General features: G+C 40.1%; 2 protein-coding genes across 3 annotated transcripts; both read right to left on the bottom strand.

Moving 5' to 3' along the window:
• Positions 1-4,934: 4,934 nt before the first annotated feature.
• On the bottom strand, positions 4,935-38,362 carry CNGA3 (cyclic nucleotide gated channel subunit alpha 3). Of its 2 annotated transcripts, none has more exons than XM_049834546.1 (9): positions 38,039-38,362; positions 29,395-29,526; positions 24,281-24,397; positions 21,377-21,556; positions 19,715-19,768; positions 15,160-15,291; positions 12,976-13,083; positions 11,963-12,069; positions 4,935-8,587 (listed from the first exon to the last, which is right to left on the bottom strand). In XM_049834546.1, the coding sequence occupies exons 2-9, from the start codon at positions 29,493-29,495 to the stop codon at positions 7,179-7,181; spliced, it is 2,208 nt and encodes a 735-aa protein (XP_049690503.1). In that variant the 5' UTR covers positions 29,496-29,526; positions 38,039-38,362; the 3' UTR covers positions 4,935-7,178. The 2 variants fall into 2 exon arrangements, with proteins under 2 accessions (XP_049690503.1, XP_049690504.1); XM_049834547.1 differs by lacking the exon at positions 38,039-38,362 and adding an exon at positions 37,729-38,030.
• A 31,132-nt stretch (positions 38,363-69,494) lies between these two features.
• Positions 69,495-135,297, bottom strand: VWA3B (von Willebrand factor A domain containing 3B). Its single transcript, XM_049834548.1, has 27 exons — positions 135,225-135,297; positions 133,362-133,580; positions 131,359-131,453; positions 128,721-128,971; positions 126,073-126,232; positions 122,046-122,215; positions 120,013-120,137; positions 113,352-113,468; positions 110,212-110,408; positions 109,419-109,573; positions 107,436-107,574; positions 105,920-106,051; positions 102,199-102,297; positions 99,761-99,943; positions 98,219-98,346; positions 96,550-96,725; positions 95,712-95,876; positions 94,572-94,611; positions 94,296-94,452; positions 89,858-89,976; positions 87,000-87,050; positions 84,685-84,904; positions 77,636-77,756; positions 76,710-76,834; positions 75,401-75,538; positions 74,754-74,851; positions 69,495-70,840 (listed from the first exon to the last, which is right to left on the bottom strand). The coding sequence occupies exons 1-27, from the start codon at positions 135,262-135,264 to the stop codon at positions 70,567-70,569; spliced, it is 3,894 nt and encodes a 1,297-aa protein (XP_049690505.1). The 5' UTR covers positions 135,265-135,297; the 3' UTR covers positions 69,495-70,566.
• Positions 135,298-144,179: the final 8,882 nt, after the last annotated feature.

Here is a 144,179-nt window from a genome sequence, read left to right as displayed (position 1 = left end):
ATCCAATCCATTTTCCTTGCTGGCTTTGCTTTTGGGAAAGAGAGCCTTCCTGGTGTCTCAGCCCTAGGAAAGGTTTACTGGATCTGGGACTCTGCTGCTGTTGCCACCTTCAGAGGATGGTTTTAGCCCATTTTCTCTCTTGGCTTTTGTGCTCTTGGCTTTTCCCAAAGGGACAGTGGGTGGCCTGGAGCCAGTGCTCTCAGCTGCTCTGTCCTGCTCCAGACCAGCGGTTGCAATGGGGGAAGCTGGAGGTGCAGAAGCAATGGTAGTCTGCCTGCTATCTTTAGGCCTCACTGCTGCAGGGCTGTGGGTGGTAAAAATGGGCTAGTTTGGCAGTTTCTTCCCGGCATCCACAAGGCGGGAGCCTCCAGCATCCATATTCTGCTGCTTTTCACCTTTCCTCTGGGAATCTCCCATCCCAAGGTTGATTGCAGCCTCTGGAGTCTCCCAGTGGCTGATGGCAGCATCAGTTGGTCTCAGTGCCTTCCGCGTCTGCAATTCCCCCCCCCCCGCCCCCTACACAAGTGAGAGTGAAGCCCTGTAGGACTGAAACCCGTACAGAGTAGGTAGCTCTGCTGTGCTACACATCGCTTATCCTGCCCTTGGTACCGGTGATGGCTGGGGAGGGGGAACATGCTCTGCTGGAGACATCCCATCGGTCTCTCGTGAGCCTCTTCTGGCCACCAAAGTTTCAGTGTAAATCAGTTCTAGAAAACTGCCTGGTCGATAGAAAGGGGCTTACCTGTCTGCTTTCTCCAGGGCTCCAGGTCACTGCGTCTCTTCTGTAACTGTCTCTCCCCCAGTGGCAGCAAGCTGAGCTGCTTCTCCCTCGCCCAGGACAGGTCTTTCACCCCTCCTCTTGGCTGCATTTTGAACTGCCACTGGGTGTCCTGAGGTGCTGCATGGCTCTTTCCTTGCTCCTCTCCTTCCTCATAGCAGTCATCCTCCTTTGGCCACCAGTGCTTGCGGCTGGTGCTTTTAGGTTACGGCAGGTGAAACCTTTTCAAAGCAGTCGGCCTTGAAACCCTGAACTGAAAGTGTTTTGCTTGGGGGAGGTCCTCTGTCAATCTACCTGGTAGGTGGGAGTCTCATCCTTTCTGCCGGCGCTCTGGTCTGAACCACACACAGAGAAGCCTGGCCATGGCTGAGAGGGTAAATGAGCTGTGGTGGCAACTGATGTGTTTGGAAAGACATGAGGCACTTCCCTAGAAAAGCTCTGCAGCTTTTTGTTGCTAGACATAAGCGTTTTTCTAACCTTCATGCAAGCATAGTTGGAGGCAGCTGTGTTATTGAAAGGAGATGAGGCACTGGGTTTTCAGTAGTCAGAATCCATTAAAAAACCCACCTCTGGATAATTTCTTTCACCATAAAGTGCCCAAAGTCACTGCTGTAAGAGGGGCTTCCTTGTGCCAAGCTTTGGACAAGTACCTGTGAACAAGCAGCCCCAAGGACTTGTTTTAAAGAGCCTAAATCTGCAAATAATTTGAAAATAGCGGGAATCCCAGTGAAGCTTGTTGGATGAATTATCTGCACCATTTTTCAAGTAAAATATTTGTACTTCAGTGGGGAACTGGCAATTGGTTCTCCTAAAAAGAGTAGATCTTTGCAGCACAGTCTGTTTGATTCATCAGCCCTGGAGGCAAGCTGTGCCAAAAAAAACCCAAAATCCTTTTGTGCCTCTCTATCTCCTTGTCTAGAAAGGCAGGTAGTGCCCATGGGTTCTTGCTGTGCCACCCGCCTGGAGGGGCTACTCAGGTGTAGGGACTGCTGTTGGGGTGGCTCCCCTTCCAGGGCAATGGTGGGGGAAATAACTGTTTTGTTATTGTTGAACAATGTTTCGGGTGGGTTTTTTTTGTCAGGAAACTAAAGAAATGACGTATCAAAGCAGACAAAAAGCTGAGAAATTAAAAGCCATTCATCAAGCTGTCCATCGGTCCAGAATACAGTTGTGCTTTCCCAGTTATCCAGTTCTTCAGTTGCCCTGTTACAGAAAGGTTGATAGCAGCCACTACAAACGTTAAGGAAATTAAAATGGAATAGCAACCATTAGTAAATTCCTTTCCTCTTTCTGCACTTCTGGTTTTAATAATCTACTGGTGACTATCCAAATATGACAGGTCTCTGTTAAAGCTGAACAGTGTCCTCCTCAGCCTTTTGGGAGGACATCCTTTGGCATGGGAGCTGCAGCCATTGGCAATGCAACCTGTGCTCTCCTTGCAGAAGCCAAGCAGAGATGGTAGAGCCGATGAAGAAAATCTCTTTGCGAGAACTGCTGCTGCTTCTGGAGTAAAGCTAACATTTGTGCTCATTCTTGATGCTGAGGACACCCTGCTGTCCTGCTCTTGAGGTTGCAGAAATCAATTTTGCTTAAATAATGTGAGTCTTCCCTTCCTCCCTCACTCTGCTCTTAGGGTTCAGAGCAGGGAGAATTGCAAACACAGAATAGCAGAATTTTATTTTCCTCAGTGAAGCTGCAAGGGTAGTTGGCAGCTGCAAGCCTCAGCCTTTGATTTGTGAGCTGGAAACAGTTGCGAAATCAGAATTTCAGAAATAAAAGGCTTGACCATTTTTAGTCCCAGAGTTTGTTCCTCAGGGCTTGCATGTGTTTCCCTCCCCATCCGCTCAAGGCAGAGTGGAAGGGAGCAGGGCTTCCCCATCCTGCCTGTAAAGAATCCCCAGGCAGCATCCTCCTTGGGCTCTGGACTGTGGATGGGGCTGGGGGGAGAGGGGGATTCCCAGATTGATGGCTTCCCTCAGAAAAACTGCCACAGCTGAGATCCTGTGCTTTAGCTGCCTGTACAGTTGCCAGATCCATTTGGTGCATAATTCATTTTGCTCTCAGGGATATGCAAAGTATTTCTATGAATGCCAGATTATGTAAACGGGGGTTTGATTCTTTCTGTCTGTTCCAGGATGGAAACGTTAATAGAAGAGCCAGGGGACTTTGAAGTCAAATACTAATGCTGTCATCTCACAAATCTTCAGGATAAAGAGCAGCTCTACTTTAGTCAGCCTAACTGCATTATCTCATTGGACAACCTGGACTAGGTTTGCCCTGTGAAACCCTCTTTCATCCTTGCCATCAGCAGCAATACAGAAATGAATGTGTCTTCCGAACCAGCAACATACGGACCAGCTCAGAGAAAGCATTAATGCCTTTGTGGGGAAAAGGAAAACGAACAGTTTATTTCTTAATGTAAAGCAGAGCCCTTTCTGGTTGTATGTTAACAAGTATTTGGCAGGAATAAAACTGTAAAGCAGATGCCTAAAAGAAAAGAATTAAATGTAGGGTTGTTCCTTCCCTGGGCTGTTTCTGCAGAAAGAGCTGCACAGTCAAGCTAACCCCAGCCCTTGGCTGTATCTGAGGGGGTCTGTACAGATACATGTGCTGTTTTGCTGTCACCACCGTTTCTGTTGTCCAATTCAGTTCATTGAATTTTTCAGAGCAGAGCTATCTACTGTAAAAACCGTTACAGTAAAATAATTGCAGGGGACGAAGGGAAAAGGATGAGGTGCTGCTATTGAGAGCACTTCAGAGAGCAGCAAGACAAATCATTTGCTGCTGGGGAGCAGGGCCTGTGACTTGAGACCCTTTCCCTGGAAAAGCTCAGTCCAGGCAGCACGTGGAGCATGGCGGTGCTGCTCTACCAGCTTTGCCCTCCTTTTGCACCTGCAGCAGATGTTCAAACACCTTGGGCCTTGTCCATTGCATGTCTCACCTAGCACAGGCACCTTGGCTCCCCATGGCCACCTGCTTTGGCATGGGTTGGCTCCTGTACCTGTGTGAAGTGAGAGCTGTGGCCATTACAGCCCTGTTTGCAGCTTCAGGGTATATGTTCAAATGCTCTGTAAAAGCTGTCCTGTTCCTTGCTTGCTTTTGTGGTGGGGTTGAAGGACCAGGTCAGCCCATGCCAGGTACTGCCCAATGCTTTGGAGGGGATTTTTGGTAAGTGATGTGTCTACAAGTAGCAAAAAACTGCAAACGCTTTTATTTCTACTGAACAAGGCACTAGCCCTGCTGTGCTGCCCTGCATGGAGCTGGAGAAGGAAAGGATGGGAGATTGGTGGCAGCAGCACAAGGAGCCTGGCAAGCTCCGTGCCCCTGAGGCCCGGCACCGCTGGGGAAGTGGGGTGGTGGTCAGGCTCTCATGCCTGCGTGGTATCTGCAAACACAGTGACGGTGTCAAAACCAGGCATGGGACAACAGCTGTGTGCCAGCTGCCCCACCATGAGGGTAGAACTCTGCCATTCCCACTTGGTCTTCTGTCAATTCAGATCTCTTTTCTAGCTAATGGTTTTCTGGGCCATGTAATATTAGCATGATCAAAATCTGTCATGAAACATTAAAATCCAGAGGGATATGGATAAGAGAAAACACTGAGTTGCTTGAACATTATTCAAAATATTTTAATGTACATGCTGTTGCCACATTAAAGAAGGGGAAAAAAGCATCTTGGAGATGAAAGACATCAAAGGATGTGATTTCATCATGCTAAAAGCTGTATATTTCAAAATGACTAAAGCCAATAGCATCAAAATAGCTCTTTTTCTGGCATGTGAAAACCAGACCAAGAGGCATGGAAAAGGGAAGAGCGAACATGTATTTAACTGATAGATTAAGCTGTTCTGATCCATCAGGTAAAGAAGTATTCTTGCATTTATGGGTTTTTTTGAACAGGTATAAATAACACTTTAAACACTTCTACTTGTATACACGTAGTAGGCTGGAACAGCTGTAGTATGTTGGGTAGATAGATAGTTACAGAGAATGATGACTGATGTAGAACATGACGATAAGTATGAAACCCCTACCACATACGGTGTTTGAGTAACACAACAGTGAATGTCAGCCACATGCGAGTGCGTGTACCTGCCTCTGTTACAAGGTGAGAGTTGCAGGTTTGGCAGCCTGTGACTGCACCGTCGGTACCAGCCAACACCTAGCTCCACTGCAACCCTGCCTTCCTCAGGGTGGGAGCGAGGGCATAAGGCCCCTGCCAAAAGCAGCCTCTCTTACTTCCCCCATTTGTCTCAAGCCCTTGGAGAAAATAAGGACAAGATTCAGCTGAAGGACCAAAACTCCCAAACTCCACCAGCTGCATATAGGTCTCAGCTACTTTCCAAAGCCCTTACCATAGTCAGTGGAAATCTTGATAAAAGGGGTGAAGCCCAGCCTACAGTAGACATCCAAGTCTAGTTGGCTTCTAGGCTGATAACAGGAGTCTAGACATGAGCCATGTGTGGAATTCTAACAACTGGTAGTCTCTTTTCCAGTGTTGCTGGTAAAGCCCCATTCCTTAGTCCACTATCAGATTTGTCTCTCTCACTAGGCGCAAATGTGTCAAGAGGAGTGGGACAGCTGCTTGCCCAGAGATGAGCAGTTGTACTCAGTTTAGCAAAGCAACTGCCTCTCTTGATTTCACTACTATCTAGTTAACCACCCTCTTCTCAGTGGGTTTCTCACCAATTTTCCAGCAGGACATCTATTCCCACATGCTGTTAAGGCTCCTAAGTCAGGGCTGAGGACAACTAAATGGCAGAGTGCTGCCCACAGCAATACGAAATGCTGCTGGAGGATCCAGTCCCCATGCCACAGATGCTGAACAGCCCCTGCTACTCCATGCTGTTCTGAAGTCAGTGAGGTGCCGGAGAATACAAGTAACACAGGGAAAGCTACATGACAGAAAAATACTGTACAGCAAAAAAGGAAAGCGAGTATCTTCCCAGAGGGAGAATATTAGAGAAGTCCCCTCAGCGGGACGGAGAGAAGCCTGGAAAGAAACTGGAAGCAGCAGGGTGGAAGAGGCTAAGAGGGTTGTGTAAGAGGCAAATCCTGAGGTTGCAACATGACAGAGCAAGAAACCTTTGAAGTACCATTCTGCCCTGAGTGTCATGGCAGGCTAAATGGACCTGACCTGTGTATTCACCTCAGAGCCTGACCGTTGGCAGAGACAACTATTCTGCAGCAAGTAGAAAAGCGACCAGCACAACTAGGCTCCTATCAGTAGGACCTGAGCGAACGTGGCCTTACTTCTCCCTAACTAATGGAAACACAGTAGTGTGACAACTACTTCAGAGAAAAGCTGACAGTAAATAGCACGGGGAGGAGGAGTAGGCATCCTTAAATGAAATAAAGAGGAAGAAACACAGGGCTTGTTCTCCCTGCCTCGCAGAAACCCTGCTGCAGGAGAAAGCTGGCTCGCAGGCAAGGACAGCCTGTCCTGCCAGCCTGTGCAGTTTCTCTGTAGCCTCCCTCCAGGACTGCCACTTGGTGAAAGGGAATTCACTCAAGACCCTGTGTATGGGAGCTGCATGCACCAGGGCCCTCTTTTCTCATCCCAGGTTTAGCGAAGCCATATTGCCACAGATAACCTTCCATCAGTGAGCTTTTGGGGACTCTCTTCCAAGTGAGGCTTTTACCAGTGGGGATCAGGCTGAGCTAAAAAAAAACAAAAGGGGGGGAGGATCTCCCACTCTCCCCCCAAGCAAAGCAGTTGCAGATCAGCAAAGGCTGTCGCAGACCATGCCAGAAAGGACATGAATGAGCACTGCTACTCTGTCAGCATGGTCTTTTGTGCAGAGCCCAACTCATTAGAAAGAATCAGATGCACAGCTATTTCATACACGTGCAGGGCTACACCGCACAGGCCAGGTCCGTGCTGCTGCGTAGCTGTAGTCCAGCTGTTTGTGCAGATGCTTCACTGTGAAAGAACAAAGATTTCTGAGAAGCCCAGATGTGTGTCCATGCATTTAATCAGCTACTAAGGTAGCAAGTTCAAGCATGTACCCTATAAATATTTTTTAAGCCCTTTAAAAAAAAAACAACAATCCCTTCTACTTCAAGTACAATGCCTTCTTAATGCAACATGCATGGGAAGAGACACTGTATGTCAAGACCTACATGTACCATACACAATAGACATTCTGAGCACAGCTTGTAGGAAACCCACTCCCAGTACAAAAAAGTACCCAAATGCCAGACCAAATCTCCCCCTAAGAAGAAGGTGACAAAGTTCTATTTACAAGAAAATACTGCTTCAGTTAAAAATACTAAAAACCATTCTCTTGAGTTCATATAAAAATAATCATGTCTATGTATGCACACACGTATTTACATACATTTATGGCTTTCACATGCTTCAACCTTCTCCAATAAATGAGGAAATATAAATACTCCATTACTGCTTTTTCTCCTCCTCAGGTTTTTCAGCCTCTGTTTCTCCAACTGATAAGGTGCCACTACCATATTTTTTCACTCGGGTTTCTACACTGGCAAGTCTCTGCTTCACCTTTTGTTGAGATGAGGTGTATTCTGCCAAGAGCCTCGCAAACCTAGTCTGCAGTGTATCCAGAGCTGTTTCAAGTCTTTCTATTTTTTCTTCCAAGTCTTTTGGGTCAGCTCCTGCTTTTGCTGCTTCCTCATCTATTAGATTGTCTTTCATCAGAATTTGTCGCCCTTTCTCTTCCAGAGCCTTTTTGGCTTCTGGATATTCTGTGAGGGCTTCCATTAAATCATCTTTAGACAAGCAGAACAAATCAGAATAACCAATACTCCTTATGTTAGCTGTCCTCCTGTTGCCAGATTTGCTACCTTTGATGTTTAGGATGCTGATTTCACCAAAGTAGCTGCCATCGCTTAGGACTACAAATTGGGTTATGCCATCATCTGCTACCACAGCCAGTTTTCCCTCTTTAATAATGTACATTTCTCTCCCAATATCTCCTTTTTTGCAAATGTAGTCCCCAGGACTGAAGACCGTAGGTTTCAGTTTCAGCACCAGCTCAATGAGAAGTCCAGCTTCACAATCCTGGAATATGCGCACTTTCTTCAGTGTGTCCAAATGGACATTGATGGCAATTTCAGCCTTCAACTTGTCAGGCAGATTTTTGAGAACTTCCTTCTCATCCACTGTTTTCTTGTTGGTCCAGAGGTAATCAAACCACTTAATAACCCTGGCTTCCAGATCCTTAGTCACTTTTCGGAAATGCATGTACTGTTTAATGGAATCCACTTTGGCCTGGAACTCTGCCCTGGAGGCATTCATGTTGGAAATCATGGAGCCCACGTTACCGACAATGGTAGCAAAGATCAGCACACCCACCAGGAAGTCAATGACTACAAAAAGATACTCTTCATCTTTCACTGGGGGAGGTGTTTCTCCAATGGTTGTCAGCGTGAGCGTTGACCAGTACAGACTGTAAATGTACTTTCTAGACAGGCGCCCATACTCTGGAATGGACACATTGGGGTAGACCCAAGAGTCAGTTCCAAATCCGATGAGCTTCGAAATTGCAAAGTATATACATGCGTTCCAGTGGATGATGATAAGAATGTATAAGACAAGATTTCCAATACGAAACATGTTTGGATAATTTGTCCTGGTTTCAGTACGGTCAAAAAACTCAAACAGACGAGAAATCCTCAGTAAGCGGTTAAATCGCAGTTCAGGGTAGTTCAAACCAAGCTTCAAATATGCCAGGTCTGTTGGCAGAAGAGACAGCACATCCAGTTTGAACTGCAGAGTTTTGGTATAATGATCTCGTAATTTCTTTTCATCCTGAACTAGCAAGCCTTGTTCAAGGAAGCCTTCAAAGAATAAAAATACATATTTTACTTGTTAGAATAAAAATACCATCAACAGTACTGCGTGACTTATATTTCAGATACCTGAGAACATTAAAATTTGTACTGTTATGCATACAGACATTGATACACTATGAGTTCATTTAATGACAAATATTTAATTGCAAATTTAAGTATTTCAATTAAGTTTCAAAGCTGATATATAATGATAAAAAGCAATGACTCTATTATTAGCACAGTGCTTCCTGCAGTCTTCCACTCTGTTCTGGGACAGCTGTACCATCTTCTTTTAGGTATCTTTGCAAAAAGAAAGGGGAGGTTCAAATGTCTCATTTTTCATGAATCATTGCCATGAGTCATAACTAAAGTTAAGCAAGTGGCAAGCAATTGTGTATAAAATCAGAGTGGAATATTTTTAAATAAATACCAAGAATAAGTAGGTATAATGGATTGTTGGAAACTTTTTCTGAACAATATAGATATTCTTGAGATAAAAGAAATCCAGTTTCCCCCCCCCAAGACATGCTTTTCCTCTTTGTGTTTCTAGTGAGAGACCTACTAAGCAGAATCAAAAGACTTTGGGAAGTATTAGCTTTTAAAAAAATTATAAGACATAAACTGCGGTAAGCGACCTTAAAGCAAACTGCATCTGTGTAAGAGTTCTCGTAGAAAGGCTGCCTGAGCAGTACAGCTGCAGTGCTGTTTTGTACCTCTGAAAGCTCAAGGCATTGAAAATGTTCCACAGGGAACAGCCTATGCACTGCAAAATACTTGCTGCAATTGCAAGTGGAAATGTCCAACTGTCTGCCCACTAGGCCAGTCAGGAGGAAAAGTCCACTGAGAGAAAAGCAAAACATTCCCTGTGTATCAGGGATTATCACATTTTGCTAATCACTTTGCAATCTACAAGCAGCAGCTTTCTCAGGGAGGCATCAGTTGAGGAAGACCAAGCTGCATTTCTTTTGCATGGCTGTATTTCTGGAATGTGTGTTTATCTGTACAGCTGCCTCATGTATATGTGTGTATCTGTCTTTGGCTATCTGCAAGCTGATGGTGACTACAAATAGAAGTAGTTCCTGTGCCATGAATGTGTTACTTCCCAGAAAACTGCTGAAAAAGCTGGTCAAATATGCCCTTATTAACAGAGTTATGCAACAAAACAGAAAAGTTGGCCAGGCAGATGAATCTGACTCACAATTATTAAAAATAACTTTGGAAACACCTTCCTTCTGAAGGAATATAAAAGCCCCTCAGCTCTTTGTCTCCTCGCAGAACTGAAGTCCTATGGTGAAACCTTCTGAAAGCATCAAAATGCAAGGTATGCTAAACACAACCAGCTGCTGAGAGACATGAATCTTTTCTGCTTCACAGTGCACAGCCACCAAATAGATGAAATACAGTGAAACTGGCCCTGCAGGTAGAAAGGAATGCACTGCAGAGAAGCTGATGTGGGTCACGGTAGATGTGGGGCTACCTAGATCCCAGTTCAAAGCCAGTCACTGCCCTTAGACAGCAGGGAGTCACACTCTTCCCCAAAGGATTCCAGAACCTCTGTCCTCAGGGCAAATGGACTTTGCAGACTTACAGGAAAAAGCAGCAGGCACAGACAGAAGCAGGAGGGGTTGTTAAGAGAGTTGACAAAGACTGCAGCACCTAAAAGAAGCGACTTCTTCCTTACTTGTGTGCCTGAAACTGCAGCAGACACCTGCACTGAAGCATTCAGGAGATCTCTGCAGCAGTTCTGCAGTTCCAATCCAGGTCTGCAAAGCTGACCTTCTAACCATGCTTTAACAGCTGTACAATCATTATCAGGACAGCCCATGGAAATTTTGTAACTTGCACTGCCTGGATATGGCCAATTTCTGCTCAGTTCTTTCCCATTACAATAACAGATATAACTGCAGAAGAGAAATTTAGTTGGCATAGTTGACATTTTAACTACACAAAGATGATGAAGCCCCCTCCACCCCAAATACAGCAGTCTTGTGATTTAGGCTGCTGTCTGAAACGTACTTTCCTATTGAACAAGGTATTTGCTAAGTTTAAGAATTTGGCTTGCCATGAGTTGTGTGCTTCCCAACATGACAGCATTTTTAGCCTCTGTCTTGTAATTATATTTACAACTTGTCACAAGCCTTAATTAATGTCAAGCTGTCACCATGATTAAAAAAAAAAAAAAGAAAAAATGTAAAAATCAAAGATTTAGAAGATCATTTTTATAACTATCAGCGTGGTTTTGGACCCTTTCAAGGGACATTTGGGGGCTGCATCAATACCAGTAAATAGAACAAGCCAGGAAATGTTTTCTGGCCCTGAGACCATCTACCATGACAGCTTCTATTCACAGGGAAGTTCTCCCAGCCCCCTCCAAAAATGACACCATGAACAACACCAAACCTCTACTGTCCTTCCAACTGTGCCCAGACACTGCCTGAGGGACTGCTAGCTGGCATAGCCCAAAGTACATGCACCAAAGTACATCAAGGACTATCCTAGCAATTTAATGGTATGGATCACTGTATGTTATTGCTTAGGCCTATATTATGACCTTGTTTTGTTTAAAACAAAACCCTTATCCCTTTAAGCCTAGAACCTGCATCAGCTGGGCACACTCAAATATGGAATCTTCTCAGTCTCTCTGGACTACAGAAACAGGAACAGGAAGCTGAAGAGAACCATTTCATGCATGACATGGCACAGTCCTCACAGGTCCCTTAGGTTCACACTTCTTTCAAGAAGGCAGGACCTAAGCAGAGGTGCCTGAGTTAATCCCATACGACCACCCTCTTGGGTTAACCCTATACCATCACCAGGCAGTGGGAGACCCAGACAGGACCTCGCAGAGGCTGCAGGAAATACAGCTGGTGGCAGGTTCCAGGCTGGTTCCAGGCAGACAACGGAAGACTGGAGGCTGAGATGAGTGCCAGATCTTGCACTTGATCAACTCAGTAATCACTTCTGAGCAGGATGCTACACAACCTGGCTAAGAAAGCAGCACTTGTGGGCTGCAGTTCGTTTCTTGCCCAATCTAATGAGCCTTGTGCTTGAGTACAGCATGCCCAGAGTGATCATGACATGCAAGTGCCTTATTCTCTCTTCACCACACAGCCTGTTACAGTGGCTATTTGGTCAGCATATGCCATGCCTATTAAGCACTGATGGAACTGAATTTAGAGACACATGAAGTGCAGGCATTGGGAAGTCCAGCATTAAAACAATCCAAGCTGGTCAGACACTTCATCTTCCCAAAGCCTCCATTGTTGGGCTCTGCTGGAGACAAGATACTACATGCATCAGTCCCCACCAGGGAATTTCTGTTTCCAGCCTTTATATCCATGCTGTATCTGAAAAAAACTGTAAAACCCTGGAAAGACTCACCTGTTCTGAATCTGACAAACATGTCAAAAACATAGATGACATCAGAGATATAATCCAAGAACAGCCATAATTTAACATGGTCAACTTGGAGCTCATCAAAGCAGGCTCTAAAGAAACAAAGATAGAAAAAAAAAAATTTACACCAACTGCATAAGCACATGTGCACATTACATACTTGTAATGTGCAACCTAGCAGTATGTTAGTGCCCATTACTGGCACTGCAAAATTACAGGTAGCATACCTCCATGCCTAGACATCTGCACACTAGACCTATGTCTAAACAGACACTAGGATCTTTCAGAATTCAAAGGTGTTCAGACCAGGAACAAAACTCAAGCACAATATATGCCACACAAGTTCACCTGTGGAGGAATATGCATATCCCTACAATTAAATATACATCAGATTTCATGGGATACACATCTCCACTAAGATAATTCCCAGAGACAAGTTTTGTTTCTGAGTGGCAAGCCATCCTCATCCCTCCCTGCCACCTGACACAGCCCAACCATTTCCACAGCACTCCATTACTTTCACTCAAACCGATTTCCACATTTTACAAGGGAAAATAAATACTCGAGTAAAATCCTTCCTGCCCTTCAAGCATCTATAGATGCATGATACTAATTTAAGATGATCCCACACTGCCCACACCCCTCCCGTCTGTTCTCTGCTGGGTGATAGGAAGACCTATCTCCAGCAATGGTTACTAGCCCGCAGATGCCAAGACACATCCCCACAGCTAGCCAGTAGGTGGCATACAAAGGCCACAGCCAGCGCTCGTGAGGACGCTCATTGCAGGTGGCAACAAACTTGTTTTAGACAAAAAGACAAAATGTTGGCTTTCTGTTCCCAGTGGTATGTATATTGTACATCCCTAAGGGTATATGAACTGTAAATCTTCTAGGTAAGCCACCCAAAAAATACCACAGGGACATAAGGAGATGCTTTATGTAGGAAACATAATGAGACACTAAATTTGAAACCTAAAATTATTAACTTAAATCCATACCTGCACACTAGCATACACCAGTTATAGAACACGGGTGCTGCAATTATGGTCAGCCAGTTGTAGTAAATATTGCTTGAAGGATCTATCACAAAGATCTCTTTTTTCTTCCTGGAAAGTGAAACATGCAGATTTACACTGGAAAGGTAATGAAGTAACCTCCTGGATCCCCCTCTTCTGGAGGCTGCTCATCTCATGATGAACTCATAGCTGCCTGAGAAAGTTTCCATGCGGGCAGCTCCAGATGAGATACCAAATATTAGCTTCATCTCATCTGACATGCTCAGTTTATTTGCTTGGGCCAACTTTGGAAAAAGCAAGAGTGGAAAGAAAAAGAGACATTTACATTGCCACGGCTGAAAAACCACACTCTTCTGCCCCCACTGAAAAAAAGTAAAACGCTAAATGTTTATTATCATTCCAGCTAGAAGGCTATGGTCCATTGCTAGAGAAAGAAAGACCCTTCCTTTGCAGATTACTTCTGATGTTTTGGCAAATCCTATTATGGAAATGACTGTACATGTACGCATTTAAACAAGTAAAACACATGTTTACACAAGTAAGACTGTGTGTGCATACACACATACAGTGTGTGACTATAAATAAAAGATGTACTATTATGTAAAAGCAAATTACACACTCATAGTCCTGGCTCCCTAGGCCTCAGAACAATGAGAGATGCTAAATGAAGTGTACAAGCCTGGAATTTAGAGAAGGTTTAAAGAACTGCATGGCTAATGGCACATGTAGAGTATGCTCAGAAGTGCCCTTCCCCAACATGAGAAAGGCTGAGATGGAATAGACAGCATTAGGCATGTTGTATGTAATCAGAGGAAGTATGTATTAGTGGATTGTGAGATCCACAACTGCAGAAGTCATGCCAACAGTAACATGATAGTCTAATCTGTGAACTGTGTAATAGTGTGGGGAATACCTGACCAGGCAACATTTGGATATGTATTTGTGTGACTTTTCCTAATCTTCAAGCATGTAATTATAATTTATTTCATATTTCTGGCATTATCCCTGCTGTCAGCTGAATGCCCAGATGATAACATTAGTAACATGATTAGCTTTAATCTAAAAAGTATTTACTTTGCCATTTTCACAACAGGTTTCTAACCATTTCTTCTAAAAACAGGTCACCACCTCAAAACTAGTGACCATGAAATACAGTCTACATGACGGAGTACACTACCTTCTAGATATTAAAACATTTATTTTCTTTGCTGAAATGTTTTGAAACACTTTAGGCTACTGCAAAGCTCAGGCTCTCACTACATAGTAATTGAGGCCAAAAGAGAATCCCTAGAAGAAAGGCTTTCTAATCAAACAAAGCTTTGATTAAGAAAGTCAAGATCTTGAGATCAAGCAGATTCCATTTGGAAGCGATTCTCTACTACATGTTCCCCTGCCTACATAGCACATGCCACCGTAAACACACATCTAAACTTGCAGTATATTACTGTAACATAGTCCTTAATTGTGAAGTCCATCCAAATGCATTCTCTTTTTATCTGCTACCATTGTTATTTTTAATGACTGGTAACACTAAATTGTACTATGGGAGAACAAAACAAGAGCAGGATCCATTTCTGTCAAAAGCATTCAAATGATCTCATTTTGTTGCAGAAATATAGCATCTCCTAATCAGCAGAAGCAAACTTTAGTAATCACTAGTAATAAACTGCACTACATTAAGTAATTAAATATGCTAGTCAGTGTAATAACTAAATTTATTAGTAAAACTGTAATTTTCTACATGTAAGATTTTTGCTCTTTGTCCAAACCAGACTTTTGGTTCATCTGTTCTGAATCATTATGGACATTCTGGAACAATTAAAAGCCTGTGCAGATCTGCAAAGCAGGCTGCCATCCTAAAATGCCCTCATAGTAAAAAAGTGATCTTCAACAGCAAATGAAAATGATCACAGGTAGCTGAATTCCCTTTCCTTCACGAACCTAGGAAGTTGTTTGTGACAGGTCTAAACACAGGTCTCAAAGATGCAACAAGTTTGTTGAGCAGTTGCACCTTTCCTAAGGGTAAGATGTATTAAAGTTTTGACAGGCTAACATTCTGCAGCCTACCGAACAATAATTGTCATGGAAGTGTTACAATGAAATGCCATACCATGGTTTGTAGTGTAGGAGGTGTTTTAGAAGCATACATTCATTATTTATACTTACTCTTCTTTTTTTTTATCATCTTTTTTGTCATCTTTCTTTTCCTCTTTCTTTTCCTCCTTCTTTTCCTCCTTCTTTTCCTCTTTTTTCTCCTCTTTTTTCTCCTCTTTAACCTCTTTCTTTTCTTCCTTTTTGCTGTACAACATAATGTAAGGCTTAGCAATATTACCAATATTCTAGCAGTTATGGGAGAGGGTGGGTGTTGAGGTACGGGAAGCTAGCCTAGACTCCAGGTAGAGTAGGACAAGGTTTCTCAGTGGAACCATTCATCTAACTGGTAAAAATGGTTTACAGGCTGAGGCCTCTCGAACTGACACCACCACACCATTACATCACGTAACCAGCTGGCTGATTCTGTGCATTAGTCACCCATGCTTTTTTTACCTTTTCAGACATCAGTGTACCAGGCTGATTTTAATTAAATGCTTCCAGTTTGTTTCATTCTTTGGAACTCAGGCATTTAAAAAGAAATCTATCAAATGATAACAGAACTTGAAATGGCTTAATAAACTGTCAACTTTCTTTGCATATCCAAGACCTCACAGTGACTGCCTGAAGCTTTAATGGTAATTAAATGAAATGAGGCTGAATTTCCTCTCACAGTTCTTTAAAACCAACATAGCTATAATTAATTAACTACCTCTGGCTTCAAAAATTGCCTTGGAAAAGAATCCCAGCCAATGTTTGAACAAAAGCAGCAAACGTAGAGAAAAGAGATGTGTCTCATTTAACTACATAGTAGTCATTTTATAAATGCTTTGCAGTCAACATGATTAAGGCAACCTATTTGAGATCTCTACAGTAGAGATCTACTGTATCTCCAAGATAGTCCATACCTCATAGTCCATACCCACAAGATGACTTGTGACCTAAAAGCATTTTTTTCTTTCCAGCAACTGTAAAGGAAGAATAGGTTGCCTAGTTCAGATGCAGGTGTCTATGTTTGGTCAGAGGAGCCATGCCCAAGTTGCTCTGCCTGTATTCGATTGCCACGGTATTCAATGGCTGAGCATTAAGTTCTATCCTTGCTAAAATCAATGGGAATTTTTCCTAGACTTAATGGAATCATGATTGTCCCCATGTTTATTGATTGCTTTTCATGCAATAAAGTAAAATATGGACCATTTAACATAGTTATATCCTACCACTCCACACTATCCAGCACAGGCCCAAGCTGCAACATTTAATTCCAGATATGGGTTTTTATACTGTTCAAGTATGTACAGCCTTTAGCTCATTAGAATGTGATAAGCTAGATATAAAGATGGATCTGACTTCCCCCATTCTCAGGTTTGTCTGAACAGAAGAGTCTTCAGCTATGTTGACTTATGCAGATAGGCCCACATGTCCTCTTCAAAACTGCAGAAAGTTAACATCTTTCCTAAGATTCTGTCAATCTTAGAGCTAAATTTGGTACATGTATTGGTCAGGAATCATGTAAGCTGAAGAATGGCACTCATTTGCACAATCAGAAAATCCATCATCTGAGATCTCCCTGTTCTGTATTTGAAATTTCTTTATTCCTTGAAGCAGAAAGTGTCCCCATTGGTTAGACAGAAAAGCCTAAATGTTCCTGACAATACAGTGTATTTGGATAATGCATACATAAACATAACTCTCCACACATAAGGTCTGGTTTGCATGAAAGCCATGGACTCCTGCTCCCATGGTTGCTACATGTTCTCCTCTGAACTGTCAAGATTGGCTCTGGTTCTCCTCTTGAACTGGTGTCAATAAAGTACAAATTAGTTCAATGACAGCAACACCCCATGGCAAAGACAGAATATGTAGTAACAGTTGAAAGTGTGCTGCTTACTGGATTTGAACCAACAGAAAAATTTTAGTGAGTTGTGCTTTGCATGTATACCTGCTTGTATTACTCAGATCAGAAAAAGAATGTGCTGCGAATGGCAGTCCTGTCTATGAATGTGCTTGTTACAGGGAGAAAGAAGCACTCCAAGGGAGAAGACAACAGTCATCAATTTTAAGATAAATATAATAGGTCTAGTGGTAGCTTTCGCCTATCAGCAATGAGCACCTGTCTCAATTCTTACCCTTAGACATTTCCATATTGATGTAGCACCACAGAGTAATTCAGAAATGCCCAGACTCATTTGCTAAAAAATGCTGAGATTCTACACTCCTCCATGTCTAGGGAAATAACCTACCAAGCTGACCAACACCACTGAAACCTTTAAAATTATACACTGCAAGGGAGCATAACCGGAAGAGAAAAGACCATTTCGGTTGACTGGTCTTCTATTTACATACGCATCACAACTCAGAGAAACAGTTTTTCATTTACCAAGGTTGATTTCTACCTGGCAGTGGGAACTGCTGCTCAAGTATTTATTCCTCTAATACTGAATCCCCTGGACTTTTATGGCTTCTTTTTCAAATCTGCCCCAAAAACTCCTTCCTACTTAAAAAACATGTCAGGATTTCACTGCGCATTACTATGCATGGTGCCTGACTTAAAGGCCAATTCATTGTTGCTGTTGTTAGCATTAACATACCTCCTTGATACTTCACGTCTGGCATTCTTACCAAAAAGGAAGAACTATGAGTAAACACAGTTTTCAAAGGGTAGGGCCACTGTACATTTCTGGATGTTGTTATGCAGGGAAAAGTAGATTGAGACAGAGAATCAATCAAAACGTCTCTGTGGTGGTGAACTCTGGAGGGAATATTTTGACATTTCCAACTTCCTCCTATGTTTTGTTTTAAAAAAGAGAAAAAACATTATTTCACACAGTATCTAATGCTAATACTTCTTCTCTGGCCTGAGATCTCCTACAAACTCATCTGTCAACTACAGGTATCTTTCATAAGTGAGATTCTTCCACTTCTGTGGCCTCTGTTCATGTCTCTATTGTGGTAACTCCCAACTTACCATACTCCCACCTACTTGTAGTCGTGTGGTGGAAGTCACTCAGAGGAAACAGTTGGCCATAATTGAAGAATTGAAAGCATCACCTACAGTTCCCCAAGGGCAGGCACTCTTAGGTCTTTAACATAATGAAAAACCCAAAGCTTCAAAAAGACCTGCGTCTTTTTTTCTTTATCAGTGCTACTGAGTAAACTGGAATCTAGTAACTAATAAAACAGTTGTTTGTGCCTTTCCTCTTTCACAGCAATACAGTGGCATCCATTCTGTGTTTCCAGCACATTAAAAGGAGCATACATCTTCAGACTTAGAAAACACGTCTTCATCAGCCCCCATAAAAACACTGTCACGGTCTTTGAATGAGTCAAATATTAGCATTTCTCATCTGCCAAGTACTTCACAAATCAAGTATGTCTCAGACTGTCAGGCAGGTAGACAGACAGGTGTTGTCTTCATTTAAAAATAATGAAACATTGGAAGGATGAAAGTTTTGCCCAAGGTACATGAGTCATTGTCAGAAACAGAGTAAGAAAGCCGTACTTACATACTAATCAGTCCTTTGGTACTTGACTAGCAGGCTAGGCTCCAGACTTCTGGCATTTTTTTTATACCAGTCTAAATAAAATTCTGCACATTTCTGTCACTGTTCACTGCACACTGATTTTCCTTTTTAATAAAAGTTTTGCAAACCAAACCAAAAAATTGCTTCAGGAGCAAGAAGACCTCTTGTTCAGGGAGGTGCACAAAGGTTTTGCAGTGTCATTTAAAATCTACAGTTTGAGCTAGCCTGTGATGGAGCTATTTGGAGAAAAAAATAAGTTTCCTGAAAGTATTTCTGACATAATCAGAACCTGTCCTGATTATTTTCAAATTTTGTTTTCATCTGGAAAGCAATGAAAAAAATTAACTATCATCATGCACGAGAACAGATCTGCTGCTGGATGCTACAGAGCAGATATGTCCTCAGATAGCTGTGGTGCAAGACATGCAACAAACATTGGTGTTGGGTGATTTTAAATTACAAGAGCTTTTCATCTTTTCAAGAGATTTATCTTTGGTGAAATACCTTGTCAAATATACAAACTAGACTCCAAAGGACAGTCAGAGCTTCTGTTGCAATGCAAGCCTTATTATGTTGCCTGTCACTCTCTGCATCTACACCAACAATATCTGCTGAACTGAAATACACATTTTAAAAAGATATTTAGTTTTCATTTAGACTGCACACATAAGTGTTTTCTTGGTACCTTGATCAGTATCCACTTCTCATTTGACAACCTGAAATTTCTGGGGCACTTGATTTACAAAAGGGCACTAGCATGTTAAAAGGGGAAAATGAATACATGAATCTCATTTAAAAACTGAAGAATTAATAAATCAATTGGCAATGCAGTAAAATCAGCCAGCTGAACTAGGGGAGTTAGGGACTAAATCCTTAATCAAAATCACTCCTTGAGAGGTAAGGTTAACTTCAGACAAAAAGAAGTTCACAGGGAACATGAAGGATGCTTTACATACTAAGAAAACTAGATCTTTCTTTATAATTAAACTATATTCTTAGGAAAGGCTTAGGAAGAGATAAGGAGTTTATACTACAAATGTTACTAGGCTGGAAAGGGAAAAAGAGAGGAGCTAGTAGTAGAAAGGTGTTTGGAAGTTATCAGTACTTACTCTTCATTGGTGTTGTTGCTATAGTTGACATTAAGCCTGGCAAAGGGCCAGTGACTGCAGTAAGTTAAATAAAACACATTAAAAGAGTGTAAAGACTGTTGGTATTTCATACACGTGTTTACCAACATGACAGACCGACTTACTAGCTTTCTCACATATGCACTGATAAGATTAGGAAGGTCAACTTTGACTGCAGTGGTAAGCCCCTTTGCATAACTATTTCAAGGCACCAGTTTCTTTTTACCATGTGCTTGGCATACACATTTGTGACCACATCTGATGTCTGAAGCTTGTTCTCAGGCGTATTAGTGCATGGCAACATTTTTAGCCCTGTACTCATTTGGCTACTATTTTAAGCCTTCTTCAATCCTTTCAAGTCTTCTTCACAGATGCAGTGTCGAGGCTTGTGGATAAGTAACAAGCATACCTACCACTGCTGCAGAATTAAGCCTACATGATAGAACAACTGGGAGTTACTGTCACGTGGCAACAGTGTAAAACTGAGAAGGCAAGGATGGATACTCCCAAATTCACTTTTCCTAATAGCCTTATAAAGAGGTCTTTTGGCCCAGGATCAGTGTTGTCCTCTCTAATTACTTCAAATCTGCAGTTGTTACTGATCCAGACATCTGAAAAACCAGACAACAGTCTGGCTAATTCCACAAAATGTGCTTTTGAGCTGAATTTCTAAGGAGTAGATCAAGTGAAGATAATAAGGCTGTGCTGGACCACAACAAATCAAGGTAATCTGTATCATGCACAGCGCTTCAAAGGGTCTTGCTGTAATCTGTACTACTAGCTGAGATTTTGAAACAAATCAACTTATTATTTGCTTACCTACCAATCCTTAATTATGAAAAAAAAATACAGGAGTCATTCAAAGCATAATGCCAAACAGAACATCAACTTTTGTCTTAGGAACTAATTTTCCTCTTTTAGCTGGAGTTAAATTTAAAACACTGTATCATATATTTATAATGTAATAATAATTCATCAAGTCAGAAGACTGTAAAAACATAAAGATTTCTTTTGCAAGTCTCTGTTGGTTTATTAGAAAAATTTTAAGATAAGACTGAACCTGCCTTCCATACCGAAGACTGAGTATGTGATAATAAGTTAAGTCAGCAGCCACAAGATTTTCTCATTTCTGCATCAGAAGGCTTCTGTAATGTTAGCAGCTGAAATCCTGAGCAGGTGTAACAAAGCATGACACATTTTGCACAACTGTTTGTTTGGAGTTTCCTAACACTCACAGATAATGTGCATAACATTAATGTCCTGAAAAGCCACAACTAGCAACATCCTAGATTCTTGAAATAAAAATTGCATTCACCCTCAGTAAAGAGGAGTTTAGCAACATCCAGTTGAACAGGTAGCATATGATAAAATTCCAGTTCTGAGAAACCATTCTGCCTGAAGCAGCATGATCAAAGTCCTTTATTTCAAGATCTTTGCCAAAGTACATTTGAGGGGGAAAGAGAAAGTCTGCTGAAAGCTGTAATACTTCAGTTATGTGAAGATTCCTGGGCAGCATTAGATACTCTATTCATCTCCTATGCTAAGCTCCTTACCTTCTTCTCAAAATAAAGCTTACATCCTAATAACCAAGAAAATACCATAACCTCAGTTGTCTTTGTTTAAAGTATAAACACATCTTCTTACCTGTTTACTCCCCCAGGGCGTTCACGGATACCCAGAAAGGAGCGGATGTTACTTTGCCTACTGGACACCTCTATGAGCTCCGGCCCTCTGATACGTTCTAGGAAAGAATCAGGACTTTGGTCTGCATGGTGCGTATGTCTTGTGGCCCATGACCTCACAGATAAGACAAATCGTGATAGCCTGCATGGAACAGACATACAACATTGACTGAACCAGACAAGAACATCAGATGGCTTAAATCATCCCCACAAAGAGTGGCCCAGGAAGTTTCTTCTCCACTTCTCCACCTGCCATGAAATTAAACTTGATGGATTAACTGTGTGAACCCAGTCACTTCCCACGACTTCATACATCACCTTTTGCAATGGATCAGGAAAGTATCTCACACACCAGTTCCTAGTCCACTGTATCAGCACAGCAGGAGCAACAGAAGAATATTCTTGCCAAGTGGGAGCAAACCAAGTGGTTGGGGTGGGGCAGTTGACTTCTGAGAAACTTCTGACATTATGTGATAATGGGTGAATCCTGGACTGAAAGAATTAGGAGATACAAAATTCTCACAGGATCACGTGCTCAAGGAAGGGCTGGTACACACAGCGGGGAAAAAAAAGCTGAATAGTTGCTGAGGGAGGATGGACTTTGAAATAAGGAATGATAAAAATTCAGTCACTTTCCCTGTGATTTTAAAGGGTCTGTCTGCAGACATATTAATTGCCTATGACATATAAACCTGCTTATTGCACCAGAAGAACTATTTCCTCATCCTAAATTTCTAGCAGAGCACTGAAATGAGATAAGCAAAAAATCATGACATAATTAATTTATCACTGTATCATTATGTATCTTTTTCTCTACCCACTAATTTACATCATGAATCCCTACAGTGTTTTCTGTCAAAGTTCAAAAGGAAATATGTTTCTGAAAAACTGAAAATAATGGAGACTGAAATCTACAAAAGTGATTATATTTATTGCCCACACAATATATTGTATTATTTCCTATCAACAGTCTAGTTTGGACAAAAGTGGTGTTAATTCAGGTTTCCCAAACTTGGCCTTGAAAACAGCATAATGAAATCCTGAACAATGCTTAACTTCTTACAGAGACCTTGGGCTACTCAAGGAAAGCTCTTTACAGTCTCTCTGCATCAGCTAGTATTACATATGCTCAGAATCCACAAAGAGGCTGATATGAACAATTTAAATCTTTTGGTAAAGTACATCTGCCTCTTGATTGCAGTTCTCAAGGGCCTAGCTACACCTCCTCATAGATCTTGCCCAGGTTCTCTCACACTGAAATAAAACAGACAAAAAAGGCAGGAATAATATCACATACCAGAAATTAGAGAAAGATATTTCTAGTTCTTTAGCCCCATACCAAGATAGGATCATACAAATCATCTACGACTGCCAACAATTAAAAGAATCCAAAGCCTACCAAGAACACAAAAGCCACATGAAAGTCTGAGATTATTTAATAGATTCCTCACCCTATTCAAAACACACTGCATAAAGTTAAGCTACAGAATTTTTCTCTTTGCCTGAGCAGAACTCAGCTTTCACATAAGGAGCGGTATGGAAAACTACTAATATGGATGTTTTTACTTACATTAGAAAATAAAGCATTTTTATGAGACCTGTTAGTTAAGAAGCAAACAGATTTTACCAAATAAGATTGAGAGCCTCTCTGTTTGAACAAATAGAATTTTCTGATTTCTGCCATGCTATATTTTTTTAACTTTTTTGTCCTTTACATCTCAAAGTAAGATACTCAGTGAAGTCCATCAAAAGCTCTTGTCTTAGGTCCTTAAGAATTTGCTTTCAAGAGGCATGTTATGTTAGCATAATATTTAAATGCTAAGCATTCATGTTTTCATCACAGGCTTCCTTGTATATTCAGAGTATAATTAACTGTAGCTACACACATGTGTAATTCAAACTATCCTGAAAAAGAGTAAAGAACAATATAAACAAAGATTAAAAAGGAAGTCCTCAATATGAGTTTATATATTCATGTGCTTTATGTTTACACACATACACACCTATAAATGTTTTCCACCTAAAGCCAACTTCTTGCAAACTTTGTAACCTACACGCAGTGGTGTCACTATCTGACAACCAAACAGGGAAATACAAATTTATTCTCCACCACCCAAAAGGGTGAAGTGTAAACAACACTCTTTAAATGACTCTAGTTTTATAATAATTTTTTTCTTTGCTCTTTGAAATCCACTATGCTTAAACTGAGTATGGTCTGTATTGTGTGTAACAATGGTATCTGAAGACAGAGCTCTCTAATCTCAGCTGGAAATATTTAAAGGAGACACAGTAAGTTTTTGAAACTCCACTTTAGGTTTATGTTTAAGTCCCGGTAAAGTAAATGACTTAAGCAAATGGTTTACTTCAGTTTTGCTGACTAAGGCTCCCAATCGTTTATAAATGTAACTGGATTCTAAAAACTGAAACACTTGCAATCCCAACACAAAGGCCCTTGTCTCCTCCCTTGCCAACATGGGAACAATCATCATGTCTTATTTGATAGGAAACAAGTATTGCATCAGCTATCAGCCAGAACGAAACACTTTACCCATTTACTTTATAGTCTGGCCTCACTTCATGCATTTCCTCAGTGTTCAATATATTTTCAGATCTGGTCATGTAAAAGTATTGATCATGTAATATTTTTTTGTATTCAGACTAATTTGTGTGAGCTCAAGGTTTTTATTAGAAATGAGTAATCAGAATCAAGGTCAAAAGCAGCTTCTGTTACTTTTTATAGACTTTTTTCAGCTGGACTCCATATCTTTTCTTTGGAAAGTGATGGTTCTTCTTACTTCGCCTCCAAATTGTGATCAGTCTCTTTCAACAAGTTAAACTTAATACTGGAAATGAGTTAGCATGTTACCTTGCCATTGCTCCACTGCCTGTGAATGAGCTTGTCTGGGATTCATATACATGTCTTCCCTCCACAGAAATGACTCTCTGCAGTTCTGAAGATGCATCCTCACACAGTGAATGGGTTCTGCAAAAGCAAATATTTTTTTTTAAGAATGCCATACAGCCTCCAGCAGTCTTCCCCCCATCTGATTCTTTCCACCACCACATCAGGAAACAATGCAGTAAATTGTCCTCTTCCTAGTAATATGGCATCCATTTGATAAGCCCATGAGCTTAGGCTATATTCCTCCTTTTCTGGAACCATCCAACACCAAATGAAGTCAGTTGAGGCTCTGCCATCCATTCCAGCAAGCTCAGAAGCTTACTCCTTACTAGTCAGTACTAGTCTAGTGTGCAGATACACAATTACGGGAAGCATGTTTTCTACTCTAACACCTCCTGTAAGGCATCAGCAGCTTTCCTTCAACATGGAGTTCATCCCCAGGGGACTTTAAAGTGACTTGCTTTTTTCAGTGTTGTCCTCCTATACATTGTTTCAGTTTAACAGTCTGGAATTTCTACCAGTGCAGTTCCTATTTATGACTCAAAGCAAATACACATCTCTTTTTGCTTTCACTCTTGCTTGGACTGAGAGGGAAAAATGGTGATTTTACAGTAGTTAGCCCTGAGCAGCACCACTGCTGTTCTTACCAGGCTGTTGTCATCAGCTGCACAACTGCAGACCTAATGCTGCTTGCTTTGTACTTGAAACTTTACCTATTGCATAGCAAAACAGGCTACAGACCTTCAGGGCTGCTCTGGCAGCAATGAGATGAGGCACCTCAGGCTATTACCACACATGGAAAACACTGTAACAGCCCAGTTGTGCACAACTGCAGATAGCGATTATAAGGCTAAACTACATGCAGTGTCTGCCAACTCCCGTGACTGTAAGACTACTTATTACTGAAATAATCAGCATTTGAGAAAAATAGATGAAATCTTAGCCTCATCTTTCAGTAATGGAGTTTTGAAATTGACTTCACCGGAACCTGGACTTTACCAGGGCTCACTCTGCGTTTTTTTATAAGACTCCTAGGGTTTTCTCTGTGGTTTTTGTTCTTTAGTATTCACTTTTACAAGACTTTGTCACACCCATTAAGGATCATTTTTTTCCCCCTTTTTAATGCAAACAAGAACTCTCACATGAGTCTGTTAATTTGTATTGCCAGGAAAACACTGACTATAATGATGCTTGCAGAATCTTCATAAGAACTGGCAACAGCATTTTGAATGCCCACAAAAGGATAATTAGCAGCTCAATTTAGTGTGTACTCACAGCTGAGAAACTGACAAACAGAGAATTAAAACTTTATTATTTCTACACAAAGAACCATGCTAAAAAAGAAAGGCTCTGATAGTCCCAGAATTCTCAACTTGTTAACTGTTTTCTTCTTCTCTTCTAATAAGAAGATACCAATAGACACCACTTAGTATTGAAAAGCTTTTATAACCTAGTTTATGTTGTGGGTGCTGAGAATATTGTGGATGCCAAAGTTAACATGGCTTCTAGGGAAGGATGAACAAACTCATGGAACAGAAATCCATTACGCATTACCAGATACACAGAGCCCACATTCAGCTCAAGAAGTCTCCTGAGCTGGATTTTGGGAGAGTATTACAGGAAAGTATGTTGCGGATACTTGCAGTTTGCCTGTTGTTTTTTTTCTTTTTCCTGGAGTATTGCCTTTCATTTTTACAAATACAGCTTATGTATATCTGCAACAGGATCAGAAAACAATACATAAAGGACTCCGCCAGGCAACTCTTATGAAAGCACCTGTCTGATATTACACAGCAATTACAAACATTCCACATCAATTCACACAAATGCAAATCAAAAAGTAAATCTAAAATGAACTCTTCCTTCCATTCTTATAACTCCCTATTATAAAACTCATATACCCATTCTTGACTTTCCTCAACCCTGTTCAGATAATACAAGAGGCCTTATTTGTCAGCTGGCTTTATATTGATGAAGAGGGACAGGCACAGATGGGGCTTTTGATGTTAACACCTTCAATGCATGTGGCATAGTTTTTACTTTATTTTCACAAAGACAGACTAATTCCCATCTGGACTCCATAAGGGTGTTTGCTATCTGCAGCGAAACAGTAACCACTGCCATTACTACCCAAAGGTGTTACATGGTCTGAAATCGACATGAGAAGAGAGCAGGTTACAAAGCAGAAACATCAGCAGATAGATTGTGCCTCCTGAGCTTATGCTGAAAAATTTTTTATTTCCCCAGGGGTAGCAATGTCACTATATCTTAGAGAAAACTCACTGCCACTGAGGTTTCTGCTCCATGCCTCTTCAGGTCTGTAAAGGCCAATTTATTCCCATGTTTTCAAGGTATTTAGTGGAATAAGCTCTGGGAAGGGTACCTGCTCTGTACCTGTCCCTTGCCTTAACTTGATTTAGCTCTAAATTTGCACAAAGATCTTCAAGAAAACCCTAGAAGACCATTTTCACCTAAAATGCATGCAAATAATCCAGAATTTTCATTTAGTAGTAATTGTTTTGAAGTTCTAATCAGTTAAACAGGAATTGCTGAAGCCATTTTGAGTAATGACTATGAGCCAGACTTCAAGGGCAGGATTTGGCTCCAGATGGCAGTGACCTAAATTAGGGTGTCTAATATAAGCTGAGTATCTAAGTTCCCATTATAGTCAATTGCCATCTTAGGGCTTGATTCAGTTGCCTCAATACAGGAGTCTAGTACCATTTTGGAATACCTCAAAACACATTATCTGACCTCTCCAGAGCACACAGGTCTCACCTCATATCCACTGGCCCCAGCTAAACACCTCAGATACTCTATGGTATCTCAAATAGCTTTAGATGCCTATTTTAGGCAACTAAATACCCTCATAATCAACAGAGCCAAATGAGCCTGAAGAACTATTCAACTTCAGGGTAAGCTGAACAGTTCCTTAGGCACCACCGACTATTAGTACTGACTACATCTCCACTGATGACAGCAGGAACTTAGACACCTACTCACAAAAAGACACTGAAATCCAGATGTCTACAAGACAGCTGAATTCTACTTCCCAACTTCTAGATAGCCAGCTTGTGTCTATAAGCTAATGTGCTGCCTGTCCTATTTGAGCTGTTTCTATACAGAGGCTGGATTTTAAAAATGAAGACTCCTTTGTTATTTTTTGTTTTGTTGATTTTTGTTTTAACAAAATGAACCAACTTTATAGTACACTACACTGTAAGAATATGGGCACATGAATCACCTACTCCAGCATAACTGAGAATGACAGTTTAAAGATCACTAGCAGTTTTCTATTAACTCCTGCAGTGAATGCTTTTTCTTGGTAATACCTCATTCCACAGCAGAAAAGTACTTAAGCACATCCTTAGCATTAAGCATAAATTTAACACCCACTGACCTTAATGAGAACTAAGTATGTGCTTAATTGCTTTGTTGAACTATAGTCAACAGGAGTTGGAAGAAGATAAAGGCAAAGGAAAAATGCTGCTACTCTAGGAAACCTTTTTTTTTCCAATGTCTATGGTTGTATATTTTGCTACACGACAAAGAAGGGCCAAAATTTTCAATGGGATCTGTCTTTTGGTACAGACATATTCTAAAACAAATCTGAATTTAAAAAACATGTTTCAGAATTCTTTGGTATTAAAAAGGCATTGTATATACTTACTAGCAATCACTTCAGCAATCCAAAAACCATAAATATGAGATCTCCTTTAGAGAATAAGATTGTATCTTTTTACTCATCTATGAACTCCTGTAATTAATGCTGATAACAACAAACTTTTTTGGCTATATCTGTCATAAGCAAGTCATTGCCTCTGAAACTGCAGATGACTGCAGCGATTTAATTCTACATTTAAACCTTTATAACCACACTCTTACATCCCTGCCAGTAATTCCATTCTGTGAGCTGCCAATCACTGATACCCTCTACAAAAACGACATTAAAAAAGGAAAGGAAGAGGCTCATTTCGATCTGTGTTTTCACTGTTTCTGAGATATCACTGTAAATGGAGACAAAGGGACACAGCTCTTGCAAATCTCCCTAAGGAGACCATGGGGTAATATAACTAAGTCAAGCAAGCCATACTGTGCAGAATAAAAGCAGCTCCATTTTCACCAGTGTAGGTACACCTACATGACAGAAGGTATCATGTAAGCAAAGCAGAAAGAAATAAAAGGACCGATTCAAACAGGACAGGGATCACATCCATACTAGATGCTAGGGGCATGCAATCCAAAATTATCATAATGCAGGCAGTCCTATGTAGGATTTTGCATAGCAGGATTTTAAGTGCTCTAGGCTGGGTACACATTTGAACAGCAAGAGACAGTCTGACAAGGTCCACATAATGGAGGTGGTTGACCACAGCAAGCCAGAAGCAAAACACTTTTTCCAGTCTGTACAGGTGCTGTGGATCATCAGACACTTTCCTGCAGGCCCAGCAGGGTTTGCCCAGACTAGACAAATGACTGGTACTACATAAAATCTAAGTGCAAGCTCACTGGCATATTTTTAAACAGCCACTTTAAAACTATCAAAACAGAGAAAGGTGAATGTAAAGAAACTATTACAGTTCCACCATACAGTGAGAGACTCTGAAAATCCAGTACAAAAATGTTGATATTCTTCATATACTACAAATGTTCCCTATCACAAGAACTAGGTGATCTGCAGAGGTTACTTTTAAAAAAAAACTTCTGAGGCTTTTCACTGCATGGCACTGGAAGGATTGCTTTTACTCTAAATCCCACAGACTCTGTGGGAAGCACAGACCCTGCTATCTGCGTGGTGACTTGAGAAAGAGGATTCTCCTTAATGAGTTGGTGTAATTCCCACTGATGTGAAAATGGGCTTTATTCCTGAGGTAACACAGATTCTGGTTCTAAAACTGCAAGCCATGACAACCTTCCTGTTGCTGTCTCTTCGGTACTTTGAATATAAATTGTTAAGTCAGTTAAGTGCACTGGCTCAACAATATCATGATATAATACTCCCATAATGCAGAGCTAGAGGAATGCCACAAATTATGCAGCAATCTGTCCTCTGGACTGTGATGAAAGGAATATATTACCTGATACAGCCGTTTTCAATCCTTGCAATATCCTCATCAGGAGTCCTGACAGACGGTCTGTGCATACTAGGGTAGGAGTGCTGGGTGTTGATTTTTGCCATTTTGCTTTACATATCAACATCTAAATGACAGCTGAAACAGGGAAAAAAAAAATAAAATCGTGAAGGCTGCAAAAGAAATGTGCTCAGCTCTTAAAAAGAGCGATTTATTAAAACAATGGAACAGCAGAAATCAAATTCAACCATTTGAAGAATAGCCAGTGATATTTACACACACAATATGATACCTGTTTCTTGATTTATTTGCACTAGACAGAAAAAAGTGCTAGTAAAAGTGTAACAAAAAAAATTCATCATGACCAAAGAAAAGGGTTACATGATGCTATATTCTTTTTAGTCTCTGGACTTTCTGAATACCTACACTCTCATACCTATTATCCGTAGTGAAATTACATTTAAAAACTCATTAAAAGAAGTTTAGAATTAGGAAGCCAACCAAAAAAAGCTAGGTAATACATGTGCTAGGACAACCCATTCCACTTTGAGTTGATCCCCTTTTGCTAATTTTATCTATTTTATGATTAAGTTTTTTATTCTGAGAATGGATATTAACCAAGCAGATAATTAATGAAATGTATCCTTCAGCTTAATATAAGCCATGCATTAATTCTATATTATCTAAACTCTGCACTAAACACATACTAGGGGTTTTTTTTCCCATTTATTTCCATAAGTCATTTTTATTATACTGCTTTAAGACAAGCTCTGTTAAGATATTTAGCAGCCCAGCTCCTACAAGTTTTAGGAAATTGACCTAAATTACTTTCCAGGTTTGGTCTTCAATGCCTTACCAAATTCATATCACATCTATCCTCTGCAAAACAAGTTTTAAGACTCAAGACAAGTGTCTTAAAAATGAGGGACTGAAAGACTTCCAGTGAAAGCTTTGAATTTTGAAACATTTTTTTTTAATAGGATATGAAACCAAACACTATTTTGGATGAAAAACTAGCTTCTTAGAAGACAGAAAACAAGAATGGGATTAAACAGTCACCACTGCAAAAGTTTAAGAACAATATTCCTCAGGGTTCCATAGGAAAACCTCTCATTAATGATGATGACAAAAAGAAGGAGCAGTGAGACAAGAAGATCTCAGGATGGCAAAAAGTACTATAGGCAGGAGAAAGAAGTGGAGTGCAAGGAAATTCAGGGTGATCCACATCAACTAGATCAACTTCTCAATTTGACAGCAAGTGACGTGCAATGTAGGCAAATGGAAATCAATGAATAGAGGTGAAAAGCATGTAAACTACTGCCTTACATGCTTCCAAATTAACCATAAGCTCTCAGAAAAGGAACCTGAACACTACATATGTACAGCTCAGGGAAACGCCCTGCTCAGTACCGGGCAGGATTGCTGACACAATAGCTAATGATGTACATATGGAAAGCGTTCATGGCACAAAGAACACTAAAACTGCTACATGAAACAACAGGGTGGACTTATCTGGAACACTATTAGTCCTTCTCTCAAACAGAAAGATACTGCAGAATAAAAGCATGGCAAGAATGATTAAGGACATAGAAAAGGGAGAGAAAGTAAAATGGGGCTTGCTCACCCTAGAAAGGCAAAGAATAAGAAGCTATAAAATAAAAACATGCAGGCAAAATTGGAGCTTATTTCAGAGCCCTTATAATTACTTCAGCTGTAAAATCCAGATTCAATATACAATGTGGTCTGAACTCTTATTCTGCACTAGACTGGAGGAAAGGAGGAGGTAAAATTTTCACAGAAATACAACCCTACTGTTAAGCAATAAAATACATTAATATATTTTTGGAAGGAGGTAGGGAGAATGGATGAAGGTTCATTATTAAATTGTGCCATGCATGCCCACCTGTAGTAGAGAGAGACACAGAACACAGGACTGGTATAAATAAATAATGCAGTAATTTTGGTACAGCGCACATGGTGAGACCTCCTGAAGCAACATGGTTTGGCCCTGCATGAAGCACATAAAATTCTGACACATTACTGGCTATCTCATAAAGGAGATATACTTGTTCCTTCTAGGCCTCCAAGATTCCTAATGATAAATGTGTTTAACCGTCTAGGGAGGAGATCAGCATTTCAAAACTGGATCCAAAATCTGGCAAGTGACTGACTAGGGAGCAACTTAAAATGAGCATGGAGCTATCAGGAGTCAATCAGCAGGAAAACGCTGCAGAGGCATAAGACTCTGCAAACACCTTTTGCAGGGCCCCAGAGAGACAGCTCCAGCTAGCTGGGATCTACAATCCTAAAACTGCCACTAAAAGCTGGTGCTTACAAGATGGTTTTAAGAACTGAGTAGAGCTCAGCTTTGTATTTAAAAACATAGTTGTTACAGTAGTGTCGTGGGTTGCCCTTGGCTGGCTGTCAGACACCCACCCAGCCACTCTCTCACTCCCCCTTCTCAGCAGGCCAGCAGGAGAAAGTAAGATGAGAAAGCTCATGAGTCGAGATAAGGACTGGAAGATCCCTTATCATCACAGGCAAAACAGACTTGAGTTGGGGACAAGTAATTTAATTTATTGCAATTAAAATAGAGTTGGATGGTGAGAAACAAAGACAAAAACACCTCGCCCCCTCTTTTTTCCCCCAGATTCAACTTCACTCCCACATTCCCACTCCTCCACCTCCTCCACCCTGCCCAGCAGTGCCGTGGTGGGGAATGGGGGATCGCGGTCAGTCCATAATGATTCCTCTCTGGCGTACCTTCCTCCTCACACCATTCCACTGCTCCAGCCTGGGTCCTTCCTACAGGCTGCCATCCTTCAGGAACTGCTCCACTGTGGGTCCATCCACGGGCTACAGTCCTTCAGGGTAAACCTGCTCCAGTGTGGGTCCTCCATGGGCCACAGTTCCTGTCAGGAGAACCTGTTCCTGCATGGACTCGTCTCCACTGGCTGCAGTTTCCTTCAGGAAATAGCTACTTTGTCCACTGTGGGGTCCTCCACAGTGGATATCTGCTCCAGTATGATCGTCTCCCTGGATACAGGGGAATCTCTGCTCCAGGGCCTGGAACAACACCTCCTCTCCTTCTTCTCTGACCTTGGTATCTGCAGAATTGTTTCTCACGCTTTTTTCCGTCACTCCTCACACACTGTCTGTGTGGCATTTTATACTTTCTTAAATACATTGTCCTAGAGGTGCCACCAGTGTCGCCTGGTGCTGACAACGGGCATTCCTGCTGCTGCTCTGGTATGTGTTCTCAGAGCACTACAAATCCATGAGAAAGTATGTGTGAGTGTATCCCATCATCTATTGGTTGGAGGCTCCAGAGAAAGGGGGAAAAGTGGTTTTGGCTTGCTTAATTTGAAGTAGACTTGAAAAGTTTCTCATTTTTGAGGTACAGCTCCTAAGCACAGTGCAATTTGCTGCAAATGGGTGAATAGACTTGAGAAAGGGGGGAGTTATGGCTTTGAACTGGGTGCCACCTCCTTTTGGCCTGGAGTTAGATGCCCATTTATTTTCAGTCTCCCATTTTAGATTCAGTCATTTCGTATTGGCTGGGATATGTAGCTTCCTTCTCAGTGCCTTATTCCTGGGTACCTCATTTCTGCATGCCTTCTGTAGGAAATCCACTGTATGGTACAGCTCCTAAAATTTAGATACTGCAGCCTTCATACCTGATTTGCAAAATTAGGAAATGCTTATGTGAACCTGAAGTTTTCATATTTTACTTGAACTTGTATTTGTTGTCAAGCAACTGGCTGTCTTGATAAAACAGGTCTTTTATACCAGACAGTGCATATAAAATAATTTGACACAAAACATCAGTTGCTATTGAATCCAAAAGGAAGAGGATAAAAGAGTACATGAACTATTTGCATTTGGAGTAGGGAGAGCTCTCACTAATGTGTAATTTGTTTTATTTTTAGTAGGATAATACGTCTTTCTCACTTAGCTCTAGTTTCAATGATTTATGCACTGAAAAGCAATATCCTTGAGTGTGGAATTATTATTCATCTCTTTCAGGTTAGTACAATTGCTAGCAAGGAAATAAATACTAAGTGAGAAAGCATGTTAAGTCATTGGTAAAGATGTCAGTCTTTCAAGAGCTAGGATTGTTTCAGATAAGTTTTATTTTGCTGTCAGACACTGGAAAATTCTTCAACCTGAGGCAGTTTTTGTCTTCTGTAGTTTGACTTGGTGTGCTTAAAGATAAGTCGCTTAGTTCTGGAAAATTAAAAATTACAAGGATACTTTAAGGATCCAGTTCTCCAATTTGGTTGCCTAAAACTGGGTAACTCGATTCAGGCTCAAAGGACTATCTGTCTGTCTGTTTGTCGTTAAATTGCTTGTGAGCTAAATGCCTGTTTTAAGTGCCCAACATAGATTTTTCAGACTTGTTTTCTTTCACCCGCACCCAATGCAAGTAGATTTCTGCCTTTTATAAAATCTCCATTATCTTCGAAGTACACTCTCTGCTCTGAGTATTTAAAGCTAGTAATTACACTGAGGGTAAAACTTGCACTGGGGGCAGGTGCCCAGGCTCTGGCAGGAGGGCTGCAGGGGTGGCCTCTGTGAGAAGAAGCCAGGGGCTGCCTGTGCCAGACACAGCCACTGCCAGACAGCTTGAGCGGACCCACCACGGGGCACAGCTGAGCCCCTCTGGGCTTTCTCATGGATTTGCAGTGCTCTGAGAACACATACCAGAGTGGCAGCAGGAATGCCTGTTGTCAGCACCCACTGCAATCTGGACACACTCAAGGCCTCTGAGCTGCTTCCTAGCTTAGGTTTCAGATGATTTTGCACATGCATAGTAGCAAAAAAAACCCAACACACAGGCACACACTTAAATATTACAAATTATATCAAACTCAGGAAGTTGTTGGCTATCAGCTAAGCCACCAAAATGAACTGTATAGCCTGTCAAACATCCATGAAAGAAGTTTGAATCACTATAATCTCCCTCACAAGAGCATTGAGAGTTCACATTTGGTCTACTCTAGCAGTTCCCCTTTTGGGTAGAATATGTTAACTCACCCTAACTTAATTCAAAATTGTTAACCAAACAAATATAAATATTTCTGATATGAAGTAAATGTAGTTGTTTATCAAGCTATGATGGTAGATTAAGCTGTTTATGCCACCACTTAATATTCTTATTTATTTAGATTAAAAGAACTACAGACAGAAAATATGGCAGAATTCAAAAAACAGTTTTTCAAGGTGAAATATCCATCACTGTCACAAAGTAAAAGGTGACTGTACATATGATTTTATAATGGAACTTATGTATTTGTGTAGTTGGTAATACACTTGTTCTTGAGGCTTTCAACAACATTTTACTTACTGTTATGCAGTGATAAGCTGCATAGGATCACTTACATCATTCTAGTTAAGACATGTTCCAAATCCTCACACAGCCTCTCAGGTTCAACCCTGGTAAGTCTTTGGGATTTATTTTGGTATTTGACCTCCACCTACATGATCCTTGTTACATCACTTCATAATGGTTGTACATCAGCTGTACTGTTGTGTATGTTACTTGTGACAGTCTGCAGTTCCGATATATCAACCAGTACGGGCAACAAATGGACTTCAAAGACTGGACACTGGATCTTTAAGCAACTATGTGATTTGAAGACAAGGTCCAACTTTTTTCTTCAATGATTTGGAGGTTTATAAATTAACCTGCAGATTCAACTCTGGCACACTCTTGTGGAAATCAGCTTTGTATAAGGGCTACTGGATCGAGCCCAAGGGGTTCAAAAAATAATAAGCAGGCTGCACCACCTTACCCTCATGAATCATTATGCATAACAGTTTAAATCAACAATTCTTAAATCCTATGACTTCTTTAAAAGTACACTTTTCAGATTGTATTACTCTCTGCTACATCATATTGCATTTTCCATAGTCTGTGGGCACTGATACCTTGTGAAAATGCACAAAATTTATATGCATAGCCTTGTAACCTCAGTACTAAAGATGTGTCAAACAAATACACTACCTCTCACAGGTAGTCCAGGATGTGCGCATACTACACAAAACACTGCATATTCATGTATGCATAATTTATAGTTTTAGAATGAAATGAATATGATTATCCTTGATCCATTTGATGGTTGAGTCCCTGGCAACTTGTAGTAGCAAAATAATCTTTTAAATAAATTGAATTATTTGGACTGAGTTTCCCTTCTGTTATCTATGAACTATTAGCAATACAGTTCAATTTTCCAAGATTTACTGAATTTTTTTTGCAGACCATTTTCTATAAGTGTATTATTTTTAAGACTGGGAACTGTTCAGGAGAAACTAGCTGTGCATATTGACCACAACACTGTAAATTAAAACATAGTAAATTATAAACTACAGTTGACTGGACAACCAAGTCACATTGTGTTGTTTCTGTTGCTAGTATGGGTTAACATCATGCAGGTATCCATGTTTCTATACAGCAAATAAGCTCTGTGCGAGGCTTCTGTCTAAAATTTACCAGTTCTGCCAACGTCTCTGTCAGTGCATTAATTTGCCAAGGAAACTCTTAAAAGTGAACATAACAAGGGCATGACCACAGTTAAAACACAGCAGGTTTACATTCCCAAATGACTACCTATAAAATATATAGGTATGTGTTTACATGTGTGCACGTGCATACATGTGAATTTTACCCATTCAAATTCACTCCCTGCCCACTTTACATAAACTATCACAGCCATCCCATTTAGCTAGGGAAAGAAAACTCGAGAGGCAATTTGTGTCACGTTTCACATGCAGTAACAAGGCATTCAGGACATTTGAATGAAGAGGATTTAAGAGATGCTAATGAAAAGAGATGGCAACATTGGAGAAGGCTGCAGGGTAATGTGCTGAACCCAAGTGACAGAGCTTGGGTGCAAACTGGATGAAAGACTGGGATGCATAGACGTATACAGAAGGCAAAGCTGAGAGATGCTGACATGGAAGGGTGGTGTATAATTTTTTTAAAGCTGATGTGCTCTTCCCTCAAGTCATTCACTGCTTGTTTACCATGCCTACCCTTGCTGATTAGACATCCTTACAGTCCCATTATCATCTGCACCATGTATTTTCCTAATCAGGTGGTTTTAGCATGCATACTCAAAGAAAACAACATGAAAGATATCAGAGAAAAAAAAATAACTGTGCCAACTGAAGGCAAAGTCACGCTATTTCAAAAATGCTATTTCAACATCTGAAACTACAATTTACTCAGTTGTAACAATGAAAATTACAGATTTTAAATACAACAGCCCTCTCACTACTTGCTTTGAATGTAACAACTCTCAATCTGGAAAACAAAATACCGTAAACAGTGTCCTCTACTACCCAGTACCAACATTTACATTTAACATAATTTCTTCAGAGATTTAAAGTAACTTTCATGTCATTTTTCCTTGTCTTCTCTTAGCACGTGAGTGGACCGTGCATTAGAGAAAGACACTGATTATAGTCATTATTGTATCTTGCACATTCTTAGGCACGCTATGGCCTGGTTTACACTACACAAGTTTTGCAAAAGATGTCATATTGCTAAAAACAAGGTCAGTTTAGCAGGAGCACCAGGAATCCCAGGAAAGTTATTTCCTTTCACTGCTCTTGTAGTATTTGCTAGCATTTTCTTCAGATAGGGTTTGACAACCTCATGCATATACCACAGGCACCGGACAGCAAAGAAGTTAAGAAATACATGGATCGAACCGTTAAAGCTAAGCCTCAGTCGACAGGAGTGGGGCAAGTCCCTTTGGCCCCGCTTCTGTATGGATTTGTGTCCTGAATCCAATTTAATTGTGGATACACGGATCTCTGTGTCAATTAATCAAATTAACGCTTTTCTTTGGGGGGGGGGGGGGGGGGGGGGAACAGAAAAAGGAAGAAAAGAGCTCCTAAGTTGCGTTTCCATCTCAAGCTTTTCAGTTAAGGCTCGGAACTGAAATCGGATGCAGGACATGATCCCACTCTCAAGGGCCCAAACAGAAACGGAGGCTTACTGCCTCTTCTTTCAGACTCACCTTCTTCCCACGCTTTCCTCCGCAGCATCCGAATTCAGAAACTCTGCCTGCCTGAATGCAGGCGCTTCGGGGCCCTTATCCCTTAAGCAACACTGACAGACAGGCAGGGCTGCCCTTCCCCGAGGCGGTTTCGGTCCGGAGCCCGCTCCCGGCCCGCGGCGCCGGGAAACCCCGGCAGCGGCTGCCCTCCCCGGCGCGGCGGCCCGGGCCGGCCCGGCGGGGGCGGCGGGGCAGGGCAGGGCCCGCCGCGGCCGCCCCTCGGCGCGGTGCGGGCGGATTACAGCCGAAACCCCCGCGCCTAAGCCCGGCTCACGGGAAAAGCCGCTCGAAGGTCTTTGCGATCCTTTTAAGTTCTCGGAGAGGATCAAGACGTCAAAGCAGCTCGGAGGCTCCCCGGCACATTTCTTGCCACGCCGAGGAAAGTTGGGAGCCCGCCGCGGGCAGGGCAGGGCAGGGCAGGGCCGGGCCGGGCCGGGGGCGCTGGCGGAGCGAGGACCCGCAGCCCCGGCCACCGGCGCCGTCCGTGAGGCGAAAAGCGACGTGACCCTGCGAGACGGCTCCCCCGCGACCCCGCGGCGGCCCCCGGCAGCGACACACGCCCCGGCCTCCGCGGCAGTCCCTACCTGCGGGGCGGAGCCGCGCCCGGGTGGGCGCTCATCCCCTCCTCGCTGAGGCGGTGGCGGGGTCGGAGCCGGCGCGCAACCCGCCTCAGTCCCTCTCGGCCAGGCAGGGTCCCGTCGCCGACGCCATCCGGCTGCCGTCCGCGCTCACCGCTCCCGCCGGTGCCTCCGCGGCCGCCTCAGCCGCCGCCCCGCCGTCCATGCCGCGGGGAGAGGCCGGACGGAGCGGGGAGGCTGCGCGGCGTCCCCAGAGGGGCCGGGCGCCGCTCGAGAGGAAAGCTGGCTCCCCGCCGCCCTCCCCTGCCTCCGCGTCCTCGCACACGCCTCTCCCTGCTCCTTCATCTGCCGCCGGCGGCGGAGGCGGAGGGGCCGGGCCCGGCGGGCTGCCCGCCGCACCACCCCCCGGCGCCAAACCCCCGCCTGGCGCGCGGGGCCGTCCGCTGAGGGCGGCAGGGCTGGCGGCAGCGGGGCGGGTGGGGCTGGGAGCGGGGCCTCGTCAGGAAGGCGGGTGGGGGACGTGCCGCTGCCAGCTGGAAGCGTGTCCCCCCCTCGGCAAGCCGCCAGGGAGCGGATTTCGCTGGGAGGGCGGCTGGTGTCTGCCCCGCCGTCCCTGCAGGCGCCGCCTGAGGGGTGCCGTGAGGAGGTGATACCCCACAGCCCGTCACAGCACTACTGTTGGGACCGACGCCTTCTCCTTGATGAGGCTGCGTTTCTCCTCAGGGTACCGCTGAGGAGGTTTCTTCTTCAGTACTTCGGCCCTCTCGAGCAAGCTCACCTTCACGCTGACTCTCAGCCTGCGGCAGGCAGCCTGCTTCCCCCATCCGTGGTACTGAAGCTCCCCGAAGGCTTTCACCCTCCCCTGAACTTCAGCTCTTCAATTCTGATGCTGCTCTTGGCAGGGTCTAGAAAAGCTAGAAACAAAGACCGTGTATGAAAGCTCCATAAAACGATTCTTCAGCTGGAAAAAGAGCCAGCAAAGGCTGCGTCGTTCGTAACTGACAGGCCGCTGCACTTTGCTGCACAACGTCAATTCAGCTGGACTGCACACAACGTGACGCTGGAAACGCACTTAAGTGCTTGGGTTTATGGAGAGGCAGAGTTACTCACTGCCCTCCCCTCGCTAAGGATTATTTTACATAAGAAAGATGAACCACATCACACAAAAAGCACTGGGGAGAGGAAAGGGGCACGGCTAAAACTTAAAACGCCATCAGAAACTTGAGGTCTCTTTCTCACACAGCTATCACATTGGTCTTTAGAGTAGCAGTTTTTTGGGGGATCTGAACAGAAGAGCCTGGGAAGGCAGAAAGCATTTGAAGAACATGTTTTTTCAGTTCCTTTCCTGCAGGGTTGCCCGACCAGGGATGAACTAAGTGCCAGGTTGCTGTTGTCCCTCAAAATGCTCAAGCACTGGTTGCGTTTTCCAGGTGCTGCACGCAGATACGCACTCTTTGCAGGTCCTGGCTTCCTACTCCGACAAGGTCTACTTGTACACCTTGCACTCATGTTCTAGTTGCTACATGAAGGAAGCCTGGGAAGGGAATCCAGGAAAAAGCTGTGGAGGTTTCCAAAAGGTCCCAGAGCTGGACAATAAGGAGATCAGGCTGAATCAACAAAAATGAATACCCACATCTAGAATGCATCACTTTCTAATGTCTGTCATAGTATTCAGTGGTACTGGTGTAAGAGAATTTAGAGAAAATACTATGTTAAAGTTATAAGACAGTACCTCAATTTACCCCCCTTAATCAAAGGATTAAGTCTCTTCAAATCTTTTCTATCAAGGAATTAAATCTCTAAGACAAAAAAATGTTTCATAAAGGAAAACAATGTTAACTAAATTTATCTCAGTGTTTATCATAACACGCATGTTTGTTTAAAAATACTATTTTCTATTCAAGGAAATAATGCATTATCAATATAACAACCTTTTTTTAAATATAAGATTATTTCTCAATTTTTTGGTTTAAACTGAATTACATAAATTTGAGAATAAGTAGTTGATTTCTCAGTGTATAAATATACAGCCTGCACTGACTGTTTTCCTTTCTCTCTCCTGGGTTCTTCCTGGACTCATCATTCTCTGTAGAAATACTAAACCTACACTTACAGTTCTGTAGAGGGGTAGAAGCCTTAATTAAAACCTAAAATTCCAACACCAATATTCTTTATGTAGGTTGTTAAAATATGTACTGAAGACATAAGCAATATGAAGCTTTCCTGTTGCATTAGAACAGCCCTTTCTGCACTAAAAGCTTTTGCATAGCAAATAGATTTTAAAAAAATCTGGACAAATATAATTTGTAGTAGTACCAGGGAAAACAGTACCCAGTCTTCAAATTCATGTGAAGCCCTTTGTCCTCCAAGAAGTTGTATTCACCAAGAGACACTGCATCTTTCTCCCTTCAGACAAGGCACCACCTGGAACAACAGAGCTATTACTGGTACCAAATCGCAACCACTGGTTCCCCATCAGCACCGTCCTTCCTGCTCCCCTAGCAGGTCACTGTGCTTAGCCAGCTCCTGCTTCCAGCTACGTGTTCCTCATTGTAAAAAGAAGCCGGAGGTCCTCCAGTCATAGATTCCATGTCAACTATTCCTATTGATTGTAAGTGCAGAAGAGAGAGACTTGGTTAAGCTCCCAATAGCTCACTGACTTTTTATCAGCCAGTGACCATTTGCTATCACATGCACCCAAATGACTGGGGAATAGGATACATCTTCACAGAGTGCTAAATAAATAGAGCTGAGAGAGTCCAACTAGTCTCCCACTGAAGTGACAATTTGGGAGGAGAAGCTGCTCAGAGCAGCTAGTGTTGTTAGCACAGCATAGCTGGGACAGAGTGCTCCATACAACCTCCCAGAAAAATATGCCATAAAACCATTTGAGTCCAAATAGTAAGGCATGCCTCACTAAAGAAGCACAACAGTAAGAGGTGAACATGGAGCAAAGGGAGGGATGAAGCTGTTGGAGAGAGTAACGAATGGCAAGGAAGAGAAGGGGAAGAAAATCAGGGAAGGAGGGATCATTTGGAAGTTCATGAAGAAAAAGACAAAGTGGTAGCAAAGCTCCTTACAGCAAGAAACAGAAACAGTTGTAAAGGCTGCAAGCATCATTCAGGCATTGAAAAACCCCCAAAAGGGCAACAGAAGGTTTAAACTTGCTGTAATTTTAAAAAGGCTTGTTATACACATGCCTGTGACACGTCAAGCCAAACAAAAGCCCCTTTCCACCATACATACAAAGTACGTGCTGGGGACATACACGAGGTGAGAGGGGACCAAAATGGCTCCAGCACTCTGTACTCTGGCATGGTGTGGTCAGGGTTCAGCTGCTGAACCAACTGCCCCTCTTTCTGGTCCTCTTGCATAGCTTGCTTCTGAGGCACAGGTGCTGCTGAGGGCTTTGTACAACTCCTAAGCATCACAGTGTTCAGCTAATTCAGTAAAGATGCTGGAACAGGTTTTTAGTTGGCATAAGTTTAGACAAATGAAAATCTGGTTTGCTAACTATACTGCTTTTCTAAATAGTGGTCGCTGTTCCAAATGTTGGTATCAGGACCATACCTCTTCAAAGGCAACCTTAGTGATATGGCTAGTAATTATATCTGAAATTATGCCCAAAATGAAATGTAACTAGTTGCAAATCTCACAGGTTTAATTCTGCTAAATAATCCCCCAAAGAGATTGAACAAACACATTTAAAATGTAGAGCTACACAGGCAAAGCAAAGAGAACTGTTGATATGGAACCACTAACACTCTAAACATACTTGGCTAATAGCATGAAGTATGCACAGCAAACTGACCAAAAGGTTTAATTGCTGTTTACTGTCACCAGTCATTGTCAAAGTAATAGGCACTAAGAGGCATAAAACCATCCTGAGTCCTGTAGTTAAATTCGGCAATATTTTCCAATTCTCATATTTATTCCTATGTGCTAATTACATTCTTATGCAAACCTATTTACTAGCAGGTTTCAACCTGCTAGTGGCAGAGTTTGGCCAGTTGCCTAGGTATTGAAGATGACAGGAAAACAGAAATACCTTTTCACTTTTCCATTTTCTGAATTGTTAGATATAAGTGAAAACATGCTGATTCAGGGAACAAATATTCCTTCTTTCCAACATTTTCCTAATTTCCATTACATTTTCTTGCCAAGTTTAGCTCTTGATTCATTTGTACGATCATTAAACCAGTCCCCTGAGAGCCATCAACAAGTGGGTTCAACACGCTGACAGCTGCAAGACATCATCCGTCAAAATAGTTATGTTCAGCAAGGCACTACTGATGATTTAACTCAGTGACCTAAAATTATTGGTCTCTGATAGACACCTCTTGAAAACACAACCATGAATTACCATGTCTAATTTTGACAACCTATTTTGTAGTTTTACATGCAAATTAAATATCAATTTTGTTCCACTCTGTCTGCAATTAAGCAAAGCATCAGTGGTAGCTTGCAGCTGGAAATTACAATTAATAAGAAAGGGAAAATCTGGAGTTCCAGCACCTCAAAATAGAAAAGAGAGGGGGGGGAAGGAAAGAAAAAGCAACCCCTTATGTTACAGTCTTTCACACCTTGGTCCTCAGCTACCTGGTTATTAAACACAGTCTTCTCTCTCAAAGCCTGCTTTCTCATTTTATCCTTTTCCAGCTTATTTATAGCTTGCAAGTGAAAATCCTCAGCTGTCAGTCCACTCTCCAAATTCTTCCTCTTGTTTTCTTTCATCTTTCAAGTCATGAACTTCTCATACTTACCCTCAAGGCCTTGTTTAGCTGTGCCCATCTACTTCTCTCTTTCATGTTTTCTTGTTTTGTTATTGTGCCAAGAATTCTATTTTCTAGGTTTTTCATCTGAATTTACTGTATATCTAGTTTTATCTTCACTTTAATAAAATTAGAACATAGCTGCCAATACCCACGTTTAGACTTTCCTGTTTTATTTTGATCTCCAGAAAAGTGCTAACGTTTAAGTAATACTTAGTTACTGCCTTTCTGTCTAGAAACTCATTTTATTAGATACTAGGCCTTTGCAGCTGTGTGGTGGGTTGACCCTGGCTGGACGCCAGGTGCCCACCAAAGCTGCTCTGTCACTCCCCTCCTCAACTGGACAGGGGAGAGAAAATATAACAAAAGGGTCATGGGTTGAGATAAGGACAGGGAGAGATCAGTCAGCAATTACCGTTATGGGCAAAACAGACTCAACTTGGGAAAATAATTTTACTTTATTACCAATCAAATCAGAGTAGGATAATGAGAAATAAAACCAAATCTTAAAAACACTTTCCCCCCACCCCTGCCTTCTTCCTGGCTCAACTCCACTTCCAAATTTCTCTACCTCCTCCCCGCCAGCGGTGCAGGGGGTTGGGGTCAGTTCATCACACATTGTCTCTACTGCTCCTTCCTCCTCAGGGGCAGGACTCCTCACTCTTCCCCTGCTCCAGTGTGGGGTCCCTGTAGACATTTGTCTGATCACCCCGTGGGACTCGGCACAGGGTCCACCATACCCTGGGCCACAGAGCACTGACACCAATATGAGGATGCTGCAAATGGCGTTTATTCAACTGCGTCACGCCCTTACATACTGTCTGTCGGTCATCCCGCCTCCTTTAACCCTTCTCTTTCCGTACATCGCGAGATCTTCCGAGCGCCAATCCCTACAAGTCCCCCCTCACTATGGCGGATGACCGACGGTACAAACTGGCGTTACAGCTATAATCGATCCCACCACCTCATGGTAATTCGTGTACTGGTGGGTACCCGCACTCTGTATAAAGAGTTTCCGCACGCAAACAGTCAGTGCTGGTATCCCACAACAAACCATAATAACCACCACCAAAAGGATTCCAAATAGGGTCAACGTTTTTCAGTCAATCAAAGACAGGAGCCATTGCCAGGTCGACGAGAGGAGATTGTCAAGCCACTGTCACCTGCCTCCTGTAATTGATTGGCTTTGTCTAAAAGCATATCATAGTCCCCTGCTTATGGGGTACACACAGCGGTTGCTGTAAAGTGGATCTGCGGTGTTCAAAACATCGGTCACACCATTTTGATGCTCGGTTGGTGCGTCTCCAGAGTTGTTGTCCACAGCGGTCATACTTGGTAAGCACCCAAAGGTCACAGCGACCACAGTGCAGGTACTCAGATGATCTTCTGAACGGCATCCTGCAAAATAACTCACAACAAATCGTTATTGACTGAGGTCTGGTTTCAACCACCGTGACGGCACCCGGCGCACACGTGAGTCTGGGTGCTCTGATGATTGTACTGCAGCATACCCTCTTCCCTGTGTCACCAAGCGCCTCCCACCTTCCCACTTTCCTGTTTCTGGGTCTTTCTTGTTGGGTCTCAACTAGTGCTGCTTGTAATCTGTTTGTCCAAGCTTCTTTCTAAATCAAGAAAAAGGTGTGAGTCAAAATCATACTGCAAAACTGTCGCGAATCCCAGGGAGTCAGTGAACCTGAAAAAACCACATCTAAAAGAGAGCCTGTCATGGGATGTCCTAAGCCGTATTCATCCACGGCCTTCTTCACTTGTTGCAAAAGCTTGCTATCTAACGGAGACCACTCCACCCCTACACCACCTGGACCAGCTCGGACTGGGCAAACTAAAGGGGGTCCTTCAAAGCGTATGCCGTCCATAACGCACTCCCTTGCTACAATTTTCCAGTCTGGCAACGTGACCTTCGGTGAATCGGGAACTCCTTTCTGTTCCCCAGCTGCTTGTAGCAGCTGCCGCTGTTGCTTCACCTGCTCCTGTATCTCCTCTACTACTCGCTGCAACATCTGCAGCGGATCTGTAGCTGGGTCGGGCGCAGGTATTAAAGGCATAGGCGTTGCCTTTTCACTGGCTGCTGCCGACTGCGCCTTACAGCCGGAGATAGCCTTTTGTTTTATCGCTGCGTGCGGCGGACGACAGCGGTTTCCGCCCACCAGTTGCCACGCCTCCTCTAACCGTTGAGCCGACCCCTCGATTGAGTCCGGCCCACTCTCTTCCTCTTCCGCTACGCGCGTAAGAGGGGGTGTCCTGACTTTCCTTCCTCCTTCCTTTGGCCGTGCTCCGCCTCTCCCGACCTCCGGAGAGACATCCGGGGAGAAAGCGGATGTCGGCGCCATCTTAGGGTGCGCTTGTGGCGCGGTTCGCAAAACACGTCCCGGCACCCAATCCTCCGGATCATACAGGGGAACCGCTCCCTCCTCTACCTGCTCCTTTTCTGATCCCTTCATCACAGCCCTCTCCGCCTCCTCTAGTCTCTGCCTCTCCTTCTCCCGTCTCCTTTGCTCAGCCACGGGTTCCTCTGCCTCCTGAATTAACTGTCGCTCTTTCTCCCGCTCCTCCTCTCTCGCCCGTTCACGCTCCCGTTCAAACTCCTCCCAAGGGTATCCCGGTGGTTCGGCCGGTGCCGACGGCTGCACTGGGAGCACCAGAGGCGTCTGCTCCGCTACCTCCGTCAGCCCTTCTGTCCGCGCCTCCCCATCCGCCTGCACGCCCCTATCCGCCTGCGCGTGCATCAATCTCTTTGCTTCCTTCCATGTTAAGCCCTCCTCCCGCACTTTCCTGAAAATCGCCCTAATCCGCCCCCACGTCTTTAACTCCGGACCATGCTGCGTCGCCATAGCCCGTTCCGCTAAAGCCGCGGTGCATTTCGGCCAGCACTCAGGAGACAATATGTCCCCCGGGCGCTCTATCGCTTCCTCTTTCAGGAGCCGCTCTAGGCAAGCTTTCGCTTCTTTTTGTCCCATAGGGATTTTTACCTCTCTAGAGCATGAGTCCAACACCTTCAGGACTCCTTCCATGCCTGGCCAGGCCTTCGACTACGCCCCGCATAATCCGCCGATGTCCAATCACGTCAGGGTCACCACTTGTAGACATTCGTCTGATCACCCCGTGGGACTCGGCACAGGGTCCACCATACCCTGGGCCACAGAGCACTGACACCAATATGAGGATGCTGCAAATGGCGTTTATTCAACTGCGTCACGCCCTTACATACTGTCTGTCGGTCATCCCGCCTCCTTTAACCCTTCTCTTTCCGTACATCGCGAGATCTTCCGAGCGCCAATCCCTACAGGTCCCTCCCACAGGAGACTTCTCCAACGTGAGTCCTTCCCATGGGCCACAGTTCTTCATGAACTGCTTCAGCGTGGGTCCCTTCCACGGGCTGCAGTCCTTCAGGCACAGACTGCTCCAGCATGGGTTCCCCCATGGGGTCACAAGTCCTGCCAGAAAACCTGCTCCAGCATGGGATCCTCTCTCCATGGGGCCACAGGTCCTGCCAGGAGCCTGCTCCAGCACGGGCTTCCCACGGTGTCACAGCCTTCTTCAGGTACCCACCTGCTCCAGTGTGGGGTCCTTCCCAGTCTGCAGGTGGATATCTGCTCCACGGTGGACCTCCATGGGCTGCAGGGGGACAGCCTGCCTCACCACAGTCTTCTCCATGGGCTGCAGGGGAATCTATGCTCTGGTGTCTGGAGCATCTCCTCCCCCTCCTTCTTCACTGACCTTGGGGTCTGCAGGGCTGTTTCTCACATGTTCTCACTCCTCTCTTCTGGCTGCTGCTGCACAACAGTTTTTTTCCCCTTCCTAAATATGTTATCCCAGAGATACTACCACTGTTGTTGATGGGCTTGACCTTGGCCAGTGGCAGGTCTGTCTTGGAGCCAGCTGGCATTGGCTCTATCAGACATAGCAGAAGCTTCTGGCAGCTTCTCACAGAAGTCACCCCTGTAGCCCTCCTGCAACCAAAACCTTGTCACACAAACCCAGTACATTCCACCCCTCGCCTCTGTCAATCACATATTTAAGAATTATCATTAAAATACTCATTCCTCACACAACCTACAATCTTCACAAACTTCACATACATCAACAAAAAGAATTCCCCGCACCAAAATCAAAATAGTATCATCACAACACCAACAGAAGTGGACAATTTACACACAATCCACCCTCATCCCTTCACCACAATTACAACCATCAAAATTCCCCACAATCATTCTGCTCTTCGCTCTCTAGTTGTGTTCAGTCAATGTTTTGCCTGTTTCCTCTCCCAATTACTATCCTTATCTTGAATTCCTCAGGCCCCATGTTGGGTGCCAAAAAGGACTGTGGTGAGGTGATCCTGGCTGGCCACCAGGTGCCCACCAACCCACTCTATCACTCTTCTCCTCAGCAGGACAGGGGAGGAGAAAATAAGATGGAAAAAACCTCACAGGTCAAGATAAAGACAAAAGTTTAATAAAGCAAAAGCAAAGGCCATGCACAGAAGCAAAGGAAAAACAAAACATTTATTCTCTATTTCCCATCATCAGGTGATGTCTAGCCACTTCCTGGGAAGTAGGGCTTCGGTACATGTAGCAGTTACTCCAGAAGATAATAACAAATGCGTCCCCACCCCTTTCTCTGAGCTTTTGTTGCTGACCAGGCATCATATGGTATAGAATTTCCCTTTGGTCATTTGGGGTCAGCTGTCCTGGCCATGTCTCCTCCCAAGATCTTGCCCACCCCCAGCCTACTGGTGAGGGGGGAATGTTGGAGAGACAGCCCTGAGCTCAGCAGTGCTCAAAACACCGGTGGGTTATCAACACTTTTCCAGCTGCCAATACAGAGCACAGCACTAGGAGCACTGCTGTGGGGAAAATTAACTCCATCCCAGCTAGACCCAACACAAGCTGATACCTGCTGCCATTCGGGCTTTGCTTCCTAGATAGGAGGAAGAAGAGACTTTTGACTAAGGCACCAGCTGGACCACAGAAGATCTGAATTCTGGCAATCTGCTTTTTCACAAATCTTTCTGTGCCTCATTTACTATTTTTCAAGTGAGAATCATTTGCTGACTTAGAAATATTACCAGAACAGCTCTAGTAACGTCTATTCATTGTTAGGAATAATGCTTCAGCTACTGAGCACAGGCAGCAACATAGCCCAGTGGTTAGGTGCACAATTTACTCCCTAGAGAAATGGCTCTAGTTTCTTTCTCTGTGAGAACCTTCCTGTGACCTGTGGCAAATCACTCAGGTCTGTCTCCACAATCAAATATGTCAGCATTGGAGTCCTGTGGAAACCAAATACCTCTGTGGCTCTAACACTTAAGTACCCTTAGGAGACATCAGTTAAGAAGGTCATTCCTTCATAGCAGCAACTCATTTCTACCATTCTGTTAAGTCATTTCTCCTTCCTTTCCTTGCCCTGTCATTAACATTTCAGTTCTCTTTTCTCCACTCAGAGTTATTGCCTTCAGCCACACTTCTGCAATCTCATATATGCTGCCTGCCGTCTGCCTCCCCATACCACCCAGGACCAGCAGAAAAATATCCTTGATACTTTTTAACTTGGAATTTGTACTGTTCCAGCCAATTTGAGGCAGGTCTTAAATTTCAATGAGATTGACTTTATAAATTTAGCTTAGCAGAAAAAGGAGTTAATGGAATCAAACTAGGTATCGAAGGTGTAAAGCATAACTCTACCAGCTTGCACTGGTATAGTGACTATACAAGATGGAAAAGAAAGTCTATAATCAAAGTATAGAAGTTCAATTAAATAGTAGCATATCTGGTAGCAGAAGAATTAAGAGGCAGGAAAATTATAGCGCTTGGATTGCTGTTAAAAAAGCAGGTGAAGAAATCAACTTGCTGCAGAAGAGAAAAATAAAACCAAAAATATCTGAGAGTTAAACAGCCAGGTTAGTAAAATGAAGAAAAATAGTTCGTGTGCATTCATGCATATCACCAATAATAAGATTGATTTCCACAAGGATCCACAAATTACCAAACACAGGTATAGTAGATTGAGAAGATCAGGCATCCAGCTATCAACAGGAAGATCGTCACCTGCTCCCTACTAAATTTGACTGGCATCAAAGAGTTTTCTGTTGCACGCAGGGTTTCTCAGCAGTCCACCTCAAAACCAAGAACTTCTCAGTCTTATTCAGGAGAGACTTGAGGAGCATGAGGCTAGCAATGGCTCCCTCAGGACTGGCCAGGCACCTTGTGTTCTTGAGTATCAGCGCAGCCTAATAACTTTTAATTTATTCTTATTCCATCCACTTTTCAGACCAGTTGGCTGTTGAGTTGGAGAACTGAGAAAATTTTCCTCCAACTGTACATAGATTTCTACAAATAACTACAGTATCAGCCCATATGTTGTGAAAACAGGGCTTTTCCTTGCTAGCAACCTCTGATCAAAAGACCTTGCCCAGATTAAATGTTTTTATCCTCTTACCAATCAGCAAAGCAGATGCTGCAGGAACATTCTGCACCAAACTGAGGGATATAATGAAGGGTCCACAATCCTTTGGCTTCCCCTGAAAAGTTTTTCTTCTTAGAGCTCTCCTGTTCTAGTTTTGTAGTATCCCTTTCTTCCTTCAGAGCATAACACAGAAAGTACAATCTCTCCAACACCAATTCAGAGTGACTATCTGTGCTTTAGAAATCCTATAGGTGCTAGAAAATGGCTGGGGAGCTCAGGTGATATGTCTCAAAATATTTTCTGTTAATCTTTTTTTCAAACAATACATTTTAGGAAATCTTTGTCTTCGGTAAGATAGTTGTAGAGCATGGCTTAGACTATTTGCAGGAGACAAAATGGGGAAACAGCCTTCCCCTTTTTCTGTGTTTTGCGACACTGCCTGTCTTATTATTTGCCTTTACTTGCATATAATGAAATTGCCTCTCATATCATGCTGTGGTCTTTAAATAGGTCCATTTTATTGTGCTCATTAGATGCCTGTGAGTTAGAGAAATACTGCCAATAACACAATGGCTAAATGACCATAAAAATTATACATAATCTTGAGCTATTTTCTTTGAAATCAAAAAAAGAAATGAAACTGGGGGGGGGGGGGGAATCATCATAATTATTAAGTCCATAAACTGCACTTTTTATAACATGTACTTTGACAATCTTCTCAGAAAGAAAGAATTGTGCACAGATATTTTTCTCCAGCTGCTTTCCATTTCTCCAGAGTTAGTCTGGCAAGTTGAAGCTCCCTTTAACTCCAGGACCAGCTGGCTTGTGAGTTTTCAGGTTAATCTTCAGCAGCCTCTGAGGAATAAAAGAAAAAAAGATAGATGATGCAGCAGTAACTTCTCCCAAATGCACCAGAAAAACAGGAGTTAATCACAACAGGAGTTTTCAGAGCCTTGACTTTAGTCCATTGTAGAATGAAATCCTGAGCCCAAGATAGACTGGAAGCATTCAAAACTCATCACTTGCTGGAAGATATACTGCAGTGTCCTCCTGTGTACAGCAGCAGGACAGCATTTTGAAGAATGCCTAATCTGTGAGGCAAAAAGTAGATCTGAGAAGAGGATCAAGCCAGCTGAGACTCATGACCTTAGTTCTGTAAATCCGCCCTGCTCTCTGCTAGCTTGGGCTCAGAGCATTGATGCAGAGTTCAGTTTCACTGATTTCACTGAGCTGAATCAGGCCCTGAGCTGGAAGCAGACATTATGTCGGATCTGTCCTTCCACATCTTGAGGCCAATTCCTGGCATTAGTCATCTGAGCATAAGCTGAGGCAGTACACCTCACAGAGCATGTGTTGCTGTAATGAACAACCAAAACACAGAGAGAGTCAAGCCCCAAGGGGAAGACTGTGGTCAATAGCCAAAGTAGAAATTCTGGTATATAATCATCCTTTCTTGTCAAAAAGTAGTTAAGTATTTAGTGGTGCTACTAGAAGTCTCCTTCTGAATCTGTTAGGTGATTAATGATAACATATGTAATGATATCATCCAAGAAATGATACCTCATCCTTTCACTCCAGTGAACTTCAAGTTCTCAGCTGCCTTAAACTGGTGTAGGTCCAGGGCAACCAACAGACCTGAGCTTATTTACAGTATTTGAGGCTTTGGCTATGCTGTTCTGTTGTGAGGGGCATTGACATCATTCTAATAGTTCTCTCAAGACTGCTATGCTCTGCAATAAAGCTCCACCAGGATGCATGACAGAAGAATAAGGCTTTAAAAATAAATAAATGAATGAATGAATAAATAAATAAATAAATGCATTTTAAAATCTCATTTTCTTCAGGCTGAGAAATCATAATTTCCTGTTTGCACTGTAGTTCTGACCCATTTCTTCTGATTGTTCCACTTCAGAGGAATTAAATGAACAAAGATCTGTGAAATAATTGGACTGAATTGCAAACCTGAGGAAAGCTCATTTGGTTTGTTCCCTGATTAGATCTGCCTTAAAAAGCCACTCGCATTTAAACAGCTTGAGTTATGATTTGGAGATGATCTGTGGAGTGGGAGCTCAGTTGAAAAAAACTGTGCGGTTCACACGTGCAAATGCAAGACAAAAAGATTCAAAAGATGAAAAAACAGAAAAAAGGAATAGAAATGTTCAAATGAGGCATGTAAAATCCACAGCACAGGTATTCTCACAGTTCTGAAAAGGCTAATCCTATGAGGAACTGACTACTGTAGAAAACTGAACACGGCCAAGCCATTTTCAGAAACTAGCCTCACTAGAGCAAGAGATGTCCTGACAAATAAAAGCAAAGGGGCACATATACCTGTTTAGTGTTCCACCCTGTAATCTTCACGTTGCCCTAATTATAAATGGGTAAACTCTTATTTATATTTACCTTAACCTGCACCACTGGGGGGAGGTACAGTAAGGGGGGAGGATAGGACTGTGTGAAATTCTTTTTTTTTGACCAAAATGAATGCGCTTTTCCTTGGTTTGCATAAAAATAACTGCTGAATACGCAGCAGCTGCTGTGTCCCCTTGAAATCAATAGAAAGCATCCCACACATTTTGGTGTTACAGGACTGGAAAGCCTTAGCATCCACCTAGAGCCAGTCATTTTTACAAGCAAAATCACAATACAAGCCATTACAGGCTAAACTTTCCAAAGAATGAACGGTAAGCCTCTAATATTGTTTGGTGTTCCTACCACGGCAAATAGATGTATTTGCATAAGACTAGACCAACGCATAGACAGATAAGGAACCTTACTGCCGGTTGCCCAAGCAAGCGCTCAGCTGCATCATTTCACCTTACTGACTGTTGCGCAAGTGAGCGCTCAGCTGTATCGTTTCTGTAGCACAGGCAGTTTACAAAGCATTTCACAGAAAAGCAAGTACGTGCCCGTCCCGGTTCTCTGTCAGAAGAGAGCTCTCAGGGATGGGGAGCCCATGGCCACTGATAGCAGGGACAGGGCTCCTGGCCTAAGAAAGGTGTGGAAATGCCTGCTGACTGCAAGCCTACCTGTGAACTCACTTACCATCTTGTGTGAGTCAAACTGCCTGAAGACACAGGCTCAGTGAGCTGTGCAGAAGCACTGCAGATGCTCAGGGAGCTGTGGAGATTTTTCTGTGAGTTTTCATGCTGCTCTGTTTAAACAAACTTGATTGCAAATGCAGCCTTGTTAATGTTTCCCAGGTGACTAGCTGGGGATAATAAGTATACACAAGAACGCTTATTTTTTTATGTTGCTTCTCAGGACAATCCTGTCTCTTAGGGAAAATAAAACTATCCTGCTGTCTCTAGGGGAATTTCAGCAAAATGCTAGTCAGGCCTGAGGTACTGGGATACAGCCCAACTCTGCCAAATGGAATAAATTGGCATTTTCAGTTACATAATGGTGGTCCACTAGCAGCACATGCAAGGAAAAAGAGACACTTATATGAAATATAAAGTATGTCTTAAAAGCTTTTCTCATTGTGCTTTATGAAGGCAGTTGCTGTGATTGCAGGGCCTCACTAATGAGTCTGAGGAAACTTGGGTGACGATCTGCAGCCAGATGTTGGTAATCACAGATTAAAGACGTCTCTTTCATGAACACATAAATATCTTTACTTGGATCTAACAACAGTCTGCCCAGACTCTGAGATGGACTGTATCCTGAGACACATGAGCCAAATGATGAGTGGTAGGTCTCTAACTGCTTTCTGTAAGCACTGTGCCGAATTGTAAACTTAGAACCAAAGAAAATGTATAGGAAAGCTACCAGAGACTAATAGCTCCAAGTGTCCATGTGCTGACCCTCATTTCAACAACACTTCAAGCAGGCTAATGCCTCCTGTCAAAAAGCAGTGACTTATCTCAACCACTGAGCAAAGAGAAGAAAAAATCCTATCTTCTTTATTTTGCTTTGGAGTTATTTTAGCCAATACCATTTATTTCTATTTACTGTATACAAATACATGGCTCAAAGTGTAAAGTATGCCTCACTAATACTGGTGTTAACAATAGCCATAACAAGCAAGCATTTGAAAACATGACATAAAGTTCAGTATTTCAGTAAAGAGTGCTGAGTCCTGCTGAATCTTCATTTATCTGGCACTGTTAAATGTCTTTATATGACTTTCTGTGGACCAAAGAGTAAAGCAGGGCAGCAGCAGTCTGACACAGTTCATTACGAACAACCTGCAGGCAGACATGCAGTATTCAGGCTACAGTATCACTGGCAGATATGGCCAGCCCCAGCTCACACCAATTAGATGAGGCAAAGGTGAAATGCTGAAATAAGAAATGCTTTTAAAGAGCAAATATCACTGCCTGGAACAGGTGGGAACTGTTGTCTTATGATATCAAGATGACCACAGACAACAAAGGCAGAGACACCAGACATCTTTGCCAATGAGTATATTCTGTATACAAACTTTGCATAAACAAACAAGCTGTCTGAGAGCTGAGGTCAGTGATTAATGCACTCACTTGCTGATGTACCTGAACTGAGTACCTTACTGGCTCTCACTGCTCTCTTGGTGGGAAAAACAGGTTCTTGTTAGATGGCTTTTCTGTCTCTTTCGGGGGAAGATATCTTCCTTTGTAGTGTAAGCGCTAGTCTACCTATGCCCTAACTCCTTTTAACTTACACACACACATGGTTAAGGCATGATAACTTATGGACTGGCATAGCCTATCATAGCTTATCACAATGCATATATTCATCAAGACAGTGAAACCATCCTAGTTCCAGGCCAGCTTGTCCTAGTTCCATACTGTATTGGGTCTGGCTGAGATGGAGTTAATACTCCCCATAGCAGCCCTCATAGCACTGTGCTCTGCATCAGTAGCTAGAAAGGTGTTGATAGCACACCAGTGTTTTGGCTACTGCTGAGCAGTGCTGGCACAGCATCAAGGCTGTCTCTCCAACATTATTGCCTTCCCCTCAATGGCAAGCTGGGGCAGGGCAAGATCTTGGGAGGGGACATAACCAGGACAGCTGACCTAAACTAACCAAACAGATATTCCATACCATATGACATCAGCTCAGATATAAAAGCTAAGTGAAGGGAGATGGAAGGGGGGGGGCATTTTTGTCTTCCGGAGCAACCACTACATGTACTGAAGCCCTGCTTCCGGGGAAGCGCCTAGACATCGCCTGCTGATGGGAAGTAGAAAATAACATAATTTGTTTTTTCCTTGCTTTCGCACGCGACCTTTGCTATCACTCTATTAAACTGTCCTTATCTTGACCCACGAGCCTTTTGTTATATTTTCTCTCCCCCGTCCAGCTGAGGAGGGGGAGTGATAGAGCGGCTTTTGTGGGTACCTGGCATCCAACCACGGTCAACCCACCACACATACCAACAGGAATTTTACTTCAGCAAATAACATACTTTAAAATCTTACACAATGACCAAAAACCCTCAATAGCAGTAACTATCAGCAAAACATAGGTTTGAAAGTTGATGCTGCCCATGCATGAGGAACGAGGAGGACTATGCCTCACCCTGTGCTTCGTGGCCTGAGAAGGCCTGTGGAATTGCCTTGAGGGCATTACAGCTAGCTGTTTCAGTGGGGCTCAAGTCAGGGGTATCAATATATCTTTGCTAATATCACTGTGGCACCTATGAACACTGTTCTGTTTATTGTCTACTTAATGTCATTATTCAGAGGGACAGCAAGGCACTGTAATACAGCGCTCCGGATTAGCAGCCTGCAAAGAGATTGCAACTAATCTTCTGATGCCTCTTGCAAAGTCAAATGAGAAATGGCAGCACAGCTGCCACTGGGAAAAGGGAATTCCCAGGACAGTGCCTCTTTTTTTCAGTGCAGAGGAAACTCAGGGAAAACCTTGGGTGTTCAGCAAACCTGAGGTCTGGAGGCAGACCCACAGAGTTTTTGGAAATAGCTTCAGAGGCTGGCAGTAAGACAGAAGAACTCATGAGATCAATCCTGCTAAAATCCTGTGTGGCTGATAAGAATTAACCATGCTTGCACCTGCCTACGCACAGAACAACAAATGCTGGCTGATTTGATGCTGGTAATGGTGAGAGGGAAAGGAACATTTTGGCAGGTTAGCTCCCCATTTATTGCTTTACATACGGAGAATAGCACTGAAGGACAAGTTTCATGCCCCTAGAAAATAGCATTCCTAAGGTTAGATTATCCTTAAACCTCTTTCTCACCAATGCAGATGGGGATTGCTAGAAAGCACAATGTGCTAGGTCTTTTTAGGCAGAAACAAGGAGACTAAAACTGGGCTTCAGACACTTGTGTCACGTTACTGAGAGATTGGGGAGGAGAGCTCCGCAGTTTCTTCTGCCTCTTCCATTGCCATGTAGCTGTCTTTCATAGAGAGCTGAAAGTCCTTTTGGTTTTAGCACCCTTCTCCCATTGACAAATAATATTTCATTCTAGGGCTATTTCATTTGCCTTGACCTTATCCTCAAAGCATGGACTGATCAGTACATAAACAGCTGGTGAATAGCGTGTGCCTGTAATTCAGAGGTAGGCAAGCCCAGATGTCTGGTTTACATAGTAATTCAGAGTCTGAAAATTCATTCACATGGACTTTTTAAACAGAAAAGGAGTGTCCTCCAAAATCAAAACCTCTAAAATTTGAGCAATCACCATTCACAATGAAAGTCCATTCAACTTTCATAACTATGTCAAATAAAAATATAGCATAACAAAAAAAGAAATAACTTCAGAAACTTCTGATTGCTAAACTAAACCGTCAACATTCAACAGCATCAAAGTGTGATCTGGCCATTCTTGGCACTGCAGGAATCGCAGATATTTTAAAAAAATAAGTCCCAAAGTTGTATACTACACCAAAACTATTGAAAAATGACATTGCTGCATGTTACCTTTTCTGAAAGATGTACAAGGTAGGTCATGTCACCAAATTACTGCTGTACTAGTTTTAAAGAATAACAAAAATAAAATTAGGACAATAATCTAGAAGTTGCTGTACCACACAGAAGTCCGTAGTCACTTTAATCGTGGCTACATTTTGTTTATGCATAATATGCAGGAATGAACAGTAGAGGGTGTTAGCTTAAAGGAAAACCTGAGTTCAGTACAAGGCATATATGTCCTGTTTGCTACAATTCACAACAAAAAAATCAGGTGCTGGGAAGTGCAGCTGTGGCTCAGTGTAAATGGCACTGGGGAACCTGTCCGTGGTCTTGTCTTCAAGACCAAACTAAAGAAGTGAGAGAGTTGCAAACCCCTTTTCTAGCCTCAAATCTTACTCCACAAATTCTTTGTGTTCAAAGAGCGTCCAGCTGGAGTGGTTGGGGGTTTTGTCCCCTCACATCATAATGATTCAGAGGGGCAAGCTCAGGCTTCAGCTTGGCTCAGGCAGCCAGCGTGGACCTTGCAGCCCCTCCGCCAGGAAGGTCTTTGCCCAGCAGGGCCTGACCAGACCTCATGGCTGGATCCTGCCAGGTGCTGGGCACTGCGCACGCAGCATCAGCACCCTCAAGTCATATAGCCCTGGAGGGAGCCCTGGGCCAGAGTTTTAAGGTTACTTACACATTTTGTGGGGTCTTCAGGAGCAGCAGCCACTTAAATCAGCAAGAAATAAGTATTTTTGAATGTCCCCATTAAGTGTCTGTCTCTTTAGGCACTTTGATGCACCCCAGGGCATGCAACAGTGCTCTTGTATAAGAGAAGCTCCCTTTCTCGTTTGCTTTGCCACACTGATAGGAGAAAAGAGCTATGGGGGCTTCTTTCTTCCACTAGTGAAGTACTGTTTGAACAAACACAAAGAGCAAAACTGTCAAGTAGTTATGTTGATGTTTTTATGTAATTTATGACTATTTTTTTAGACTTGATTTTTCAATGTACCTTGCAGAATGGATAAATGTTCTCTTGATGACTTTCTGGGAAGCAGCTCAGATAACGTTTTTAATGAGATTTTTTTTGTGGCATGCCTTGATATCAGTAGATGTCCTTTGTTTTCTAAAGCTTTCTAAGGGCAAAATGATTTCTTCCACTCTTCACAAAATCAAGCAGATATAAATGGTAATGGATGTAAATGGACAAACCTAAGTCTCTCCTGCAGTATTTACCAGAGGGAATGACTTTGCTGACAGGGCTCAGTGCTATTTTAGGTGCTGTGGATTATCTCTCCCAGCATCTAGCAGCCAGACCAAATGAGTCTTCCATAAGCCTTATGTTGTATATGGCAGCCCAAACCAGATGTCTTAGAGACCCTTAGGTGTCTCAGATAGCACTGAGGACAGATGTGTCTAGACTGCTGGACTTCATCCTGTTTGTTTCAATTCTGTGTGTCTGAAGAGAAAAAAAAATAGATATTTTTAAAGTTCCTTAATTTATTTAGACTTCCTCAGGAAGCATATTTGTGGCTACAGTATTCATGAGCATCACATCTACATCCTGAATCATTGAATTTTCCTCCCGCTAATCTCAGTTAGATGCTAAATCTGTATTCTGGACACACACATACTCCTCACCAAGTGCTTGCATTTAGATTTCAACTCTCGGATGAAAATGGTCAAGCGTGGGTCTTACCACTGACTTGGCTAACTTTCTTTTGTACCTTTTAGTTCATAAAAACCGATTTAGGTCACAAATGAAACACATTTTTGAGGAATATTGTGTTCAGTGCTTTGGCATGCTGTGAACATCAACGCTTTTGCAGTCAATTTGTACAGGTTATGGTTAAAACTGGTCAGACTGGTCATTTGAATGCATTGATGTCTTTTTAAGCAATAGAGGGTGGGTAGTCTTGGAAAAGGGAGAAGAATGGACAGAGTAACAAGTCATCCACCAGCTGGCCACTAGGAAAGTTCCTCTCGGTGGACTAGATTCCAACCTGCACAGTGTCACACATTTACAGGAGAAAGGATGCCCCAAATTCCCATCAACTACAGAAAATGATGGGACTTTGCTCTTTTGTGCCATTTAAAAAACACATCCTCTTAAGCTTTTCCCTTAAGTGTAACTCATTTCTCTGTGGCAGTAAAATATGCATCTGCTGCTGCTCTTACAGCCAGATTTAAGCTAAAGATTCCAAGTTATGAAAATAAGAAAGAGGCAGAGAAAACTAATTTTGTCAAGGAAAACATGAAGGAAGTTTATGTGTAGCCTTTGTGCTCGGGATGAAAGCACACAGTGACAGCGTGTAGGTGCTCTTTGACCACGAGGGCTGGTTTAGCTGCATGGGACTAGCAAGCACAGCACCACTTGTCCCAGCCAACACTAACGTGGCCAAATGCATTTAGCCATATATTTAATTAAGAAAACAAACAGACCAACACTCAGCTGCCAGCACCACAGGCATACTCACAATGTAATTGTCTGAAAACATGTTTTTAAATTCATGTGCCAAAAAATATTTAAGCACTCAATGCCAAGCTGTTAAGTTGAAGTGCTGCCCTTTTTTTGGCAAAGAAGGATCTGAGTTTCCTTCATCTGTAAAGCAGCTGCATAAAGGAAAGGTTGATGGTAAACCTTGGCAGAAACTTCCTTGCAAAAGATTTTTTTCAGTGATATACATCTTGTAATTTATCCACAGGCAAATTATACTGACCCCATGTCACCCATCTTGATGTGAATGAAAAACTGGTCAGTAAGTACCCAAATATGCTTCTGCTCAGGAAAAATGGATACCAGAATAAATACCAAAAGGTATAACACACCCTGCTTTGGTGTCTAGTCTGCCACCATTCTATGAGTTACCTGTTTGATCCAATGGCATCTTGCCTTTTTATGGACAACTCACATTCAGCATCCATGACCTCCTACAACAGCAATCCCCACAAAAACTTGCCTAGCCCCTGTATTTTTTATGCATATCTTTACATTTATATTTTTTAATACTTTGCATGCCTAGCAAGGGTAAAGTTCTTTCAGTTCAAGGTGACTTTCACATTAGATCAATGAAAATAGGAAAGAATAAACAAGCAACATCTGTGGGTGGTAAATGAATGCAGTATGTGTGAAAAGACTTTCAGAACAAAGCCAGGCTCTGCAGACAGACAGGGAAGATGAAAAACATGAAGAATAGTAGAAAGAAAACAAAACATTTTCAGCTATATTCCCCATCCATATTTACCGCAGTGCCTGAATTCACTCCCCACACACATTTCTCGGTAAAAGGTTTGGTTTTCAATTTTAGCCATAAAAAGCGAGTAGATTCACAGTACACTGTATCAGAAAGAGCACGGGGAGATGGTAATTCTACGAATTGCTGATATGTAAGGACACTATCTCCCCACCAGAAATCCCCCTTCATGTTCCTACCAAACACAGTCCCACTTCATCTCAGGAAGCAGGAGACTGATGTCCCAAAGAACAAAAGGTCCCATGCTGCAGAGCTGGACCCTGCGATAGCTCACACCAGAGCAGCACCTGGAGCGCAGGAGCGGTAGTGGCCGGGCTGCACCATGTACTGCACCAGCTGTGCCTTCAACCACATGCTAACAGGACAATCCAAGGAGGATGTAAAGTTAGTGATTTAATGAGGGAGAACACTGAGCTTGAAAAGACAGTGTCCACAAGTGTTTATTACTTACTGCTGACCCGGACTTTTGTCGTCGAGCACAAGAAACCAAGCTCTGCCTTACCTCTGAGCCTACAAGCAGCTGTATAGCTCCACTAGTGCAGGGTGGATCTTAAACCAATGCAGGCTGCTTATCACCAGGGCTGGTCAATGCAGGTTCAGTGCTGCAATAGCCACCTTCATGTAGCTTCTGGTTGACTTAGTGCAATGGCAAAGCCGTTTGCAGAAGAAATCTGCAAGTTAAAAAGTATAAGCTGGAGAGGCAAAAAAATGGTAACATATACGTGAACTCAGACTTGCCATACTGTGAACTAAAAATAAATTCCAGAATTAGGGAGAGCTTGGGAGCTTCTGGGAACAAAACTTGGTGCAGGTTTGAATAAGTCTGTTCTGTATCTTTACAGCAAAACTGGGGAAGATGTGCCAGGCTGTTTAGGTTAGCCTTGAATTTTAGAGCTCAGCTGAGCCTGAAACTCACAGCTTACCTCAGGGGAACTAAAGGTGTTGGAATTAGCCACAGTCCTAAAATCAAGAGCTTTCCATCTAATTCTGCCTTAACCACTCCTGTGAAATTCAGTGACAGTAATACTTTTTTAAACTAGAAACTGAGGACAATAGTCCCAATGCAATGTCATGGAAGAACCACTCAGATCCTGGGAATAAATGTATCAATGAGATCAAAGGCAAGCTCTAGAAAGAAAAAAAAAGATCACCTTGGCAAAGGAGGCCCTGTAATACATCACCATACTTCTTTTTATGCTGAACCATATAATGGTTGCCTGGAAAACCTTATATACCTGTCCATAACCATTTCTCTCCAGATGAAAGGCTATTTACATAACAAAAAGGCATGAGCAGTCCTAGGAAAGGTTTTAAAACATCCCTGTCTCACCAGCTTTCTTGAAAACTATGGCATCTCCTGTCCTAAATCTCCAGCCTTCTTTGACCTTCTTTCCTCTTTGCTGGAGACATGCAACATAAAACAAATGTGGGTGTGCAGGGATCCCCAGTTGCCTCATCACTGTCTGACATAAAGTCAGCTTACAATCACAAAACTGGGCTCAAGACCAGTGCTGTGGCTACACGTCACAGCCTGTGTCCTGAATTTCCCAATATCCTTTCCACAAAAGCCTCAGGCAACTAAAGATCATGTAGAAAACAGGGAGGCAGAGAGGCAGGGGCACAGATGCCGCACTGCTCAGCTCTGAGTTACCTGTGGAGGAAACTCTCTGGAGCAGAGAATGCTGCTGGAGATGAACAATTACCTCTTCTAAACCTGCGAAGGGCTGAGACATGGGCCAACTTTCAGAGGAAGGGGCTGCACTGTCAGTGCTGAAGCCCCAACCTTAAGAGCTGGTTGGAGTGGAAGAACTGGGCAAAAAGAGCTGGTGTTCAGTTTAGGCCACAGATGTGTTTGTATTTGTTGCTGCTAACCTTTTCTTACAGCCCCATAATTAGAATACTGAGTTTACAATGTGCTGAAATCAACCCTCACTCAGTATTGCCCTTCAGCATGCTTTCTATTAAATGGGAACCTGGGTACTACTGAGCTGGTCTGAGGTGTATCTCTCTAGAAGCAGCAAGGCTTCATCAGCAAACCTCATCTCGTGACTTTGATAGGGACAGCACTTGCTTAGTGCATTGGCCTGGCTCCAGGGCCACTGTGGGGAGCACTGGCGTTGCTAACCACTCAGTTTTCAAGAGCAGTCAGCATAAGCCTGCACCCTTTTCTGCCAAGCACCCCCTCCTCCCAGGAGAGGCACCTCACAGCTGGGGAAAAAACGTAGGTTTGATACTAACACCCTCATTTTATCAACAGGAGGTGGTTACAGGTGGCCCCAGATCCACTCGGAGCAGACTGGATGTGTGGTTAAGAGCAACTATGTAATCTCTCACAGCATCGTCTATCAAGGGACTGAGCCCTTTGGAGCTCAGTTGTATTTATGCTGCAGTCAAGCTAGTAGTGTTCTCACTAGGCAAGGAAGGAAATAGCCATGGAGGAAAAGATCTTTTGCATACCTGTGCAGATTGAGTCAAAGTTTGCTATACAAACTTCTTCCATGAAGCTACTCTTTTTCTTGGAAGATATGACATTGATCTGATTTCATGGTATTACAACTGAGTAGGAGGTTATTGATGACTTTCTGAAGGAATTCAATCTCAAATGCTTTTCCATTTCCTCCAGTTCTATCAGCTGGTCTCATAAAAGCCTTTACTCTCATTTCCCCTTTTATTCTTACTTCCTTTGGACCTCAGGAGTTTCATGGCCAGACTATCAATATGACAGCTAACTGGCAGGTGTTCTCTTCCTATGCCTTTCTTTTGCTGAACCGAGCAGTCCGGTATGAAGTGGTTCTTTTTTACCTTCTTGTGCAGCATCAGTGAATGCATGTAATGCTGAATGACAGAGGCTGAGTCCCAACCCCTGGGGTCCAGAGTTTGACCCAGAACGACAAATACAGGTGGAGGTGAATATGAATTTTTTCTTTCTTTTTCATAGGCTATCTATCTGTCTATCAAAAAGAAACAGAAGGGGGAGAGGAAGTGCATAGAAAAAGTACCATCTTAATAGTTGGAAAAGAATCACAAAGAAGAAGTCTGAGCATAGTCTTGGCCAGTCCCAAAGCCAGACAGGCAACCCAAACCCCACCACTGCCAACTTTGTACGAGGCAGTGCGAAGAACCAGCAACCTGGATTTTCAGTGGTCTGGTTATGCTCTATTGACAGAACCTGAAATTAGGCCGCCCTGGTCAAGCTCAGCCATCTGGCAAAGCTAATTGGAAAATTCATCTTGTTGACAGACCACCGTAATACTACTTGTCTCTTTAAAACAGTTCAGTGGAAAGAAGCAAGCATATGAAAACATAACCTCCTGTACATCTGCACCATGATGTGGAAGTTGAGACAGAGCTTACTTTGTGCAAACGGACCAACAGGAATGTTTGAATGAAAAGATAAATCATCCTGACAATTCCCAGGCTTAACAGAAAGCAATGCAACAAAACATTTAACCAAACTTAGGCAGGAAAAAAGATTTGTGGGCTGAAGTAGGGAAAAATTAATGAATGTTATCCCATGACAAGTGCTTCTTGAGGTCAGACTGCACACCCAGAAAGGAACAGTGAAATGGATTCTTAACAACAAGTGAAAAGGGAACTCATCCATCACCATCCATATTTCTATAATAAATCAGTTTTTAAACATGGCTTGTCTAAAGAACCAACAGTTCTCCATATGCTGAAGAATAATTCACCATTCAGACTACCTGTGCCGCCAGTTTTGATCCTGTGCATGGTTAACATTCCTGTTTGTATTTCTGGTAAATTTGTATTGCACCCAGTGGAATGCTAAGGTAAGTTTTCTTCAGTCATTTTTTCAAGGGGATCCCGGTCTTTATCACTGTGGGGTGGTATACAATCCATCTGCACATACTTAACGGTATGTCTTCTGTTCATTGCTCTGTTTTAGATTTCAGGGCCAAAAAGTCAAGGTTCTCACCATGCTACCATGGTTACATTGTGCTAAATGAAATATTTGGTGCTCAGAAGGAGTGGGCTGCATGAAATAGAGATCCCTCACTCAAAGAAGGGTCTTCTTTGCTACTGTTATTCTAAACAGACACAAACACACAGAAAGACCATAAGAGAAGCTGTACGGTAAAATGCCAGGGCTCCAGCCAACCCCAACTTAGAATAACCCTACCTGAGCAGAGGAAATGTCTTCTGTACTCATTTCCCCACTGATGGAAATTATTTCCCCACATATGTATGCAAAAACCTCTCTATCAACATGCAGAAATCTATGCTCAGCTGCAGAGATGTCCTTGGCTTACCGCTTCACAGGCTCTGTCATGGCCCTAGAGTCCCTGGGGACAGCTAGCACAGCACCCCTGTCACTGCCATTTGAAATCTGCTGTAATGATGTTACACTCTAGGCATCCAGAAGAGCCAGGACAGCCAGACACAGTCTTGTAAGGTGAAATTGTCTCTATTGTTTAATCATGTTTAAGTTGTCTCTCTTTGTTTAATCATGCAGCAATCTTTAATATTTGCTAACTCATTCACAAAGACATGTGGAACATAATAATAATGTAATATTAATCTAAGAATATTCTTCATCTGAGAAAGACATCTAAAAAGAGAAGAATCTAGTATAGAGGAGGTAATAAAGGAAAAGACCTGAGATATTACTGCTACATCAAAGCAGAAGAATATCCTAGCAGTCAGACCCCATTATAAATGTGTTATGTATCTGGAACACACAAAAAGGTCTATGATTAAATTGGCTACCATAAAAGCTGGAATTCACCAAATATATGGGTTACAATATATACATGTGTATACTTTAATTGGCCACCTTCTGTTTCTATTTGATTCAGTGTATCTTTTCAACTTCACTTTACTTCAAATGTAAAGATGAATACATACACCTGCCTGGAAATTTCGTAGGTATCTACAGTCAAGCTTGTGAAAACCTTTAATGTCTATTCACCTTGATATGCCAAAAAATATTAAGAATCAGTCTTCACCTCCTTAACAGGAGGCCCTAGACAACCATACAATTGTGTCACTACATCCACAAGACATACTTTGGTTGAGGTGAGGATCTTCACTGCTAAACACACTACATTCCCCCTGATTGTATGCCACTTCAAATGTCATGTCTTGGACAGTGAATATCACATTACATTTGTTAGATAGAGAAAATGAATCTTTATTTGGGTTTGTTTTGTTTTTGTTTTTTTTTTTTTTAACTGGGTTCAGTCACCTATCCATTACTTGGGAGCTAAGAGTAGAGATGATTCTAAATGTGTCTAGGTGCAGTTCCTGCTTTCATTTATAATGCCGTAACACTGAAGCAATTCCACTGCCTTCAGAGTAACACTGGCTTTATATCAAATGTCACAGAGAATAATTCAGCCCTTGGTCTAAGTCTGTGTTACCAAGAGGTTTGTCTTAGAGGGCAAAGCACCTCATCTGTATTCTCATGGGACAGTCCCCATCAGTGGAAAAGCTTTCAGACAGATACATGTGAAAATCAGCTCCAGTGGAAAACGGGGTAAGCTCCCTGCAGCAGGTCTTCCCAGAGGCCTTACAGACTGAGTCTGTGAAAAAGGAGTGTTGGAGAAAGGCATTTCATAAGAAAGACCCACAGTTAATAAATCAAATAGGTCTGCTGCAAACAAAGGATACTCTGACAAATACAGTTTTCCATTCTCTCATATTGATACTTTCCAGCAGCACAGCTGACCCTCTGACGCTGTTTCTTTTTCATACCTTCAAAGTAAGTCTGCAAAATCATAAATAATGTAGCATTAACAAGTCAATTTATTTTTGATTCAAGGAATAAAATTTCACAGTTACAGGTACTAAAAATATTTCCTATCTGCAGCCTCATCCATTCCTCACAAACTCCTTCATCATGCAGCCTTAACATGGCTTCCTTTGCTCTGCACAGTGGTACTGAGACTGTCTTGCCAATGCGTGCTGCTCCATGTTGACTTTAATAATGCTGGTAATGTTACTTTTACCAGAGACTTTTCTACAGCAGGACTGTGCAAGCAATAGGAATCCTTTGGTGACCTGGGAGTTGAAGCGCTTGGTGACTACACAGTTTGACGCCTTGATGAACACCAGAATGATGAAGTGGACAACGAGGATGCTAGGAGAGAACAGGTACTCTTTTGTGAGAGAAAATATTGCCCCACCATGAGGTTGGATATAACAGTTCAACACCCCCCAGTACATACCCCAGGATTTATCATGGAACAAATGACTTATGATTATGGTAACAGAGTAATGGTCCTATGTAAAGAGGCTTTTCACGCCTTTCCTTTTTGCTTTCATCCTCTCAAGTTCAAACCAGTCTACTTTTTAAGTATTCTCATTCTCTAAGCTTGTAGCTCTTGTTATTCATGTGCCAACATTTGTTCTTACTCTGTCTCAGAAACCATCTTCTAGCCACTGCTGGAGACAGGGTCCGGGCGACATGAACCTTGTCTCACCCAGTACAACCATGCTTATCTTCTCTGGTTTGCTATTAACAATACTGTGTCACTGAAAAGTCACTTTTTACAACCATATCAAATGAGACCACCAACTACTAGTCACCCTCCTAGCACAAAACAGTGACAATCATAATGAATGAATGGCAAAAGACCAGAAGCTGGAGGAAAAATGAAAGAGAATAAAATAGGAAGAAACAAAGTAAACAAAATAATATACTCTATTTTGCTTCATATATTTCTTTAGGGGGATTTCTTGGTTTTAAATGATCGTATAAGAAACACTCATGTAGTAGAAAACAAAACTGTGGGAGGCATCTGAAGAATAGAGATATGATATACAGGGTGGGGAAGCAACAGCACAGACCGAGTACACAGAGAGTATGAGATTTGAGGATGATGAGTTTTAGGAATGCCAATCATCAATAGCTACCACTGAAAACTCTGAAGCTGAGAGTTTAAAAATCAAAAGTGTGCCTTTGAAAATTGTCTTGTAAATGCATGACATGAGCACTTAGATACACAAAAGGAACATTCTGATTCTTCTTGAGCACCCTAAGAGACAGGAATCTGGAGCTCACCTGTGTGAGGATCAGGATTTCTTGACAGTATCTGATAAGCTGACTATCTGTCTACAGTACAAAAACATTGCCAGACTAAAATACTGCAAGGTATTGTGGCCATACTGCTACCGTGAATAAAAAGAAAGATGCACTGTTAAATACAATTCACAAAATGTTTATTTTCTTTACCCAGTGCACGAGCCCTCTAAGTACCTTCCCAAGATGTTGGAAGAAACTATTCTGGTCTTGTTCCCAGAACCTGGACAGAATTGCCCTTCCTCTCCACCCTCAGACACCCCCACATATTCCTCCTGCACCAATGGTACGGCACTTTCTTCCTCTGCACATCTCCATGTTTCATTCTTTATGGGGAAAGAGATGGAAAGTTTAACACACTTTCCTCTTTTGATGAGCGGACAGCCCTGACAGAAAAGAGAGTCATTTGGGCCAAGTTGTAACATGCTATCAGCAGAAAAACAAAAGCTAAATCTGGAGGCTGTTGGGAAGCCCTTAACAACACACAGCTGCAGTAAGTAACAGATGCAAGCATAGCTGAATTGACATCAACTGCTTATTAAACAAGCCATGACCAACAGATGGGAACACTGCTTTATTATGATAGCCTGCTCCAAATGCTGAATGAACTATCTGGAAAATGAGATTGGAAAACAAGTGGGTGCTAAAAATGTGAAATCCTACTGTGGGAAATCCAGCCAATCCACTAGACTGCCAGGTGCCACAGCTGTTACACTCTTGAACCCAATTCAGAGGAACTAGATTTGCCACAGAAAAGGATAGAAAATGACAATTTTCAAAGGTATCCCACCTACCCCATATTGGCAGTTACAGTAATTATCAGTGCAATTGCTTCAAGTCACATCTCATTATAAATTAGAAAGGACATTTGGGCTCTATTAGCTCTGATTTGCTAATGTATCAGGCAGTGCAGTCTATTACTGTGTATTATACCTGTACTTTACTCTGAATTGTTTTCTGGTGCAGTTTTTTACTAGACAGCCATTTTGGAAAATCAACAAGGAAATCCTGTGAAATGAACATTGATTTTAGGCATTACAGAACAGAGAGAAGACTAGAAAGACAGGGAGAAGAATTTTTCTATGGAAACAAATACATATTTTTAAAGTATCTTTAAAAACAATTATTGAAATAACCAATGACAGAGTTAAGTATTTGTGATCTTGTTCAATCAAATAGTATTATTTGAGTTACCTAGACAAAGAATCATTAGACCACTAACAGTCAGCAGGAATTTGCCAGGACTTCATTCACTCTCTTATAAACAGACAGAGCTAACTAACACAAGAGCAACAAGCATACATATTAAAACAATAATGTGTTAAATATAATGGTTCTGGAATACATAAGACAAAATTACACATCAACACAATAATGAAGCTCATATACACTAAATAACTACCACAATTACTTATTCTTCATTTGCTTTTGTTAACATTGTTTCCCTGAGTGGGAACAACAGGAATGGGTTGTTGATTTCTAACAATCAGGAATATTTTAGCTGAGCACAAACCAAACCACAAAAAAATGTTCCATCAATTCAAACAGGACCCACAGGTCTGTGGAAGTATAAGGCTTCAAGGAAATACAAATCTTCATCAACCACCTATTTAAGAGCCATGTAGCTGAATCCACATTATCTTGGAGAGCACAAAAATCCACCCCTATATTGGGCAATGCTCATTCAAGTTCAGGAGAACTTACATCCTCATATAACAGATGATTGTACACATGAAGTCAGCAGAAGAAGTGTTGATTAGGACATGGAGTAGTTACAAAACACAGCTCAATCAGATTACTAAAAGAATATATATGTATCTGGAGAGTTCATAAGAAGTGACAAGACAAACCTTTGGAAAGGCAATGTAGGAGTTGCTGATGGCATTAAATGCTTTTAACATATTACACACATACATACATATGGAAAACTATCATGTATAAATATGAAGAGAAAGCCTTTACTTCAGGCAAACATATCAGGACTATTGAAGTTTTTTTGAAAGTTAAAATATATCCAAATTATTCAGGTATTTGATATTACAGGGAAAAGAATATGTGGGAGGATTATGTATCTTTCAGATAAACCTGTTCCCAGTTTAATAGACTGCTTTAGAAATCTTGAAAGAATAACAGTTACTGTAAATGACATTTAGCTACGAAAATTATTAGCTTTAACTATTAATGGTATTTACAGGTATTCAAAACATTTCTCTGAGATGCTGACTGTATTTTAAAAAAAAATCTGCCTTTGTTATAAACAACCAAGAAATAACAAAGTATTGAAAACAACTACCAGGAAGATCAGGTAGGGGATCACACTGATGAACATTGGTGTGTCCAGCGTATGAAGGGCAACAATTCAGATTTCAGGGCTGTGTTGTGTTGTGAAAACAGGGTGTATCAGCTCATAAGTACTTCTGCAATTTAGGCTCCTGACTTGAATATCCAGCCTTATTTGAGCATTATGAAATCTCCATGAAGGGAAAATGCATTGTTAGATACCTGATATTTTTAATATCTGGTCCACAGAGACTAACTGAACAGTTCATTTAGAACAGTAGAGCTTTCCAACACCTCACCCATGTTATTCAACACTTACTCATATAAATATAATTAAATATGACTATTCTGAGGGTAAATGTCAACCTGTATAGGTGAATCTCACAGGTCTGGTGCTCAGCACATACTGGGCTGCCAAGCAGTAAGTGTAAACTAATAGTTCATACTAGACCTGAACCTTGGGCAGAAGGAAAAAACAATGCAAATGCAAAAACAATGCAAAAAAAATGCAAAAACAGGCAAATTTGTTTTCTTTATTCTCTTCAGTCTTTAAAATAAAATCCAGTATTAACACAGTTAAAATAGATGTGCGTGTCAGGGGTCAAGTAACACATTTGATATAATTCACAAAATTATATACACAAAATGCTATGAAATCATTAGCATAGTTTGAAAATGGGACAAATATCTACATCCAAAGAGTATAAATACACAATCATGTACAGGGATTGGATAAAGAGATATCTGATGAAACCCTGTGAGGATGATCATATAGTCTTACTTAACATCTTCATCAGCTCTCTGACTTTCTGCTTTCTGATAAAACACAGAAGGATAGGTAAATTAAAATACATTTAGGAAAAAAAAAGCCATATCCAATGTCCGTGGTGTCATAAGAAGAGGACAGGGTACCCTCTTTAGCAAGTTCGACCTGCACACTACCTTGAAGTCTTGTTAGAGTCTTGATAGAGTACTATGAAATTATTTGTCTAGGCAGGATTCAATTGCATAGATAGCCACTGCTCTCATTTAATCTTTCCTTCAACCTGCATGGAATCAGTAACAGGACTTGCTGATCACATTAGCATTATTTCACGTTTACCCAGCATCTGCATCTCAGGATGTCTGAGAGGGAGGAGCCTGGGATAACTGAGAATTTCCAGTGAAGTAACCCTACCTGTGAAAGCTGTGGTCTCTCACACAGCTACAGGACAAGCCCAGCACCTCTGCTCTCATATAATTCTGACCAGGCCACTCCTAAAATGCAGTGGCACCATAATACCCATTACAAGAAATGTAAATGGAATTTGCAGACAATCTTTAAAAGATGAGTGAGAACATCAAAGGAAAGTTCAGAGAGGCCAAATCAAGTTGATTGAAAAAATGATGATTGAGTGAATCTATAGTCCACTACTTTTGGAAGTAAATAATTAATGAGGATGTTGAGAACGTGTTTAAAATAGTACTAGCAGGTATGGATAAAAATCCTCTTATCTTTCCACTGAAAGTAGGATCTTTAAAATGAAGAGCTTCAACTGAGCTAGCTCAGACACTAAAAGCAATTTAACCTCTGAAGCATCGCTCCACAGGCAATACAGACATACCTTTAATCTAACAAGTAACAAACAGTAGAGGGACTGGAATATCTAATCTGCTTACTAGCAGGTACTAAGGTTGGTGTTATTGCACCTTCACTGCTACTACAAATGTTAGGGAAATTAAGGTAGAATATGCCAGAACATGCCTTATTCAGTTCTTCCCTTTATGGTGGAAACACACGCTGAGAATGATCAGTGTGAAGAAAGGTTTCCAAAGGACGTGAAAGAATCTCCTCACATAGGACATAGGAAAGCAGGCTGGTCTGACACCCAGAAATGCAGAAAACTGGTTCCTTTTGTGGGGATTAACTAAAGGCCCATCAGATCTGTTTAATCCCTAATATAATTTTCCAGAGCTGCTACTTTACCTCCAAATTCTTCTTCATTGCTACACAGTGCATTTCTTCTTCTCTGTTTTACTTCCCCTCTGGAGACAAACAAAAGATCATCAGAGTTCAACATCCTCTCCCTGGGACATCTTTTATCTATTGCTCTCCTGTCCTTTTTTCCCCTGTCTTCTTTCATAATACTTTCTCTTGCTTCGTCTCCTTCTTCATCTTCCATAGACAAGTGAGGATAGGGCTTTGTGGCCTCTCTGTCCAGGCTAGAAAATCAGACAAGGAAATTCACTAAGCTAAAAGCATGGTTATCATATACTATTTTAAATGCTTTTTTATATGACATAGCTTTCACCTTTTCCCACATCTCACAGTACAAGAGAAGGACTTATCATACTTTTGACCATTTGACAGGGCTATAAATGTCTTGCAATTCAGTTTCTCTTTGATTTATAAAATAAGTAAAGAATAGCCTAAAACAGGGCTCTAAACCCTAATTCTGTCTACCTCTTATGAGTCCAAAAAGAATTTGGGCAATAATTGTCTTTTATGGTGTAGGTCCAGAGCACATAGTGTTTTACTTTACATGTGGAATTTGTTAGTTACATTTGCAGAGTGCTTGTTCTGCCATAATTATTTCTTTCCACTCTGATGGGAGGAAAAGACCCAAAACAGATGCTAGCATCTGATATTAAAATGACAAGAGCTATATTAGTACCTCTAAAGATTAGTGAATTAAGCATGACCCCTAGTACACACCACATAAACATCAAAAGTCAATCCCAAAGAACCCAGAGCTGAAGAGTTAGCCAAGCTATTGTAATATATCTATGTGCACTGTGGACTCCCTTTCAACAGGGGAGCATGGGCTATCTCTTTTAATTTTTTCCCTTACTTCTACAGAACTTAGCACACAAGGATTTTCTCTTTTTGAGCTTCTAGTGTCGTATGGCATTCAAAGTTTTTGTTTCCTTTCTGAACAAATTATGCTTCTATTTTGTTTGTTTCTATCAACAATGTCAGCATGTTCTCATTAGATCTGTGTGCATCCATGAGCAATATGTTGCTCTGTTCCCCTTTGATAAGTATGACAAGGGAGGTAAGTATCTCTTTTAGAATATAATAAATAATAAGTTTCAGTGGGGAACACATTTCCATGGCCCCTAAAAGGTAGGGGCTCTAATGGAAACTCCAACTCAGTCTGGGCTGGAACACTGCCATAGCATTGCTAATATTAGTAACTGATTAAAATGTAACTAATGAAATACAGTTGTTTAATGGCTTTGAATGTAGACCTCCTCATAAAAGGAAAACAATCATTCAACACAGCATGGCAGTTCCACAAATAAACAAATATAAAGTAAAATCATGGCCAGTACCGTTTTTTTAAGAAGCAGACATGTTAAAGCAGCAAGAAAGGAATGAGATTTCACTTTACAAGTATGTGGCTTTAGAGAAAACTCAAAACCTTGCTGAGAATGTTACAAGCAAAAGACAAACATTCTGAATTAGTAAGTGCCTTGTCAGGGACTGTCTACTCAAATCTTACATAGCAATTTACTGTAGAGAGTTATAGATCCAAGAAGTAGGAAACTTAAAAGACTTTTAACTATAAAAGCTCTTTAGTACTAGTCTTCTATCGTTAATTCTTGGAAAAGAGACTAAAAATTCAGCAGAACCAGATATGACACGTAATGTAGAAAAAGGTGGAGAGAAATATATTTCAGTAGATGATAAAGTTGGGAATGTGCAAAAGAAGGTGCTGGCAGCAAATTGTGGAATATTGTGGATTGGTAGTGATCACCAAGGTTTTTAGTGGCACACCAATACACTTCATCTGCATACCTGGGGGTTAGGTCTATGTTGTCTATATGCTAAAAATTACTATTTATGTAGTTTATCCAATGCCAACAGAGGACCCTAGGAATCCCAAAGGCTCCAATGTCTATTTCAGTGCTGTTGGTGGGTATCTCAATTAAGAGAGGCTCAGTTTCAGATGCTCAGATCTCTTTGTCATTTCTTATTAGCTGCTTTACACTTTTCACTGCACTCTGCGCAATAAATCTTGACATCCAATATACATCCATGGAGCCATTCTCAGAGCTGCCAAATATTCAAGTATTACTGCTCGGAGTCCCACAATGTCCCTTTGTGTATCTGGGTTTTGGTGTCTTTAAAACACTAGCAATCAGATGTAACTAATAGCATTTGCAATAATATTGTTTGGAGGCACTTCTTTAACAGGGGTAATATGAGGACAATCTTAATAGTGTTATCCTCAAAAATAGAGACATTTTGCAGTAAAAACATTGGCATTTGAAATATGGTGGTTTGTTTCTAAAATATACAACTGCTACAAAAAAACCCCCCAGAAACGATGTAGTAAAAACTTTGGAACTTAAAGCAACTGTAAGACATTGGTGTGCTCAATCAAAACAATGGCAATTCAGCTTGGCAATGAAGTCTGTTTGGAGAATGAATATTAAATGTGATATTAAAGCAGTCAGTCATGAAACAAAGCATGCAGAATGAAAGCCACTATTATTGTTTATGCATTTAGTCACATCTTTTCTTAATAAGGGAAATAATAATTCTCATTTAGAATATAATCCAAATCAGTGGAAGGGAAAGAGTGCCACTGATTTTGCTGGAACTCGGCTCAGTTATATACCTGCCTCTTTTCAACTGGTAGTATGCATTAAGTAGGAAACCATGTCCTCAGGTTTACTTTTTGATGAGAAGAGGCTACCATGATGTAGGTGATCTGGCCTTGAAAAAAGCATTGATGTTTTTCCAGATTTGGAATTCTGCTCAGTAAAGTGGGGGTATTCATTTGTTTATGTATGTACTGTGGCTGCAAGCTGGCAAAAAAAGAGAGTTTCAAACTGCGCTGGAATCACTATTAGAAAATGTCTGGGAAACAGGGCTTGCATCAGTGTTGCTTTTTCATTCCATCATTCTCAGGGAATCTATAGATCAGCCCACAACTGGTACCCTCATCCATCATTTTTAGATATAATCTTTAACACTGATCATCATATTAGAACACTTCAGTAGAAATGACGAACTTCTAAAATTGCCTTCAAAGGTGGGATTTGTCCTGTGCATGCAACCTCTTGGGGAGAAATTTGCCATGACGGAGATTATACACGTGTTTGACAGCAGTGCCCATACTACATTGACATACATGGAAGAGGAAACCATTCAGTCTAGAATCCCGATGGGATGTCAAGGCAGATGGAAGAGTCAAAACAGAAGTATATGTTTTCTCTCATAAAATGTGAAACTGTGCAGCTCCTTCTGGGAAGAGGCTATGGATGATAAAGGTTTACATGGGTTCAGAAAAGTAACTGCATGAATTGATGGAAGAAAAATCCATCAAGGCTGTTTAATACAGAGACTCCAATTCTGCTTCAGAAAATCCTTAAATCACAAATTGCTGGAGGGTGGGAATCTATTCTGAAGAAATATCCCTAGAAGATTGTTCTGATATTATTCTACTTCTTAAGATCTGTTGTTGCTAGCTGTCAGAGATTGTCGGTGCTCTGAAGGTTATCACAATCCAGTGCTATTTCAAATGTATTAAACTAGAACTTAATACAAGATGAAAAAGTAATCCACAATCATTTGGAGCCACTGCACGTTCAGCGCACACTTCACACCAGAAAAATGTTACCCCTGCTGTACATAAGTTCTGCAGAACTTAAGTAGGGGTTCATATTCATCCTACATGCTCTCTCCCCATCATTCCCCAGATTTAAGCCCAGCAGAAGGTTCAGTATCTTAGAAACAACTTGCAATTTTATGCATGGCTTTATATCACAACAAATATCTTAAAGGAAAAATAGGGTCTACAACAAACAGAAACTCCATCCCACCTTTCAGCAATCCTCTAACAGCTTCCCGGGGCTAAGCTTCAAACCACCACATACCACCAATGTTTCCAAAATGAAAATAGGGCAATAAATTGCCAGATAATAAAATGGTAGGACAGTTTACGCTCTTGACTGACATGCTTGTGGGTGAAATCACTTGGTTGCATGTATAAAGCAAGCCAGTTCACAACAACTGCAGTTAGAGTACTACATATGGAAATCGGACAGCATAGTTGAACCCAAAATGCAACATGTAAGATTCACGTAAAATAACTTTTATATTTTTAGGTTCAAGCATACTCACGTCATATAATCCACCATCTGCACCATTTTTATGTACTGACAGGAAAAGGCATACTTTGTTTGGCTGATTTTAATAAGTCCACTTCTTACACAGTGTTCCTGCAATAACACAATCAAGATTCATCTAATTGAAACCTAAATCTCAGAAACAAGGAAGATACATATGTCTAAAAAGTCAACTGTTTTAATGTAACTGTAATCAGCCTCTAAATAATGAAGATAAAAGTTTCAAGTGCAAAGTACGTTTTCTTAATATGCAGTATGAAAAATGCAGTAAAATTATCATAATGGCTTACAAACAAACAAACAAACATACATAATGAAATGGATTGAAGACTATACTGACTGTGATAAAACTCCCTATGTTTCTCATTTTAGCAGCATGGAGCTTGTGAAAGCCACCAAATGGATTATAGAGGAAAGAAGAGAATATGATAAAAGAATAAATTATCCTACAGAATTTCTTGGTTCATGTCTATTATATAAGCTCTTCACTGAGCCCTGAAATCTGATTTGTTTTGGTTAGCTGGAGACAGGGATTGGGACAGTGAGCTCATTAGCCTGGAAAATTGTATCTATCTGCCTCATCAAAAATAGAACAATGGTAATACCGTTGCCAAATTGGTATCATCTTCTAGGTTTACTTACCTTCCTGTTGTTGAACATCAGAACTGTGTAGAGTTTGTCACCTGTTTCCTCCCTCTTTGGTGTTGCTATGACAATGGCAGGGACATAATATTCATTTCCTATCTGTATCCCAGTCCTGGCAAACACATAGTCTCCAACCTGCACATCAGGAAAGCAATGGTTTGCAAGAACCATGTAACTTGTGAGTTTTACAAGACATAAAAGGTAAATACTAAGATATTTTTACATTAATCATCATTCTAACACATTCCCATGCTTTAACATGGATCTTTAAAAGAAAAGAAGAACAAATTGGCCCTTGCATGTACCAATCACTCACAATTTCCACTGAATCAGGGAGAGGACACAAAGCAAAAATAAAGGACAGAGCCCTACTAAATGTACCAGGGCTCAACTAGCAAGTCAAACTGAATTAGGATACTCTTACAACTGTTCATTCCCATGGACTTTGCTCAAAATTATATGTTTTTAATGAGCTTTTAAAGCAAACTTGGAAAACTTAAGAGAATTCCATATGTAACTGACTTACACAAAACAATTTTAAAAATTAACACAGAAGTCGGAACTTTCTATCAAATTCCACAGATCTTCTCTAGAGTTGGATGTTCCCCTTACAGAATACCAGGATCTACCAGATCAGGATTTGCCTTCATTTTAAACAGAAAAAAAGTCATGTGTCTAGTTTTAAGTGTAACAAAGCAGTTATAAAAAATGCTTCTTGTATTCAAAACAGCTGTATCCATTCTGTATCCTTTCTGTAGCCATCATCCCTCTCGTGTAAAATAAGAATCACCTGGAAAAAAAACTGATTGCAGACAGTCAGCTGAAAAGTTTTAAATAAAACCAGAAATGTAATAAGAATTTTTTTCTCCATTACTGTTATTTGCCTTAGTAAAAGGTTATCTGCTGGATTTAAAACATGCTGTGAAAAACAAATGGTTATAACCTGCTGTACATCACATTGTGTATAAAAGGCTCTCCTTGATTCATAATCTATGTGCTAGGAAACAGTCTGCTGGTAAATAGCTCACCTTTCTTCCATAGGTGGGCAAATATTCATGTTTTATAAAGAAAAGAAAAAAGAATGCTAATAATCAAAGGAATAGGACTGCAAAGAAAATGAGCTCCAAACAAATGAAAAATAGCATGTTGAAAATAGCATGATATTACTGTAACTAAAAACTCTTCTTTGAAATAAATAGATGTATTTTAAAGATTAAAAAAACCCCTGTCCTTTATTCTATGTGTGACCAAATGAACAAAATTAAGAACACATATTTGCTGTCATTAAAAAAATACAGTTTTTCACCTGTAGATGTGGGCATGGCATAGCACCTCCCACAGGTATAGTGAACTTCACAGGTACAGTCCAGATCTCCCCATTGCTGAAGTCAACAAGTGCACAGGTAGAACTGATACTCTTTATCACAGTTCCTGAAAAACAACACAATAAAATATTCAAATTATTTGTCTTTTACCCCTTGTGGAAATTTTTTTAAAATCCTATAGGCTGTCACACATCATTGACATCAAACATGTCTATACTATACATTCTTCATTTTCATTTAGCTAGGGTAAGCTGTGCTAGGGCAATAGAGAAATTTGTACCTAAAAAACCATACAGGTTTAGTAACGATTCTTAATAATGCCATAAAAATAAAATAAAGAATAATTTTCAAGCCCAGGTCTGAAATCTGTAAGCTCATCAGGTGGATGATTGTTGACATAATGAAACTATTACCACAGTTTAAAAAAAGCAATTAAAAAAACCAAGTAATGGTAACACAAAGATAAACACACACACACACTATTTTTTATGCAATAACAGAACACAATTTTACCTACTAATCATTCTGGCTCAAAACTCAACAAAAAGGCAGAAACATTTAGTGAATTCTTTGAACACACAGAGAAGCTTCGCTTTTGCCAAACACTCAACAGCAACATTCAAGGGAGACATCAAAGAGAGATAAGTTGATACTCTTGGATACTTAGTACTTAATAGGAATTCCTTCCATACTCTTCTTATATAAATGTATCATTGCTTTCTAACTTTACAAAATGTATGTCTTTTTATAAATGTATATATGTGCACACACAAGATACATATTCATTTTTCATGAGTATGCAGATGTAATATTTAATCTGATTAAGATAGAAGTAGCTAATTTTGACCAAAACTAATGTTTTATCAGCATTAAGAAACTCTAAAAAATATTTAAAATGTGGTTATACCTGGATAATAAAATCCTGTGACGTCAGATCTTGCAATCACCTTTTGGCTTTTGTGAGTCAAAAATACTTGGCCTTTTTGTTTTTTCTTGGACTTTGACTTCACAGTTTCTTCTTCAAGTCTCTGTAATTTGATACAATTATTTTTTCCACAACAGCTAAGCCTGTCAGCCTCAATCTATCCTTTGTAATTAATTAAATTTTTAGGCAATGTAATGTTATGACCTCTGCAGATAATTCACAGTAAACTGGAATTATTTTAAACATTCAAAATAGTTATAAACAAAGGAAGCAATGTTACAGAAAGTACTCATGGATAAGATCATCTAGGAGTTTTCACTATAAAATCCTGTTTTACATGGTCATAACAATACCTATATTTTTGAGTGCTCAGGCAGAAATTTACTTTGATGAATTATGGCTCTGGCTGCCATTTTCCTAGAAAAAAATGTTACAAAGTTGTACAATTCATATTCAAGCATGAGGTAAGGGAAAATCAACTGGTTTTGCAGAATAATTGAATCTGCTATACACATTCATTTTGTCCAGATATGTGAGTGTTCACAATAATCTTACTTTCATTAAAAGTACCTCACTGTATGGAATGACTGATTTTAAAAAAAATAAATAATCAAATATAGAATAAAAAAAAATTTTAAAAAATCTTGCAGTGTCTGGTAAAAAAAGTTTATTTCCAAACTATAAAATAAAAATTAAATTTTTCATCAGTTTTAAAACATTCCAGCTTAGCAAAATACTATACTACATTTTCCAGAGCTGCCACCGTCCATCATTCTGCCCTGCTAGTTTGGGTTCTTCATACACTAGTTCTCCTCTTTGGGGGGTAGCTCCCCAGACTACAGCTCCTGCAATGTTCCACAGCCACAGAGGACACTGGAGCTTACTGCTGAATTGCTCATAAATAAGCCTGGGGGACCACGTACCGGGATGGTGAAAATAGAAACACCAGTGGGGCTCTCTGTCTGTGGGCTGAGTCAACTCCTAGTTGGAAGTCGGTGACTGCAATTAGGAGTAACTGAATGACGAATGCAAAAAACACAATGGATCTCACACAACAACTGAGGCAGGGGGCTCTGGTAAACACAGTATATGAAAAATAGTCAAAGACTCACAAATCTCAAGGGGTCTATGTAAAAATATACTGTCAGGCTTTCCAAGTTTGTGCATACTTGAATTTATAGTCACCATATTCCTTTACCTTAAAGCCTTTTATATCTCACATTAACATTTTATGGAGTCTCAGTGTTATTTGCCTTTAAAGTAAATCATGTTCTTGAATCCCTTTTTCTTCTAGAAGAAAAAATTTCTTCCCATTTAGGGCACATCTCTTACAGGAAGTTTTGAGACGATCAGAGTATTATGTAGATATGTCAGAATGTGAAAGAACACTTTACATTTTGCTTTCCTGAGAAAATTAAGAAAACTGATGATATAAGAATATTTTCTTTCTAATATTGAAAAGTTCCTAATCCCAGTATTTTTATAAGTACATTTTAATAATCCTCAAGAATAACACTGTAATTTATATTTACTACAACAATCGCAAATTAATTCTTGAAAAACTCTATTATTTTGTCCATACTGCTCACAATAATGTTTCTAAATACAAATTGTAAGCAAGTGCAAAGTTAAATAATTCAGCTTCCCCATTAATTTTTAAAACACATATTTATTAGCCTAGCTAGTAAACAATTTGCAAGTATCCATCACTTATACAGTTCCTTTGAATCATAAAACCACAAGCTTGAAATCTCAAACTTTTCCACAGACCTACACACTGTTCTGAAAAACAACCGTAACTCACAAGCTTCTAAAACCTCTGCTTGCTAGGGTGTGTACGACCTGCTTCCTTGCCTGATTAAATTTTTCTTCCTAAAAAGATATATTTGATTTTGATACTTGATTTTCCGTAACAGTCAATAATGACAGAAAAGCTGGGAATAACTTTGACTAAATTGTTTGTTCTCAGTTTCACTGTAACGATCACAAACTCTTTTTTCCAATCTCCCATACAAAAATCACAAACAATCCCCCCCCCAAAAAAAGTCCTAAAAATAAGCAAAACATACACACAAAAAGGCAAAGAGATATTTCAAAGAGGAGAAATGTGGTGTTTTTCTAGTTTATTCTTTACTGCTACAGAATATAAATTATATCAACAGTTCTGTTTTTCAAACTCAGTCTAAATCAGAGGCTCTTTACAGCACTCAACTGACTGCTTGAAGTACAACCTAACAAAGGCTGATTTGGGTGCAAAGACTTCCAGCTCCACAGACACAAAAAGGTATTTGGGTAAACCATTTACTTAATTCCTCAGGCTCCAAAGGGACAGCTGCTGCTGAATATTTATTATCAGCTAATTTGTAATGCTTGACTAATAACTTGGGCAACTTCCAGCACTCGCATCAATCCAAATACTAAAGATTGCACAGGCATCCACAATGAGGACGCCGAGTCCTGCAAAATTCAGGTGGCTCAGAAATACTAAATTCAAATCCATCTGTCCTTCATCTCACACAGCATTTAGGTGTTCAGCGCACTTGACCCAGACAGTGTCAGAGTGCCCATTTCTGGGCTATCATTCTCCAGTATTTTTATTACAAAAGAGCCCCATCTGATTCTCAGGGATTTTCACCCTGTTTAGCTCTGCTTCCACTGAAGGCAAAGCATTAAACCATGAGGTGAAGGAGAGTTTGTTTACCTCTGCCAATACCTGCTACATTTTTAAATTCCCTTTCAAAGAGATTAGTTTTTGCACTTTCCTACTATAACTGAGAATGGATAGGAAGACTATCCACAGATCTCCATGTATCTTGGCTCTAACTTTGGCTTTTCACAATCCTGACACCTCTAGAGCCAAGCAGCCACTGCTTTTCCCAGGCTGTCAGTGGCAACAAGCCCATTGTGTGTAGACCACAGTCCATTTTTATGAAAGAACCTAACTTTTTGTAGCTACATGCTGTCTGTCCAGCAGGTTACTTCACTGATGACAATGGAAAAATTGACATTTCTAGGTAGTTATAACTTTTTTCTTGTTGCACTATTTGGGATGCTTGTTTTCCCTTGTGTCCCTAAAGAGATACAAGAACAAAGGCAGGGGCCTAAACAGGCCAAGTTGTTTAGGAAACATGAATGCAAAAAAAGGTATCAACAGACAACAATTAGTAATCCTTAAACAGTGAGGAAGAATGAGGAGTGTAAGAAATAGGACAACAGGAAATAGAAGAAACTGCCAAGTGAGATCCAGAATTTCCATTTTTGTAAAGAGTCAAGTCTCAGCTATAAATATTTTGTTAGGAATAATTAAATCAATTGTCTATGAAACATATTTTTCAGAAAGAACAGACTCAGTGAGTCACTAGAGGTCCCTTTCCACCCAAATAAACATGCTTTACAAAACACATTATGCCTATTAACTATTTTAAGTTATTTTTAATCACATAGTGACCATTCAGTAGGGTTACAAACAAGCGTAAGCCTTGCACGTTCGAGCTTATCCTAAGGGGAAACACAGTACTTTTAATAGTATATTCTTAATGAGAGTTAATCCTTAGCAATGAATGCAGCTTTATTTCTCTGCAGAATCGGAAGTCCATTCATATGCAGAAACAGAAATATTTAGTATGAGAGGAAATGTTCTCCATCACTATTAAAGTCCTGATTATAACAGTGGGGAAAAAAATACTTTACATGAAAATGTTACGGCCATTAACAGAATGCACAAAACTGTCCTGGAAGCTATCATGCTTGGAGAACAGTAACATCATGATCCCAGTAGACCTGAGGTTGTCTAATGAGAAGTGGGTAGGGGACCCTGAACAATTCCTTTTACTAGGTGACATCATATTGCAAACAGCTTTAAAATTCAGTGAGGAAAAAAAAAAAAAATCATAAGAAATGATGGCTGACTGTTATGCCTGACAAGTTCAAAATAGAAAACAGATACCATATTTTAAGTCAAAGCAGTTACTTATTAGGAAAAAAAAAAAAAGTAAATGGTACATTCCTCATTTTTAATATCTTTAGATGAAAGCTGAGTGCCAGCCTGAAGAGAAAGATTTTTGTCAAGCCATGCTTTAATCTGTACAGCAAAAGGAACTGAGTAAAATGAGTAAAATACAGTCTACAACTAGCCCTCCAATTAGGTAATCATCAACGTTCAGTGTTTTATATTTTGCCTGATAAAAACAAAATGTATTTGCTCATTTCCCAAAGCATTTACTTCTTGCGTCACTATATGTCTTCGGTCATCTCATGGCCCTGTGCAGATGGTTGTCTACTTCATCCTCCTCCAATAAGGCACTGGCATACCCTACCTTTCACAGATAAGTGCAAACATAGCAGCCTGAGCACAACTCCCAGAGAAGGTCAGAGAACAGAGGGAGGATAACCAGACCATTAATTCAGTTGTGGGCTTAAACGGAAAGCTCTCATAGCAAGGACATCCAAAAAGGATTACTAATTCTTTTAAGAGGTTGTGTAGGTAATTATGAACCCTTAAATGCTAGAAACTAAGGGGTTTTATTTTGAATTTAGAGGAAAAAAAAAATAGCAGGAAATTTAAAAGTCTGCTTTGTTGAGTAAACCTCCAGGATAATTGTGATTTTTCTACCATCTCACAATGACAATTTTCATTTAGTGCCATATCAACTATTTCCTTGCTGTAATGTATTTCAGCTGGCAGTTTATTTTTTTACACCCATTTTGTAGACAGACATCACAGTTGGAAAAATCCCTGACAGCATTTTCAAAAGGCTCCCCATTTTTTTCTGGTTTTTTTCACTGTTTTTTTCACCACCTAAAGAGAACTGTAATTACATCTACGTTTCTGTCTCTCACTCTTAAAGCCTTTCAGTTGCAGATTAGCAATTACTGAACATGGTGCTCTGATTAGGCTCCTAAAGCAGGTTGACTCAGGATAAGTGATTGCACAATGTTAATCACATCATGTCTGAGAGCACACATTGGTTGTTTCAAGGCAACAGTAAAAATACAGTCAGCAAATGAAACATGACCAAGTTTCTGCTGCTCTTGTATTGGGGCATTATATGGCAGAGGTAAAATCAATAATCAAAATCGCTGTAGTAGCAATGTAATATTTTCAGAGTAATGTAAAATGAATCAAGATCATCTGCTTTTTGAAGACATTAAAATGGTTTCAAAAGTACAGTCTTAATGAAAAAAAAATCTTAAAACCTACAGAAACCTGAATGTGATCCTTTCCATAATGACTTAATTTCATACATGGTCTATGCTATCATAATACATTCTATTCCATTTAATGCAAATAATTTTTTATAACTTATGTCATAGTATGGAAAGATTTTTGGTATACTCTGGTAAGCAGAGAATATGGATACCTGGCATAATTTACAGTTGTAAATTCCAATTGTACATTCCCATTCATAGCTGAGAACCCACAGTATATGTTTGAACTGTGCTCATTCGAGTTTCACTTAGCTTACCTCTTCAAATTGATGTATGTATGTGTGCATATATATACATATTTATATACATATACATGCATATATCAGGGCAAAAAAGAACTACTATGATCACTTGACTATGCTTCCTACATAATACAAAGCCTAGGACTTTCCTCAGCATTCCCTGCAACTAGGCCAACTCCACCTTCAAGTTCAGTTAAAGAGCAGTTTCCCTCACTCAATGATATAAAACAATGAACAGGAAAAGGAATATATTAATATATGAGCTTTATGATTAATTCTCTATTGTGCTTATCCTCTATTAGAACATAGAGGTTTGAGAATAGATTTTCTTTCTTATTAATTTCCCAGAGAGCTTATTTTAATATTATCATAGTACTACCCTACCTAAACAGCAGTACTACAGAGGCAGCAGCACTCCCAGTGAAGCACTGTTTGATGAAGCTTTTAGATGGAAAAACTTGAAACTGAATAAGAGAAATTGTTTGGTTTTTTCAGAGGTAAGTACTTTGAATTTCAAAGAATCAATAGTGTATACAGAAATCTTTCCACTGGGGAAGATTAAATCACTTTTTAAAACATAGAAGTCTGTTTTTCATTTCCCTGAGAATTCATACTCATATGTTGAAGGTAAAACCATTAAGGTAGAATCAATTCATTTTCAAGAATGTTCTGAAAGAGTGAAAATAATCATAGAAGAATACAACATTGTAACCTAAGATATGTTTTCTGACCACAGAAAGAGCTAAACTGAAAAAACATATTCTCTCTTCCAATAGGGCAGCCTAATATAACTCACTAGCCTTATTTTTGTACTTATTGCTTCATATATTTCCATATGCATTTCATTAACCCTCTCAATAGTGTTCCAAATAAAATCAGAGGTTCATCTGGGGGACATATATATATATATATCGATCAAAAGTCACAAACTTCAGTTTCAGAGTAGCTAGACTACTTTCTGCTACTGTATTAAGGGAGTGGAGAGAGCACTCTGGCCCACCAAAAGTAGGTGTTCACTTCAGGATGAGCTCCATATGCCACTGACTCCATTCACAACACTGTGAGATTAGCTATCAGTTCATGTATGCCTACATTTTATGGACAGCTAAATTTTAGTGTCTGAATATGAAGTTAAATGCCACCTGTTCTCTCCATCTTTTTGCTTACAAGAAAGATGCCATGGAAGATTACAGTGAATTACTCCAACATTACAAGATCTTTTAGTCCTGTTTATCAGATATTAACCCAACCACAAATCTTATATCATAATTGCCTTTAATATATCCTTCTTTCATATATATCTCTGCTGTCTTTGCAGAGGAGATAAAGATACTTTGCTCAGATTTGTTTCTAAGAGGCTCGATTTCTGTGACACTGTCAGCTTCAGAACTTCTGCTTCCCTGGTACTTCAAAAAAGTCATGGAAAGATTGCTCCCTTTTTAACTACCTTCTTTTCTCTATCCATTTATATAGCATCATGCTAAATGACTACTTTATCAGCTCTAATCATGGAACAAAATTATTCCAGAAGCACATACTGAAGAGGAATATCGGGGGGGGGAATCCCTTCCAACCTATTACCTTTTTATTGTTCCTTATGTGTGATTCTGAGCTTTTTTTGGTTTCCTTTTTGACAGCTTCCTGAAGATCAGAGGCTTGTTGTATATATGTTAATGCTGCCAGTATTTCATCTTCTAACAATATTACATCTTCATAGGAAATTGGCCACCCCAAATTCTCTAAAGCCTCCAGCAAAGCTTCTCTATGCTGCATATATTGGACTGGCCCATCCTTTTTAAATCTAAAAAAAAAAAAAAAAAAATTTTAAAAAAATTAGTAATCACAAGTAGGAAAAAATTTAATTTTGGCAGTACTTTACAAATAGAATCACAAAGCATAAAGTTCTTGTGTTTCATCCAGCTGCTATTGTTTAGTCAAACAATCACATCTGGCTTAACCATATCTCATAGAAAAACATCTACAGAGCAATTCAAGTGGCTGAGCATAGATGTCTGGTGCCATTTTATATGTTCTAGAATATGTGAGGCATCAGTAAAGAACTTGCAGATATGAGTTAGAAAGTATGGAAATCCCTGGCCCTTCTAGAGCAGCAGATAGGATGAAGTGGCAAGCATCTAGACAATCTAAAATGGCACCAGACACCTACTAAGTCCTGATTTGCCACATCAGTCTTGACTGATCACATAAAAAAGAGATAATCTCCTGCTGTTTATTCCTGTCAGTCCTGTGCTGCTCAATTTCACTCAGTGATCAGGAGTTTGCTTCTATCCGTGGCTCAGATTATGTCAATGTCCACTAAAGAGCCAGTTTGAAACTACACACTGAAGGTACTTATAAACCAAAAGGTGAATTAGATACAGTCATCTTATTGATAAAAACCAAAGAAACTGAACCCTCCAAAATCCAGAACAGGTAGAATTCTTTACAACTCCAATTGGAAGTAACATACTTCTTTTAAGTACTGAAAAAGTAGCTGTTCTTTACAGTTTTGCCAACATTTAAAAAAACATGAAACCTAGAACTGGGGAGAATACTTGTCTGTCTTACCAATACATACAACCGATTTGATGCCTACCACATTGCCCTACTTTTTGTCACTGCTTATCTCTCTACTCCTCTAGGAACTGCTTTGTATTGAAATTAACCTGAGCAGTATATTTACCTAGATTTTGTTCTCTATTACTTGAATCCATTACTAATTTATAATCAATGTCAAGCTAACTTACCTCCTGAGTTCGATCTCTCAACCATTTTGAACACAAGCACAATATTACCACTTCTCTAGTAAATTTGAATTTCTGGTACCTGAGATAATACATACTAGGGAACCAGAAAGCTCCTCAACCAATTATTTCAGGACTCCTGTGACTATGTTAGTAGACTTTGTTTATTACTCTCTCGTTCCAGGTTACTTATTTTAAAAGTATGTTGTCATCTTTTTGTAATACATGAACATGATGATTCAAATTGTAAATTTAGAAGAGAAATAGATAAAATATTTCAATTTATATGCACCAATATTAACAATTTTAATATGCTCCTCTAGCAACAGACTGTACAATTGCTAGGACTTTTTTTCCTTATATACATAATTGGCCATACATAACCAACAATAAAATACTTTGGATACCACTCTGTCAAATTTCTATGCTCTACAACTTGTTGTCTACAAACAGACATCTATTTCCTTTTTTTTATTTATATGCTGTTCTTCTGTTCAACAGCCTTTACTTCCTCTCTGCACCAGAATGGGCTTTTAGTTCTTACTGATGACAGAACTGTGTATTTTTTGCTCGCTAGCTTAAGTCTTCTTAAAAGCATTCTAGTTTTAATTCCCATTTTTCTGCCTAGAAGTATTTCATGCCCATTCAGTTTTCATTAATTTATCTTTACTTTATTCTCTGAAGTAAACAGATGCTAACTTCACTGACCCCAGTCTTGTTTATACAGTCACTAGTTTTCTAAATCAATATACAGAAATAAGCTAGTTAAAGTAGTACAAACTTGCAATGTGATATACAGTTCCAGCACATGCTGTAAAGTTGCTTATTATACCTTTACAAACCAGCTACTGAAGTGGTCTTTACTGGAAGAGAGATTTACCTTGATGCCAAAGGCAATGACATGCTGCCCTCCCAAGGCCCTGCCACTTGACACTCGTTAAGAACAGACCAGCACCATTCAAATGGAATGCAAGCCCTTTCCTTTAAAAATAATCAGCACTGCAAGAAGGAGGTCCAGAATTTAATATTACTCCATATCACATACACATTTTTGAAAGTAAGGCTGGTTACAGAAATAGCAATTAAAAAGTATCAAATATTTATGACCAGCCTTTCAGAGATAAGTTAGAAAACCAAAAGGTAATAGCTTACTTGTCTCTTTCCTCCTGAGATAGTGCTCTCCAAATAACTAGGTTTAGGTGCCTATTAAGAAAGCAAAGCAGTTTTTGAGGGAATGCAGTTCCTTGTGCATCTGATCATCTCAAATCTAGCAAATAAACACAGTTTCTTAAGATATCTGCACTGATTTGTATTCCAAGAGCACTGTATCATCAAATTGTATCCTTATCATTCAGCTATGAAATTATCAACTGCAAGAGAAGATGGGAAAACAGCATCTTCCACCAAGCAGCAGCATGACTATTTCAGGGTCATAGAAGGATTAATGGCAATCACTGCTGTTTCCTGCCAGGATTTTCTATAGGTGGTCCTCTTCAGCACCAGCAAGCTAAATCAAATAATGAAACTGATTAAATGCCAGTTAAGCTAAGCACAGTTCCTCCAATTAAACAGTTTCAGCAAACTGTAGCCTGAAGACTGGAGAGCAATGCTGCTTTTTTTTTTTTCATGCTACGATAAACCCTCAGTTGTGCCATTCAGATTTCTACTTCATTAAACTCTGGCTGTGAAGAAAAACTACTGACAGGAAAACAGAAGTGATTATCCCAAAGCAATGCAGTTCTGAGATCTTGTAAAAGCACCCCTAAACTTTCTGCTTCTGCTTTTTAGACATAAATTATAAAGTCTTATTAGGTCATCTAACTTACAGTTTTCTCTATTAACATCTCAAACAATTAAGCCATCACTCAATTACCTCATTTCATACTATAGAAATAAACCTTTACTGGTGATCCTAATTGCTGTAATTCTAGAAAAATTTCCAAACTTCCTTTGGAAATACAAGAACAAATTCATTGTTAGGAAAAACTGTAACCATTAGACTTTTAACAGTCTTGACAGATCTACTGGTGCTTGTATAAAAAAGCTCATTATCACCAGATTTTGAATATTAATTTTATGATGATTCATTTTATCTACTACCCCAGCATTTTTAGAATGTAAATCACTTAATTCATTCACAATCTGCAGTTTCAGTATGCTTCACTTTCATACTTTTAAATGTGCACACTCACAACTAACTCATTTGTAAAAGCTTCTGGCTATACAAGATCATACACATTTTGAAGCTTCCAACATTTTTCTCCTTTGATACTGGATATTCTCTTTGTCAGAGCAAAAAAATTCTGCCCTCGCCACTTTTTTCCTGTCTAAATCTGATGCTAAGGTCAATCTACATATGGGGAAGATATTGCCATGCTTGCTTCTGTTCTTGAAACATTCATGCCCTGATGTATTGTCTCATCCATAGATGTCAGAATAAATTTGTGACCAATCACTATTCACAAAGCTGAACGGCAGCCTTTGCAAATTCAATTACTGGAAAAGTACTGTGAAATTTAGAGCAAAATAAATTTGACTGGGTTGCTGTTTCACATGTAGAGGAAAAGCAATGAGAACTCTTTTTTTTTTTGCATTGTCAATTTTAAGGATCTTTAGGCAGATTTCTCTTCTATACATCTTTTTCACAGAAGTAGGAAACTCAATCCTACTATTGTAAATTCACTGATTCATTGAACTCCATGGGTAAACATAAAAAACAGCACTTCCATTCACCAAAGTTTTAAGTAGACTGCGAAAATGCTGTCAGTAGAAGATCATCAGAGTTTAACAAGAAAACACTTTTCTTTCCCTCAAATTGAAGTCAATAAAAGTAAAATATTCAATAGTATGGCACGGCAATGAAAAACTTGAACTTTTTTCAGAAGTCACCATCAAAAATACACCACTTGAACCTTCTATCAAAATGAGTGACAAATCCAGATTTCTATGAGTTCTTTATCAACCTGATAATAATAGTATTGTCTCAGTGACAGAGCACACAAAAACAATGGATTTTTATTCACTGAACTCCATTAATATTAGACATAGCAAGCAGCATTTGGAAATTAGAATTCTTGATTTTTACCACAAAAGATGGATACATTTAGAAAGAGGAAATGGGAATGAAAAACAGAGCTATATACATGCTTTAAGAAGAACTGGTGTGATCATAGCACTACAGAGGGAAAAAAAAACTTAAAGGGCCTCAGTGGAATTCATCAAAAACCAAAACCTAAACACTGGTCAACAAGGGTTTTTTGGTCATATAAAATAATTACATCTGTAAATGTTAGTAGAATACATCCTGAAAAAGATATCTTATTTATTAAAACAATTCTAGACAAAGCTCTCATAAGCGTACTGAATGATATTAGCAGTCAAATAATTGCATTACTCCAAAAAAATGCACAGAAGTTAGATCAAGGAAAGAAATAGCTTAGAGATCTAATGTCCTTGTCCTGTTTACTTCTGATGTGCTTTTATGAACATTTAATTAATAAGCACAACACATATGTCTCAAAAGAAAAAAAAATTTGTCAGTGTCTTATACATGCCTCAGTTACATTCTTGCATCCATAATTAGGTGCTAGGCAGCTGGCAGCAAAAAGCAGGCCACTAATTTAAATGTCAGCCTATGGATTTAGGAATCTAAAAGTCTGGCTAGCATGTTATGTTTAGGGGAGATTCCTCCCCAGGGCTGATGTCTTTCAGGTTTATTCCCAGAAAGTAAAAGATTTTTTTTTTTTTTTTTTGTCATTGAACCAACATAATATGAGCAACATATTATTTATTATCTCCTTGCCTATTATCTGTTTTTTTCATTCTGTTTTTTTTTTTTTTCTTTTTTTTAAGAAAATAAACATTTCTCCAACAGGTTGATGGCAGATTAAAGTGTGTCAACATGCAGAATTACCAATATTGGGCAAAGAATGTGTGAGCAAATACCCACTACATAAGACAAATCTGAATTTAAACTGCAAACATGATAAATTTCTGATGAGAAGACTTGCCTTTCATAGGATTTAATTGCTTGTTCCAGCTTCTCTTTATAGGCATCAAGATTCACCACCTGAGGATTAATTAGTGTGATCCACTTCTTGTCGTTGCTAACATGTGCCAACGGTAATATCTATTATACAATAAAAGACAAAGACTTCATTTATCATACAACTTCTCCTCTACCAGAATAACTGAATGCCCATGAGTCCATGTCCAAGGATCAGAGCAGCCAGAAGGTACACTGGAAGGCTGCAGAAAGATCTGAGCACCCAAAGAAGTGTCAGAATTAAGACATGGTTTCCAGCTTGTTAATAAAATCCTCTGAAATGATACAATCCCTTTATGCAGAAGTTGCAAATTAAGATTCCTAACTAGTAGTTAATTCTAACTAAATCAGTACTGTCAAGCAACTCACTCTAATAATGGAAGGGTAGGTCAGAAGGGAGACAAGCATGTCTAGATCATGACCATATTCCAGATTGTATTGCCTTAAAACAACACTCTTATACTTATTAGCATCTAATTCTAGCATACAGGTGTGATAGTTACTTACTTAAGTGTATTTAATACTTTTATTCTGAAGGAACATATTTTCTAAGGAATTAGAGTACTAAAGAGGGAGAGAGACATTTTTCACCATCACACTGATCACCAAAGAGTGAACAAGGTAGATACTGCTCACTGAAACTAGTCTTAATTATCCACAAGAAGGTTTAGAAGCCTAACTAGGTTGGTCAAAATCAGGAACTTCAATACCTTTCAAATCTTGTAATACAGCATCTACGCAAGTCAACTTCATTATAAAATAGAAAGTCATACACTTAAAAGTAGATCTTCAAAAGGCAGAGAAAAGGGTAGGAAAAGATGATAGGAGGAAAGGTGCCTTCCCATTTCTCAGTCCAAAGTCCCACCATTCTTCAGCTCTTAAATTACTCAGCAGTTTCTACAAGAAAAGCTATTTTATTATCAATGTCCTGATAATGATTATAAACAGAAAAAAAATCCAAGAAAGAAATGGAGAAGATGGAGAGTGTTACTATCCCCAAAACTGTCTTCAACACATATGGTTGAGTGGGAAGCCTTGCCAAGTGCCTGTCTGAGATCAGGATATAGATGACAAAAAGATGGATGAGGTTCAATTTAAATAAAACTAAAACCCCTGTTGGAGGAAAAAGGCAAGCAATCAGAAAATAAAACAATAAAAAGACTTCTTTAATTGAGAACATTTTTCAGTGATGTTTTATTTGTGTTTGAATCAACACAGCCTAGCTGGATTCACGATCACTGCTCTATGACCATTTTTTCCGGAGCAGCAGTCTGACTTCATATTCCCCTCTTTTTCTGAGGACATCTTTACTCTGATTAATAAATCTGTGTCACCTCAGTACCAGACCACATCAAAGCTCCTAATACTAAATTAATCTTAAGATCACTTAGAAGCTAAAGTTAATGGGAACATGTCAGTGAAGTATCTTGCCTGAGACAGATGAGGTAAATCTCTGCCCAGAACTGTGAGCCATGAAATCTAGCTGTCATTTCCAGGTGAAGTTTGAAATCTTAAAGGCAAGGAACTGAGAGTACCCCTCTTCCAGCTCCATACTGCCATGGTTGTTGTCTGCTATGTTACTCAAACCAAGTTAATAAAAGTTCAGCAGGGCTTCACCATGTAGAAGCCCTCTCCTACTTTCCATTACAAATTCCCAGAGTAACGCCAAATACAAACAGCATCATTTGAAAAATGAATATTTAATACAGTTTATAAAACACTTTCAATAGAATATGAGGGGCAGACAAACATAAACACATTATTCCAGTATTGAATAATGAAACCAGAATGGAATATGTTCTTAGCAAATAGTAAACTTGAAATATTATGCATACTTTGAGAGCAATGAAAACTGCTCATGAAGTCAAGTGAAATTTGACAGATTCAGCTGAAAGAAACCACAGGGAAGCTTTTTTAGTGCCAAAATGTTTTGTCATTTTCTAAATTAAATACTTAAACTTTCATATCAAAAGAATTCACTTGCTTCAAAATGTTTTTTATTTCAAAACCAGATTTTCAAATTTTTAAAGACAAAACCAAAGCACAATAACCCTAGGAAAAAATCTTTCTTATTTTAGACCAACAAAAGATGGGGTTTTTGGCTGAATCTGAACTTGATTCTTTTGAGCAAAGCATTCAGTCAAAACTCCATGACTTGCAAAGCTGTACTTAAGATACCACAGTCTGCAACAGATATTCACATGATTCTATAGGGAAGGTTTGCTCCAGAACTACCATAGTGTAATTTAGACAAGCCACCAAGCCATTTTTTTTCTGGATATGAATCTTATGGGGAGTTTAATGAATTAACCTCTTTGAAATAACTCAGAGGAAACTGATAGGTCACATAGAACTGAAAACAACAGGTCAGCCTCTTGTTAATGAACAGTTGTCTTAGAAACCTTTTGCTGCATCTCCAAGGTGAGAAAACTGCTCATAGTTACTTCACCATAACAGCTAGCAAAGGCCAAAAATAAATATTATACTATCCCCAGAAAAGCAAACAAGGATGTCTACATTCCATACCAAGAAAACAGATCTCAGAAGGAAGAAAGCAAAAATGTCTTTACATTTATTATCTTGAATGGAGTCTTCTGAAGTAGTGGAATAATCAAGATTCTTAATCAATTTGTTAATGTCTCCTATTGAAGCTATATGTCTAGTCTCAGAACCTATTTTCTGCTTTTCCTTGATACGCTGGCATGAAGCTTCAGGGAATGGGTTTCATTCACAAATTCTACTGATTCCACCTCATGTGCAGCCCCAAACTTTCTTTTCCTTTTTATACTCTGCTTCAGAGCCAGAAAAATCCATGCCTCTACACATAGAACAATAATTCTCCACTGCCTGGGAAACTGAGTGGCTCTATGCAACTAACGGGGATTAGCAGGTATGAAAAAGTGGTAAAAATGATATATTATCTTGTGTTTATATCCCTGAATCTAAAGAAAGCCCATGGATCACTGTTCAGATTCCGTACAGCAGCTGTTCATTCTAAGAACACTTAACAAAATTCAGCCATGAACTAGACTACCGTAAGCTCCCATGAACTGCCATTAAAAATTACCTGTACATAGCACTTGCTGAATCACAGTTTTGACTATTTTCAAAGATCATTGTTTTACAGAGTACTGTTTTTGCAAATAGCAGTTCAAATGCAGCTCAGGATTGTCTGAAAAGGATTCAAAGGGGTCTTCATTTAGAAACATGGAAGAAAGAGCTCTACAATTAGGCGTATTTGGAAGAAGATGGGAAAAGAAGTGACAGCTCAGAAATTAGATGTAAGAATTATGTGAAAATCACAGTGTGTTTTGTTTGATATTTCACTTAGAGTAGCTGGTTTTGTAGCTTTGTAATCATTGAATGTCTGGGTTTTTTTGAAAAATGGCTATTTTACATCTGAAATGTTAAAATATACATTTTTTAATGTTTTTGATACAAAAAGCCATCTTTTGATTGCATATTAAAAAAAAATCTCACACTTCAAAAAAATCCTTAAACATCTTAGTTTTGACTTGGTTTTACTAAAACAGAGCATCTGGGTTTGGTTCCACAGTCTTCATGCTATAGCAAAAATTCCCATTCCTAAATTTAAAAAACAAACATGAAAACTTTAAAATGTACAAATGTGCACATTTGTTATAAATATTTTACTTAGCTCTATATCACACCCTATTACAGAATGCTTGCTCACCCCTTATTTAAACAGGTGCTGTTTAGCTTTTTCTTTGAATATTGCCTAAAGAAACAGTCTTTATTAATTAAAACAAGCTGCAACATATTTGTAGGACTTTCATAGGATGCATCACACAAGAAGAATTAGAGCAACTTGCCACAAAATGGATTTCCTTTAAGTGGAATGGCAATTAGAGCTTCATGGTACACAATTCATTGTGATCTTTGCACAATCTAACAATTATCTACACCTATCAGAATTAAATTTTAATTCCTGAATTCCAATACCTTCAAAAGGTCTTAGCCAACACATGTAAACCTTGAGAATGCACAAATCCAGAAACTGTGCACATGCACAGTTTTCCAAATGACTTTATGGACCTAAAATACATACTCCAGTGAATTAATATGTATCAGCAGAGACTGTGGTGCTCAAGAAATTGCTGAACACCCAATGGCTGCACACTGCCATCAACTGGTAACTGTGAAAGAAAAATATATAGCTCTAAAACTTAAGCTTAAGTCTGCAAGAAATACTATTAACTATCAGTTTTATCTTCTTATTGATTCATGAATGAACATTCAGATATGCATTATATATTTAGTGCACATCAACCATCTACAATGAATACTAGAGAATGCAATTATGACATTTATGGAAATGAATTAAAAAATCCTTTTGAAAATAGTACCATGTTTTATGTTTCCTTTGAAACAGTGTGTTTTACCTCATCAAATGCTTTAGAAACTACATGCTTGTCCAGAACTGGGATGTATTTGATACCATGAGGGACAGTTGTAGGAGCTAAGGCATCCATGATGGTGAGTCGCCTGGCAACCAAGCCATGGGTCTTTAACCAAAGAGCTGAAGACATATCTAGAGAACTAGAAAAAAGAGACTATAATATGGAGCACAAGGTAGAAATACATTTGAGAAGTTTGAAACACTGAAGAAAAATACAAAATATGGGTTTTGTGATGTATCTATGTATGCACACACATACCGTTTAGATGTCCTTTTCACAGCTTTCTGCATTTTCAGATCTAAGATAAAACATTTGCATTTCATTATCTCTCAGTTTTTGTGCACACAGAAGTATACACAAATAAGCTGACATGGAATAGCATAATTTTTTTATTTGAGCCTACTAGCAGTGTCATAGAGACTACACAATAATGTCTGTTTCAGTTGCTAAATTAATCAATGAGAATTATGTTGCCTATGTTTCTTGGTGCTTGATCAATAGTGACAGTGCCTCATGAGCCCTAATTAATCAATGAAGAAATTTATAAAACAGGTGGGGAATAATTTAATTTAAAAAAAAAACCAAAACAAAAAAACCTTGTATGTTTTATTTCTTATGACCCAAAATGAAAGATTAACCACTTTATTCCCCAGTTCAAGATGTAATACCAAGTAGTATCACTAATGAGATGGTCAGGATTGGCCAATTTAAGGTATAGCACTATGAAAATCTGTATAACAAGTATATAAAGAACTAAAAATAAGATGCTGAAATGTAAAAAGTCAAACAACTTTAAGTATCATATGTGAGGTTTTAGAACATCTTAGAGGACCTATCATTAAGTTCAGAGTTGCATGAATTACTGAAAGAAATGAAAATCATCTGGATGTATATCCAAGTATTGAAAATACTTTTGTCTCTACATAGGTGTCTGTCCCAGAGAGCATGCTTTTTGCAGGTCTAAGCATATAAATAAAATGCAACCTCCTTGTACATTGGTACCACAGAATTAGAACCACCACTCTCAGCTTAAACCTCAACATTGAACATAACTACAAATTACTGTATCACAACAACAATCTATTACTGTATAACAAGATCTATTCATTCTGTTGATAAGAAGCAATGGTGATACTCCTTCAGCAGTCTAAGGCATAGCTGTATCACAGCTGTTGCATACTGTGGGCATAACTAAGCTGTTGTAAACCAAATAGTTTGGGCATTGGCAGGAGTCTGGCCGCAGCTGTAAGGCCCTTGTTACAATACCCTCCTGTGTGTCCAGCTCTCTGCATCTCTCCTGCGTTCCAGTCCTTTGTGCTCCAGGTCTGCACAGTTTTGCCTCAAACAAGGCGCCATTGGTTACAAATACAGCAGGAGAAAAGTTACCATCTTCCTCACCCACATCTTCCTGTTCTGTCAACTTGTCTTTGAAAATGGTTGTACATTTCACGCTCTTTTTGACAGAAAAACTCTTTTTTTCAGGAGATGTTCCTTCCTCTGGGCTTTCTTCCCTAGATTTCACACTATGGCTGAGGATTCGCAGCAGACTCGTCTTTGTTTGCTCTGTAGGTGTTGGAAGGGGAAGAAATGAAGAGCTAACTTACTGCTCAAATACATGCCTAGAATTTTTTAGTTCCTTTTTGGTATCCAGTCCCAATTTTTAAGGGACTGCCTACACAAGACCTCAAACACAGAATTACTTCAGCACTAATTTGTACTTTGTACTTTCCCAAGGATGAAGCTTTCTTTCACATCAGCTGGGTAAACTTGGTTTCAGACTGCATAAAAAGGATACTTCATAAAGAAAGAGTGTTACAGGTGTAGTAAGGAGAAATATTAGTGTAGGTAATGCTGTAAGTAGTGAAACATAGATCAACTATTCATTCTTGCCAATGATGTACTTATTTAGAATTAAAAGAGATAAGGGTTTAATATCTACTGTTAAAAAACTGTTTACAGAGCTTTCAAAACATTCCATCAAAATGTTTAATTCGTCATTGCGGGGCCTGTGATGAAGCTTAAATGAGCAGACAATAGTTTGTCTGTTTGGGTCAAATGATCAAGAGAGATGAAAATTAAAAATGAAGATAAGTTAGAATTTCAGAAAGATGATTATTTAAATCATCAAAAACTTCATTTGTTCCTACAATGAGGGGTGCTTTTTGCTATTTTTAACAGAATCTTTTCAAGTTAGTGAATAAATTCTGCTAACAATGACAGTTTATTTCAGTCTTACCTGCATATAATGCTTTCTTCCTTCGGGCTGGACTGTCAGCAGTGGTTTGCCAGATTTGCTGATGTGGTGTCAGTGCTGGCTCTTCTGAAGCACAGCATGGCCTACTGCTAAGAGTAGTACTCAGCTCTTCAACGTGTTTGGTTACAGAAGACACAGTGTGTGTACGCTTGTCATTCCTGCTTGTAAGTGACAAAAAGAAGAAACAAGCAAGAAATTACTTCAAACCTATAACACTGGTTTAAAAATCACTAAGCTGAAGTTTTGTGGTAATTTAAATACTTATTTCATATGCTTCTAACAGTGCAAAATATTTTTTCTATTATCCTAGTCTGCATTTCAAAGGGGAGTTCAAAGGAGGTTAAAATATTCTTAGCTTTTTAAACTATTTAAAAGTTGTTTCTTAGTCTGTTTAAAAGATGTTCATTACTTTTAAGGCAACACCCTCATATATTTTTAATGAGGTCAAAAAGTTCTTTAATAGCCACTTAGAATCCTGGGAGAAAGAGTAAACCTACCATCAGCAATGAAAATAACTGACACACACACACACACATATATATATATGCATATATGTACACACACATGTATATACACCTATGTCCCAGCATTAATAAAAAACAAAATATGAAAATTCTGAAATAAACACTTATATACCTTTTTATACTGGACATCCTACCTGCCCTTCTACACATATGAAATCATTCCGCAGCACTCTCCACTTTTAATTTATTGCACTTTATCTTTAATACCTTTATTTTAACTTACTGGTTTTAATAGATTTCTGTCTTAAAAATCTGATATTTTTTTTTATGTACTTTTTTCCTTATGTACTATTACTGCACAGATAAGTAAGGCACTGGGCAAGCTATTTTTTAATTAAGGCTGTGCTCCTGTAGAGATTACAGGTAACTTGATGTTTGAAGCTAGGTCTGTGTTTGTTCCCCAAACAGAAACTCTACAATCAGACATGCAGAAAACTTTTCCACAGTGGCTCAGGAGTCTGCCTTCAGTATGCTGTGGAAGGACCTCTTTTTGAACAGTCATTCTTGGCACTGTGAGTTTTTCAACATGTTTTTCAACTGATGCTGAACATGAAACTATTTTTAATTATGAGATTACTTACTTTTTGATAAAAAGCAGGATAAATAGGGCATGAATATGCAACCACAGATTGTAAAATCAAAAAAATGTGAAAAGAAGTAAGCTGAATTTCATTCATGGTGTTTGCAATCTTTTAAACAAATACATTTGTATGTAATTTATGTTTCAATCAGCATATCCGAATGAGTGGCAATTTAGTCATGAAGTACCAAGCCAGCTCTACCTATAGGACAGTAATTTCCATGAATTCTCTAGGTCAGAGGGAGCAACTCTACCGTGTGCTGGAGACAGAAAAATATTTCCATCTCTATGCTTTAATTATTCCTAATAATTTGAGACTATTGAGATATTTGAGATCACTTTATTTCAGGTATCACAACATTAGTGTATTTTTCCAGATTTTTCTTTTCCATTACTGTAACTGTTTAAAAAAAACAACCAAACAACCACCTTTCTTTTTAAAAGAGGAGAATGTCAGAGACTAAAAATGCAAGACAATGAAAAAAGAGAAATGTAACATATAGCTCCTATCCCTTATTAACATAATAGCTGTATGAGGACATCATACTTATTCTCTGGATCATTTTCTCCATTATAACAATCCATCATGAGACACTCAGCATGAAAGGTCTTCATTTTCTTCAGGTCTCTTTCTCCTTGTTCAATCTCTTTTTTCAAAAGACGTATGTCTTCATTCTAACATAAAGAAAATCAAATGTTTTATTACAATTACTCCTAAACATGTTTTATTTCTGAACTGAAGCTATGCAAGCTCTGATAATAATTTTTAATAATGACTCAGTAAGGACAGCTGCAAAATTTTGTATACTTTTGCAGGTAGTCTCTTGTGGTTGGCAATAGAGCCTTTCAAATTATTCTTCCTTTTTAGAAAAAGGACAAGCATTCCCTAACAAACCAGTTACCCCTTGAGATATGAACAGCCATATTTCTGAATAATGCAATGAGGTCAGTAGCTCCCCTCATTTAAGCAAGCAAGTAAATAAATAAAAAACAACATATGTATATTACAACTGTTGTCCTCTTATTCTACAGATCACAGCTGTATCACATACTGTCCCTGATAAATGGGAAGAAAAAGCCATACTCTTCAAGTAAACATTGGAACTGACTGGGAATCATTTGGACTATAGGAGGAAACAGGAAGGAAATTCCAACGATGATCCCTTTACAACTCCCACTGGGCCAGAAGTCTGGAAATGGACAACACAGTCTAACCGTCATCTTTCCAACATGCGTAGTGTCACACAGTCCACATCAGCGGAATCACAAAAAATGCCCAGTACACTCTCTGATATCTTTCAAGAGTTGGAGTATTTTCACATCTTCCTCCTAATCAGTGTATGCAAAGTTCTAACTGTCCTGCTACTGTCTTGTTCCTGGTTGTTCTCATTGTTCCACTACCACCATTTCCAAAATTTGTGGAACTAATTAACTGAGTGTTAACTTTAATTAAAAACAAGAATATGCTTTAAATGGGTGGTTTTGTTAGTCCATTGAGGAATTTCCTATTGGGGATTGTTAGATAGAGCTGCTTAGTCACACTTGACAGATCACTGCTATTGTATTCATTTTACTCATTATAGATCTCTCCCCAGTGGCTATTGTAGAGTGAATGTTTAGCAAAATTCATAGAATCATTCATTCACCATTATTCAAATTCAGCTCTGCATTCTCTTATTTATTAACAAGATACAAACCATGTTTCATTTTAAACAGCAACTTATTTCTGAGACAGCAGAGATCACATCTGTTTCTTCCAGAGCTGAATTTGGCTTATCTGGGTTTTTGTTTTTGGTTTTCGGGTTGGTTTGGGGGGGGAGGGGGGGGGGAGGTGTTTGGGTTTTTGGGGGGTTTTTGCAACAGTAACACTAGAAATGTACTTTGCATGACATTTGGGCTTTTTGTTGTTGTGGTCTAATAAAATTTCATAAGCAAAAAATGTCACACTCATTGCTTTCACATAACTTCAAATCTGACTAGGATTAATCCTCTTTTTTTAATAATCTATTGTAATATGAAATCACAATGTAAGTCATGTGGTTCCTCCAAGAGCATGAAGAAACAAACATATTTATTTTCAGATACTCACAACGATAAACTCTGCAGCATCAGGATCAGTCAAATAAATGTTGTAATAATGAAATCGTCCCTCTGTTTCAGTAGATAGTTCATACAAAAATTTATTAGCTTCCATATCTTCACAGTTGAAGGATACAGTATGGATGGGAATTTTACGATGAAGCTGGACTTGAGCCAAAATTGTTCGGGGGGGCTGAAGATAAATAAAAGTATATTGAATGTGGCATCTAGAAATGTATTTATCAAACCATGGAGAACTGGTAAGAATTTGATCAGTCATACTGTTGTTTAGAAACAGATATGGATCAATTAAAAGCATACATTTTATATAGATTGCTATTTCATAATTATATAAAATGAGCTAATTTAACACTGGATTTGAAAAACTGATAATGCCTTAAGGCATAGAACATTAAAATAAAATTTTAATATAATCAGTACTCTTTGTTTCTGAAGTCTTAAAGGAAATTACTAAAGTACAGGAAATTAAACTGCTACATTGTTGTTTAGTAGCATTGGATGTATGTAACAATATTTTTGGACGTATATAAATGTTGGTATTTTTATTAAGCTAAATTAGTTCAATAAAAAGTTGATTCAATACCAAGAAACAAAATAGAGGCTGAGAAAACAGGAAAGCTGGTGTTCCTCCTCCAATAAAAAAATAAAAATCAGGCAAGAAAGTAAAAGATCTACCATGTCTAAAAATGTTGAAGGATCTGGTAGAAAGAAATTATTGACTCAGTTCTCTAACTTCTTATAACACTCCAGTTGTTCAGAATACTATCGTAAATCTTGATAAATTTAGCAATATTCACAATATAATTGTTTGTTGCACTTTAATAGTTAAAAGCAATCATCTTGCTCATTTCCCCTTTTTCACCTAAAAAAGTATAATATATATAATATAATCATAAAAGCCATTATTAACGAGGTAAAAAGAAATTAAGTATTCATTAATTTCTAACTTAATAAAAATATTAAAGTGAAGAATCTGAATAAGTGTACGTTAACTCAAATTATTCTTTAATAAAATATTAATATATGGTCCTAGCTAGAAAAAGTGTGAAACAACGTAAATATTTTAATCAGTTGTAAATTAAGCTTTGGTGAGTCATAGCCCGTAACAATCAACTTGTCTTTAGAAAATATCAAGATTAAAACTAAACTTGGAAACAACATTAAAAGATGTGAGTTGAAGTTTCTTATGTGCTAATTTAACATCAGGTTTACATTTCAATATTCAAATCATTTTGAAGCATTTAAATCCACCCTTCCTTGTGGGGGACTTTCCTTTTATCAAGAAAACCAGAACAAAACCAAAAGCGGGCCTTTAGCATTTTTCTTCCTTACCAAGGTATAAAGAAATTATTTCTGTCAGTTTATGAAGCTTTCTGAATCCTAGATTTAATGAATATGGTTCAGTAATTAATTTTATGTGAACTTCAGCCCAACTATTTACCTAAGTAAAGTCAGGATTTTGCTGCATATCTGCCATTACAACCAAGCTAAATTTTCAAGGGCAAATAAAGTGTTTTTAAAATGCCATTCTCAGCATACAGGCTAGTTTTCACCACACATTACAGCTTGAAAGTGGGGGTTTTTCCAGTTTTTATTTGGTGTTCTATAATGTGTTATAACATGAAATAGCATCATTTTAAGCCACAGTAACAACACATTCAAAAATAAAAGTATACTTTTGATTTTGTTATCCACTTAAAACTAGACTTAAAGCAACTCCAGACTGATGCTACTACAGAATTGCACCTACATGAGATCAAATTTGACTCAGTAGGATAAATATGGAATTATATGGGGACCTAATGGAACAATATTAATGGTAATATTTTTATATAAAAATAATGTAAATGAATAATTAGGCTCTTACTCCTCAGACATGGCATAGCCTTTGTGTAAGTTCTACAACAGAATGTAAGAAGGTACTTACTTAATATATTTGACGTGTTCTTTGGGGAAAAATGTTGAACACAAACTTGTTGGTTTTTTTTTTATTTTGCTGTCAATAATTTTTTTTTTTTTTTAGTTTTTCAAGCCATCACACAAGATTGCAGGGTTTTAATATTTAAATCCAACCATATCATGGGACCATCATTATTTTTTTATTTTTAATTCATGAGATGTTTGTACTATGTTAGGGAGACATTGTATTTATCACAAATCCTAACCTTGATACAGCTATAATATTTAATCTATTACCAGATCCTTAAAACAACTCATGAGAAATGCCATAAGTTATCATGCACCAAAGACTGGACTGTGAGTGGAGAGCTATAATCAAAACTCCTTCATGAACAGCACTTTTCTCAGATAAAATTTTTCATTATGACAACATCCAAGAGACTTAGCTCGGCAAGTATGATATTCATCTCATACTTCAGCTTTCTGAGACCACACCACTGCATTTTCTGTTTTCTCATTTCAAATTACCTGGTCAGGTCTGCCATCAGTCAAGAGATAAATAGCCTGAGTGTCAGTATCAGCAAGAGCAATCTGGAGAGCTTTGAGTGTATTTGTGGAACTTCCAACCTAAGACACCAAAAACAAAAAGACAAAGAAACAGCTATAAATACTAACAGTTCTTTGCCTCTGTTCTTAAATTCATAATGACAATGTACTGATTCAAGGGATATTACAGAACTGAAATGAGTAAAAAAATGGTGAAAATACTTATGTCAAATAGCTAGAAAAAATGAAAGCAAGTGTCAAAGTAGCATAATTTGTTCCCAAATTGGTATTCAGTGCTTATGCAAACACACATAAGCAAAATGCTGGCAACAAAAATATGAGCTGTAGAAGCAAAAGCAATCACTGAAAGACTATAAACAGATAGGAAAATGTAAGATAAAACATACATTCTATTATATTCTCCCACTGAATCCTGATTGCCAACTCATCACACTCTCTTGAAATACATATTTTACTTAACCAAATAATTCAAAAGCTCCACAAAAGAATCATTCGGAACCACAGAATGGTTTGGGTTGGAAGGGACCTTAAAGATCACCTAGTTCCAACCCCCCTGCCATGGGCAGGGACACCTTCCACCAGACCAGGTTGCTCAAAGCCCCATCCAACTGGCTTTGAACACTGCCAGGGATGGGGCATCCACAACTTCTCTGGACAAGAGTTGCACAAGTTTATTTCTCAAAAATGGGTAAAGGACTTCCTGGTTTTCTGAACAATGTTTTTTCCAGACTATCTCCCATCTACCCCTTAGACACATCAATGTAAACATCATAGAATTTTTAGCAAAAAACTTAGCTATAACAAAATATACACAGTAAAGTAATCCTGTGCCCCTAAAATTTCATATTTGAGTAATACTAGCACTTTTCCTGGGGCCAAAGCAAAATCCCTGAAAAGATATGAGTCTGTTTTATGCCAGTATAACACCTGAGTACCACTCTGGAGGACAGTGAGGATTGTAGAGGTGTAAGTGAGAAGAGACTCAGGATCCAGATATAGAATATATTACAGAAGATAAATATAAATCACTAACATCGACCCATACAGGCAAAAATATGTTCAGAGATAGCATTATTTCTTCAATCCTATTAATTGTGTTAAAATTTCTTCTGGTCCTCCCCTCCAGCAAACAGTTCTATTAGAAAGGGCAAAGTAAGTAAATCAGGTGAGATGGAATAGGAAGTACACACTTAGAGTGACTCTGTATAGCTACGTAAGAGTGTATGGGTCAGGCAACAAGATAGGCTCAGATATTTTACAATCCTCTCTTCTAATTCACAAACAATCCTTACCAGTACCCCACTCATAAGAAATAACTAGCCTGAGCCCTTTTCTTTGTGTTAAATATATCTAATATTCGTGATGTTTTAGTAAGCATTACAAAGTTTTAGGAACACATCACTCATTATTATGTCTAAATCAGCCATCCTGGCTCTTTTCAATAGTGGTACATAGTTGTGGTCTGATTTGAAGCAAAAAAACTTCTTCCACTCTATGGCAGGAACATACTGTGGATGCTGATGAAGTGAGGGAAATAACTGTATCTTATGGTAAAAGCTGTTAACTTTATATTTCTCAGTTGCTACTGTTACAAATTAACACTGTTTTTATCAGTGTTTAAACAAAGTTGACATGCTTCAACTAAGTGGCATGATCACCCCCAAAATTTTAAATGTTACCACCTCTAAAGGATTTTTAAGGAACAGTTAGTTACTGTTTATAGCTCAGCTTCCTTATTCAACATCCTGGCACCAAAGTGTATAAAATGACATCAAAGGATCTACTCTGATTAATATTCCAGAGCAACCTTCTGTTCATTTCAGCTTCACTGTAAAGCCAGCTTTCTGATCTCAGACTTCTGTCTGCACTGCTTTAAACACACTAAAAGGTCAGCAGCAGATGTCATCCCCCAAAAAAAGTAAACTGTTCCTGTACCATTTCAGATATCTAGATCTGAACTTAGAAGGAAATTTATGATCTACTTCATGAATAATGATGAAAAAGGCCATTCCCATGCATATACAAGGTGGTATCAAATTATAGTAGTTCAAAGTATTGTAGAACTTGCATGATGATGTACCACTGTCGTGGTTTAACCCCAGTCAGCAACTAAGCACCACACAGCCGCTCACTCACTCCCCCCCCCACCACCCAGTGGGATGGGGGAGAATATCGGGAAAAAGAAGTAAAACTCGTGGGTTGAGATAAGAACGGTTTAATAGAACAGAAAAGAAGAAACTAATAATGATAACACTAATAAAATGACAACAGTAATAATATAAGGATTGGAATGTACAAATGATGCACAGTGCAATTGCTCACCACCCACCGACCGACACCCAGTTAGTCCCTGAGCGGTGATTCCCCCACACACACACTCCCCCCAGTTTATATACTAGATATGACTTCACATGGTATGGAATACCATGTTGGCCAGTTTGGGTCAGATGCCCTGGCTGTGTCCTGTGTCAACTTCTTGTGCCCCTCTAGCTTTCTTGCTGGCTGGGCATGAGAAGCTGAAAAATCCTTGACTTTAGTCTAAACCCTACTGAGCAACAACTGAAAACATCAGTGTTATCAACATTCTTCCCATACTGAACTCAAAACATAGCACTGTACCAGCTACTAGGAAGACAGTTAACTCTATCCCAGCTGAAACCAGGACAACCACACATATGGCTTAAAGAGAGTCAACTTTTCAAGTCTCAAGGAAGGCAGTAAAATTAAGTTTACTAACCTCAGTTATAAGTATTCACCAACTACTCACTGAGGCCACACTAATAGTTTCTTTTCTCCATGTGCTTGTCTGTTAGCATTTTCTGAGAATACCAAGTTATTTATCTCACTTTGTAGTCTCAGAGTTATTATGTAGCTTACCCAGTTCCCTCATCCCCAGGAATTTCATGATTAATTCTGAGGAAGAGCTGTCATGATGCTGAGGAGTTTTGTTATATAAACATGTTTTTTGTTTTAGAAAACATAACATGAGATATATCTGTACTGTTGTATGACTGATTTTCAGTCCTGTGCTCATAACATTGCTGTCCATGTTTGACATATTAACTGGTCCTTAAACTCTGACAGTTACAATCTAGTGGCTGACTACAAGCATTTCTACCCTGTTTCAGGGAAAAATCCTCAGATTTTGGCCACTGTCAGAGAAAGAATATTGGGTAGATAGATGTTTAGTCTAAGTATGGTTGCTCTCATGTTTCTGTGAAGGCTAAAGTCAGCTGTCTATTTATGCACCGAAAGGGACTAGAAGTGCTCCTCCAACTTGCTGGCACCAGTTTCCTGTATCACCTCTGAGCTGTGAGTCTGCCAGTGACAGCCCTCATCCATGCAGCAGCCCTGCAGCAAGAGTGACAGATTTAGACACAGGGTCTGAGCACTGTCGTGGTTCCTACAGAAATCAAACTGGCCAATGTTTGCATCGTGGCTGCTAAACACAGCAGGCTGCAAATTGAATTAATATGATCTTATAAACAGGTCCACTGTTAAAGGATTATAATACCTGACAGATAGTAAGTTCTATTCAGATCTACTAAAGTCTATACATCATCTACATTTTCAGCTTACTCAAGTCAAATACTTGGTCAATCCAAAAATACCCCAGCCATACAGAAAGACACACATATAATTTTGTACAAACATGCTTTGTGATAATTAGTTGCTATATTACCTCAAGCCCTTTTATCCAAAGCCAAGCATCTTGCAGATTTTCCTCATTAACTTCAGCAAGTTTCTCTTGCCATGCCACTGCTTGGGCACTAAATTTCACAAAGTTAAATCTCTTTTTGTGTCTCAATTGTTCCTGCAAGAGACAGCAGCTGAATTTTAGTCAGTATTAAAAGAAAGAATACTTATATCCTGAAATACTGACTAGTAGGAGCTGTTTTAATTAATATGTAGTTGATTATGGGATTACAATAAATTATGATAATATTCATTATGGTATACAGAGACAATTATTGCTGCAATTATTAAGATTACTTGAACTTCCCAGTGTAAGTCTCCATTTACTCATATTTCTCAAACTATTTGAACAGCAAATATCTAGGAGGGCAAGAAAGAAAGAGACAAAACTGGGTATGATCAGTGGTATAAAGAAAAGATTATGATTGCTTACCAAAGGAAACTGAAATCAGAAACAAAGTAAGTCATCATTTAGAGGAGAAGAAGAAGAATCAAATGTAGAGCACTGGCAAGGGGAACTAGGACAGCAAGAAAGAATTAAGAATTTGCTGAAGTTGCTTTTGGACAGAAGTTATAAGGAGGGGATGATTTGTGCAAGCTAGTACAAACTTTCAGAGCCTGGAATCTTTGCCTCCCTTGCATCACCATTTTTGTGCAGCTGCCTGTGAAACCTTCTGGCACAGTATCTAACCGTTTTCTAGTGCTGATCTGCCTCAAGGACCACATCATACTACGTCCTATCACTTGTGCACTTAGCTCAAAACACGCTCTGTTATAGTTTTACATTTTCTAGCCCTACTAATGATTGCTATCAATGCCAGACTGATGGAATTTTTGTCAGTTACTCCTCTCAGGTCTAAAAAAGTTAAGATCAATTGTGTTTTAACAATGCCTCTTTCTCTCAAATATTAATGTAAGCTTAGGCGACATCATTGTAGATTTTTAAAATAAATCCCATCTTAGGCGTGTCTCCCAGTACTCACTGCTTTTGAGGTACTTCTGCACTTTGCAAGTCCCTTTGCAAAGTTTTCAGACACTGTAAGATGCAAGCAAGTTCAAAATGTTCTACACCCTCTATTGCAGAAATATGAAAGTGAATCTAGAACACACATTACAAATCACAACATGCCAGTGGAATTGGACGACACTGCTTAAAAATAAAAATGAAAATGCCAAAATGTGTTTCATTGCATAGGTTTTCTGGTTTTTTCTTTTTTTTTTTCTTTTTTTTAGGAGGAAGGTGGCTTGATGGAAAGAAGAACTAATCAAGCCTTTTTAATTTTTAACATTTTCTCCAGATTTTTTTCAAATATTTGTACAAATGAGGAAAAAATAACTGAAAAATGAGCACACCAAGAAAAATCAAAATACTTTCATAAAGCCACTATTTTTAAAAAAATCATTTAAAACAAAATAAAGAAAAATTAGAGTAACAACCATCCAGAAAAGACCAGCCTACTCTAAAATGTTCTTCAGTCTTCAAAATAATCACTTTAACATACCTGTATGAGCTGAAATATTTTCTCCTTCACCAGTGGCAGCTTGTCCTTCATAGACTGGGATGTATCAATAAGAATATAGACACCATCTTCAAACACATTTCCAAAGAGTCCTCTGCTTCCTTGTTGAAGCCACTTAATCCTGGGGTAGGGAAAAAAAAACAAAACAAAAAAAAAAAAAACAAAAAAAAACCCAACAAAACCTAGTCTGTAAGATCTTTTGAGTATCAGAATCTAACAGGAAGGACCTTTTTATCACTGCTGTGTTTCTTATTCTCTTTCCCTAAGCGCCTGTTACTTCTAAGTGTCAGAAGTGGTATATTGGCTTGCATGAACCAATCCTGTGACTACCTAACAACACAAGGCACTTTTACTTTTTAATTTCAGCAGGAATATGGAGACAGACAAAACAAAGCAATACAGCACCTTTATAAAGTCAATTATGAGTTAGTTTGAGCTGGGAAATCCCATGTGGAAGTAACTGTAACTATTGCACCTGTAACTGTTCTCCAGACTGAACTCAGGAAATCATTTAAGCATATGCTAATATGCCTCCCATTTCAGGAAACCACTTGAGAACCTATTCTGCAAGGAACTTGATCACTTTGAATAGTCTTAACATAACACAGATGCTTTGATGCTTCAATTCTTTGCTGACCTTGAGCCTTAAATACAGACTTAGTTTTACATTTTAAACAGGATTGAACCATGCCTGCCAGTTAAATATGTTCATACATACTGCTGTGTACAAGAACATTTGCTCAGTAATGGTTGCAGCAGGTCCAAATCTGATTTCCCTTGAGAGTCATAAACTACTTGTCTACTCTGAAACAGAGACATTTAACAGGCGGAATATAATGGCCCTGGGAAAAATATTACTCATCTCTGCAGAGGTTTAAAAAATGATATCATGGAAACTTAAAGGATCCTATTATATTTGCTACTGATAGCTATTTTGCCATTAGTTATTTCCCCCAAAGTGTTTGATGAGGTCTACCAAGACTTTTTAACAATGAGATGGACCATTCAAAACAACAAACCCATAATCTTGGCTTGGATTTCGAAAATACATACTTGCCAAAACCCTTTACCTCAAATTTTCCTTTCACACTATGTTAATGTTATCCTACATACAGCAAGATGAAGATTAACTAAAAGGAATAACAAAACTCTGTTGGACCTTGCTAAATGTAATCAGGCTGTTATACTTTTGGAAGAGAAGCAGCAATAAATGAAGATTCACATCCTGCTTTTTTCAGTGAGACATCTCATTGTCCTAATATACAAAACAGAGGGCAACGTTTATTCTTTCTCTCAGTTCTACAATATCCCTTGTTAAAGTTTCCTTCTTCTCCTAATGTAGATATAAAAGCCAATTTACTTTAGGGCATCTCTAGGACAGATGAATCAGACCCCCTGCCTATTTTTTTGTAGATGTCCTACAAAATCTAAGAGTGTATCTATACAGCTGCAGAAAAGTAAACTAGGGAGCTAGCTTAAGCACTGAACTTCTGATCATATGCATTACTTAGGAGATTGTGCCCTGACTCTGATCTAGACTGCTCAAACCTGTCTTCAACACAAAATTGCAAAAAGGGCACATAACCATTATCAGCATGGGCACAAGCCAAGCTGTAATACTAGGTACACAGGATGAATTTTTACCAAGTTTTATTGACAATTCTAGAAGTTCTCTGCCACCTTATGTCCCAATGCTCTTTGTGGACTTTCAATAGTATTTCAATAATGTGCAGACTGACTTTCAGATTTGTGTTCCAGAAGAACAAAAGATAAAACTGTTCATCAATTTTCTTATATGGCTACAAAGAGATCCCACACACAAATTTCTGAACTAAAATGGATTTCTGGCTTAGCACTGCTACTGGCAGTTTACCAACCACTTCAGCTTGGTATGACAGTAAATGTCAAACATTTCAGCACCAATGTAAAATAATACAAACTGATTTTATGTGTCACAACACTAACCTTCCTTCCACTTGTCTGAGAGCCATCCTCATTTTTTCTTCATACTGCTTATACTTCTCTGTACTAACATATATGTGAACCACAGATCCATCTTTCCAGAAGGTATGTACAAACTTGGCACAGTATTTTGCATGAATTACCTTCCTCTTTGTCTCCTACAGCCAAGAAAAACATGTTTCATGTTCCAAAACACATTATTTTGCAGTGCCTTTAATATTTGGCAAGCAAACTTCAAAGGTCCACGCTTGTTGCACATGAACAGGTGCAGAAATAGACATGGGATAGGGCAGTCACAGAATTTGCTCCTAGCAAAAGTCAATAGAAACTTATTCTGGTAGCTAGCAAGAACAGAAGCTTACCAAACAGTGTAATGGTAGAGCTTGAGAAAAACAAATATAAGACAGATGAATCCAAATTTGTTTAAGGACCTGCAAACACTGGAGCAGCTAAGACCAACATTTCTTCTAAGGAAAAATAAAGATAACAAGCAATCTTTGCCCTACCCCACACAAATACATAGAAAACTACAGCATTGCTTAAGCCAGTCCTGATTCTTCCTTGCAGATTATATGTGGACCAGGAAGGAGTTCTTGAAACAGTCATTTTCAAATAGCCCTTTGAAACAATCTTATTTATAACCATTTTTGTCCCATTCCATTAATAAGCTGATTTTAACAAAAACTGCAGAACAACGGACCACACACTTTATCATAAATTCATCAGTCAAGTTTTCAAGCTTTAAAAGAAAAACCAAACAACTCACAGGATGTGAGGGAAAACTAACAATACTCACAGCATCAGTTTGTGAAGATTCATCCTCTGGCTTAGTTTTTATGTCAACAATCCCATCTGCATGGCGAAAAGTACAATCAGCAAGTGCATCGTACAGTGTGAGTTTCTGAGCTTTCAAGCCATACTTCTGCAACCACTTTTCAGAAGTCAAATATTTGTCAGATGTATGCTTTTGTACTGGATGATCATCTCTGGTTGCTAATAAAGAAAATAAAACAAACAAAATCTCCTGTATTGCACGGTTTATTTTGGATAAGCTGTTTTCAAAAACAGGCTATGACGATGGAGTCAAAATTTTCAAACTTATTCTGCTTGCACTGGCAGCATTGGAGTGAGTGGATAGTTCTGACTGATTTTTAATATTCTCTACTTTGGTTGTGTTGGGTTTTTTTTTTTTCTTATCAGACAATTCTTCGCAACAAATTCCTCTGTAACTGGAACAAACCCATCAGAAGACAGAGTGAAGAAAATAAATAGCTACAGGATCAACATATAAAAGGAATATTCTTAGTAATATGAAGGCTGACTTAACCTTCATACTAGTTGAATTACAAAATGCCAGAAAAGATTCCTGTATAAGATGTCTAGCTTCAAGAAGAATCATTTGAGAAAATGAAACAACAGAAGATATAATTGAAAATAAAGGCAACAACATTGGTTGACATTGCTGTTGGTCTTTTTCAGAGAAAGACATTTAAAGTAAAAGACAAACTACAGTGTCTCCGGAAGAGATTTTACTGTCTTTCTCTGCAATATTGCCTTTTTATAGGCTGAATATTGCACCATGTATCCCAAGCCACAAATCACTTGTGTACCATCTCAACATTTTCTCTAGTTCTACACCCTCCTTCTAGCATTTTTAATTAATACTGAAAGAAACGGGATAATTTTTTTGTCTGATCTGGTATAACTGTTCTTATGTTTACCCTTTTATGTCATATTGTCTTAGAAATTTTCTAAGGACCATCCTAAGCTTGGGCACTGCACATCTCTGGATACTAGTAACAGCATACAGGGCTGTACACTCACTCAACACCAGCTCAATAAACCACACCTAAACCAAATGGCCCATCATTGGGTCTCATAGCAGGGTGAATTTATTTTGTCACACTTTAATTTTGGTGGACCTAGGTGGTATAAAAGTCTGCTCTGTTTAGATGCAGCTACAGTGACAACAGTATTGAGATCCTGAGCCTGTAAACAAACCTATGGAGACATCTACTGCCTTAACACACCCAGAGATCAGCCAGCATCAGGGCACGTGCAGAGTAGAGCTTGTTCATGTGGAAACATTTGCCTTCTGATTGCTTGTGGTCCTTGGATCAGCCAGTGTGGCAAGTGTCATAAATGCACTCACATAATTTTAAAACGAAAACTGTCATGCTTTATGTAAAAAGTCATGTCTCAGTTCAGGTAACTAGTGCATTATCTGGACAGTCAGGAGAAAAATTGTCTCTTTTTCTCTGTTTCTTTTCCTGCAGAACATTGCATTCTTCAGAACAAACTACATTTTGCAGCAGAGCATTTTAAACAAACCAGGAAGGCAAAACCAGGAAGAAATGCAGGCAAACAGAAAGACTGCAGTTATTTGTATCAATGGGCAACAATCAAGTGATGCTGAAGAACTGACACAATAAATCACACTGTAATTTCATTACTTTTAATTTATTTATGAAGTGATTATGTATGAAGGCCAATACTAGAAGAACATTAAAGCTGCATAGTCAGCAACACATAAACAAACACTGAAATTAGGGCTACCTTTGCAGCTTTATTGTGGTCTTTTTGTTCATATGCATTATGGTATAGCTGTTTAACTTCATATGGGAAGTCCCGCTAATTCAGAAGATGCTATTATCAGTGTAAAGAACTATGTTATGCCTTCACAGAAAAAAAACCCTCAAGCTTAAGTCCTGCAGTTTTGTTATTGACAGTTGTTCAAACCAAGTGCAGGCAGAGAAAGTTCTCAGTTTCAAATCTTCACCATCACCTTCCTAGTCACACATCTCAACACACCACTGAGAATTCAGGTGACTGACCAACTGACTGTACAAAGCATTCCTCAGCAGGTGATTCAGAAAAGGGCATCTGGCCCCAGCTTCCATCTAGCCAAAGCGAAAGCAATTGCACTGCAAAAACAATACTGGAGCTACACAAAATCACTCATGATTTGTGCTAATTCAACCTGAATCCTGTATCAACTTATGCAAAAAATACCACCAGACACCACATAAGTATTTTAAAACCAGGGACTAATGCAGAATATAGGCACTGACGATCACAGCTATGATCCTGAAAATCCACCCCCTCAGTTGCAGTCCAACACTGTAGCTGCCTAGACTATACAGATTCCTAAGTTTTCAGTATTTAAGTCTTGTTAGTGTGATCATTCTGCTCCAGAGCATGGCAAGTGCACCTCAGTCTTAGCAGGGCTGCGTAGCTTTTCATCATCCCCTGTTTAAGCCTTCCAGAGATTCAGAAACCAGCTACTTCTGTCTCCAGTAGGGCTCAATCCAATTAACATGCACAGAACAACAAATAGATCATGTTCTAAGCCAAACGTAATGGTGGGAACTATTAGTTTAATGAAGCAGTGTGGGTGTTCCTCTATGTTTCTGAACACAAGAATTGTCAGAACACTCATCCAGAATGGTTTCAGTCCTCTACCTTTGACTAAGAGAATTCAAAACCACATGTCTTCCCTTTTAGGGGAATGAACTAGCTACCAGGTTGGAGGCTATCCCAAAAAGACCATCATGGGAGAGAGAGGAGGTACTTCCCCAGCACTGTGTAGAATAAAATTAGAGATTTACTGGCCCAGACAGAGAGGGAGAGATCACAAAAAAATGAATTTCAATATCTTGAAATCTAGGCAATTTCTAAACCTAATCACTGGTGAACTAAAAATGGTGTGTTTCAGTCTGAGCTGTTAAAGTTCAGCAAGTTTAAGCAGTAATAAACAGAGGAAAAGTTGGAAAGTTTTAAGCAACCCTAAGTTTAGATGTCAAGTATTAGTGCTACCTGTATATAGACATTTCTAAGACAATCATCCCCAAACTGACATGTAATCAAAAGTGTTCACAAATAAAATATTGATCATTAATATAATAGTAACTCTTCTGAAAGAAACATAAATGATACCATCTTGAGAGGCAGGCTGGTCAGATTCTGATATAATTTTCTGAAGTTGTCTCACTGTACTCCTGGCTTCCTCCAACTCCTTCCAGATCAAAAAGACATCTTCACGGACACCAGCTACTGCAAAAGAAATCATAAATAGGACTTGACATTTTGAGGCAATTTCTGCTTTTTATAACTCCTCAGTTACCACAGAGTCATTGGGTTCATCCAGATGTTGCCATATAACCTTGTTTACTTGAGGTCCCATTGCAGTGACAAGTGCTGTTCTTTGATAGACTTCAAAAAAGGGCTCAAAGCTCTCACGAGGACATGAGAGGTGCTTAGTGTGGTAGAAGTAACCTCCAGAGTTGGCCACAGATTGTTCCCACAATGGAAGCAAATCCTTTTTAACACTCTCAGATAAAAATAAGGAAACTCCAGAAAGAAATTCACATATTTTCCCCTGGACCTCATTGGAAAATCTGGCTCCAGATACTAGACCCAACTTTGAAACTTTAAAGAGAAGATATTTTCAACTCTTTCAACTCCCTTAAAGTACATAAATATCTTTATTTAAAATTAAATCTTCTTTTCCTGAAGAGTATGTGATGCAATTTTCCTAATATAAGTTTATTTTCATCCTAACAATTCTCAACAGTCATAAATAAATGCTAAAAAAAAAAGTATGTTTTATTATCAGCCTATATTCTCAAAAAAACTGGAAAAATCCAAAGCTAGAGTTGATACAAGGTTTTCTTAATCTCAATAATTACATTTGTCTTGATTAAAAAAATTAAAATATATATTTATCTATTAGAGTACAATTATTAAAATTGAGGCACCATGTATACCTAAGTGCCAGAGTTTAAATTGCAATATAGGACAATACAGAAAAACTGTGTGTAGTGTTACAGTAAAAATAAAAAATAAACTGAATCATGAGCTATCCTAACTACAAATGCAGACTACAACCTATTGTACATTACAACCTATTACTGAATTGCACATAAAGATGCTGAACAAGGCAAACTATATCTTATCATCTAGTGGTTCAGTTAATATACAGTGATGGTTCACTGTATAAAAGATAAGACATGCAAACTTGGCTACTAAAGGAGGCTATCAGTAAACAAACCAACCTGATCATTTTGTTCTCTGATAAACTTCCCTGAAATAGTTATATGAACATTTTACAAAATAACAATCCAATTTTAATTGTGAAATGCTTTTAGTTTCCAAGAAATATTTTGAAATGTGTTATTGTAGACTGCCATCTCCTGGGACCATCCTGCATTTCAAAAAACTCTGATTCAGCCATTGGGACAAAGATCAACATTTCCTAAATCACAAAAAGCTTTACTAAAGCAGATCATTCCACAACAGAGAACACAGAAGGGAGAAAAAACCTCGGTCTGTTATCATCACCTTTTAAGTTTAAGAAAAGTATTCTGTTCATATACTTCAGAAAAAAGTCAACTTTTCTTTTATAAACAATCTCTCCGCAGAAATGCAAAACATACAAAATCTGAGCATTGGCAAAATTCCAGCAAGTAGGGAGCTAGAGATCTTCTGATGAGTAGCATGTCATTGCTGTCCCAGTTAAAACCACAAAACACAGCATCCACACCACACTTGCACATATTTCTAAGTTTAAGACTGTTAAGGATGCAGTTCCAGTGGGCCTCTCTCCAACTAAATCTGGATATCCTCCATAAGCTATCAAATACTGGGATCTAGATATAATTTTATGAACATTTTTAACATTATGTTTGAAAATATTGAAAGAAGTATGCATATTTCAACTACCTTTAAAACAGTACTGATGATATCATTGTGTTGCTTTATTTCTCCTTAAATTGATGCTATGGACTCATCAGGTTTACAAGATTATTTTTATTGTCCCCAGTAAGATATGTATATTGAATTGGTATTACACAAGAAGGTATTTTTTCCTTATTTATAATGCAGCACAGGAAAGTAAAACTGTATGCACTTTCAAAGTAAATATGTTTGATGACACTTATTATACAGGACAAATGCAGGCATCAACAACTGCACATTGTGAAGGTCAAGCTGCTTAGAAAATTTATCTGGCAACAGTTTTTCCTGGATTCAAGAGGGAGAGGAGGTTGCAAGCAGTGACAACCGTAGCAACTTTCTCTACATGGGAGGCTCAACTTCATCTCCACCTTGGCCTCTTTTCCTCTCCAGCTAATGAGGAGTGGGAAGCAAAAGCTGTGCCTTTCGAAACTGAGCTCCCAAACTCAAAATGCACATACGCATACAATGCATAGGTGCGGTTCTCAACCTGTGGCCCGTCCCACAAAGCACATCAGTGAAAAATGACCAAGAAAGCACAAACCTCTCTTTGGTTTAAATTCCCTGCACTTGCACCTCAGCTGTGCCATTTTTGGGGGCCACCAACCAAAAAGCAGTTGAAAGTCACCCCCCTGGGGGGTGCAGTCCCTAACTGCTCCAGGCCCACTGACTCTTGCATGCCTTCAGGCATCTGCATCCCAGGAAAGACATTGTCTTAAAAAAATTACTTTATCCTCAGAAGGAAAGACAATCCCCCCCAGCTGCCCTGGCTGGCGGTTTAACGGCCAGACCCCTGGGGACCCCCTGGTTCCAACCCAAAAACCACCACACGGCAACAGCAAGAGGGCGGCCACCAGACACGCAGGAGGGAACCAGCCTTAACGCCCTGCTGCCTGCCACCGGCCAAGCACAGTTGGTTGTTTTCGGCTCTCACCACCTCACGCTGGGTAACATTTCAGATGTGCCCTGCCCTCTGTTAAATGGCATTTCTGCTCTGGAGGAGGGAGGCCCTGAAAAAGAGGAAGAGGATGAGGAAGAGTGTGGGGAGAGCCTGTGGCGAGGGGTAGAAGCATTTTGCTGACACCGGCAAATTGAGAAGCAAGGTGGTAGGTCTAAGAGAAAACAAACACACTTGTACATGTACACAGAAACTCATAACTGCCCTCATTTCCATTTCCCAGTTATTTAACACTGTCAGGCAATCTTAAAAGAAGCAGCTTTTTCCACACTTACATCCCAGCAGACAGACTCATCCAGTTTGACAAGTCATTGTAACCCATTTGATTTCATACACAAGATACAAAACCTGCTGAGAAAAAAAGCACATTAAAAAAAAAAAAAAGCCTGCAAAATCCACAATATCTTTGAAACATCAAGCAAATACCAATGCAAAAGCAACTCGTGGAAAACAGCAGCATTTCTTACTGCTCTGTTTATCTGACTTAGACCATGGAAGCAAACAAATCCAAATATAACGGAATAAGATCTATTTTAAACTTCATTTGCCTGCAAGGCAAGATGGGCATTCATTTTTTGACTGCTGGTCCCTTCCTCAGCCTCTACGTGGCAGCAGAACACAGCAATATTCCCTCAAGCATTGATTTTTAAAATCCCCAATTAGAGGGGGATGAATGGAGGTACAAAGGAGCACAAGAGGGGAGTACGCAGTTTTACCTGCATACCTGCCAGGTCAAGCAGCACTGAAACTCACCGCAACCCGATCCTGCCCCTTTCCTACTGAGCAAATGGACAAAGCAAATGAACTTTGTATCCCATGTGGTACCGCAGAACGGCTATCTGCATCACTCTCTACACATTAGCAAAGAGATTTGCCAGGCCAAGGTTAGGCTGCTAAGACTAGACAAAGCACATGCAAGGAAAAAGCAGAGGCAATGATCTTTGCAACAGCTTGTAGGCAAAGTAGCTACTTAAGTCATTATCCTGGCTCTCCAAAGGAACGGTTCAGTCTCTCCCATGTCTGTGTACATAAACAGTACACAGTTCATTGACTTCAATGTCATACAAGTTGGTGGTCTTATGCTTCCCATTTTATACACAGGAACCTGAAATTTTCCCTGTGACCATCAGGTGAATGTGGAAAATCAAGCACACCTAAGAATACAGCCTTACACTGTTCACAAGGAAGTCAGACACATCCCTCTCTGGATTTGTCACATCGGTCAAATCCTCATTTCAGTACATTTGCATTTTCTTTACACATCCCAGCAAATCTATTCCACCACACAGAAAAACACCGCCCAGAGATTTACTATTGTTTCTATTTAAGCCAGTGAGGACCCACTATTCATTTCAGGATCTAGTTCAAAACACCATTGCTTTTCAAGCCCTGTTTAGCACTTATCTCCCTGTCACTCCAAGCAGATGACACAACTGTGCACCTTTTCGGCAAGAACCTTCTTCTCCACAGCTTCCACTATCTCTTGCCCTCTAAGTCTTCAAGTTCCAACTTAAATTTCACCTCCCTTCCACTTATAACTACATAACAGGCTTGCTTAATTCTGCAGCTTTTTGCAGATGAAGAAGCTACACAAAGAATGTAGGCAGAAGTGATAATAGGAAAATCAGTGCTGGATGAAGACATATCACCACATTGGTGAAATTAGGCTTTATGTAAAAGCATTTATCTGCCTTAAGTAAATCTGAATCTGTCAACATAAGGACTTTAATTCTTTACTGGCTTACACCTGTTTTGATCTCAAGCACCCACTCAAAATGAATGTAAACAAAAATTCAAATTTGGCAGTTTCTCACGCTTGCTTTCTAACTGACTGCTCAAGATGCAAAACAGGGGAGAATGGAGCTCTTATCTAAAGTTTTAAACAGTTCACTTCCCACTTGTTTTGGTTAAGCAGATAAAAAAGAGTGACCATGAAGGTATCCCATATTTGCAAAATGCTGTTATTCAGTGGATACACAGAAAACTATCACTTGTCCTTAAAACAGCTTTTCCAGTCCATAAAACATAATTATAAGTTTCAGTTTCCAGCTCTTGCATTTGTGGCACAAAAAGAAACATAATCAAAATAGTCCTGTGCCTCCCCTTATTTTCAAAAAACCACCACATTTGGAAGATTAAATCTCTGATTCATTCTCTATTTATTTCCTTGTATAGTTTATGCCACACATCCAAGAACCAGTTTCAGAGCCCATTAGTGAGTAATTGACACTTTTGTTATTATTGTCTTCTATACCCTTGAAGGAGCCTCTGAAACAAGAGACAGCAGATACAGACCAGAATAATGTCTCCAATGTGTTTTCTTTTCTGAAAGGACTTTAGATTCTGCATACAACTGAAACCCTCCGATTGGCTGCCAGTGATGTCATGACTGTGCTTATAATACCCAATAAATGCAGAAAGCTAATTGTGTTCCTCTTTAATGTGTAAATTCTACTCCATAATAGCTATAAGACACAACAGACAATGCACTTCAAGGGGATTACTGCCCTTTTGAGTGATTAAAGCTATTCTGCTTTCAGCGTTAGAAACAGTGGTGAGGAAGTAATTTCAGTCATACAGGAGCTCTAGGCCCATCTATTGAAACAGACTGACTGCCAGGGGAAAGAGGAAGCCAGCTCCCCCCATGCACACCCCCAGATGGGGTTCAGCAAGGAAGAACTCGTAGCAGACTGAAGGCAATCATTATACTGCTCTGAATTAGTATGAAATGAGAGATAGGGTTTTGAAGCATATTCTGCTGTTGGTTTCTAAACCCTGCATGGGTGAAGCTTGAGTGTCCCTTCTCAAAGCAAAAAAAAAACAGGTGACACCTCACTCTCTTATTTCTGGCCCCCCACTATGGTTCTCTCGTACTGTTATAGTCACGGTCCTATTGAAGGATAGGTTAGTACACAAGGAACTAGATTATAACCCAGGAAATATGGGCCAGTTAGTCTAAGACTGACAAATGACCTTAGGTGAGTCACTAAAGCCACCTTATGCCATACATTCCCTAGCAGTAAGAAGAGGATAACACCATTCTACCTTTGAGTCAGCTAATGCCCCCCCAGCATAATGGGGATGTGACCCAATAGAATGAAGGGGTCTTATGCTTTCTGATATTTAAAAGAAATAATTTTTTAATTTAATGTCCTGCTGATAAAGATATCGGAGTTGACATACACAGCCTCACTTCACACCACAAGCTTGTGTCCTCCCAACCTGGCTGAAACCCCAGCCCAGTCTCACTGAACAATAAGGCTGACTTACCCAGAGGAAGTAACACTGTGACTGGTTAAGAAACACACTGAGAGCTTTCTGTCCAGCTTCACCCCCCAGTAAAATTGTTTCTTTCTGTTATTTGTTTCTTCCTGGGTTTTTTTCATCAGTTCCGCCCCCCCTCCCCCCTCCTCTGCCTTTGCACCTTCTTCTCTATGGTTATTTTACTGTGCTTGTTGACTGTCTTTCTGACAAATTCAGATCTTGAGAGAAGCAAGTCAACCTCATGTGGATTTAATCCCCTTATATTATGTATGAACTAGGCCTGTATTGATGTGGCTGTTGTATCAGATGGTCTTCCACGCTATTCCTCTTCCTCTCTGCCATTTCTCTATACATTTCCACAAGGTCACTGGCATAAGCACACCAGTACTATTCTTCATCTCCCTAAATAAATGTTCTTCTTCTCCTTTTTTTCACTTCTCTTTCATTCTCACATGGACATCCTCTGCTCTCTTCACTTCTCTCTTTTCCTTTCCTTCTCCTTCCCACCCACAGAATTTCCATTTGGTCAGTTCTGTCCTCACCTCATGCCTACAGAAGGCTTCTTTAGTGAGTTCCTATATTACATTTATTCTGAAACCTCACTGAGAAAATCTGTATCATCTTGGTTTTTATATTGCCTACCTAGTGGCATTCGCCCTTTCACTTTTCTGGAATTCAGGGCAAGAAGACCTTTTCCATCCTCTTCACATTTTAGTGCGGGTCCAGTAGCATCTCTATAATCATTCTTCTCAGCAAAAGCATGGAATCTGTAATACAAAATGAGTTTTCACCAGTACATAAACTACATAAATACTTTTCTAATTTTAACAGTATGTATGTCACACATGCAAGATCATAGTGGTGTACAACTTTGGAATTATTTACTTCTCTATTCAAGATATCTAAACCTTCAACTACAACATTATGAATATTATCAAACCTTTAATATACATTTATGTACATTCTGAAGCCTTCTTATGAAGAACATCCTTTCATTTTGGTATCATTTACTCTGAGACACCTTCCTTTTCAATCTCCTGGAAATCTATTTTTAATTAATGCTTTTAAAATGCTGAACAAGCATGTAATTTGAGATGTCTGAGATAACACTAACACCTTTTTACCAGATTATCCTCCCAGTTGAAAGCCTAACAGGAACATTTATTTCATTATTGGCATACAAATCAGGAAGACAAGCAGACTTCATTTACCCTCACTGTCAGAGCAGAAAAGCTCTCAGAGCAGAAAAAAGATGCATTTCTAAAACAGAACTACACTCAAAACAGGCTCAAGTCATGAAAAGCCCATGAACTTGGCCATTCCTATGGGAAAGCTGACTTAAACTTATAGACAGTTATTGGGCAAATACCTACCAGCAAGATATTAATTGGCCCAATAAGTCTCTGCACCAAACCCAGACTTATGTAAAAAGAAGATAGTGGGAATCATATCAAACAAAACAATTCCTCTCAGCTCCCTGCCACAACCCTTCTTGCCTCTTCCTCCACCATACAAGCAACATTCACTTTCCTTTTATAAAGAAGGTAAAAACACTGCCAAAAGAAAATGAAGGATGGTGACTGGCAATGTACCTGGTATCATGGAGGTACCGTGATTCTAAATCACCACAGTCATTTTAGGCACACATCAGACCAGAGCAAACATAACACTTTCCCACAGTCTTGTTTTTTGGCAGACACTCCATCTCTTAAAAGCTACTTCTAAACACAGGTGGCTATAAAAGAGCTAAAAAGCTGCCATCTTACCAATTGTTCTGCTGTCATTTGGGAAATTTCTACTGTTGGAGGTCTTCCTACTCTTGCACAAACAACAGTGAAACAGAAAGAGCTAGCAGCCTTTTCACAGCTCTGTAACTGTACGGTGACTTCTGTCAAGCAAACACCTACTGACTCCTACTGCCCTCCTGCTGTTCAGCATGAGTTTGGTATTGTGAGGTTTTGTGTTCATTCGTTTGTTTTCCTTATTTTGATATCAGAATCAAGATCAAAGTTTAATTATCCCTTTCTACTGAAGGCTGATTCTCACCACACAGCTGATTCCCAGGATAAAGGAGCCAACAAGCCATGTGGAATGTATCAGTTTCCACCAACCATACCAAACAGATGCTAGAGAGCATGGTACAGAACTGCATTTCCACACAACCAGGCCTGATGGGTAACACCACATCAATTTTCTGTTGTTCCAGGAACTGCCTATTTAGGACAGGCATTACCTTTTCAGTACATGTCTGTATGGCACTTGATCCAACAAAACTCTAGATCCTTTGCTGGTGCCTGTGGATTTTACCAGAATACAAAGCAATAAAATAAAAAACTTGTTTCGATTTATGTTGTGACCCTTTCCCTTGAACAATTTTTCAGACTTCAAGAAAGGAGCAGATGACAGACAATTTAGGGTATAAAAAAGGAATGGCCTTTCTGCAAGCCAGTGAGCACGTATGTGGAGAGAAGCTGGTCTGTTCGAGTAGGTCCTGCATTTTAGTCATATCTCTTAGACTATTTCCCCAGTTTCCCCAGATCACTTACTGAACTGCTTTGTCTCATTTTCCTCATGAGTAAAACAGGGATTATATTCAGGTATCTTCCAATACCATCCCTAGCAGCAAAGTACTTTACAAGTACTGAAATCATTACTGTGCTGCTTCTTTGTCATACCTGCCAGAGGCCAAGCAGCTCAACTCTTTCAGAAAAATAATTGTTTCATCTTCCCTGGCATTGAAAGATACAGTGTTGACTGGACAGGGGCCATCAGAAACCTTCTCAAGGAGTAGCTGCTTTGTGTCCACTGGAACATCACCCACAGCAAAGTAGTAAACGGCTTCAACCTGTCATTAAACAGAAAAAAAAATGGGAATTGGAAGACATTATCTTACATAGATGCCTGGTACTTGCTCAAGCACTGTCCTGTGCTGTAGAAAAATTTAGTAGAACTGATGCATTACTTGGCCTATAAGATTTTCAGATCTTTGGTTCTTCCTCTCATTTATGCTAGTAATTCAAATGAAGTGCACAGAAAATTTCCTGAACTGAGAAGAGAACCTGCCCCACAGCCCCTGAGTCTGATTCTGCCAATGCAAGCCCCTTTCCACAGAATTTAACTGAAACCAAAGAGAGGTGTAAGGAAGGACAACTGTATTGTTAGGACAAGGCTCTGTGCCACGTTCCACTGTTATGAAGAGAGATGCTATGTTGGTGCTTTGCCAGGGCTGAAAATCAGTAGGAACTTTTATACTAGTCATAATTTTACCAGTAGCATGTATTTTGAGGGTAGGAAAGATGCATCATTCTTTGAATCCTACTGCTGGAATTTACAGCTAATTCATATTTTTTATACTTCCCAAGGCAAAGGGAGCTTGGCAGGTTTATTATGACCACACACACCTATATTCTGAAAATGTTATTGCAAGAAAAGAGAGAAGCTGATGAGATGTCTTGTAGTTATTGCTTGAGTATTACATTATGAGGGATTTGATGTTACCTGCACTTGTCCATGCTAACAATCCTCATGGTAAGTATGCTTCTTGCATTTTCACCATCATTAAAAACAAATATAACAACAGCTATCCCTTGATGATGTTCAAGACAATAAGCATAGCATATCAGTCCTATGGCATGGTACATACCAACTGATAAATAGCTGTTTAACTGAAAAAAATACACTTGAATACAACTAGGAATCCTGGGACATGCACCACAAAAAAGAAGACAACTATTAGAGTCTGGGATGGCACTGAGGAAATGTTTATGCACCCACATAATTTCATGCAGTAGTAAAGCAAAGTCAGTATCACCTGTAAGTGCGTTCAATGCATTTCCACTACTACCTTTGATACTGATCTATATTTCAGCTCCCTGAATCAACAGAATGGCACATGAACATCTTTTTTCCAGTTTGTACTTGAAGCTTCCAGGCTGTAAGATCCCTGTACTGTCCCACATCATAAGCATGTTGATATAAACTGACATGGACTTCTGGATTTCAAGTTCTGTCCCTCTTCTACCTTTTGCCACAAATACTCGGACTATTCCTCAGCACTAGAAGACATCCTTCCCAAGCAGCAACCCAATCTCAGGCTAGACCAGGCAAATTAACAAAGCTGCACCTTGCCACCTCAGGCATCCCTTGGATCTTACAGAGGGGGCAAGTCACTCCATGTGGGATGCAGGGCCCATAGTTACAGACCACACTGCGTTGGGAGCAAGCAGGTCTGTGGTCAGCCAGGTGTCCTGGAATCACTGTTAATGCTAGACAAATACTAAAGTTAAAGAGAAGAATGAATGTGTTTCATTAATGTGCAAGATTGACAAAATACTTACTTGCTTTAGAAAAAGGTACAGAGAAACAAAATGAAAGAACTCTTGCACCTATCTGTGCTTTAGTTCAGTTTTACAAGGTTCCCCTCTCTGTTTCATCTAGCTAAAAAGCTACCCAAGCATGCACACAGCTCTCCCAGCTGAGACCCAGTCCTTGAACAACACCTTCTTCCTATCCCTTTTGCTGAAGAAGCTCCTGACCTGGGGGAATGCATGCATATTGAACCACCACTGTTCCCTGTGTTCCTTCAGATTCACATCTTCTCCCCCCTCCCTCCTGAGACTGCTACTAATTCATAAACTTGATATTCAATAAGGATATCAATTTTCACACTTCCTCCAAAGGATTTACTGCCTGCTTCTGCAACTTTAAAAATGCTAACATTTCTTGGGCATAGCTGATGCAGAACCAACTCCTCACAAGAAAAATAAACAAAATTGCTAACCACCGACAATTCACTCTACTTAACTACAAACCCAGCAATACCATACCACAAAGGAAATATTCCTTACAGATTAATGGGGAAAAGTTAAAACCTTTCCATTTAGTCCTCCACATTTTGAAAATTATAATTTGTGCATCTGTCTAAACAAGCAAACTTCATACAAGAACAGGAAGGAGAACAGCATGAACAGTTCCTCACAGTCTTTACCTTGGTGGGGAGGTGTGTCTTGGATGGGTGACCCACACTTTGCAGAGTGGCACATGTACAGAACCACAAGTTAAATGCTGTGGATGCATCTGTGGCAGGTAGAACTCAAAGGATTGCAACCTTACAGCAGAATGATTTTGAGCTTGGGACTGACAGGTCATGAGGAAAGGAAATCTAGGGAGTCACCACACATGGGAAGAAAAGCTCAGCTAAAGGAATGACAGGAAGAGCCAAGTCTAGGGAAAAAAGAGCTATTATTTTGGAGCAACTTGATGAAGACAGTTCTGAGGAATGAGACATTTACGACTGTTCAGTGAGTATACGGCTTTTGCTTAGGACTAAATGGGGTCTCCCCCCTGTCTGCAGTACAGTGAAGCTTGCACTCAAGTGAACTGTCAGTAATGAATGATAATGACTGTATTTAGGAGTAATTGAAGTTTGTTTTATGTTGAGCACCTGCCACAGTTGACTCCCCCAGACTACCCATTAGCCCACCAACGGCCGGAAAAAAATAATAGGCTTCTCACTGTTGGACAGATTTTAATTTCTGTTTATTCATACGCAGACCCACCAGGTCCAACAAGCTTTATTTTCATCCAGACAATACTGAAATCTAAATACGATCTTTTTCTTTTCCCACCAGGAAATCAGTAATACACTGCAAGTTGAAAATGTCAATAAAACTTATGAAGGAGGCATTTAAAAAAGCAGTCATAAAAAAATATCACTGTTGCACAATTTGTTCCTCAACCAGTTCCTTTTTAATATCAGTTTTCAAACATCAAGGTTCATCTGGATAAGAATCCACCAGCACAGGGAACCAGAAGAAAACTCAAGCCAAATTTACCTTCTCCTTCAAACAATGTCTCAGAATGAGATTTACAAAGAGGTTAGGATTGGATCTGTGAACAGGGATGGATCTTAATGGCAGTGAAAAGCAATGATTCTAGTCCACACACAGTAGGCCCAATTTTCCATTAAGTTTGGGTGCTAGAGAACTGAAACCATGTACATTGTAAGCAAATTTCATAAATTATCTCTTTCACAACACAAGTTTTAAGTGACTAGCTCAAATGATGGCATATATGGTTTACATCCTGTGACTCTGCTGTAATGAATAAAGCACTATGGTACTTTTAGAAACAGACAGAACTTAATTGCAGCAATACCTGTGCATGCTTTGGCTTTTTGTCCTGGAAGAAACTCTAGCTATAACCTGGCTGATGAAGAAGGACTTGCATACCCCTACCATGAGTTAATACTTGAATAAATTTCTGTACCTACTATTTTGGATTTTAAATATAGTTTTAATGAGCACTTTGGATACATAACAAAATAAAAACAGTCTCCTTGTCGTCAGTAATGTCGATACTAGCAATTTTCTCATAAACTTGAAGCCCTGAAAAACATATGTGACAAAGAAAGTGGAAGGGAAGGAAGATGTTTTCTCTTTCCCTTAGTAACGATTATGTTACTTATTCTGTGTACTCTAGAAAAGAAAATAAACAAGTTTCTGCATTCAAAATACAGTACATTTACATAAACAGGCCATCAGTAAACATAGTATGGAGCTACACTTGGGGGAAAAAAACCTTTCCAAATGCCGTCATTAATATTTATCTTTGCAATATTCATTAGGGCAAATCACAGTAGCCAGTCTGGCACTGAATATTCTTGGATTTACTTGAGGCTTCTGAAAAGATGTATGAGCTTACCGCGTCATCACTCATGGCTTCCAGCAGGGCTTCAGCAGAGCTGGTATGGCTGGCAGCTGTCATATGGTCCAGCTTCCAGAGCCATGTAACAGCAGACGTTACAGTATGCTCAGACACAGGAGTAGATTTCTGTTGCCACTTCATAAGATGCGGAGCAGCCCTGAAAATGACATTGACTATAAATCAGAAATAGTGAGAATAATGCTGGCAGAGTAAAAGAGTGGAGCTCTGCTATTGTTACTCTTCTTTTATATTCTTAAGTAAAAATTACAATAAATCACAGATACTAAATCTAGACTTTTAGAGGAAGTAAAGGAAAAGAAGTAGAGGAAAAATAAAACCCTGACATGGGTTCAGCTGGGATAGAATTAATTTTCACAAGAAGCTGGGAGGGGACACAGCCAGGACAGCTGACCAGGACTGGCCAAGGAGATATTCGATACCATGTGACATCATGTTCAGTATATTACTGGGGGAGCTGGCCAGGGTAGGGATCACAGCTTGAGAAGGGGCTGGGCGTCGGGTTCCATGTGGTGAGCAATTGCATAGTGCATCACTCGCTTTGCATATTCTTTTATTAGTATTATTATTAGTTCTTCTCTCCTTGTGTTGTCCTATTAAACTGTCCTTATCTCGACCCATGAGTTTTTTACCTTGTTCTTCCAATTCTCTTCCCCATCCCACCGCGGGGCAAGGAGGGAGAGAGTGGCCACATGGTGCTTAGTTGCTGGCTGGGCTTAAACCATGACAAACCCTTAGAAAAATACTGTAATTTTTATAAGAAATTTTTTTTGAGATAAGTCTTTCCAAAGTAGGGTCGAGAGAGCTAAAGTACTTTAAAAACAGTTCCTAATTCCTATCTCCCCTGAACATAAAAACACAATCAGGCTTTTAAGATATGTGTATGAAAAAAAGATCTGGCTTCCAAAGGTCTCTTTCCACAACTTGCTGCATGACCTTCTGTCAGACCATTTTAACTGACATGCTTTTTTTTCAGTAGGGCTGATCTTTATCTACCCATCAAAATAAAACTTGTGATTCTAAGCTTTTTGATATTTTAATTGATCAAGGCCTTGGCCTTAATGGCAGTACAGAAGTACAAAGTATATGAGCACGTATGCCCGTGCATTTGCACATAAAAAGACAGAAAGCAAATAAAATACCAAGTGGTTGCAGTGTTTGTGACTTTCCATCAAGCACTATTTTGAAGAGTTTACTGCAAATCTAAAAGACAAGTATGTTTTCCAAGATTCTTCTAAAGTAATAATTTATATGCTATATTGTCCATTGTCTCCCTCCTGCACAAACAAATTGATGAACACAATTATTGAGCCTCAATTTTGACTTGGCTCTGCAGATCATTTTCAAAGCAAATGTTTTATGTGCTTCTCAAAAGCTATGGAAGGTTTCTACTTTTCGATTGAAATCTCAGTTGTATCACAAGCTAGAGAATTAAGACAGGGCACCAGAATCAAATCTGTAGGACAAACCTTGGGTAAAACAACTTTAAGAATCACAGTGTAGTTGCAAGTTATCATTGTGGAATCAATTTTAAAATTATATGACCTAATTTGCGCATCTTTTTTTTTTGTAGTCACAAAATTCCATTCATTTGTCCAAACCTATGCTTACAGGTTCAGACCTTTATGTATATATGAGAATTTGTGCAGAGATACATAAATTTGAATAGCTGCTTCTACAATTTGTAACTAAACCCATGTTCATTTACTCATGTTAGGGAACAAGCACTTGTCTTTTGTTATGGAAATCTAGTATTGTTTCCTGGTTCTGCTACTAATTTCTGTGACCATGGAAATCTATAGAAATACAAATGATTATGCCTGTGCCTATGGTACTTAGGGCAGTGTACATTTAGCTGTAAGGCAGAAACCTGTAATGCTTAGGCAGTCAGATGGGACCTCACTGTTTCACTCCATAATACCTAGATGCCTGAAGAGCATTCCTGCTATTGCAAAGTTCCCCTTATCTTTCTGTTTTTCTGTGCTACAGTTGTAGAAGGCATATATCAGTATTGGGGTTTTGTTAGTCTTTTTCTGTTCTTCAGGGTAACAATGGTCATCTGTTAAATGGAAGTAGCAAGCTCAGCATGACTGTGGGTGAAGCTTGGTGGAAAATCTATAGATATTACCAGGACATGAATCAAGACAATTTCCACTACAGAAAGCATATTATCCAAACACATCTATACGATATGTGACTCCTTTTTTATTCTCCAGCAGTGGGCAGACATGGAATTCTTTGTTTAGCCTGGAGAAGAGAAGGCTCCAGGGAGACCTGATTGCAGCCTTTCAATACTTAAAGGGGGATTATAAGAAAGATGGGGACAGACTTTTTAGTAGGGCCTGTAGTAATAGGACAAGGGGTAATGGGTTTGAACTAAAAGGTAGATTCAGAGTAGATATAAGGAAGATATTTTTTACCATGAGGGTGGTGAAACACTGGAACAGGTTGCCCAGAGAGGCTGTGGATGCTCCCTGGAAACATTCAAGGTCAGGTTGGATGGGTCTTTGAGCAATCTGATCTAGTTGAAGATGTCCCTGCTCGTTGCAGGGGGGGTGGACTAGATGAGCTTTAAAGTTCCCTTCCAACCCAAACCATTCTATGATTCTATGATTCTTTCTGCTTACCGAATGAGGTTGAATTTGGCAATTTGGGTCACCTGTTCCACAAGTAGCATAGAAAGTGCATCCCGACATAGATCAAATTCAGCTGGACCTGCAGTGCCAAAATCCAAAACAATGACAATGCACCGTTCTTGAATCACTCCAAATATCTGCCGGCTCTCACTGGTTAGCCATTCCATTCGCTGCTTATATAGCTCAATAGCTCCCATTAGACAATCCACAAAATGAAGAATCAGTTCTTTTTTGGCTGTCAGCTTTATTTAAATAAGGGAGAGAAAGAAATTGAACATCAAAACAAACAATACAAACGCAGCCCCAAGCTTAGCACAGCTGCAATAGCTTGTTTGCAAGTGCCAGATATGCCAGCCAAGGTAGCAGTGAAAACAACCCATTTTTCTTCCACTATTTCAAGAGCAAATACTCGGCAAATGCATCTAAGCTATAAAGAAAAGACACTGCATTTTGTCCTAATTGTTTTTCATAATCTTTTTATATGAGCATGGAACAGTGCCAGTGGGTTGTCTGACTTGTCTGTCTCAAGACTGGAGCAATTAGAATGAGCTGAACACAGGCTAGGATGCAGAAAGGGCTGGAGAGTAGATGGGTGAACAAACAAGGACACAGAAACTTTGTACCTTCTTATACCAGAATTTTGACTAGCAGTTAAAATTTTGTACAGCAATACAAGGGAGCATTGGTTCTGGGGCACTTCAATCTCCTCCTTGTAATTAGCATTCAAAAGGAAAATGTAAAATGTTTCCCGTTTGTACTATTATGTCACTAACAATGCCCAGCATTACAGATTAACTGTTTGCAGGTAGTTGCTTAGGCAAATTTAGTTCAGACAACTGCAATCAACAACTAAAAATTCTCATACCATATCAGTAAAATAAGAAAAACCTAGATTCAGAGTTGAAATTAAAACCAGCAGACCCTCCCTAAGAATACATGTTTATGCATTCACCATGCAAAGTGATCTGTGGGTTTAAAAATTCACCACTGGTTCCAGTAAAGACATTCACCCAATATCTCTGAACCATGTAAGCTGATTCACTGGCTACCTTCTACCTCCAACTACCTTTCTGGGACTAAGTGCAAAACCTTGGAGATACAAATGTTTTTAAACAAGAACATTTCTCAGGGAGAAGATATTTTGTGTGTCAGTCTGCACTTTTCTTCCTCTTATTTGTATTTTTCTCTGTTCTTTAATATCAGCTAGGGCCCTGTAATGTGCCTCCCAGATACAGAGTCTCAGGCTGTCTGCCAAAGCAATGTAGGTCTGGGAAGGAGCACTTAGAAAATCCACTTTCCTCTTATGACAGCCAGATGCATACAAAGAAGTTTATTGCACTACGCCAATCAAACTCCACCTTAAAATAAAGAAGTTTTCTTGTACCACCCCTTCACTTGTAGTTGGACAGTCCAGAGTCCCATTCCTCTGAGGGCTGGAAAACTTCTGACTGTCCAGCCTAAATTTATTCATGGCAGTTCATACCCTTATATTCTTGGGCTAGCATGCCTTTTAGAATAGAAAACTATAGCTTTTCCCTATCCCTGTAACTTGCCTTTCTGTAGGCATTCAAGGGCAATAATGCTACCCTTTGTCAGTCTTCTTCAGTCTTACTTGCATATATCAACATCAACCAAGCGCTTTTATAAGATCAGCACTCCATTGCCCTTCATCCTACTAGCTCTTCCCAGTACCTGTTCTAGTTTGAATTGCTCATTCTCAACCTGTAGTAACTGTACACAATATTGTACACAATATCCTAAATGAGATCTCACCAGATCTTGTATAGTGGCATTTCTACCTTAATGCTACCAGAAATGTCCTTCCTACTGCTTGCAACGTGTCCTAAGATTAAAAGACATTATGTAGCTATTTCATATGGAATTAATGGGAAAAAAATGAGGGGCAAAGATTCCCTGATATGGTTCTTTTCCCATTTTTAAGCCCTGTGCCTCAAAAGTAACTCTAGTTACCAGAAAAAATGACAAGCCATTTGCTTTTTAAAATTCTTTTATGAATTAATGCTCTCCCCTCCTTGCCCACATGCGTACCTCTTCAATCATAAGCCATCCTCTCAACAATGGGGCTGCCAGCAGCTGTTGCTAAGACATTCCTTAGACCACGAGCCTGGGCAGAGATCCAGCTAGCTGTCTCTATAGAGTAGGCTGAGCCTTTTGTGACCCGCTGGCAGTAAGCAAAGCAGCACTTTGCATCGGCAATGACAGTGCGTTATGTCTTCTTATTTCAGCATCCCCATTTGTTTTATTGACTACAATTTCATTTTTTTTAACTCGGCTGAGCATCTTCTTTTTAAGTGTTCCCTCTTTCAAGACAGGGTAAATGTTGCTTAGAAACTGCAGTCTTGTCTGGAAAGATTTACTGCAATGCTGCACCAAGGCAAGAGCATAAGGCTTTGCAAGTTAAAAAAGAAAAAGATATCTAGCTTCTCTACCACTGATTGTTATCACTAACAGTTTGACAAAACAGAAAAAAAACTGATCAAAAGATAAAGTTCTCACAAAGAACGCAAGTATTTCATGCCATAGGGAGACATTTTAGTCACATCATTCTGCTACAGTGGTAATAACTTCTAAGCGCACAGGGAAGTTACCACAAGTCAGCCACACTTACATTATACACGCTGCCGTCTTGTGCTCTCTTGTACTGAGGAAACAGACCATCTGCATACCGAGAAGCCACAAGTTTCCCCAAGGTGGTCACATAATCTATAGTAAAGGTTACAAAAGATCAAGTTGCTAATCATAAAGATTACTTTAAACAGATATTTTTTAGGTTTAGATGTGTATACCATCCATGTGTGAGGCACTTGTATTTGTATTGAACTCTTGACGTTAAGAAACTTGAGAGAAATTCTAATTACGTTTTGGTTTTACAATTTTTTCTGGCTAGATCTATGATGGGGCCCTGAGGGTACCAACAAGCCTTGATAGCCCTGACCAACCTCACCTGGGGTTTCCAGTCACAGGGCACTCAGGCCTGGGGACCCAGTCTTTGCTTTAGCTGTGTTGTAGGTGTACCTGTCTCAAGTTCTGCTAGTGGACATCTCTCCTGGATAGACCTTTCAGCCCTGTATTATAGCCTTGGCTACAGTTCTGTCTCCTGGATGTGGCTCTAAGACCTATGTTGTGGCCTTGTCTCCAGTTTTGTCTCTGGCTCTATCTCCTGTTGCTCCTGGCAGCACTCCCTGGCTGGACCCTACACATGGTTCATCACCTCACCCTGTCCAGGACTGTCTGCGGACACTATCAGCAGCACCCTGCTCTGACTGTGGTGCTTAGATGCTGCAGGACTGCATCCTGATCAATGAGGACACTGCCTGGGCTGCAATCCCCTTTGACTCCTGGCTCATTTTTCTCTCCATGGAGCAGCCCTACTCTTGCTGCTCCCTGCCAGTTTAGTCAGAAGTGGGGAAAAATCCCACATTTAATTATTTATACACCAAAAAGCTATGTGGGACTTTAATAAATGAAAGGTTTAGGCAATTAAACTTCCATATTATCCATTTACCTCACAACAGTACTTGCAAATATTTGTCCATCAAACAAAATACAAAATCTGCTACAGATAATGCTGTTCTCTTACACAACTAAATGAGTGCAGAAGTGGGTGCAACTAAGGAAAAGGTTGCGGTTTGCTCTTTCAGTAGCGAGAAATCTATAGTATCTCCACTGATAGGAAAGCATTAGGGGTAGGAATATTTAACTTCACAAAGCAGCTATTCTGTACAGCATGTTGCCCTGCTAAGCTAGTACGTTCTGCTCATAAAATTACACTGTTAACAACATTAACCCTGCTTAACATCTTCTTCTTCATCTACAGCATACAGGATTTCAAGATCTGCACTGTTGATCTTTGAATGCCCCATGGACACAAGCCAACCAAAATCTTAAATTATGTAACCTAGAAAAATTGCAATACATTACAATTCCTACTTCTCATGTGACAAGCTGTTCAAGGAAAAGAATATTTTACCATGCTCTGCAAAGCACTATTATGGCAGTGATTAATAATTATTAGCAAACTCTTCCCCTCCAGCTGTCAGATGACAGCAAAGAAACATTTTTCTATAGCCTGACTTTGCACGAAAAGCAGCCTGAATTCTAATCAAATTTAACTGCTTCCTTAAAGCTGGATCCCTGGAAATAATATACTATTTCCAAGCAAGTTGGCTAGCCCTGATCATCAACTAGTAGATCACAGGTTATGCCATGGCATACATTATATTTGCCATTTAAAAATGAACAGAGATCTTATGGTGCATTATTTGCAGAAAAAAGACTAACAGCTTCAGCGGCATAAGTTATTTCCCAGCTATAGCTAAATTGGAGAGTATTTGAACTGGAGCCTAGGGTAAAGCAACAGTACAGTTGAGTAAGGAAAACCTTTCTCAGATCCTAAGTCCTTCTCAGCTCAAAAGGAGGTGGAGTTCCTCAGTTCTCTGAACTGGCAATGTCAGCAACTGTGGATACAGCTTCCCTTTCTGCCATTATGATAAGAAAAGAGACAATGTGAAAATCTCCTCTGTGTACACTGGGGTGCAAAATGAGTGTGACCCTATAGACTATTCAAAGTCGGGGGGTTTATTATTACTCTATTATGGATTTGTCTTATACCTTTCCTGTGCTGGAATCCAATCTGTGACAAAATCTGCGATAGGGACAATTTGTTTCTTTTGAGCCCATGAAGCTGAAGCCATTTAGAAGATGAAACAAGGGGTTGTACATCTGTGTCCCACTGACTGACTGCCGGTCTCCTTTCCTTCTCTTTTGATTTTTTCTTGTGGGCCTTGTGGTAATCTTCGGGATCTTGTCTGTGCTTTGAATCAAAGGCATCTGTTGTACAGAGAGATGAGGGAAACACAACATTTATGCTTTAACCAAATGATTCACTTCAATTGTCTCCTTTCTTTACCTGTATTCCATGGTACTCTGTACACATATAGCTCACCTCTTGTTTTCTTTTGTTATACTGAACAGTGTTCTTAATCTGGAAAGCTGCTCTCAGTTCTACACATCTACTAGCTGTATGTCTTTTTATTCATCCATATGCATTTACCATCAATTTGTTAAAGGAAATGTCTCTTGTATGCTGAAATCCAAGCCCTGAAATCTAAGCCCAGTTTCCAAATGGCAATTCTTCCAGTTCCTAAGATATCTCTTCTAAGTGTTGGGAATCAAAACTCATAATAGGCATTCAAAGACTGTCAGACCATCATTACATACACATTGGAAACATTATGCGATAAACAAGGATTTCTTAAGAGTTATATGTTGAACTGCTACCATAAGCAATAGCAGCGCCAGCAGCAGATCCTGGCTTTATTGCAAGGCTGGTGAAACTTCCTCTCCTCACATCATTTACCTCAAGTGTAAACAATGGTTCTGGCAGTATCTGCTCCAGGCTGTGATGGATCATGTGCATGCACAGGAAATCATAAATATGAGGGTCCAGTTTAATCTTAAGTTCTACAGAACAATGAACGTATCTCAGCAGCAATATATATAGTTGGCTGGATTAGCTCCACTTGGAACTGGCAGCAGAGGCAGCCCAGAGCCAGAGTGGTTGAGGCAGAAATGGAAGCAATGACAACACTAATGCCTCTGTTCCTCAGCACAGAGGTTCTAGGAGGACTTTGGTACTTCCTGTTCATTCCCAAAATACTCTGCATGAGCTAAGCTGGCTTTAGATGATTAAATAACCTTGCTGTGTCTAAGTTTACTTTCTGTGGACTTTTGAAATTTCTGTCCATTTTCCCCAGCATCAACATTATCTGGAGTATCCCAGTCCTCCATTGCCCATACACTGTAAGCTGACTGTAACTGTACCGCATGGATCAAACTGGTCCAGAATACAAAGAAGGGTACTTCTATCTTTAGTGACTAAAAAATAACCTTCAGTCTAGTACGGATTATGATCAGAAGTCTCTGCTAAGATCAAATACTACAACAAGTGACCTGGTTACAAAGGTTCATTAAATAGACTGTTCCTTAGTTAATAATACATAAAGGAAATGAGACTATATCTCCAGAAATAATCTTTCAGTGATGGTAGGCTTCTATATGGTGCAGACTGGCACCAGCTTTTTCACAGTCATCAGTCCTACAAGCAAGGTGTTGGGCTGGCATGCCTGTAGAGGTTGGCGTTTTACCAGCCCTCCTCCTCCACTCAATACAGAAGCAGCACTGACAGATGTTAACTCTAGAGAGAGACAGGTGAAGGTTTGCAGCTGTTTGCTGTTTGAGCTTTGTATATAGTCAAGCACTGTTTACAGTTACTTGAACAGTCATTCCCAATTTTCTCCTCCAAAAATGCAGAAAGGCCAGCTCAGAACCTCATATACAACACAGGTGAGTGTGGCACAGCTTCAGAATGGCTTGTACACCGCTAGAAGCATGCACACCTCAATGCTGCAAACAAAACTGAAAGTTATCCAGGAAAACCTGGAATCTATGCAAAAATAGTCCTGAAATACTCACAATCACTCCAGGCGAGTCTCCTACATGGATTGCCAGTCATGATAGATCTCTTGATTGGCAGCTCCTCTTTGATTTCTTCTAAAAAATCTGAGGAATTATTATGTTTTAAAAAAATTAAAATATTGCCATGCACAGGTCAATATGACTGGAGACCAGGTCCACAGGCCGAGCCAGTAATACACTGCAGAAGGCTGAGATCAAGATTTTCCTCAAGAAAAACAGTATTATAAATTAAAAAGGATAGCTACTCCCCATGTCAAGAAAGGCTGAGGTCAAATTTGACAGGGATCCCCATAATCAGAATTGGGAAAGTGGGAAACTGGTAACGTGGTTTCCCTTCCTTCTCTCTAGATTATCATAAAAAAGAGACAATGTGGAAGTTTCCACACAGATATCCTAGAAAAATGAATGTGGTGTTTTGGCCTGCTGTCGGTCAGTTGTATTATATTCTATTATTGCATTGCATTATACATTACCTTTGCTATAATCCAATTTATGACTAAACCTGGGAGTATCTGAGACACAATTTTGTGAAGAGATTCATAACTTTGCCTATAAGACTACAAGATGATTCACAAAGAAAAAGAATTATGCGTGTATGCATGTACGTGTATGGGGTGTAATTCTCAACTGTGAATAAGACACAACATACAAATAGAAAAGACAAAGCAAGGTAGCATATATTGGCTGAGTGTATCGCTTTGAGACATCATGTTTTGCCATGTACTTGGTTCTTCTTTTACTAAATAAGATGCATGAATGAGGGATATTTATGAATCATCAGCAAGCCAGATGCTAGCTATTGTCATCAAGCAGTTTTTCCTATGTGAAAAGCAAAAATGAGATAAAATAATAACCCAGAGACTTAGCCTCCTCCCTCTTTCTTCATTGCAGAACTGAACATGCTATTTATTACTCTTATATGGGTTTAAATACCCATATGGAAACATATAAACCATTCCAGTCCTTGTCCTGCTCATGCAGAAAGACATAAACAGTGTGAAAGGCAGGGAGGACTTTAAAAATCAGGACTCTGTTCTGCACCCTAACACCCCAGGTGTTGTGCAGAAGATGCCCCTCAGCAGCACAACCCCCAACCAGCCTGGACTTGGTGTCAGTGCAGTAAAAAGGAGCCCTTGCCGCAGGGGAGGCAGGGCAGACAACACCGGTAGTGAATGGCAATAGCGAGCCATCAGACTTGTGCCATTTCTCTCTCAGGCTGCAGAAAAAGTGCCACAGCACTCTCACAGTAATGGCAGAGACACATTTCAAGCAGCAGCCTGCATCAGAGAACAAATCCCAGGGGCCATCTGATGTTCAGATGCCCAGGGGTATGGCTGTAGGCATTCCCTTGTGTTAGCCTCCAGCACCACCCCCAGATGCTCGAATAGCAGCAAACGCTGCTGCCCTGCGAAAATGAGCATTTGAAAGGAAACGAAGAGACTTCTGATGGAAACAGTGAGTTTACCTCAAGTCTTGGAAAGGCAAGCGAGTTGAAAAATGATGACAGCTGGGCTAACCTTCAGCCTAAAGTCTTGATCAAGACACGTTATTTTCGAAAGGTAAATGAGAGTTCATCTGGGCACCTCTACCCTTCCACTCTGGCCAGCGCAGACTATCTGCTAAAACCTTCACCCACCATGTGCTCTTGAGTTTTTAACAGATGCGGCAGTGTTTGCCGAGGCCGCACAACCAGGCTGTCCCTCACACACGGGAACGCCTCGGGAAAGCCCACACACATTACAGCCCGAGAAGCTGCCCCACGCCACCCAAAAAGGTGTGCGGAGGAGTGCTGAGGCGGGCAGCTGCCGGCTGCGGAAATGGGGCAGCAGGTGTCACAGCAAAGCCGCCGCTGGGCCTGAGGAAGAGGGCGAGTGTGGGGGGCAAGGCCTGACTGGCCACCGGGGCCACCCAGGGTGAGGCACGGCCATGTCACTCACCGGCCATGGCAAGCGGTAGCCGCGCCACGCCCTCGCGGCCACCCTCACGGGCGCCACCTGAGGTAACCGGCCGTGTCCCCACATTGGCTGCATGGAAACGGGCGGGGAAGGGACGGTGAGGCCTCTGGGGCGAAGGACTACGGGTCGGCGTCACACCTCCCCCGCCTGCCCGCCAGCACCGGGGGCTGCCCAGCCCACCGCCCTGCGGCGGGACCCGGGGGCTCCGCCGCTGCCTCCGCCCCGACCCCCGCCGCCGCCGCCGCCGCCGCGACCCGGGTGCGGAGCCGCCCCCGCCCCGCGGCGCCCCCTGCCGGCTCCGCCGCCCGCCCTCACCTGCCTCCGGCCGCGCCGCCGCCGCCCTCCCCCCCCCCCCGGAGACGGCGTCGCCGCCGTCCCGCTGTTGACCTGGAGACCGGCCGGTTGCTACGGCACGGCCTCGCCGCCGCCCTCCCCCGCCCCCCCTCGCCGGGCGGGCGCCCCAACCGACAAGCGCGGGGAGGGAAGGGGTGCCCGAGGCCGGCAAATAGGCAGGAGGCGGCGGGGGGGGGGGGGGGGGGGAGCGCTTCTGCAGGGGAGCGCTGCGCTGCGCTGCGGGGAAGGGAGAGCCGGATCAAGTCGTTGTCCGCAGAGGCCACCGCCACGACCTGCGTTCCCTTCTTGGGGAGCCCAAAATACACGAGCCAGCTCGGAGACGCGTATATGTAGTGGGTTCGAGCCTTCTGGTCTTGTTCAGTCTCCATTTAGACTAAGCCATTGACAGTATTTGTACTAAGAGCAGCCACATGTCTGTCCTTTGTTTAAGTAAGAGGAACCATGCACGCTGCTGGGGAATTGCCATGCTCCTGGAGAAGCCTAACTAAAAATTATCCTAGTGTAGCAAAATACAGAAAAAGATGTGCATTATAAACCTCAACTCGATATTAAAAGCTCCCATTGATGTCAGATAGCCAGAAACCCAGGTTTACATTTGCCATATTTGGGCTGTAAATGTTTGTAGGCATAGTTCCAGCTAAAAGACAGTGCTGAGCTCTGCACTTTCTCTCATTTACTAAGCAATCACAAAGTAATAAAAGATCAGGTGCTTTATAGGATCAACGGATCAGTCTTATCTACATACTGATGTTCAGATGGTAATACACACCCGCAGGCACGGACAGGGCCGTCCTGCAGCACGCCAAAGCGTTGGCTTCAGCTCTCCAAGATGGCTTGGTAAACAAAAATAGGAAAGAAAAGTTCCTTATGAGGGGTGCAGTTGGGATGGGAACGTGGCTTTCTGGAGCTCCAGCTTCTTGTACATTTGGATCCAGGGGTTTAAAGAGTAGCCTAGGAATGGCAAGTCATTTGGGATTGCACGACTCGTCCCCTGAGGTGTAGAAAAGGCATTTATTTCTCAGGCATGGAACAGTTTCCCATCATATCATTAAAAGTAGTAGGTACTGAATGTTCTCTGGGTCCTTTTGGACACCACGACTGCCATAGCACAACCTTCTTTAGAGACCCATATTTGGGGGGGGGGGGGGGGGGGGCTTTAAAAATTTCTCTTGAAAGTGCAAGTGCAATGGATTTATAAGTAAATGCCCCAAAATCAAATTACTCAATCTCTTGATTCGTTTTGCTTCTTCCAGCAACAGAACTTTTTTATCAAACACCCAAAATGCCTCACTCGGGTAGTTTTTTCTGCACTGTACAGAACGAGTCCGTCTATTCTCATGCCTAAATGTCTGTAACTGTAGTAATTATGAGTTTTTTAAAAAGTGATTAAATGTGCTGTAACTTTCTATGCATAGAGTCTGCCAGAAACCTTCACTCTAGGCTTGGCTACGCTAAACAAAAAGTGTTGCAAAAAACCATTCCTTACAATGCTTTGAATTGCAGGGCTTGTACAACCACCTGACAAGCCCCAGGGGCAAAGGCTGGCAAATGCAAGCCACTTCTAGCTCCCGTAGGCTTCATGATCAACTGGCTGTCATCTCTTAGGTAAAGTTCTCAGGAAAATAAAATGCTCCCTGCACATCAGATAAACATTGTTCCTTGTTCACATGGAAGCCCTGCTTTGGTCACTGTCTGCCCTGCAACTCCTGTGGAAAACGGGGAATGTATTCTCCAGATGCTGCCTGCTGAATGAGGCAAGGCTGAATAATAAAGGAGGCGGGGATCCAAGTAACTGGGAAGTGGGAATTTACTCCTTGTACACGGATGATAAAAATAAATCTTGAGCCATTCTGTCATCTGACCTTTAGGCTGAATGACGAAGTGATATTGATGGATGGAAAGCATGTTATTATGTCATTCATTAGAGAATGTATTGTAACATGGGCCTGAGATTGCATTAGCAAGCATTACTTTGTCCTGACTCTAGAATATTTCAACTACCAATAAATATATTTGATCACTTTTTCTTATGGCTAAAAATCAGCATTGTCAGCATTTCCTCTATATTGGTGCTTACAACATGAAACTGTTGGCTTGTTTTTTATGATGATTCTTTTTCAACCAAAAATAAAAACATAATCCACTCTTTTTCTGTCTTCCATTTAAAAATACCCAAGTCTTTACCATAGTCTCTTTTTTTTCCCCAGAGAATTAAAACCACATTTAACATAAATTTGCAAAATTTCTTTATCCATGCAAAGCATTGGGCATGGTGCATCAAATCTAACCACTCTTGTATTAAGAAAGAAACAGTCTCTTATAGTGATACATGGGATCAATAAGTAAGGATACTGATGGCGCTGATGCTTATGGCTATGATAGTACAAAGAAGGGAGCTTCGCCAGGAAGTTTAACGCTGTCACACATCCTGCCCCACGGTGTCATGCTTCCTGTTGACTCCCTCTCAAAGAGAGACAGGAATCAGTTGCAAGCGGCGGGGGGGGGGGGGGAGGGGGAAGCAAGCTGGATTGAAGCTGAATTAATGCTGTCCTTACTAGACACATTGTTTACAGTGGCTGTCTGCAAAAGCAATGCATACACCTAAAAAGCAGTTTATCAGCACAGGCAGAATATAAAAAGCATAAAAAGAAAGTCAAAGAAGAGAATATTTTAAATACTCCTTTCGTGTGTATGTTGTTGTCACCCTTCAAGAGCCTCCTAAAAAAATTTCTTCATAGTACATCTGCAAAAGTCAGAGGTAAATGAGGTAGCCGTAGAAGACTGACCCTGGTATCAGTGGTGGTATAGAGATATGAGTATGGGGTTTCACCTGTTCCTGCCTAGAAGGCAGGCAAATGAGGCAGGACAGAGCATTGAGCCGAAGAGCTGTATTTAGAGCAGGCTCAATCGCATCTGTATGGCATTGCACTGTACATTTACCCAAAGAGAAGTGTTTTAAGTATCTAGATATTTTCTAAATTGTTCCTTCAGTTTTTTAAGATATTCCTGAAGTTCTGTGTGTCAGAACTGTGCAGCATCCAGCCTAGGACTGACTTATAGCACATGGGCACCCCAGTGTGTCCAATGTGAATCTAGAAAGAAGTAATCACACTTTGGGGTGAGGACATTGTAGGGAGGTGGCATGAAATGAAAAAATAGGCACTGTGTAGCGGGACAGTGGAGGATGAAGGGAGGCATGGGAAAGGACAAATGGGGATAAACTAAAACTTTAGGGGGAAAAGCTAGAGACAGGAGGGGAGCTAAGGGGTACATGACTGATAAGTGATGGCAGGGAGAAGGAAGAATTCAAGCTGTGGAGGTGGGATCCACATTAAAGACGTGGGTACACACAATAAGAAATGGGGAAGGGCTGGACTGGCATGGTGGCAGTGATGTGTATAGGGGCTTTTTACCCCTTGCCCCAGAGTCTGCATAACAAATTGGATGTGCTGGATAAACTGTGAGTCCCATGCTGTAGGAGCACTGGACTGGAGGAGGAAGGCATGGGAGTAGGAGGCTAATGTCACTACACATAGGTCTAATCAAACTGTAGTAGCTGTAGAACTAAACTGTTAGCCATAGCGTAATAATAAAAAGCTGGGCATCTCCTGTGAATGTCTAGTGCCCATGTTTAAAAATCTAGTTTCAGGCCTTGAAGAAAGACAGTCATGCTCCAACAGAAGCCACCAACTGCTTGTCTTGCACAGCCCACCCGTGTTTTTGAGTTGTGCATGCTTTCTCTACATAGTCGTCTTCTGCTGCTTCCCGAATCTGCCACGTACAGTCTTACAAGAAGGACAGTTGCTGAAGGTTCATGTATGGCTTTTATTTTTTTCTCTTCTTCTTACTTTTCTTTAGATCTATACTTAACTAGAAGTGTTTCCAAACTGACAGGAGTAAATAGAAACTTCTCCATCCTTGCAAATTTCTGTCTTCCAGTTACCACATGTGACATGACCAGGTACTAATGGAGGTGAGCTTGTCACTGAGGAAGCAATGCTACTTGGAACAGTGCCTAAAAGATCAATCACAAATTAAAATAAAAAAAAATTAAAAAAAAGATAGCAGTGCTCCATGACCTTTGTGTTTAAGACGGGTGTTACACATCAAGGCTTGCCACTCCATGGTACCCACATGGTGTTTGTGTCTTTGGAACAGACAATGAAAGATACAAACGCTGCTGATTGCTCACTGCCCTGGAGTGATACTGCCTTACCTATATCACATGAATTTCTTTCCAGGTAGCCTGCTTGCACAAGCACAAAATCATGCTAGCAGACACCATGCCCACACTGGAGAGACTATACTGAAAGGAGGAGTATGAGACATAAGCTGTATGGAAGCAAATAAAAGAGATGCTCTCACAGCTTTTGTTCTTCCCCAAGTCCATCATCAGTGATGTGCTTCTTCCTCTTTCTAGAAGTCACTCTTGTCTACAGCTTGTCCTTGAACCGAGGGGTTCTTTTTAAGCGGAGTGGAAAGAAGGGAACTGGTTTCTTATTGCAATGAGGAATAATCTCATTTGCAGCGGTATCTCTCTCCATCATTTTCCCATCTTTGCCTTTCCATGACAGGATAATTCTAGTTAACATGAGTAGAAAGTCCCTGCCAGCTTCCACTAACATCTGCCAGCTAATATCCTTTGGGCTGTGAACCCCCAGGATGGGGCATATCCACCCTGGAAGATCTGGAAAGTGCTTTGAACATCATAGGCACCAATCATCTAGGAATAATTTATCGAGAAATGAGGAAAGCCAGAACAGGTAAAGAAGCTGAGAAGCACATAGAGCAAAAGTGAGAAAGTAAGGGTGTGGGTTTTTTTTTCCAATGCTGGTACAACAAGCAAATGAAGGAGACTAAGCTAGGCATTAATAATTCTAGTTAAGAAAACAGAACAAAGTTCTTAAATGTGAGAACAGGAGGACCTGGAACAGACTTAAAGCTGAAGTATTGGTGGGACACAAACAGCTTAAATGATAGAGGTTGATATACAAAGTGACTAAGAAGGTCCTATCCATTCATCTATTCTTAGGAGTATGAATACAAAAATGCTAAATGCAAGATATAAAATGAAAGAAGGTAAAAAGGCATAAATGGAGAGAGAGGAGGAGTGAGAGAAGGAATGAATGAGCAGATTAACTTGTTCTGGAGGGCAAATTTTCCGTGGAGAATTTGAAATAAGAGCAAGTAAAACATTTATTAAAATTTGCTTTGGGTTCAAAACCTCATTTTACACCATCATAAAAACACTGAATGTGGAGAGCCCTTTCAGGCACAGATCGTATGCATATAGTGACAGAAGTCTATACTGAAGATACTTCATTTGTTTGGGTGCCAGAAGAGTTCAAAAATCTAACAAATATTCTGCAGAAGCATTTAAAGCTAGTAAGTAACTTAGCAAGCTGAATACACTAGGATAAGCCAAAGCTAAAAGTTCGTTCTTCCAAAGCAAGATGGAGAATCAACAGTTTCCTCCAGTAAGGGAAGGTTTGGCTTATCATAAGCACTAGAGAGCAACAGTGATAAGTCGTGCAGCAGTTTGTGAAAACCAACAGATTCAGTGTTGATTCAGTAATAAATGAGAATTGTGCAAATGAAGTGAGTGTCATCAAAAACACTGAAATCTTTCTGGAAGCATCTGGTGTGAAGGGGTAGAGAGAGGTCATGTACGACAAAGTCATCAAGATATATCAGAGTGTCTGGAATTCCAGCCAGCTTGGAGGCAATTTTTTGATAGTATCTAGAGGCTGAATCCAACTCAAAGGACATTAATTTATAATGAAAACAGCCTTTATGAAAGTCAGATTGTTTTATTTACAAATATCTAGAGCCACACTGCATCCACAGTAATCTAGGTGTGCCGTGACCCTACCATTCATACTCAAATCAAACCACCAATGCATGCACAAGGAATTCTGTCATTGCATTTTATTTTCTTGCCAGGGTGTTACATATATTTCTGTCATGTTGTCTGCCTTCTATAGAGAAATATGCCTTCACTAGAAATCGTTGTTACAGTAACAAAGCCTGTGAGAGCAGGGAACGTTGGGAATGCCAGAAAAAAAGACCACTAATTGTTAAAAACAATTTTTTTTTAAGAAGTTGTCTGTCTTGTATAGCAGATAACAGAGGAACTTCACTGCAACAGCAAATCAAAGTGGCTACATTAAGATTTTTAATCAAGCCTAGACAAGAGGTATTGTAACATTATTGCATTTCTGCCAAAACTATAGCAAGGGTGGGGTAAGAGAGGCACCAACTGAGGAAAATAGGTCCAAGTCCCAGAACCAATGACTGCTGCAGGTGGAGGCGGCGTGAGAGAGCAGGAGGCAGCTACAGATGAAAGCAAGCGCAGCAGGAGACAGAGGAGGGGAATCCAGAGGAACAGGAGCTGCCCACTACTGTTCTGCAAGGTATATAGTGTTATGTAACAATAAATTCAACATTTTAATGTACAAATGAAAAGCCTACATCAGTAAGCTGCTCCAATATAGACCAGGTTGTGTATTTTACTGTGGACAACTGTGAAAGCAGCTTTTTCCACTTTAGGTAAAGTTGATCTGGGCTCATCTGCTCTTCAACCATTAAACACACAATAAAGGGCACTGCATTGGCTTGAAAAATCAATTAAGCTAAATAGTAT

This window comes from Accipiter gentilis, chromosome 31 (genome assembly GCF_929443795.1).
Source record: "Accipiter gentilis chromosome 31, bAccGen1.1, whole genome shotgun sequence".
Taxonomy (NCBI): domain Eukaryota; kingdom Metazoa; phylum Chordata; class Aves; order Accipitriformes; family Accipitridae; genus Astur; species Astur gentilis.
The sequence above is the reverse complement of the archived record's forward strand: the minus strand, read 5'-3'. Positions and strand labels throughout refer to the sequence as shown.

Coding starts and splice junctions, on each gene's coding strand:
- CNGA3 (XM_049834546.1), bottom strand. CDS start 29,495: ATGGCAAAAATCAACACCCAGCACTCCTACCCTAGTATGCACAGACCG. Junction 24,398..29,394: donor ATTGAAAACGGCTGTATCAG/GTAATATATTCC, acceptor TTGCTTTTGCAG/AACCCATTCACTGTGTGAGG. Junction 15,292..19,714: donor AGCAACAACACCAATGAAGA/GTAAGTACTGAT, acceptor TATGTTGTACAG/CAAAAAGGAAGAAAAGAAAG.
- VWA3B (XM_049834548.1), bottom strand. CDS start 135,264: ATGACTGGCAATCCATGTAGGAGACTCGCCTGGAGTGATT. Junction 110,409..113,351: donor CCAGCCTGCCTCTCAAGATG/GTATCATTTATG, acceptor TTTCTTTATTAG/CAACCAGAGATGATCATCCA. Junction 84,905..86,999: donor TCTCAGGAGGAAAGAGACAA/GTAAGCTATTAC, acceptor TTTTTTTTTTAG/ATTTAAAAAGGATGGGCCAG.